Below are 119,128 nucleotides of genomic sequence, written 5' to 3'. Positions count from 1 at the left end.
GAAGAGAAAGAAATGTGAGGGAGGGAAGGCTGGCAAATTCCTGCATAACCTACAACAGTGCCAGTCTGCTGGCTAGAAAGAATTGAGGGGGGACCACAATTGTAGCCCTTTGGGATCATCACATTGCTTCACAACAACGCTTCCCCTCTGAATGACAACAGTGTGTGGTCCCACACCGAGGGGAGATCGCGGTGGTCAGGGCTGGGAAGGGAAGGGGTTTGAGAATTGTGTCGGGACTCAATCCCACCCTTACACAGCCCAGACATCTCTTGACAGTCAGGCTCAAATACTCCTTCAACATTGCTCAACTGCTGTGCTTGCAAAGAGCTTCACATTCTGAAGGGACCAAAAGGGGTCTGGAACAAACACACACACACACAGGACAACAACTCTGAATGGAGGCGAGATTCTCAATGGTGTGGGCAATGATCTGGGAGACGGAGGGATGGAGCTGTGAGGCAGTGAGGAGGGAGATTCACTCGGATCAGAGTGTGATGCTGCAGCCTCCATACTCAATGAGAATTCTCCAGAAACCCTTTTCAGGGCACATTCTTGGCTATGTGTTTACACACACACACACACACACACACACACTTGCTCTCATACACAATCGCGCAGAGATGCAGTAACCCTGCCAGCTCTGCACACGAGAGAAATCTGACAGTGACATTGCATGCAAAACAAAATAAGAGATCGGTTTCTCTTTCTGTGCATTTAAACAGAAAATGTAAATACTGTCGGAAAGCTGGTCACAGATCAACTAACATTAGCTCATGAGATGCGAGGCTTTGACAAATTTTGAGCCTGTTGCAGAGGGGTAATGGGAGACCTCTCCGTGGTGACTCAGCTCTGTACTGTCCCCTTTACTGTGACAGCAGCAACCAGCAGGATGTGGTCACACAGGCCCGGGCCAAGTCTGTGATATCACCAAGGGATGATGGATGCATGTGCGGCACCATGTGGAGAACACACGGTGTAGGAATCGGGCGGCGAGAGGGAATTGAGATGGGCCTGACCCAACAAGAGGCGCCAAAGCCCAGAGTGGACAGAGAGAGAGAGACAGACGGGGGGGTGGGGTAGAGAGGCGGACAGAGAGAGAGAGACACACACACACACACACACACACAAAGAGAGGAAGACAAATGCAGAAAGACAGTGAGACTGAGTGAAAGGAATGGATAAGATGAGAGAGAGAAAGAATGAGAGACAGAGAGACAGAGTGAAAGAGAGAGAGAGAGAGAGACAGTGAGAGACAGCGATGAGGGAGGCAGGTTGAGAGAGACACGGTGTGTGTGTGTGTGTGTGTGTGTGTGTGTGTGTGTGAGAGAGAGAGAGAGAGAGAGAGAGCGAGACAGGGTGAGAGAGAGCAAGCAAGTGAGGCAGTGTGAGAGACAGAGAGATAGAGTGAGGGAGGAAGGGCGTGTGAGAGAGAGAGACGGACGGGGTGTGTAAGAGAGAGAGAGAGAGACAGGGTGAGAGAGAGAGAGAGAGACGGCGAGGGTCATCGAGAGAGGCAGGGTGTGTGAGAGAGAGAGAGAGGGTGTGTGTGTGTGATCGAGAGAGAGAGAGAGAGACGAACAGACAGACAGACAAAAGACAGTGAGGTATAGAACAAGGATGAACCTAAGCTGTTGTCACAGCCTTTTTCTGTGACCAGTCTTCCCAGGCTGAACTCCTCCGAATCACTCTCCCCTCTGGGAAAGTTCAATTTCATCCTTTAAAAAAATAAACTCACCCTCAACGTTAGGATTGGGTTGGAATAACTAATCATTATTTTAGCGCAACAACATTCAACCTCGGCAGCTCAGTCTGGGAATCTCCTTTCCAGATGGCAGCTTTGAGTGTGGAGCAGTGGGGTGGGAGGGGGCTTGTTATTAATTGGCAGCATGGTGGGGGGAACATCACAACCAATAGCTGGAGAGTGGAGAGAAAAGGTGTGTGGCTTGCTGATGGCGACTCGGGAGCGAGACATTAATCTCTCGGCTGCTCGAGGTGTATTACCCACGATGTGCCGTAGATTCTGATGTTCAGGCCAGAGGTTCAGTCAAAGCCCCAGCCAGCTCTCTCATTGCAGAGTGGGTGGATTCTGCTCATGCCCAGGTCATGGATATTCACACCCACTCCCACCCTCCGGCTAACATCGCACTCCTGCCAACTCCATCCCCCCCCCCCCCTCCGTCATGACCGTCTCTTGGCTTAAAAGTATTTTTCTTTATGAAGACTAAATACTAAGGTTGATGGGTCCTTTTTGAGAGAGAGAGAGAGAGAGAGAGAAAGAATGAGAGAGAGAGAGAATGAGAGTGAGCATGAGAAAGATTGATGGGGGGCAGGAATGACAGAGAGAAAGAAAGAGAGAAAGAATTAGACAGCGAGATAGAGACAAGAATGAGAGACCGAAAGAATGAGAGAGAGAAAGAATGAGATAGAATTAGAGTGAGATAGAGACAAGGACGAGAGAGAAAGAATGAGTGAGTGAAAAAAATGAGAGTGAGAGACAAACAATGAGAGATTGAGTGAAAGAAAGAATGAGAGAAAGTCAAAAGATGAGAGAAAGAGAGAGGGAAAGAGAGAGAAAGAATGAGAGAGAGGGAAAGAATGAGAGTGCAAGATAGAGGCAAAGAATGAAGGAGAAAGAATGAAAGAAAGAAAAAGAATGATAGAATTAGAGTGAGATAGAGACAAGAATGAGAGAGAAAGAATGAGAGTGAGTGAAAAAATGAGAGTGAGAGACAATGAGAGATTGAGTGAGAGAAAGAATGAGTGAAAGAGAGAGGTAAAGAGAGAGAAAGAATGAGAGAGAGGGAAAGAACGAGAGCGCGAGATAGAGGCAAAGAATGAGAGAGAGAAAAAGAATGACAGAAAGAAATGAAAAGTAAGAGAGAAAGAGAGAAAGAGAGACAAAGAACAAGAGAAAGACAGAGAGAGATAGAGAGAAAGAACAAGTCCTTTCTCTCAGAGGTGCCTCAGAGGGGTCCAGGTGAGTGAGCGGTCTTGATAAGGCAGGTTTCATGAAACTGACTGACCCTGCAGGGTCGAAGGAGAACAGACCGATAAAAGCCACTATTTGGATGGTACCAGATAGCAGGCACAAAAGCCTCATGGGAGTGGGGTGTAAGGAAGGAGGGTCAGCTTCCTAGCTCGCCGAGAGACCCCGATGCTCCGAGAACCCATCCTGAAGCGGGTTGGCCAACACCTCACTCAGTACAAGCAGCACCACGGGGGGGGGGGGGAAACCAGTCAGCACGCAAACTCGCAAACAGTTTGAGCCCAATCTGTGGCGGTATTTTCCCAGATCCTGTCGTGTGCAGCTCCGAAGAGAAATCTACTGAGGACTGGGAGAGTGAAGGAGGGGGTCGGGGGTGGGGAGCTGTTGTAAACTAAGTGCAGTATGGCTTTCTGCCTTTCTTTCTCGAAACAGATGGTACACAGGACAGTGGTACAGCAGCTTAATACCTCTGGACATTTCAATTTTTTTTTATAGAAAACTGTGACAAGTCAAAGCTTCAGAAAAAGAACACTGAGATTCACAAAAAAAAATCTTTTTTTTTCCTCTAACAGGACAAGAAGCTTTTCTCAAAAGTTACCGACTGCTCAAGGCCCTAGAATTTCTTCGGGCCCCAGGCGGACGCCTGTCTTGGGGTGACCACAGTTCCAAACATGGGGAAATCCTCTGCGCTGCTCACATCTGGGGCCTGCAGGGAGACAGTGCCAAGTCAGACAGTCAGATTTCAGCCTCTTCATCCCGATGCCTCTCCAGAGTCAGCGTATCCGTTTCAGATGCCTTACAGGCTCCTTAATGGGGGATGCGGGCCTCACTCGCGCCCTCCCCAATCGCCCCTTGAATGAAGGGGTTTACCACGTCTCAGGGCAGTGACAGACGGCCATGTCTGGGCCTGGGTCTGGAGTCTCGTGTTGGGCCAGATCGGGTGAGGATTTCCTTCCCAAGAGGACGTGAGGAAAACAGCTGAGACCTTCCCCTCGAATGGTCACCTTTCCTGAGACTAGCCTGCGAATACGCAGCACGATGACTCAGCAGTTAGTGCTGCAGCCTCACAGTGCCAGGGCCCGGGTGGAATCGACTCCACCCTCGGGCGACTGTGAAGTTTGTACATCCTCCCCGTGTCTGCGTGGGTTTCCTCCGGGTGCTCCAGTTTCCTCCCGCAGTCTAAAGATGTGCAGGGTAGGGTGAACTGACTGTGGGAAAGGTCCCATAGTGTCACATAAGATGCGCAGGTTAGGTGGGTTAGCTGTGGGAAATTGTCTCACAGTGTCCAAGGATGTGCAGGTTAGGGTGGGTTAGGTGTGGGAAATTGTCCCACAGTGTCCAGGGATGCGCAGGTTAGGGTGGGTTAGCTGTGGGAAATTGTCCCACAGTGTCCAGGGACACACAGGTTAGGGTGGATTAGCTGTGGGAAAGGTCCCATAGTGTCCCATAAGATGCGCAGGTTAGGGTGGGTTAGCTGTGGGAAATTGTCCCACAGTGTCCAGGGATGTGCAGGTTAGGGTGGGTTAGCTGTGGGAAATTGTCCCACAGTGTCCAGGGATGTGCAGGTTAGGGTGGGTTAGCTGTGGGAAATTGTCCCACAGTGTCCAGGGATGTGCAGGTTAGGGTGGGTTAGCTGTGGGAAATTGTCCCACAGTGTCCAAGAATGTGCAGGTTAGGGTGGGTTAGATGTGGGAAATTGTCCCACAGTGTCCAGGGATGCGCAGGTTAGGGTGGATTAGCTGTGGGAAAATGTCCCATAGTGTCCAGGGATGTGCAGGTTAGGTGGGCTGGCTGTGGGAAATTGTCCCACAGTGTCCAGGGATGTGCAGGTTAGGTAGTTTGGCCATGGGAAATGCAGGGTTACAGGGATAGGGTGGGTTCGGGTGGGATGTTCTTTGGAGGGTCGGTGATGACTCGATGGGTCGAATGGCCCTCTTCCACACTGTAAGGTTTCTGCGATTCCAGATAGATTCGCTGAGTTTAATTTCTTACACCTATGGATTCCTAGGTCCGCTGCACCCACAGATGAGGGAGAGGTTGGGAAGTTAGTGTGGTGCCTGTCTGCCCCACCAGCCCCACCCCAGCCACTCCGAGCTCGGTCAGTTCCCAGTGACTCTCGCTCCGAGTCTGAGCGCTCACCTTGTTGCCGGGGACGTTCCACGGAGCGTCTCTCACCACAAAGCCTCTCGTCGAGCCTCGGGGTTCTTCCTCCACCCGGGACGGGGGCTTCATGTACGCCGCCATCGTCTCCGACTCCACGATCGCCATCATCTACACGGCAGAGAGAGGCCGATAAGGGAACTGGGTTCAGAGGCACTGAGGAGAGACCTTTAGCAATTCTATCATGGCTTCAGGGCGCATCACTGGCAAGGCCCGCCTCCAGTCAGCCTTGAACTCAGCCTCCCGCTCGGCCGTTTCAGGAGGTGGTCAAGAGTGAACCACAACACCGTGGGTCACGAGTAGACCACACCGGGTAAGGTGGGCAGACCACCTTCCCGACTGGTGGGCCAGTCGTCACCACTGAGACCAACTTTTGTGCAATTCCAGATTTGTTTCCTGAACTTGAATGCCGTGGTGGAGTTTGAGAGCGTGTGCCCAGACTAAGAGGAAGGGATTGCACAAGGGGGACGAGAGAGGGCGAAGGTCCTTTTGATGGTACCCTCTTCCACCTCAGGATGCCTCCGAGGTGCATCTCAGCCAATGAAAATGCAGGATACGGGGAGCTCTCCGCTAACAGCAATATGGTTGACACCTCAGTGCCCTCTGGGAAATTAGGGATGGGCAGTAAATGCTGGACTGGCCAGACATCCACATCCCGTGAATGAATAAAATTACAAATGGAAGTACCAAGGGGAAGTAATTCCTTTTTCTCTCAGAAGGCAACGAGAATTACTCTCCCCAGAGAGCACTGGACGCTGAGTCATTCATGGCTGAGTTAGTGGATGGGGGAAGACGAGGGTGATGGGGGAAGACGAGGGTGATGGGGGAGGACGAGGGTGGTGGGGGAAGACGAGGGTGGTGGGGGAAGACGAGGGTGGTGGCGGAAGACGAGGGTGGTGGCGGAAGACGAGGGTGGTGGCGGAAGACGAGGGTGGTGGCGGAAGACGAGGGTGGTGGGGCAGAGCGGAATAGCAGAGAGTTGAGGCCAAATTCAGATCAGCCACGATCTGGGGGAGCGACGGGGCAGATTCAAAAGAACTACTCCTGCTGCTGGTTCATGTAGCAGTCCGGGGCAAGGTGGGTAAAAATGGACTGAAAGTTCAGATCGGTCAGAGCATAACCTGAGACTTGGCAACGGTTTTTAGCTGAATTTAGCTGAAAACTGCCGAAAATAGAAACCGTCAACAGCGGAAGACAACATAATCGGCATTTACAAACCAAATACAGAAAATGTTTTGATTATCCAGCATCCATGGGAGTGCGTAGTTGATCAGATAGTTTGGATAATCAAGAGGTCAACATAATCAGCGTAAAAACAATGTAATACAGGGGATATACACGTCACTGTTATACTAAAATTATAACATATCATTGCCTAAAATTAACCTCACTGGCCGACAGCCTTCTCACCCTCAACTGACTACTCGGAGATTGCAATATTTGAGGAGAAACTGAGTCATCTATATATTTTGTGTGGCCGTTCGATTGATCAAATAAATTTACATTGAGCTAAGTAAATTATAAAAGGATAATGACTGGACAGAATAATACGGTCAACTCCACGGTATTTGAGGTGTATAATGTTTTCCCATTTATTGAGCGTGACAGTTCATAAGGTGCCGGTTAAAAGGAAGTTTGCTGTACTTGCCAAATTATCACCAATAAATAACAAACAAGATACTTGGGTCTGAATTCATAAAAAAAAATTAAATTAGACCTAATCCCAAGTGATCACATTTCCACTATAACGCCATCAGTGAGTCATAGAATCCCCCTCCAGAGTGGAAGCAGGCCATTTGACCCATCAACTTCACACTGACCCTCCAAAGAGCAGCCCACCTCCCTACCCTATCCCTGTAACCCTGCATTTTCCCCATGGCTAACTCACCTAGCCTGAACATCCCTGCGCACCATGAGCAAGTTAGCACGGCCAGTCCACCTATCCTGCACATCTATGGAATGGTGGAGGGAAGTGGAGGAAACCCACGCAGACACGGGGAGAATGTGCAAACTCCACACCGACAGTTCCCCGAGGCTGGAATTGGTCCTGGGTCGCTGGTGCTGTGAGGTGAGAGTGCTAACCACTGAGTCACCCTTAATAAAATCATCATTAAAACAAATGTCAATGCAAAATGTGCGGAGTTTTGTGAGTTTCTGCTCAGAGTGTAAGTGGTGTCTCTGTGTCTGAGCGAAGGTGTGTACAACTGCCCTTGAGAAACTGACAAGACTGGTTGCTCGGTTATTTCAAACAGCCACTGAGACTTTAGGTCAGGGCTCACCCGTAGACCAGACTGGATAGAGGTGGCAGATTTCCAAAAACTGGGATTATTTTTAATCAACCTGTTGGAACACATTATGACACATTGCCAGAACGTGGGCATGCCTGTGCCTGCTACCTCTAGTTCAATTCCCACCTGTCTTGGAGTTACACCCAGATCAACCTGCCTTCTAGCCCAAAGACAGGGACATTACTACTGCACTGGTACGATCCTTTTTGTAACAACAACGACTGCAGTCACAATTACTGAGACATTATTAATTCCTGGTTTATTTAATGTGAATTCCTCAGCTTCTGTAGTAGGATTAGAACTCTCACCTTTGGGTCACCAATCCAGATCTTGGGATGATGAGTCTCATGAAATAATTACCATGCACACACACAGACACATACAGATACTCAGGCACACACCCCCTCACACAGACACACACACACACCCTCACACAGACACACACACATACAGATACTCAGGCACACACCCCCTCACACAGACACACACATACAGATACTCAGGCACACACACAGACACACACAGATAGTCAGGCACACACCCCCTCACACAGACACACACACGCACCCTCACACAGACACACACACATACAGATACTCAGGCACACAGCCCCTCACACAGACACAGACACACACACACACACACAGATACTCAGACACACACCCCTTCACACAGACACACACACACACACATATACAGATAGTCAGGCACACACCCCCTCAGACACATACACACATACAGATGTTCAGGGGCACACACCCCTTCACACAGACACACACACACACAGATACTCAGGCACACACACCCTCACACATACAGATACTCAGGCAAACACCCTCTCTCACACACATACAGATACTCAGGTACACACACCCTCACATAGACACACAGATAGATACGCAGGCACACACCCCCTCACACACACACATATATAGATACGCAGGCACACACACCCTCTCTCTCACACACACATACAGATACGCAGGCACACACCCCCTCACACAAACACACATACAGATACTCAGACACATCCCTTCACACAGATAGACAGACACACACACACACACATACAGATACTCAGGCACACATCCCCTCACCCAGACACACATCCCCTCACACAGATACAGACATACACACACATACAGATACTCATACACACACACACACACCCCCCCTTCCTCCCTCTCTCTCCCAGCCTCGCCTGATTTGATCTGAGAGCCGGGATTTCTCTATTCCCGGGAGATTCGATGTACAAGTTGGTGCAGTAAAGGTGTGAGGACTTACGTATTCTTCCTCTAGGTTGAGCAGATGATCGATGGCATTGTCAACGTGCTCGGGGAGCCCGGTTACTGTCACCCGGTTTGGGTCGTCGGAGCCAGGCGGTGGGAACCGGATGTCGACCTGGTACGGGGGCAGAAACGTGTACGCACGTTATACAGGAAGTACCTAACCATGGGGAGTGCTCTCACTCCCACCGAGTCAGAAAGCACTATCCCACCATTGCATTTAGCCTAAACATGCCCCCTGGTGGTTTAGGAATAAAAAATAGTTGCATCTAGACTAGTCTTACGACTACTGCGCATCAGTCAAGACCGCTGCTGACCAGTGACCTGGTCACTGACTAGGCTGGTGAACATCACAGGATCCCTACAGTGTAGAAACAAGCCATTCAGCCCATTGAATCCGTACCACTCCTCCAAAGAGCATCCCATCCAGATCCAGCATCTTCCATAACCCACATCTACCATGGCTTATCTACCTAGCCTATACATTCTTGGACGCTATTAATAATTTAGCACGGCCAATCCACCCTAATCTGCACACCTTTGGACTGTGGGAGGGAACCGGAGCACCCGGAGAAAGCCCACACAGACACGGGGAGAATGTGCAAACTCTGCACAGTCAGTTGGCCAAGGGTGGGATCGAACCCTGGTGCTGTGAGGCAGCAGCGCTAACCACTGAACAACCAATGCTAGAGGTTCACTCACTAAAGATAAAGTACTTACAAAATGCCAGCTCCTATAGATGTATGTTTCTTGCTGCAAAGGGAGCACAACAAAGGTTTATGACACTGATTCTGAGACAAAGGGATTGTCCTTTGAGGAGACTATTGAACATTGGAAGAAGAGTAGACCCTACTTAGAGCCTGCTCCTCTAATGAATAAGATCATTGGCTGACCTGATTTTAACCTCAACTCCTGCGTACCCCCTGATAATTTTTCATCCCCTTGATAATCTACCTCTGCCTTAAAAATACTGCATCGCTGCCTTTTGAAGAAGGGAATTTCAAAGACTCAGGCCCCTGAGAGAAAAAGAAAATTTCTTCGTCTGCAGATTAAATGGGAACCCTCTGAGTTTAAAACTGTGACCTCTCACTCTAGATTCTCCCACAACACGAAACATCCCTTTCCACATCTGCCTGGTCAAGGCCCCTCAGGATCTTACGTGTTTTGATGAAGTAACTGGGTGCAAACTGAACTTAAAAGAAAGTGGGACCATCTGATTGAAATGTGTAAAGGTCTTAAGAGGTGCCATCAGGCAGACACTTGGAGAGTGTGTGCAGGATTTAGAAATAGGATTTATTTAGGACAGAGGCGAGGATGAATTTCTTCCCTCAGTGTGTCAGAATTCTTTACCCAAGACAGGCTACGGATGCTCCATTGTCGAGTAGATTCAAGACTCAGACCAACAGATGTTTGGCATCTAAAGGAATTAAGGATATGGCAGACGGGCTGCTCAAAATAATGACTTTATGATAGATTTACAAAGTTTGGACAATGACTAAGGCATGCTGGGATATTGGGACAAGCCTTGAGCCAAGTGACTGAGCTAATAAACATGCACGGCGAAAGTGGGGACGGCAGATGCTGGAGATTAGAGTCAGGATTAGAGTGCTCCCCGACCTGCAGTGCTTTACTAGCACCACTCTAATAAACATGCTGCAGAATTCAGACAGGGGGAAGCCAACCTCCTAGCAGCAGACCCTACAATACACGCCTGAACTTGGATTCAAATGGAGTCAATGGAATGTCATCCTCAGGGCGACCAGAAACAGCGAGGTGTGTACCAGACACAGGGGAGCCTCACACCTTTACTTGGAGGAGACTATGTGCACCCAGCACCTCCAGGAATGAAGGACCCTGGTCGGGTCTGATCAATCAGAATGACCGAACCTGATCGATCTATCAGAGGACACTAAAGACCATCCCAAAAAAGGTGCAAAGACGTTAGGTTATAAGAATCACTGGAGTGCCACACTCAGCACGATGGTAACTCGAGTCCAACCACCAAGAAGGGAAGGCACCCATGACATCATTGCATCTAAGGGAATTAAGGAATACAGAATTAAGGAGTTCAGACAGATGCAGAATATCATAGAATCCCTACAGTGCGATAACAGGCCATTGGGCATAACCCATCCAGACCCATACAACCCTACAGTTACCCCTGACTAATGCACCGAACCTACCCATCTCTGAACACTACGGGCAATTTAGCACGGCCAATTCACCTTAACCTGCACAGGGTTGGACGGTGGGAGGAAACCCACTGAGAGAATGTGCAAACTCCACACAGAGAGTCAGCTGAGGTGGGAATGGAACCCAGGTCCCTGGCGCTGTGAGGCAGCAGTGCTAACCACTGAGCCACTGGGCAGCCTGACACAGAAACAGACCCTTTGGTCCAACCAGTCCTTGCCAAGCATAATCCCAAACTAAACTAGTCCCACCTGCCTGCACTTGGCCCACATCCCTCCAAACCTTCCCTATTCATGTACTTATCAAAATGCCTTTTGAATGTTGCATCTGTACCCAGATCCAGCACTTCCTACAACAGTTCATTCCACACACAAACCACTCTGTGTGTAAAAAGAAGTTGCCTCTCGTGCCCTTTTTAAATCTTTCTGCTCTCACCTTAGAAATATGGTCTCTTAAGTTTTGAAATCTCCAAATGACACCTGCCATTCACCTTACCTACACCCTCTTGATTTTATAAACCTCAATAAGTCGCCCCTCAATAATCCTTCCTGCTCCTTTTCCTATTTTCTCTATTACCACCTTCTCACCAGATCAGAGTGGCACGGTGGTTAGCACTGCTGCCTCACAGCGCCAGGGATCCAGGTTTGATTCCTGCCTCAGGTGACTGCCTGTGTGGAGTTTGCACGTTCTCCCTGTGTCTGTGTGGGTTACCTCCGGGTGCTCCAGTTTCCTCCCATAGTCCAAAGATGTGCAGGTTAGGGTGGATTGGCCACGCTAAATTTGCCCAGAGGTTAGGTGCATTAGTCAGGGGTACGCTTGGGAATGGATCTGGGTGGATTACTCTTTGGAGGGTCGGTGTGGACTTGTTGGGCTGAAGGGCCTGTTTCCACCCTGTAGGGATTCCTCCTCTCTATGAGAGTTGGAGATGGATGGATAAATCTTGCCCCAGGGAGAGAACTCCCCAGCTCTCCTTCACCATAGTGACCGTGGGATATTTCAGTCACCAGAGAGGGCGTACTGGCCCTCAGTTTATCGTCTGGTCCAAAAGGATGTCACATCCACCAGACTTGCAACAGCTTTGTGAGACTGGTGAATGCCAGAGTGGAATAGGAGCTGAAATCAAGGGGCCTGTCAGACTCGAGGTTTCAGCCACCGGCAATCTAGAGTGAGCCAACACCCCCAGCATGTGCCAAGTGTGTCAGGTTCACCTTGAATTCCTCCATGATCTTGCGGATGGCCTTTCCCCTGCCCCCAATGATGCGGGCATGAACCCTGTGGTCCAGATTGATGTCCTCGCTGACCATCTCTTCCAGATCAGCCACAATCTTCATGATGGCATCCTTGGCAGATTCGGTGTTCCTCTCGTAGCCCGTGATGGAGATCATATCCTGCAAGGAAGCAACAAGCAAACAGACAGACCGGGTCAACACCAGATGGTCAACCCTCCCCTTCGTCCACAAACGCAATGGGCAGACGGGGTCATGGTTGTGTAAGTTCTTAAGTCACTCAGTACCTGCTCTGCTCACTGACCCTACTCTGGCTCCCCGTCCAGTGATTTTAGAGTTCCCACCCCTCTCTAGAGAGAGTCTGAACTATTATTCTGAGATCTCCAGTGAAAATGAGGACTTTACTGGCTGGCATGCAGTACCCACTGCTGATTCACGAGTGGTCTGCTACTTATTGCTGGCTTTGACCAATTGTAACCACCGTCCAATGCCAATGTAACACATCCAATGTCATCCTGACCTTTACAGCACGTGTTCCTGGCCGCCATCTTGGAGGAAGGTGCAGAATGGCCAAGAAATGGCTGCCTTGTCGTGTCAGAATAAGTCTAACAAGAAAAATATGCATTTATACAGAGCCTTTTGTGACCTACAGGCAAGGAAGTTGAAAGGTCGTACTTTTGAAATGTTGTAATGCAAAAGACGGAGCCCTGGTTGCCAATTTACACACAGTTGCTCCCATTGGTAGTGAGGTGATGATAACTAGCTAATGCGTGACCTACTTGTAACATTGACTGAGGGATAAATATTGAACAGGGCACAGAGGAGGTGGGGGGGAAGACCCCCTTGCTCTTTTTCGAAATAAAAATAATACATTTTTAATCACATCCCCCTGAGTCTGGAAATGGGGCCTCAGTCTCATTGGAAAGTCAGCATCGCCAACTGTGCAGCACTCCCCCAGAACTAGAGGGGCATATGTTTAGGGTGAGAGGGGAAAGATATAAAAGAGACCTAAGGGGCAACTTTTTCACACAGAGGATGGTACGTGTATGGAATGAGCTGCCAGAGGAAGTGGTGGAGGCTGGTACAATTGCAACATTTAAGAGGCATTTGGATGGGTATATGAATAGGAAGGGTTTGGAGGGATATGGGCCGGGTGCTGGCAGGTGGGACTAGATTGGGTTGGGATATCTGGTCGGCATGGACGGGTTGGACCGAAGGGTCTGTTTCCGTGCTGTACATCTCTCTGACCCTATGACTATGACTAGTGACAGAGTTCTTAGTGCCACCAACTGACCCACGCACACGAGCGGACAGCAGTTGCAGCACTGGTCAAGAATTCTTTTTTTTAAAAATTCTTTCTCAGAATTTGCTGGCTGGGTCAGCGTTTGCTGTCCATCCTTAATCGCCCCCTGAAAAGGTAGCGCTGAGCCACCTCCTTGAACACAAGAAATAAGAGCGGGGTAGACCATTCAGCCTATCCATCCTGCCCTGTCATTTCATAGTGTCATGGCTGACCTTGGGTTTCAACTCCACTTTGCTGTCTACTCCCCATATCCCCTCAATTCCCCGAGACTCCAAAACCCTGGTGACCCCAGCCTTAAATATGTTCAACAACGGAGTGTTCACAACCCTCTGGGGTCCAGGATTCCCAAGATTCACCACCCTTTAATTGTAGAAACCTCTCATAGAGTCATAGAGATGTACAGCACGGAAACAGACCCTTCAGTCCAACCCGTCCATGCCGACCAGATATCACAACCCAATCTAGTCCCACCTGCCAGCACCCGGCCCATATCCCTCCAAACCCTTCCTATTCCTATACCCATCCAAATGCCTCTTAAATGCTGCAATTGTACCAGCCTCCACCACTTCCTCTGGCAGCTCATTCCATACACATACCACTCTCTGCGTGAAAAAGTTGCCCCTTAGATCTCTTTTATATCTTTCCCCTCTCACCCTAAAGCTATGCCCTCTAGTTCTGGACTCCCTGACCCCAGGGAAAAGACTTTGCCTATATACCCTATCCATGCCCCTCTCCTTCCCTCTAACCAAATCCCTTATCCTGAGACTGTCTGGCCGTAGGTCAGGAAATCTAAAACAAGAGGTGCGGGACAATTTCTCAGCATCAAACCCCTTCAGAATCTTCTCAGTTTCAATCAGCTCTCTTTAAAACGCCAGAGAATGCCAGTTCAATTCACTCAGCCCCTCACCAAACAACAACCCCCTCATCTTCAGGGAGTCATTTAGTGAACCTTTACATTACTGCCTCTTTTCTTAAGTGTGGAGACCAAATTCCACTATTTCTGCAGTCATAGAGTCATACAGCACAGAAACAGTCCCTTCGGTCCAACGCATCCATGCCGACCAGATATCCCAACCTGATCTAGTCCCACCTGCCAGCACCTGGCCCATATCCCTCCAAACCCTTCCTATTCATATACCCATCCAGATGCCTTTTAAATGCTGTAATTGTACCAGCCTCCACCACTTCCTCTGGCAGCTCATTCCATACATGCACCACCCTCTGTGTGAAAAAGTTGCCTCTTAGATCCCTTTTAAATCTTCCCCTCTTGCGTTGAACCTATGCCCTCTAGGTTTGAACTCCATTACCCTGGGGAAAAAGACCTTGACTATTTACCCTATCCATGCCTCTCATGATTTTATAAACCTCTATAAGGTCACCCCTCAGCCTCTGACGCTCCAGGGAAAACAGCCCCAGCCTGTTCAGCCTCTCACAGTAGCATCTAGTTAAATGTTACAAAAGGAGGGAGTTCCCATTTTTTGGACAAGGTGAAGGAACGACGGGTGTAGTTCCAAGTCAGGCAGGTGTGTGCTTGGAGGGGAACTTTCAACCTCTTCAATTTTTAACACTAGCAACCTCTTTAAGTGTAAGCTATAAATTTCAACAGAACGGGAGTATTTGCAATGCCAAGGATTTGCCTGGATTGTTCAATTAAAGCATTATATCTGGAGAGAGATGGAATTGAAACCTCTATCAATACATACTTGTGTAATAAGATTAAAAATCACACAACACCAGGTTATAGTCACACTGTGCTTCCAATTAAACCTGTTGGACTATAACCTGGTGTTGTGTGATTTTTAACTTTGTACACCCCAGCCCAACACCGGCATCTCCAAATCATATAATAAGAGGAATCCTTACCACTGAAGAGGAGGGTTACCTGATTTTCGTCCCCCTTATCAGGAAACTGAATATTAACATCATGGTCCTTCCGAATCTGCGAAATGACAGCTCCTTTCCTTCCGATAATCTTTGGGTGGTACTTGGGATCGACCGACATGACCAACTTGAAGCCCCGCAAAGCCTGGAAGAAATGCTGCACTATGAGCGACCTGCGTTTGGAGAAGGGCGTGGGTTCAAGCCGCACGACAGACTGCATTTATCCCTACACCGGATTGCAAACGCTACCTTCTGATGTTGGACAGAATTAGGTTCCCGTCCTTTTGTTCGGAAAGCTGACCGTGTCCGGTCGATCAGCTGCCCTGTGAAATACTGAGCCACATCTTAGATTACTTACAGTGTGGAAACAGGCCCAACAAGTCCACACCGACCCGCCGAAGCGCAACCCACCCATACCCCTACACTTACCCCTTACCTAACAATACGGACAATTTAGCATGGCCAATTCACCTGACCCACACATCTTTGGACTGTGGGAGGAAACCGGAGCACCCGGAGGAAACCCAGGCAGACACGGGGAGAACGTGCAAACTCCACACAGTTGCCTGAGGCGGGAATTGAACCCGGGTCTCTGGCGCTGCGAGGCAGCAGTGCTAGCCACTGTGCCACCGTGCCGCCCAGATCTTCCAGCTCTCCCGTGTTGTCAAACTTAGAAATGAAGGCAGGGAATGCACGGTGGCGTCCTGTGGAATTCCTGATGCTCTACGAGTACCTGGGAGTTCTGCTACTCTGCGGGACTGCTTTCTGCTGCTCCAGTCTGCTGTGGAACTGAGCTCAGGATTGGAGATTTGGGCCTGACATGTGGGACTTACCTTGGAAATGTTCCGCTGGTTAATACCATATAACCACAGATATAGGAGCAGAATGAGGCCATTTGGCCCAGCACATCAACTCTGCTATTTGATTATGACTGATGTGTTTCTCAACTCCATTCTCTTACCGAATAAGAACCTGTCTATCTCTGTCTCAAATATGCCTAATGACTTGGCCTCCACAGCCCACTGTGGCAACGAATTCCACTTTTAAAAATCCACTCACAGGATATGGGCATTACTGTTTGGGCCAGCATTTATCAGAAATCTCTAATTGCCCAGAGTGCAGTTAAGACTCAACCACCTTGCTGTGGGTCTGGAGTCACATATAGGCCAGACCGGGTCAGGATGGCAGTTTCCCTCCCTAAGGTGCACCGGTGAGCATGCATTTTCTGACAAGCGGCAACAATTTTCACAATCATCATTCGACTCTTAATTCCAGACATTTGATTGAATTCAAATCCCACCGTCTGCCAGGGTGGGATTTGAACCCAGGTCCTGAGATCAGCCTCTGGCTTAACACCACTAGGTCATCACCCCATATAAATTTACCACCCTCTGGCTGAAGAAATTCCTCCTCATCTCAATTCTAAAAGCTCTTCCCTTCACTTTGAGGCTGTGACTAGACAGGTCCTAGTCTCTGAAAACATCATCTCTATGTCTACTCTGTCCAGGCCTCTCAGTGTTCTCTAAGTTTCAACGTGACCCTTCTCATCGTTCTAATGAGTACAGAGCCAGAGTGCTCAATCGCACCTCATGTGATATTGTACCAGCTCTAGCTCAGAGGATTGGCCAGCCTAACGGAACTGTGCACCACTGGGACTGTGACATTCCCAATCCCCCTTCGGACCTGAGCTGACAGCCCTCACCAACCCCCCTCTCTCTGACCCAATCAACTGGCTCCCCACTGTAAGGCACGAGACCTTCCAAAACATACCAGAAATTGGCAACCAGTGTCCAGGAAAGATGGTGTGCCCTCTCTGTCTGTCTCCTCTTGTGCCCAATTGGCCTGGATGTGTGCGTGGACCCATTGATGCTGAGGCAGGGATCGGAAATCCCGGCTGAACATTCACAAAAAAGGGACCGACCACAGAAATCATCACTGGCAGACTGCGAGAGCCGGTGTTTCTGCAGCTCAATTCTGATCTCCCTCTCCGAGCAGCATGCTGGGTTGAGTGACGCCCCATTCACAATCATAAATTCAACCATTTTCACACCCTCTAGTCCCCACCTTTCCCAATGCAAACTTTCGCGGTTTACAGGAGTACTCCTCCAACCTCTTGACCAATCTGGCTGCCTCCTTCTAACAGCGGAATGGCCTTTCCTGTACCATGGTGACAAGAACAGTATACAGTGTTCCAGCGGACTCACTCTGCAGCACAAAAGCCAGTGAAGGCGAGAAGGCCTTCAAGTCAGTTTTTAAAAACTGTTTCACAGAAAAAGGCCTTGGGTGCAGTGCCAGCATTTGTTGCACATCCATGAATGCCCTGGAGGAGGCAGCGATGAGACTCCTTCTTGAACCGCTGCAGTCTGTGTACTCCCATATTATTGTGAGGGAGGATTCTGACCCAGCTACAGAAAGGGTGAAGTTATTCTAAGTCTAGGTGGCTCCACGTGATTCCAGACCCCTGTCCTCCACTCAGTTCCAGGGCAACTAGGGACAGGCAATGAAAATCTGGCCCAGCCAGTGATGCACACGGGTGTGAAATGTGAAGAGAAACTACAAAACACTACTAAACTCTAGTGCACTCTGCTACGGACCCAGTGAATCCCTCCGGCCCGTTTTCATCTGCCCAGAGAAAACTCACCCTGTCCTCTTGCTCCGCCTGCAGCTCTCTGACCCGCTCCAGGATCCCGGCTCGCGCCCGCTCCAGGTTCACTGCCAAGCCGGTGATTTTGATAACGTCGGACTGGTGCTCTGGAGGGGGCACCGCGATGTTCACCTGAAACGAGAGACGCAGCGGGAGAGAGTAAGAGGGAGAGAATGAAAGAAGAGGAAGGGAGAGAGTATTACACCAGTGACGGACATTGTGTGATCATCTAAACAAGGGAACAACTCCCAAGATTTCTCATACCGTTACACGCAGAGAAATCAGGAGGGGTTTCATTAATTTGCTGGGATTAACACAGTAAGTATGCATCCCTGTCTGCTGCTCCCTGGAAGTCATATTGTCTCGGGCAAGTACAATCATGGGAATGGTTCCAGGGATGAGAGATTTGGGCAAATTGCAGATGAGGGTGGATTGGATTGGCCATGCCGACTTGCCCCACGGTGTCCTGGGATGTGCAAGTTAGATGGGTTACCCACGGGAAATGCAGGGTTACAGGGTGGGGGGTGGGGTCAGGATGGAATGCACTTCGGAGGGTCGGTGTGGACCTGATGGGCCGAACGGCCTGCTTCCACACTCCAGGGATTCTATGACTCGAAAGTGGGGAAGTTGGGATGCTATCCTTGGAAAAAGTAGAGAGGGGACCTGATTAAGGTGTTCAAACTCACCAGGAACAGGGTCAGTGGGGGGGGGGGGGGGGGGGGGAGGAAAGGCGGAGAGTGTTCTAGACAGAGCAGGCAGGGAGCAACAGCCCCCATTGGTGGAGTGTCTTGGATGAAGAGGCACCCAGATTAAAGGTGATTGACTGAACTGACAAGGAGACATGAGGAGAAACATTCTTGCCCTGTGAATGGTTAGGGTCTGGAATGTACTGCCTGGCAGTGTGCCAGGAGGCAGGATCAACCTGAGGCTTTCAGGAGGGAGCAGGATTGTTATTTGAAAAGAAAGAGCGTGCAGGGTTACAGAGTGAAGGCAGGAGAATGGCTGGGCTGCACTGCTCATTTGGCAAGTCAGCACAGACACGACCCTTGTGTGATGCAGAAACAAGAGCTCTGACGTGCTGGAGATGCACTTACTACCAGTTCTGGCTGTGTGCTGAACCTAAAATTCTTAATGCCGTGATCACGACCCTCCAAGGCCTCACTCACTCCCTCCTGGCTGAGGGGTCCCCAGGATCGAGGGAAAGAGCAGTCCGGATGGCTCTATAGACATAGAATCCCTATAGTGTGGAAACAGGCCCTTCAGCCCAACAAGTCCACACCGACCTACCGAAGAGTAACCCACCCAAACCCATTCCCTGATATTTCCCCCTGACTAATGCACCTAATCTACAGAACCCTGAACACTATGGGCAATTTAGTACGGCCAATTCACCCTAACCAATTCACATCTTTGGACTGTGGGAGGAAACTGGAGCACCCAGAAGAAACCCACGCAGAATGTGTAAACTCCACATAGACAGTTGCCTGAGGCTGGAATCGAACTGGGGTCACTGGCAATATGAGGTAGCAGTGCTAACGACTGAGCCACCGTGCTGCCCACTACTCTCTGCCTCTGGACGGAAGCTGATTGAAGCATTTCACCTGGGTAAGGTCTGCACTGGTTCCCTGTCCAGTTCCATAGTTAGGAAACTAACTGTTAATGTTTGTCCAGTGCAGTCACACAAGTGGTGGGGATATAGTGGTAACTGCAGAATGGAAGCAGGCTATTCAGCCTATCGGGTCCACGCTGACTCTCCAAACAGCCTCCCACGGAGATCCAGCCCCTACCCTATCCTTATATCCCTTCATTTCCCACGGCTAATCCAGCTAGCCTACACATCCCTGGACACTATGTGCCATTTAGCATGACAAATCCAACCCGAATCCCCACATCTTTGGACTGAGGGAGGAAACCCACACAAACACGGGGAGAATGTGCAGACCCCAAACAGACAGTCGCCTGAGGGTGGGATCGAACCTGGGTCCATCGCGCTGTCAGGCAGCAGGGCTAACCACTGAGCCACCAAACATTAGCCCCCCCCCTTCTTAACCTATTCCTATGCCTATTCAGATTCTTTATGCCCTTCCTGACAATGTGACGTCCACCCGACCTACGTGTTGTCAGAAAATCTGGCACACCGACCCTCCAGAGAATAACCCACTCCCTTACATGGTGAGAATGTGCGAACTCCACACACACACAGTCGCCCGAGGTTGGAATCGAACCCAGGTCCGTGGCGCTGTGAGGTAGCAGTGCTAACCACTGAGCCACTGTGCTGCCCATTGGGACATTAATTGGGCCATTCGTTGGCCTGCTGTACCCAGTTGAGTGCCACAGGGATCTGGGCTGTGTGCTCATCAGTTTCTGGCTAAGATATATGCTGTCGCTCCACAAACTGATGAGCACACAGCCCAGATCCCTGTGGCACTCAACTGGGTACAGCAGGCCAACGAATGGCCCAATTAATGCCCCAATAGGCAGCACAGTGGCTCAGTGGTTAGCACTGCTGCCTCACAGCGCCAAGGACCCGGGTTCGATTCCAACCTTGGGCGACTGTGTGTGTGGAGTTCGCACATTCTCCCCATGTAAGGGAACGGGTTATTCTCTGGAGGGTCGGTGTGAACTTGTTGGGCCGAATGGCCTGTTTCCATACTGTAGGGATTCTATGATACTCCCAGCGTACTTATCCGGACCGGCTACTCAAGGGAGAGACTGTGAATGATGAATATCCCCACTGCCTGAAAGCACTCGAGGATGGCTAAGTAGTCTGCTCCCGGGCATGAACAGCCAGAAAATCTGCAATAACAAGCTGCAATGCTGCAAAGTGACTGCTGGGGGCACTGTTGCACCTGTAAGCAACAGCAGTAGAGAGGAATACCTCTGACACGAATTCTAGCCCCAACAGTTACAGGCATTCATGTGTGATCACACAGGTCATTCACAAATAGATGCCTGGCGTGCCTCAGCTGGTTCAACTCTTGCCAGCTCTGAGTCCAGAGTTATTGAGCCAGTATTCAGGCTAACAGTGTAGGACTGAGTGAGTGCTGCACTGCCTCAGCAGCAGTCTATCCGCTCAGATATTAAACAAGGTCCTCCAAGGGTGCCCGGAGGCACCATTTCAAAGAACATTTGAGGAGGGGGGTGCTAGTGGGCAGCAGAGGAGGGGTCTCCCACCAACACAACAGGAAAACATTACGGATGCTGGAAATCTGCAATCTAAACAGAAAGTGTGGGAGCACCTGGGAAGACCAGTTTAATTTGGCAACATGGTCAGTGCAACATTCCTGATGAAGGCCTTATGCCTGCAAATGTGTTGCTGGTCAAAGCACAGCAGGTTAGGCAGCATCTCAGGAATAGAGAATTCGACGTTTCGAGCATAAAAGGGCTTATGCTCGAAACGTCGAATTCTCTATTCCTGAGATGCTGCCTAACCTGCTGTGCTTTGACCAGCAACACATTTGCAGCTGTGATCTCCAGCATCTGCAGACCTCATTTTTTACTCGAAGGCCTTATGCCCGAAACGTCGGATGCTGTCTGACAGTGTGGACTAGTTGGACTGTACGATCTGTTTCCATGCTGTATGACTCAAGTCCCTGACAGAATCAGAATGGGAATGACCTGAAGATAGGGAGGGAGCTGCAGAAATAGTAATCTGATTCCTTCTTGTGCAAAGTCAAAAACCTGATATCAGGCCAAATTTTTCCTTTTACTGATTTGAACTTGTGTCTATTTAAGAAATGCAATACAATACGGCACAGGCCCACCAAGCCTGCGCTGATTCTAATCCTTATTTAGACCTGTTCCTTATTGCCCAGGCATGGTTTCTATTCCTCTGTTTGCCTCCTGTTCATGTGTCTATTAAGATACACCTTAAACGTTGCTAACATACCTCCTTCCATCACCTCCACTGGCAGTGTGTTCCAGGCACCCACCACCCTCCGTGTGAAAACTGTCCCCCCATTTCCCCCCTAAACTTTCCCCCTCTCACCTTGAACCTGTGTTCTCTTGTAGTTGAGCTCTCCACCCTGGGGAAAAAGCCTCTGACTATCCATCCTATCCATACCTCTGGTTAAAAATCCCCCCCACACCAGGTTATAGTCCAACAGGTTTATTTGGAAGCACTAGCTTTCGGAGCGCTGCTCCTTCAGGTGGTTGTGGAGTATAAGATCATAAGACACAGGATTTATAGCAAAAGTTTACAGTGTAACGTAACTGAAATGATATATTGAAAAAGACCTGGACTGTTACATCGCATTGTAAATTTCTGCTATAAATTCTGTGTCTTACGATCTTATTCTCCACAAGCACCTGACGAAGGAGCGGCGCTCCGAAAGCTACTGCTTCCAAATAAACCTGTTGGACGGACTATAACCTGGTGTTGTGTGATTTCTAACATTGTACACCCCAGACCAACACCAGCATCTCCAAATCATGTCTACACGTCTGGTAATTTTGTAAACCTCTATCGTCCCTCAACCTCCACCTTTCCCATGAAAACAATCCGAGTTTATCTAACCTCTCCTCATAACTGAAGTCCCCCAGACCAGGCACAATCCTGGTAAACCTTCGCTGCACCCTCTGCAAAGACTTCACCTCCTTTTGGTAGCATGGTGACCAGAATTGCACGTAATATCCCAAATGTGGCCTAAATAAAGTTTTATACAGGCGTACCATAACTTGCTGACTTCTATATTCAATGCCCTGGCCAATAATTGAACAGCTCTGTGAAGGATACTGCAGGGCGTGACGTTCTGAGATAATTACAGGCACAATAGCTCATTGCTCGGAGGAAGCCCGATCACGCACGGTGACACTAGAATCTACTGCACAAGACAGGCCATTCGGCCTGACTGCCCCATCCTTACCTCATACTCCTCCATCATTTTGCGAATGCCACTACCTTTTTGCCCGATGATGTACCGATGTAGATCAAATGGAACCTCCACATCGACGGTAACCGGAACAAGGGCCTGGCAATGACAAAGGCTGGGTCAGGTTCCATCTGCACAACCCTCCCGCACTCAGATAACACATGACACTCTGCAGATCTGGGGCCTCAGTGCTGTGGGCCAGAGCACATCGTCCTACAGATATCAATCCTTCCCAGGACAAGGACAACACGATGTTAGTCTACTTAGTCCCCATCAAACATCCCCAGGGCAGGTACAGCATGCACGGGGTTAGGTAGAAAGTAAAGCTCTATGCAGGTAACGACGCCTCTACACTGGTGATGACTATGTCTCTCTCGAAAGTACTGTGCATATTCAATCAACCTCTGGCATAAACCAGAGTCGAGAGCGTGGTGCTGGAAAAGCACAGCAGGTCAGGCAGCATCCAAGGAGCAGGAGAATTGACATTTCAGGCATAAGCCCTTCCACAGGAATGGGGCTGTCAGCCGAGGGGGTGGAGAAGTAAACGGGAGGGTGGTGGGGCTGGGAAGAAGGTAGCTGACAGTGAGATAGGTAGATGGAGGTGGAGGTAATGCTGAAATGTCAGAGAGAGGAGGATGGAGTGGATAGGTGGGAAGGAAGACGAACAGGGAGGACAGGTCATGAGGGCGGTGCTGAGCTGGAAGGATGGATTATGGGATAAGGTGGGGGGAGGGGAAATGAGGAAACTGGTGAAGTCCACATTGATGCTGTGTAGTTGGAGGGTCCTGAGATGGAAGATGAGGCATTCTTCCTCCAGGCGTCAGGAGCTTAGGGTGTGATGGTGGAGGAGGCCGAGAACCTGCATGTCCTTGGCGGAAGGAGAGGGGGAGTTGAAGTGTTTAGTTACAGAGCTGTTGGGTCAGTTGGTGTGGGTGTCTCTGAAGCACTCTGCAAGTAGGCGTCCAGTCTCCCCAGTGTAGAGGAGACCGCGTCGGGAGCAACAGACACAGTAAATGACGTGTGGAAGTGCAGGCAAAACTCTGGTGGATGTAGAAGGCTCCTTTGGGGCATTGGATGGAGGTGAGGGGGGAGGTGTGGGCGCAGGTTTTGCAATTCCTGTGGTGGCAGGGGAAGGTGCCATGGGGGGGGGGGGGGGGGGGGGGTGGGTTGTTAGGGGGCATGGACCTGACAAGAGAGTCGCGGAGGGAACGGTGTTTACGGGTGCGGAGGGAAATATATCTCTAGTGGTGAGGTCTGTTTGTAGGCGGCGGAAATGTGGGCGGCACGGTGGCACAGTGGTTAGCACTGCTGCCTCACAGCGCCTGAAGACCCGGGTTCAATTCCCGACTCAGGCGACTGACTGTGTGGAGTTTGCACGTTCTCCCCGTGTCTGCGTGGGTTTCCTCCGGGTGCTCCGGTTTCCTCCCACAGTCCAAAGATGTGCGGGTCAGGTGAATTGGCCGTGCTAAATTGCCCGTAGTGTTAGGTAAGGGGTAATGTAGGGGTATGGGTGGGTTTCGCTTCGGCGGGTCGGTGTGGACTTGTTGGGCCGAAGGGCCTGTTTCCACACTAAGTCTAATGGGCGGCACGGTGGCACAGTGGTTAGCACTGCTGCCTCACAGCACCTGAGACCCGGGTTCAATTCCCGACTCAGGTGACTGACTGTGTGGAGTTTGCACGTTCTCCCCGTGTCTGCGTGGGTTTCCTCCGGGTGCTCCGGTTTCCTCCCACAGTCACAAAGATGTGCGGGTCAGGTGAATTGGCCATGCTAAATTGCCCGTAGTGTTAGGTAAGGGGTAAATGTAGGGGTATGGGTGGGTTTCGCTTCAGCGGGTCGGTGTGGACTTGTTGGGCCGAAGGGCCTGTTTCCACACTGTAAGTCTAATCTAAAAAAAATGGTGGAGGATGATGCGGTGTATACGGAGATTGGTGGGGTGGAAGGTGAGGACGGGGGGGGGGGCCGAGTTCTGTCCTTGTTGCAGTTGGAGGGGTGGGGTTCGAGGGCGGAGGTGTGGGAAGTGGATGAGACATGCTGGAGGGCATTGATGACCAGGTGGAAGGGAAAATTGCATTCTCTGCCATGAATCAGCCCGAGGGCATGATGGGAGGTCCCAGAAATCACATTACACTTTGAAAGCAGCAGATTAAGGTCTCCTCAGTCTGACTGCTGCTCCAGGACAACACTCACCCTCAAGGCTGGGATAGGGAGCCTGGTAACGCTAAACCGCGGAGACATTCACAGTGACCTACCAGCAGCGCCTCGTGAGCCCCCTCACACTTCTCCTTCCGGCCCGAGATGACGATGACATCGCACTTCCTGGGAACGTGCTCCGTCTCCCTGAGGTCAGAGTTCAAGTCGCCATTTTCCTGAGGGTGTAGATCCAGACCTGCTCAACGGCAAGAAGCCAGCATGTGTCAGGAGGTCATGGACAGAGCGCTACACGTCGCAGAACCAGACTGGATCGGCCCCTTCTGCACCTCCACTTGGTGTCCATGAGACCCTCGCCTCTGAGTAACAAGGTTGTGGGTTCAACTCCCACCCTAGGGTCTGAGCACGTAAATCACGGCTGGCACTCTGACCTGAAGCAGTGCCATGCTGTCGGATGTGCCACCTCTCAGTTGAGGTGTTAAACCCAGGCATCCACAACATTATTTACCCTCAATATTTACCCAAGGCAACTTCACAAAACAGATTATTTGATCATTATCACATTTCTTTTTGTGGGATCATGCCACTTGCAAATTGATTCCTTTGTTTCCAAAGTTACACCAATGACTTGACTTTGAATTGGACAATCATAGAGATGTACAGCTCAGAAACAGACTCTTTGGTCCAACTCGTCCATGCCGACCAGATATCCTAAATTAATTTACTCGCATTTATTTGTACTTGGTCCATATCCCTCTAAATCCTTCCTATTCATGTACCCAACCAGATGCATTTTAAAATGTACCAGCCTCCACTCCCTCCCCCCACCTCTTCCCAGCAGCTCATTCCATACACGGACCACCCTCTGTGTGGGAGAGTTGCCCCTCAGTTTCCTTTTATTTCTTTGCCCTCTCACCTTAAACCCATGCCCTCTAGTTTTGGACTCCGCTACACTGAGGAAGAGACCTTGTCTGTTGACTCTATCCACGCCCGTCATGATTTTATAAACTTCTATGAGGTCATCCCCTCAGCCTCCGACGCTCCAGGGAAAACAGCCCCAGCCTGTTCAGCCTCTCCCTATAGCTCAAATCCTCCAACCCTGGCAACATCCTTGGAAATCTTTTCTGAACCCTTCAAGTTTCACAACATCCTTCCTATAGCAGGGAGACCAGAATTGAATGCAGTATTCCAAAAATGGCCCCACCAATGTCCTGTACAGCCGCAACATGACATCCCAACTCCTACACTCAATGCACTGGCCAATAAAGACAAGCATACCAAACACCTTCTTCACTACTTTGTCTCCCTGGGACTCTGCTTTCAAGGAGCTATGAACCTGCACCCCAAGGTCTCTTTGCTGAGCAGCATTCCCCAGGACCTTACCATTAAGAGTATAAGTCCTGCCCAGACTTGCCTTTCCAAAATGCAGCACTTCACATTTATCTACATTAATGATTAGCTAAGCATTAGTTGTACAGCAAGTTGAGATGTTCGGTGTTCGCGAAGGGTGCTATGTAGATGCCAGTATTCGTTTCATTCAATCCTGATTATCACTGATCAGCTCCATTTCCCTGCCTTGGATTCATGTTCACATTAAAACATTTCTCAAAAAGAATCTTATCACTGTAGCCTTGAAAACTCCACCTGGATCACTGCCTCCAGCAGCCTGTTGGGGACCAGGAGTTCTAGATTTCCCACAGCCTTCAAGCGGAGGAGTGTTTCCAGACATGACCCTCGCTCTATATTTACGTGTATGCATGCATTGCCCCCACCCCCTTGCTCTGGGCCCCTCCGGCCACAGGAAACTGTCTCTTACTCTTCCTCTTTCTCAAACATTTTGAACCTCTCGGTTAGTCCACCTTGACTGAGCACAGGCCATGGTTATGTAACATGTCCTCGTTAAGCAAACCCTTACAGCGTTCCCCCAAGTATCATTCTTATAATGCCCGCCCCTCCACGGTCAGTACGTCCTTCCTGAAGTGTGTCGGTGAGAGCCAAACTGTTACTCCAGAGGGGCTCTGACCAGGGCTGCATTTAACAATGAGAATCACCTCCATTACTTTGTATTCCAACGTCTCTGAAAAAAATACTGAGGGGCGGCACGGAGTCTCAGTGATTAATACTGCTGCCTCACTGCACCAGAGACCTGGGTTTGATTCTGTCCTTGGGTGACTGCCGTGTGGTTTATGCACATTCTCCCCATGTCTGTGTGGGTTTCCTCTGGATGCTCTGGTTTCCTCCCACAATCCAACGATGGGCAGGTTAGGGTGGATTGTCTGCGCTAAATTACCCATAGTGCCCAGGGATGTGCAGGTTAGGGTGGATTGGCCATGCTAAATTACCCATAGTGCCCAGGGATGTGCAGGTCAGGGTGGATTGGCCGTGCTAAATTACCCATAGTGCCCAGGGATGTGCAGGTCAGGGTGGATTGGCCATGCTAAATTACCCATAGTGCCCAGGGATGTGCAGGTCAGGGTGGATTGGCCATGCTAAATTGCTCCACAGTGTACAGGGATGTGCAGGTTAGGAGGGATTGGATGCATTAAATTATCCCATAGTGTCCAGGGATATGCAGGTTAGGGGGGATTGGCCGTGCTAAATTATCCCATAGTGTCCAGGGATGTGAGGTTAGGGGGGATTGGACGCGCTAAATTGTCCCATAGTGCCCAGGGATGTGCGGGTTAGGGTGGATTGGCCGTGCTAAATTACCCATAGTGCCCAGGGATGTGCTGGTTAGGGTGGATTGTCCGTGCTAAATTGCCCCATAATATTCAGGGATGTGCAGGTTAGGGTGGATTGGCCGTGCTAAATTACCCACAGTGCCCAGGGTGGGCAAGCAAGGTGGGTTAGCCAGGGGAATTGCAGGGTTACAGGGCTAGGGTGGGGATGGGGCTACATGGGATGCTCTTCTAAGGGTCGGTGTGGACTCGATGGACCAAATGGCCTGCTTCCACACTGTCGGGATTCTCTGACTCTTCTATGAAAATGAAACAAAGAGATGAATATCTGAAGTAAAAACAGAAACTGCTGGAAAATTCAGGTCAGGTCAGGCAACATCAGTCCAAAGATGTGCGGGTCAGGTGAATTGGCCGTGCTAAATTGCCCATAGTGTTAGGTAAGGGGTATATGTAGGGGTAGGGGTATGGGTGGGTTGCGCTTCGGCGGGTCGGTGTGGACTGGTTGGGCCGAAGGGCCTGTTTCCACACTGTAAGTAATCTAATCTAATCTGCAGGAGAAATCATTTCAAGTTTGGTGACCCTACTTCAGAATCGAACTCAAAACATTAACTTCCGTTTTCTCTGCTGTCCAATATACTGAGCGTCTCCAGCAATTTCTGCTTCTGTTGCTATGTTTTTGTTCTTTGCAAGTGCTTCTTGTACCTATGGGTTAGTACATTTCAGGCAAGGAGTTCCCATTCTGATGGATCTTAGCCAGGGAGAATGGACTAGGGACAGGTTAAAAATCTGCTCCTGAATAATAATGGCAACTTGCACTGACATAGCATCTTTAACATAGGAAGGTACCTGGTCATTCAGACACATTTTGAGGCAGCATCTTTCAGGGGAGAGAGATAGATAGAGAGAGAGAGATGGAGAGAGAGAGAGAGAAAGAAAGAAAGAGAGAGAGATAGAGCGAGAGAGACAGAGAGAGAGAGAGAGGTAGAGAGACAGAGACAGAGAGAAAAAGAGAGAAACACAGAGAAGTAGAGAGAGAGAGAAAGAAAGAGAAACAGAGAGAGATAGAGAGAGGGTAGAGATAGAGAGAGAGAGAGAAAGAAAGAGAGAAACAGACAGAGAGAGAGATAAGAGAGGTAGAGACAGAGAGAGAGACAGAGACGGGGGAGAGAGAGATAGAGAGAGAGAGAGAGAGAGAGAGAGAGAGAGAGACAGAGAGAGAGAGGGCTTTAGGAAGGGAATTCAAGGTCTCAGGGCCTATGCAGTTGAAGGTACGGCCACCAATGTTGGAGGAAAAGTAATTGGGGTGTGCTAGGGGCCAGAACGGGAGCACTGCAGAGACCTTGGATGTTATGAGGCTGGATGAGGTTGTGGAGACAGGAAGACAAGGAAAGGGTGTGGTTGGGGAGTGGGGAGTGGGGAGGAGGTGAAGTAGACATCATGAAAACAAGATTTGAGAGTTTTGAAACTGAGGCTTCAATGGACATAGAATCTGTTTAGTTCAGGGACAGGATACAGTGACTTGGTCCGAGTGAGGATAGGGATGGTAGTTTAGCGGAATCTCCTGTGTAAGGTAGGGGGGGAGGGGGAGACAGGAAGATGGCCAGGAGACAACTGGAATAGGCAGAACTGGCAAAAAGCACAAGCGTGGATGATGCCCCTGAAACTGCTCCTGTGTGTCCAGCTACACACCCTTCCTTGTCTGCGTGGATTTCCTCCGGGTGCTCCGGTTTCCTCCCACAGTCCAAAGATGTGTAGGTTAGGTGAATTGGCCATGCTAAATTGCCCGTAGTGTTAGGTGTATCAGACGGGGTAAATGTAGGGGAACGTGTCTGTATGGGTTACTCTTCGGAGGGTCAGTGTGGACTTGTTGGGCCGAAGGGCCTGTTTCCATACTGTAGAGGATCTAATCAAAGTTCTAGCCTTGTAGGCAAAAGAGGAAAAATATCCTTGTCCACCCCCACCTCATCAGACATGGAAGAGATGTTTAAATGGCTCGTTCTGTCCTTCTTTCCCTGCATGTCCAAAACTACTCCTTCGGTCAGTCCACCAAACAGTTCTGCCACCATTCCTTTCCCCTTTCTTGGCTGTGAAGCCATTCTGTTTACCACATTTACTAACACCGTTGTGTCAGATTTTAGATTCCTGGTCCCCATGTGTCATAATTACAGGGTTTGGCCCCACCCTGAAACCGCTAAATGAACATCTATCATCTAAATGAGGCAGATTTCCTCATCAACGCGTGGAAAATCAACCTCCTGGGAGCAGCCCCATTGCCCTGGTGAGAGGATATTTATAGAGCGTAAACAGGCTCCATTAGGTCACAAACACAGCTAAGCTGCCAAGCCCTGTCTCAGTAGGCCACGCTCATGCTTTAACCTGACAAGGCCGGGAGTTCAAACTCCTTCTCTAGAGACATAACGTCGGCTGTCACTTCTGTGCAGGCGGGAGGCTAAGGCTTAGGACATTGCAAATTCCCTTCCAAAACCCACTTCATCCTGACTTGGAGCCATATCACCATTCCCTCACAGTTGCTGAATCAAAATCCCTCCCTCACAGCACTGTCTACACTACTGCAGTTCAAGAAAACAGCTCACCAAAGTCAGAGGGAAATGGGTCTGGGTGGGTTACTCTTCGGAGGGTCAGTGTGGACTGGTTGGGCCGAAGGGCCTGTTTCCACACTGTAGGGAATCTAATCTATATATTAGCGTCTCCGGGGCAATTAGAGATGGGCATTAAATACTGGCCCGAAGGTGAGGACTGCAGGTGCTGGAGATCAGTCGAGAGTGTGGCGCTGGTATAGCACAGCAGGTCAGGCAGCATCCGAGGAGCAGCATCAAACAGATTGCTGATGAAGGGCTTTTGCCCGAAATGTCGATTCTCCTGCTCCTCGGATGCTGCCTGACCTGCTGTACTTTTCCAGCAACACTCTCAACACTAAATGCTGAACCAGCTGGTAATACCCACATACCATAAAACAAAACGTATGAAAAAACATCACTTGTCCACACAGTTTGTCAAAGTTGGGCAAAGCATTTTGAGTGAGATCTACCCGGGATAAGATGGCATGTGTGAGATCTACTGGCTGCTATGGAACGGTACCTTGATTCTCATCCCGCTCAGGAAATTTGATCTGCACGTCATAGTCCCTGGTGATCTGCTGCACCTTGGAGCCCTTTAGTCCCATGACCGCTCGATGAAACCGCTGAGGGATCACGCACTCCAGGGTCACCTGGGCTTCCTAAAAAACACAGACAGAAAAGGGTTAAAGAAAATCAGAAAAAGAAGCCATTTTACAGGGGTACGTTAAGTACAAAGTATTCTATATTTTGAAGTATGAGGTTTACTTAGAAGTGGAAGATTTTAATTTTTATAGTAGGTAAAAACAAGGACTGCAGATGCAGGAAACCAGAGTCCAGATTAGAGTGGTGCTGGAAAAGCACAGCAGTTCAGGCAGCGTCCGAGGAACAGGAAAATCGACGTTTCGGGCAAAAGCCCTTCATCAGGAATAGAGCTGATTGGAATATCAGGAATATTCCTGATGAAGGGCTTTTGCCCAAACGTCGATTTTCCTGACCTGCTGTGCTTTTCGAGCACCACTCTAATCTGGACTTTAATTTTTACAGTATTTAGTTTAGATACTGTAGTGTAGAAGCAGCACTTTTGGAGTAGTGTGTGCAGCTCTGGTCACCCTGTCGTAGGAACGATATTACTAAATTGGAGAGGGTGCAGAACAGATTTATCAGGATGTTACAGGAATGGAGGGTTTGAGTTATCAACAGGATAGTCCTTTTTTTCCTGGAGCGTAGAAGAGGTTGAGCAGGTGACCTTAAAAAGGTCTGTAAAACCGTCCAAATGCCTTTTAAGTGTTGCAATCGTACTAGCCTCCACCACTTCCTCTGAGAGGCTAATTACAGATGGGCCATAAATGCAACCATTGCCTGGGCAGCATGGTGACTCAGTGGTTAGCACAGCTGCTTCACAGCGCCAGGGACCCGGATTCAATTCCACCCTCGGAGGGAGTGTCTGGGTGGAGTTTGCACATTCTCCCTCTGCCTGGGTTTCCTCCCACAGTCCAAAGATGTGCAGGTTAGGGGAATCTGGCCATGCTAAATTGCCCGTAGCGTCCAAGGATGTGCAGATTTGGTGCACTCGTCAGGGGAAATGACTAATGGGTCTGGCTGGGTCAGTGTGGACCTGTTGGGCCAAATGGCCTATTTGCACACTGTGGGACTTCTATGATAAATAACAGTTGCAACCATTACCAGTGATGCCACATCCCATACAAACATGAGTAAATAAGTGCCTTCAGAAGACAAGGATCTGAACGAAATAGTCATTGTGACATAGAATCCCTACAATGTGGAAGCAGGCCATCCGAGTCCACACTGACCCTCCAAAGGGCAGCTGCCCCTACCTTGTATTTCCCATGGCCAGTTCACCTAACCTATAGGTCTTTGGGCTGTGGGAGGAAACCGGAGCAGCCAGGGGAAACCCACCCAGGGCGAATGTGCAAACTCCACACAGATAGTCATCTGAAGGTGGAATCGAACCAGGATCCCTGGCACTGTGAGGTCGCTAACCACTGAACCATCGTGCCACTCCAGAAGCTGGCCATTCGGCCCATCAGGTCAATACTGGAAAGCAAAATTGAAATACTGTGATACATTCAATCCTGAATCCACTACCCAACGGAGTTCCCCATTCAGTGTCTCCCAGTGGTGCATTCCTGCCGAGTCAGTAGGTCGCCCTCTCACCTATGGGGACTGGAACAATGCTGGTCCCCCACTGGAGGCTCAGCTGGGCAATACTGAGGGGCTGCTGCACTGTCCGAGGTGCCTCCTTTCAGATGTTAACCTGATCCCCCTAAACAGCCTGTTCAGCTGGGCACAGCAGACCACGAGGTGCCAAGCGAAGAAGGGGAGTTATTCTCACCGATGTGTACCACCATCCCGCATCAGGTCCCAGTCTGTGGGATCTTGCTTTGTGTGCACTGGCTGTTGCATCTGAGTCCCAGCAAGCCGGATCACCCCTAGAAGCCATTAGTGGGAAATCTCTCTTCCTTTCCCTTATGCTTACCAGGTCTCCGATGATTTCCTGGATTCTCCGTTTAGCTGCCTCCACACAGTCCTTCGCCCCTTTCAGCACCACCCGGTCACTCTGGACCCCTGTGCGCGGGAAGCTGACTGTCACACCTCCGTACTCCTCTGCGATCTCGCGCAGCACTTGCCCCCTGCGTGCCACGAAGTGCCGGTGATATTTGGGGTCCACGATCATCAAGTCTTCAATCACGTTGTCCTAAGGGAAAAGAGTCGCAGAATTGAGGGACACCGCTTAAAGCCGGGGCTGGGTCGGAAGCGCTCCTTGACCACTTAGAGGACCTCCAGGTGGTCTGAGGGCGCGGAGACCTCTTGAACACTGACCTGCTCCACGCGGGACAGCGGGCAATGCAGGATACGTGGTCACTGGGAATTTTAGCGGGCTCTCTCCACCCACTCCTGCATACCCATCGCATTGAATTCTGACAGAGGAGGCTAATTTGTTAGCGAGTTTTGAGAAGATTTGTAGCTCAGGTGGAGGTTCAGGATGTAGGTTTGCTCGCTGAGCTGGAAGGTTCATTTTCAGACGGAGGCTCAGTGGTGACGTTACGGTTTGCTCAGCGAGCAAACCTACATCCAGAGGCAAATTTATGACCATGCCCGCCAGGAATAAGCTGTCCAGCCCTGACACCATCTTTCAGCTTGCACAGAAACATCAATAATCTCTTGTTGGGGCAGAACATAAACAATGCCAAAAAGAGACACCAAGTCGGCACTTTTTTGTGTTCCACGTTTAAGAACTGAAAACCGACCGAACTGATGAAAGTAAAACCAGGCAGGTAGACTCTAATCGGTCAGGACATTGCCATGGGGATGCAGCTGGGATCCGCTGTCTCAATAAGCCAGTCTTGATGGAAAAGAAAACGCGGTGAGCGTACATATTCCATTTGCCTACGAAGAATAATGGCCTCTGTGTGAATAAATACATGGGGCATGTGCAAATGAAATACTCTGCAAGCCTGAGTGATCATCTCAACTTGGTTTCCAGTATAGCTCTTAGTGCTGTCGGAATTATTTAGTAAACGTCAAGCAGAATCATATCTAATGTTGCAAGTAATGGTCTGAGTTCCATCACATGGGTTAGTTGAGCACAGTGGACTTGCAGATGGTCAGAAGGATGGTTTTGTTCAGTACAGTTTACCAGGTGCTGGGACATATGGCCGACATAACTGGCATCACACTGGCACTGTAACTCATATACCACTAAACATATTTCCGGCCTGACAGCAGCATCCTGTTAGTGGAGAACACCACTTGTGCGTTTGCTACAAAACAGCAGCATGACGGATGACTTATTTCACCACTTTTTGACATGCCTTCCCCTTTCAGGGTAACCTGAGGGAGCCTTTCAGAAATGGAGAGCACGAGGATATAATGAGCAGAATAGAGCAGGCCAAGAATGGTATACAATGGATGCACATAGGCTACACTGTAGCTCAGTGAATGTGGTGCATGCCTCTGAGTCAGAAAGTCATGGGCTCGAGTCCAAAGCTAGGGACAAGGGCACAAAATCCTGACTGCCATTCCCAATGCCAATAGTGAGGGAACTCTCCAGCATTGCCTGATGTACAAGATGTTAAATCCAGGCCCATTACCCCTCAAGGTCGGTCAATGCAAAAAGATCTCACAAAAAAAATATCCTCCCTGCTCTCCTGAGCCTCTGTTGACGCCTCAACCAATACATTGGGAAGACAGCTTCATTGCTATTGGTCAGAGCTTGCTTTGCGTGAAGCGGGCATGTTTCCTACAAAATAAAACTTCATAGTCTGGAGACTGTGCAGGACATTGGTGAGGCCACTTTTGAATACTGTGTTCAATTCTGGTCTCCCTGCAATGGGAAAGATGTTGTTAAGCTTGAGAGGGTGTGGAAAAGATTTGCAAGAATGTTTGTTGGGGGGTTGGAGAGTTTGAGCTATAGACCGAGAGGCCTGGGACTATTTTCCCTGGAGTGTTGGAGGCTGAGGGGTGACCTTATAGAGGTTTATAAAATAATTAAAGGCATGGATAAGGTGAACAGCCAAGGTCTTTGCCCCAGAGTAGGGGAGTCCAAAACTAGAGGGCATCGGTTTAAGGTGAGCAGGGAAAGATTTAAAAGGGACTTTTTCATGCAAAGGGTGGTGCGTGTATGGAATGAGCTGCCAGAGGAAGTGGTGGAGGCTGGTACAATTGCTACATTTTAAAGGCATCAAGATTAGTATATGAAGAGAAGGATTTGGAGGGATATGGGCCAGATTAATGTAGGATATCTGGTCAGCATGGACGAGTTGGACTGAAGGGTCTGTTTCTGTGCTGTACAGCTCTATGACTCTAAGTGCTTTTGGATGCCCTAACATTGTATAAAATGCAACTTCCTTCCTAACACTGAGGTGAGGATAATTAACAGAGGGAACTTACCAGGTTCTTAATAAGAATCTCCAATTCTTTATGTGCCTGCTTTATTGCTTCTTCTTTTCCGACGATGGTGATGAGCTCTTGGTCCCTATCGTCTGCTGCGGGGAAGATGATGCGGGCTCCCGTGCGGTCTCGCACCCTGCGGATGTTACCGCCGCCCCTCCCGATGAGAAATTTGTGGTATTCCGGTTTGGCGTGTAGCTCTACAGTGCAGTTGTTGATTTGCTGCAGGAGCGGAGAAGGAATCGAGAACGGAACACTTTCAATCAGGATAAAAACGAAGAACCGCAGACGCAGGTATCGCGAAAAGCAAAACAGGAGTGCTGGGGAAACTCAGCGGGCCCAGTAGCATAGAGTCATAGAGATGTACAGCATGGAAACAGACCCTTCGGTCCAACCCGTCCATGCTGACCGGATATCCCAACCCAATCTAGTCCCACTGTAGAGAGAGAAGCAGAATTCTGTTCCTCTCTTCTCAGGGCCTGCTGGGTTTCTCTAGCACTTCCTACATGTACTTAATCGCAAACCTCTCCTGCTGATGACACTGGGAGGATTAATTGTAAAGTTCTACCAGACAAAGCTTGCTTGGACAAGTCCTGTATCATCCAGCTTTACTTTGACTCCTCCCCATTAATCTACTGTACACCCCCATTAATTAAACTAAGGATCCCATACGCTTTTAATTAGCCTTTTTGATGAGTTCTGAGAGACAAGTATGAACACATAGTATTGATTTTTTTTTGTACTTGCTTGTGGGATGTGGGCCTGCATTTATTGGCTATCCCTAGTTGCCCCTCAGAAGGTGGTGGTGAGCTGCCTTCTTCAACAGCCACAGTCCTTGTCCTGCAGGTCAAACCACAATGCCCTTCGGGAGGGAATTCCGGGATTTTGACCCAGCGACAGTGTAGAAACAGCCAATATATTTCCAACTCAAAAACCACACAACACCGCCTTATCGTCCAACAGGTTTATTTGAAAACACGAGCTTTCGGACCCTCGCTCCTTCTTCAGGTGTCAGTGAGCGAGCGAGGCTCAGAAAGCTAGTGTTTTCAAATAAATCTGTTGGACTGTAACACGGTATTGTGTGATTGTTAACTTGGTCCACCCCAATCCAACACCGGCACCCCCACAATATATTTCCAAGTCATGATGGTGAATGGCTTGGAGGGGAGATTTTACAGGTGAGTGATGTCCCCATATATCTGCTGCCCTTCGCCTTCAAGATGGACGTGGTCATGGGTTTAGATGGTGCTGTCTGAGGATTTTTGGTAAGTTCCTGCGTGCATCTTGTAGACAGTACACACTGCTGCTACTGAGCGTCGGTGGTGGAAGGAGGGGATGTTTGTGGACGCGGCATGGGCTGCTTTGTCCTGGATGGTGTCGAGCCTCTTGTTGGAGCTGCCCCCACCCAGGTAAAAGATTGGAAAGGTAGTGCAGGGGAGGAGAGATAACTAGACCTGTGTGCACTACCCCTAAGCCGTCAGCAAACAGGTTCAGCATGATGCAGATGGAAAACTTAATGCTGCTGATAAATCATCTAATTCTGTCTTGGTGCAAATTGGACCTCTGCTGAGATTTTTCTCTGCTTCCTGCTGTATTAAGTTAAAAATCACACAACACCAGGTTATAGTCCAACAGGCTTAATTGGAAACGCACTAGCTTTGGGAGTGTCGCTCCTTCATCAGGAGTGACGCTCCGAAAGCTAGTGTGTTTCCAATTAAACCTGTTGGACTATAACCTGGTGTTGTGTGATTTTTAACTTTGTACATCCCAGTCCAACACTGGCATCTCCAAATCCTGCTGTATTGTATTTGCTATACACTCTGATATCCAAAACTGCAGTGGGCCTGGACAATGCTAATTTCTTAAACTAGAATGGAACCAGACTGAAAAGGTCACTATGAGATCAGTCAAAGTGCCACACGCAATCCTTCACATCCCACCATTTGTTGCTCCTGGTAACTGAAACTTTTCAGGAACAAAATAAAAATTATCTGATCAAATATTGTCTCTTCTGTTCTTTTAAGATTTTAGATTAGATTAGATTTCCTACAGTGTGGAAACAGGCCCTTCAGCTCAACCAGTCCACACCGACCCTCCGAAGAGTAACCCACCCAGACCAATTTCCCTCTGACTAATGCACCTAACACGGGTTAGCACTGCTGCCTCACAGTGCCTGAGACCCGGGTTCAATTCCCGACTCAGGCGACAGACTGTGTGGAGTTTGCACGTTCTCCCAGTGTCTGCGTGGGTTTCCTCCGGGTGCTCCAGTTTACTCCCACAGTCCAAAGATGTGCGGGTCAGGTGAATTGGCCATGCTAAATTGCCCGTAGTGTTAGGTAAGGGGTAAATGTAGGGGTATGGGTGGGTTGCGCTTCGGCGGGTCAGTGTGGACTTGTTGGGCCGAAGGGCCTGTTTCCACACTGTAAGTCTAATCTAATCTAACACTAAGGGCAATTTAGCATGGCCAACTCACCCTGACCTGCACATGCTTCTTCCTACAGCCTGCCCCTTCAAGATTTTGACCTACTACGTCCTTAAGTCACTCAGTGTCAAATTTTATTGCACAGCCCTTCTGTCCTGCACTTGGGGATGTGAAAGGTGCCATGTAAATTAACAATGTGACTGGAATACCTTCTCCTCAGCCAGCTGAAGCAGCTGTTTCCTCGCTTTCTCCACTTCCTCGACAGGACCCCTGATGGTGACTTTGTCGCTGCCTGAGCCTTCAGAAGGGAAATGGATGTGCACCCCTCCACATTCCTCCATGAGTGACCGGACCAGACGCCCCTTAGCACCAATCAGAGAGTTGTGCAGTTTGGCAGGGATCAAAACATCCACCTCTTTGATATTCGCCTAAAGCCAACACAATGGCAATTAAAGAGAGACAAACTATACACACATGTGTGCGTGCACATGGATATATTCAAAAATACCATACAGCTGCTCATAATGAACTATTGCATTAAGAACGCATCTCAAAAAGGTATTGAGGAACCCATGTTCAACTTGCAGAGTGTGCACAATTAGTGCAGAAGTTGTGTCAAACTGAGGGCGACTATAGCAGGCCATTGCCTGAGGTCTCACTGCCAGGACAATACAGCCAATGCATGTCTCAGTGACGCCAAAATGTCAGGGGAGGAGAGAATGTTAGATTGTAACTCCAAATCTCACCAAATCTCCAAAACACCATGTTATACACTGACAGACTAATCCCCAGCAGTACTATACCACAGTGTCACACACTGACAGACCTGTCTACACCAGTACTATACCACAGTGTCATTCACTGACAGATCTGTTCTCACCAGTACTATACCCCAGTGTTATAAGTGATAGACATGTCGCCACACGTACTGTATCCCAGTATTATAGTGACAGACTTATACCCACCGGTAATGAACCCCAGTGTTATACAGTGACAGACCTGTCCCCACCAGTACTGTACCCCAGTGTATTACAGTGACAAACCTGTCCCCACCAGTACTGTACCCCAGTGTTATACAGTGACAGACCTGTCCCCACCGGTACTGTACCCCAACATTATACAGTGACAGACCTGTCCCCACCAGTACTGTACCCCAATATTATACAGTGACAGACCTGTCCCCACCAGTACTGTACCCCAGTGTTATACAGTGACAGACCTGTCCCCACCAGTGCTGTACCCCAATATTATACAGTGACACATCTGTCCCCACCAGTACTATACCCCAGTGTTATACAGTGACAGACCTGTCCCCACCAGTACTGTACCCCAGTGTTATACAGTGACAGACCTGTCCCTGCCAGTACTGTACCCCAGTGTTATAAAGTGACAGACCTGTCCCCACCAGTACTGTACCCCAGTGTTAGACAGTGACAGACCTGTTCCCACCAGTACTGTACCCAGTGTTATACAGTGACAGATCTGTCCCCACCAGTACTGTACCCCAGTGTTATGCAGTGACAGACCTGTCCCCACCAGTACTGTACCCCTGTGTTATACAGTGACAGACATGTAACTCCCAGTCCTGTACGTCAGTATTATACAGTGACAGACCTGTCCCCACCAGGACTGGACCCGAGTGTTATACAGTGACAGATCTGTCCCCACCAGTACTGTACCCCAGTGTTATACAGCGACAGACCTGTCCCCACCAGTACTGTACCCCAGTGTTACAGAGCAACAGACCTGTCCCCACCAGTACTGTACGTCAGTGTTATACAGTGACAGACCTGTTCCCACCAGTACTGTACCCAGTGCTATAGTGACAGACCTGTCCCCACCAGTACTGTACCCAGTGTTATACAGAGACAGACCTGTCCCCACCAGTACTGTACCCCAGTGTTATACAGTGACAGACCTGTCCCCACCAGTACTGTACCCCAGTGTTACAGAGCAACAGACCTGTCCCCACCAGTACTGTACCCCAGTGTTATACAGTGACAGACCTGTTCCCACCAGTACTGTACCCAGTGCTATAGTGACAGACCTGTCCCCACCAGTACTGTACCCAGTGTTATACAGAGACAGACCTGTCCCCACCAGTACTGTACCCCAGTGTTAGACAGTGACAGAGCTGTCCTCACCAGTACTGTACCCCAGTGTTATACAGCGACAGATCTGTCCCCACCAGTACTGTACCCCAGTGTTATACAGTGACAGACCTGTCCCCACCAGTACTGTACCCCAGTGTTATACAGTGACAGAGCTGTCCCCACCAGTACTGTACCCCAGTGTTATACACTGACAGAGCTGTCCCCACCAGTACTGTACCCCAGTGTTATACACTGACAGAGCTGTCCCCACCAGTACTGTACCCCAGTGTTAGACAGTGACAGAGCTGTCCCCACCAGTACTGTACCCCAGTGTTAGACAGTGACAGAGCTGTCCCCACCAGTACTGTACCCCAGTGTTAGACAGTGACAGAGCTGTCCCCACCAGTACTGTACCCCAGTGCTCTTTCTCATGGTCCTTTGGTTCTCTATCTTTGACCTTCACCTTCATCAACTCTACCACCATCGGAGCTCTTTGCTTCTGACCTGTCACTGCCTGAAGGCTTACAACTCTGTTCCCTGCTCTTTCAAGCCTTCTCCAACTGCTTGAGCTACCACTCCCAATGCTTCCTGTATGTGTATGTGTGTGCGCTTGCCAATATCCTGCAATATACATTCCAAGCCTTCAGAATGAAAACAGGTTGTGAAGCTGCTGCAGTGGACAGGGATGCTCCCGGTCTGATGTACCAGCTCGCGCTGAATGGCCAGGATCCGATCCCGGGCGGCTTCACAATTCACTTTCTTCCCTGTGATGAGGATCACTTCGGAGTTGCTATTCTCTGTTGGGAGGTCGATCTTGGTGTTTGTTTCTTCACGGATCTGGGAAACAATGGCAGAGTCAGAGGAAATCCTAAGAGCTTCAGAAATAGGAGCAGGATGAGGCTATTCAGCCCATTGAACCTGCTGCACCGATTCAATAAGATCATGACCAATCCACTTTTCCTGCCTGCCACCCACGCCCATAACCTCTGACTTGCTTGTCCATCAGATTGGAGTTTGCACATTCTCCCTGTGTCTGTGTGGGTTTCCTCCGGGTGCTCCGGTTTCCTCCCACAGTCAAAATAATTGCAGGTTAGGGTGAACTGGCTGTGCTAAATTGCCCATAGTGTTAGGTGTATTAGTCAGAGAGAAATGGGTCTGGGTAGGCTACTCTTCAGACGGTCAGTGTGGACTGGTTGGGCCGAAGGGCCTGTTTCCACACTGGAGGGAATCTCATCTAATCTAATAATCGATCGAACCCAGCTAAGCCTGCTCAACTCTACGGGATCGGGAATCCCAAACAGTAACAACCTCACAAAGAAGCCACGGGTTCCTAACTCTATCTTAAATGGGAGACTCTTTATTTTGAAACTGTGTTCCCTGGTTCTCGACTCTAAACATCTTCTCAGCATTTACCCTGTCAAGCCCCCTCAGAACTTTCCATATTTCAATATGATCTCCTCCTGCTCTTCAAATAAGTACGGGTCAAATGTGCTCAGGTTTTTCTCTTAAGACAAATCTTTTTCCGAGGCATCAGCCCGGGGATAAGGAACTTCTCGAGTGAGGAGACCAAAAATGTCCACAATACTCCAGTGTATTCTCACCAATACACGACACTGTACGGTTGCAGCATCAGCACTTTTATACTCCATCCTCTTGCAATAAAGACCAAGTAACGCTCACACCGTTTATTATGGTGTGGGAGATTCAATCAGTAACAGGGTACAGCAAAGGCGAGCTGAGAGAAGACGAAGCATGAGAGGAAGTGGAGTCTTTCAGACTCACACGGAGGTATGTGAAAGGAAAAAGGAGGCTATCTGGCCCATCAATTCTCTGCAGAGCAATGTCGTCAGTCCCATTCCCCGGTTTAACCTGTGTGCCACACAATGTGAAATACTCTAGCTGGGGTTGGGGTTAAGCAAGTGCAGAGGCAAAGGAACCCCCTTTGTGGACTCCCTGGAGCACCAGTGGAGGAATGCTCCCCTCCATATACATCCCACTTTGACCTTGTTGAACTCAGCATCACCCCACCCTGGGACCTGCCAACTCGGCCCCAGTGACACTCCTCTGACTGGGCCAACTTGACTGCAGTTCCAGCAGTAGCCACCATTCCCACCCGGTGCCATTGGAGCTACAAGCCTTCCTGCTATCTCACTGGCTCACTCGCACTGTCTAATGACGGACTTGTTCCCGGGAAAGTAGTGAAGGTCTTGCAGGGTTAGGGGTAGGGACAAACTCCTCCCTGGAATTTGAGCCGGGTGTGGTGGTTGGGTGCAAGGATGGGGTTGCAACACCTGCACAACATCCAAGCCATGAACTCCCAGACAGCACAAAGGCAAATGTTTACAATGCTGGGCAGGCTGAACCTTGTTGGAGCAGATAGCACTGTATTGCTTGATGGATGAAACCACGGTGGGTTAGGAATTAGGAACAAGAGCAAGTCACTTGGTCTCTCAATTGCTCAGTAATTCAATAAGATCATGGCTGGTCTGATTGTTACCTCAACTGTACATTCCCAGCTACCTTTGATAACCTCTTGCCTCCTTGCTGATCAAGTATATATCCTGCCTTGCTTTAAAGACTCTCCTCCAATACCTTTTGAGGGTGAGAGCTGCAAAGACACACTTACCTCGGAGAAAAAAAATTACTCCTTATCTTAAATAGGCGATCCCTTATATTGAAACCGTGAGTAGCAATAGGCCATTCATCCCATTGACTCTGCTCCAACATGCATCAGGTTTCGGGGTGATGGTGGGAATCACTTATTCATAACACAGGGAAAATGAATCACAAATTCTCCCAACTACGGTGGCTCAGTGGTAAGCACTGCTGCCTCATGGCACCAGGGACCTGGGTTCGATTCCACCCTCGGGCGACTGTCTGTGCAGAGCTTGCATGTCCTTCCCTGTGTCTGTGTGAGTTTGCTCTGGTTTCCTCCCACAGTCCAAAGATGTGCAGGCTAGAGTGGATTGGACATACTATGGTGTCCAGAACTGTGCAGGCTAGGTGGATTAGCCATGAGAAATATTGGGTAGGGGTCTGGAGGGGTGATATTGACTCGATGGGCCAGATGGCCTGCTTCCACACTGTAGGGATTCTATATAAAACAAAAAATCATGGCTAGTCTTCTACTTGAACACCCTCTTCCTACACTCTCCCTTGACACTTTCAATATTTCGAAATCTATTGATCTCTGTCTTGAACATAACCTGATAATAATGCAGTGTAGAGAGTGAGTGTGGTGCTGGAAAAGCACATCAGGTCAGGCAGCATCCGAGGAGCAGGAAAATCAACGTTTCAGGCATAAACCCTTCATCAGGAATTTTTGAAAAGTCCTGATGAAGGGCTTACGCGTGAAACATCGACTCTCCTGCTCCTTGAATGCTGCCTGACCAGCTGTGCTTTTTCAGCACCACACTCTCGACACTGATCTCCAGTATCTGCGGTCCTCACTTTCTCCTCCCTGATAATAATGCCAGAACCATTCACCGAATGGGGAGTACCACGGTGCCTGGCGCACTGCCCACACCCCCCCCTCACCTGCACCCGCATGCCAACATCAGAATCTATTTCTGCAAAGGCCCAGGTAAGATTGTTGTAAAGAGACAAGGAGGACTTCTTCAAGGACCCGCACCAATCAACCCTGCCACCCCGTGGCCGAATATTTCAACTCTCCCCTGCTGAGAACATGGTCCTGGGCCTCCTCCACCGCCACTCCCTCACCACCCGACACCTGGAGGAAGAACGCCTCATCTTCTGCCCCAGAACACTTCAACCCCAGGGCATCAATGTGGACTTCACCAGTTTCCTCATTTCCCCTCCCCCCACCTTACCCCAGTTCCAACCTTCCAGCTCAGCAGTGTCCCCATGACCTGTCCCATCTGTCAATCTTCCTTCCCACCTATCCGCTCCACCCTCCTCTCTGACCTATCACCTTTACCCCCACCTCCTTCCACCTATTGTATTCTTAGCTACCTTCTCCCCAGCCCCACCCCCCTCCCATTTATCTTTCCACCCTGGAGGCTCCCAGCCTTATTCCTGATGGAGCACCTTTGCCCGAAAAACGTCGATTTTCCTGCTCCTCGGATGCTGCCTGACCTGCTGTGCTTTTCCAGGACCACTCTCCTCTAGACTCTGATCTCCAGCATCTGCAGTCCTCACTTTCGCCATCCTTGGAAGAGGATTCGCAGTGAGGTTAAAATCCCAGGCAGAAGTGGGTACTGCAGGTGATGGGCTTTTGGCCGAAACGTCGATTTTCCAGATCCTCAGATGCTGCCTGACCTGCTGTGCTTTTCCAGCGCCACTCTAATCTTGACTCTAATCTCCAGCACCTGCTTCTCCACTTCTGCCCAGTTAAGATTGGTTGAGTCTAGTCACTGGCACCAGAATAACTCAAATGCTCTATAGCTACAGTGGAAAATGCTCAGTTCAACTCGCGAGCCTCTGTCCATCCTTCATCAATCTCACCCTATCGTCACATTCTTAGCATAGGAGCATCAAAGGTAGACAAGTAGGAGGGTGGGAGAACACAACAAGCCAGGCAGCATCACTCGGTGGAGAAGCCGATGTTTCGGATGTAACCCTGTGCACCCGAAACCCAGCGCATCTCTCTCAGGTTCTCCACCTCCTAATGCTGCCTGCCTTGCTGTGTCCTCCCAGCTTCCTGCTTGGATTCCCACATCTGCGGTTTTTTTTTTGTCTCGAACATTCTTAGCATAATCTTACAGAGCTTCCCCTTAAACATATCAAAACAACTCTTTTCAATCCTCAAAGGGTTGGATTTTTTTTTAGTTCTACTCTCTAGAAAGCAAATATTTTCCATCACAACTTCTGTTTTTCTGTTCTTCTGCTAACGTGAGAGATTCAAAAGAGAGAAAACACAATCCGGTAGCTTTAGGGATGAATCAATGGGGGTTGAGTAATTGGAGCTGTTCAGAGCACGAAACAGGATTCGTCTCCGGCCTGTGTAAAGGCTAGGTGCAGCATTTCAAAAAACTTCACTGTCCCTCAGGTAGGGAAGACATGAGGCAAATAACCCACCCTACGTTAATTTCGTCTCTCAGAAGAAAAACATTACCAAACGAGCGCATTCCCAGACAAATTAAAACCCAAAGAACTGCGGATGCTGGATATCAGAAACTAAATCAGAAATTGCTGGGAAAACTGAACTGAAGGTGGCTTGCCGGATTTGAAAGGTTAACTCTGCATTCGCTCCACAGATGTTGGCAGCCCAGCTGAGTTTTGCCAGCAATTTCTGTTCTTGATTGAACGTGGGGTGGCACGGTGGCTCAGCGGTTAGCACTGCTGCCTTGCAGCACCAGGGACCTGGGTTCAATTCCACCTTCAGGTGACTGTCTGTGTGGAGTTTGCTTGTTCTCCCCCGTGTCTGTGTATGTTGCCTCAGGGTGCTCCACAGTCCAAAGATGTGCAGGTTAGGTGGATCGGCCATGCTAAATTGCCCTGTAGTATCCCATGTTGTGCAGGTTAGGTGGATCGACCATGCTAAATTGCCCCGTAGTATCCCATGTTGTGCAAGTTAGGTGGATCGGCCATGCTAAATTGCCCTGTAGTCTCCCATGTTGTGCAGGTTAGGTGGATCGACCATGCTAAATTGCCTCGTAGTATCCCATGTCGTGCAGGTTAGGTGGATCGGCCATGCTAAATTGCCCCGTAGTATCCCATGTCGTGCAGGTTAGGTGGATCGGCCATGCTAAATTGCCCCGTAGTATCCCATGTCGTGCAGGTTAGGTGGATCGGCCATGCTAAATTGCCCTGTAGTATCCCATGTTGTGCAGGTTAGGTGGATCGACCATGCTAAATTGCCCCGTAGTATCCCATGTTGTGCAAGTTAGGTGGATCGGCCATGCTAAATTGCCCTGTAGTATCCCATGTTGTGCAGGTTAGGTGGATCGGCCATGCTAAATTGCCCTGTAGTATCCCATGTTGTGCAGGTTAGGTGGATGGGAACAGCCCAAAGCTGACTGTTGGGCTGGGAGGTGTATACATTCGCTTTGTATACCTGTGAATAAAAGCCTACAGGTCATCGAGTCATGGACAGTACCGAAAGAGACCATTCAGCCTATTGAAGCCATGCTAGCTCTCTGCACAGCAATCCAGTCAGCCCCCAGGAGAAACCCGGCGCACCCCTCTCTCAGGTTTGTACCTTTTTGATGTTGGCTCCTCCTTTGCCGATTATGTTCTTATGGAACTGCTTGAAGATGGGGATGGAGACTGAGTAGCTGTTCTCAATCTGGGGATGGCAAAGACCAAGAGAAAAGAAAAATTGCTCAGAAGGTGAACTTCTATTCACAAGGTGGGGAACGACACTATTTGAGATGCACTTTCAGAAGCACTCACACTACACGAGTTATCCCAGGGAGAGACAGAGACAGAGAGATAGAAATAAAGTTGATCATTCAGGTTGGGGATCTCTCATCAGGACAGAAATATTCATTCTCTTTCTGTCCTCAGAATCATACGGCAACTGCCCAAGTCTGTAAGAAACTACAGAGAGCCATGAACACAGCCCACACAAGCCAACCTTCCATCTATTGACTCCATCTGTACATTCTGCTGCCTCAGGTAGGCAGCTGACATCATCAAAGACCCTTCCCACCCCGGTTGTGATCTCTTCCAACCTCTTCCATCGGGCAGAAAATACAAAAGCTTAAACAGGCTAAAGAACATTTTCTACCCCGCTGCTATCAGATTCTGGATGGACCTCTCAAATTTCAAATTTAATGTTGACCTCGCTCTTTGAGCGCCTTCTCTTTTGCTGTAACATAGTATTACTTGCTCTGTCCTATTACCGTAATGCATTATGTACGGTATGAGCTGCCTGTACTGCATGCAAAACTAAACTTTTCACTGTACCGAGGGACATGTGACAATAATAAATCAAATCAAAGGCTCCCAACCTCCTGAGTATTTCCAGTATTGTACAGCGTACAGTACAGAAACAGACCCTTTGGTCTAATTTGTCCATGCCGACTAGATATCCTAAATTAATCTAGTCCCATTTGGCCCATATCCCTCTAAACCCTTCACATTCTGATGTGTTTCAAATGTTGCAACTGTAGCTTTCAAATCTGTAATATTTTGCTATTAGTTATGTGGTGTGAAGAAGCTTGATGGGAAAAAAGCCACAGCCCATTCAGATTTCCCGGATAACTGCACCTTCTGCATTCTGCTATCCTTCTTGTGAGTCAGTGTTGCACCTCCCACTGCCTCCAGACGGTTTTTGCAAATGAAAAGCATTGCTGCACTCAGTTTTCCCAGTGAGAGCCGACCCAAGGTTTGACACAAAGGTAACATAACCTTCCTGGTTTTTCGCTTCCATAATTCCCAGAGAGTTCCCAGGAAACACACAGCGTAGTGGCTCCCAAACTGTGGGCTGTGACACAAAGCGAGTCGCAGAAATATAAGCTTTAAAAGGGACCTGCGGGACAAAGGTGGTTCATGTTATGGAATGAACTGCCACAGGAAGTGGTAGATGCAGGTACAGTTACAACACATGAAAAATATTTGGACAGTTACATGAACAGGAAATAGGGCGGCACAGTGGCTCAGTGGTTAGCACTGCTGCCTCACAGCACTAGGGACCCAGGTTCGATTCCAGCCTTCGGCAACTGTCTGCACATTCTCCCCATGTCTGCGTGGGTTTCCTCCAGGTGCTCCGGTTTCCTTCCACAGTCCAAAGATGTGCAGGTTAGGGTGAATTGGCCACGCTAAATTACCCACAGTGTTAGTGCAATAGTCAGGGGTAAATATAGGGTGGGGGAATGGGTCTGGATGGGTTACTCTTTGAAGGGTTGGTGTGGACTTGCTGGGCTGAAGGGACTGTTGCCATATTGTCGGGAATCTAATCTAATCTAATCACACAATACCAGGTTATAGTCCAAAGGTTTATTTGGAAGTACAAGCTTTTGCAGCACTGCTCCTTTGTCAGGTAACTAGTGGGGCAAGATCATTGAACACCACTAGCTACCAGATAACAGAGCAGCACTTCGAAAGCTTGTACTTACAAATAAATCTGTTGGACTATAACCTGGGCTTGTATGATTTTTAACTTTGTCCATGCCAGTCAAACAGCGGCACCTCCACATCATGAATAGGAAAAGTTTAGAGGGATATGGGCCAAATGGAGACAAGTGGGATAGTTTTAGTTCGGGAAATGTGGTCAGTATGGACTGGATGGACTCTATGTGAATGGGGTTGCAGGATCCTCCCCCAAGACTGTGATCTCACACCAGGAACAAGATTCAGGAGACATCTGGCCCTATCCCCACCCTGCTCATTTCTCCGTCTCTGTTGTGAGTTCCCATGCATGGTCTCTTCACTGAGTATCAAAGCTGAGCCCTAATTATGCTCCGAGTGGCGATGTCTCTGGTGCTGAGCTCTGGCCTTCTGAGGATAAACTGAGACTCTGTGCAATGATCTGGTCCGCAACCTGTGCTTCCACTGTTACCTGGTGAGATCCATGAGCCAGAGTTACTCAGACCAACTAAAAGATCGGTCAGTATTTAAATTGTTTTTTTTTTACCAAGTAACTTTACAGAATTTTTCATCTTGATATGAAGTTGTGGGTGTACTGTAACTTTTTGAGGGAGCTGAAATTTCTAGCACAGTGTTCTGAACAAGGTAACAATGTAACATTTAGTCATACAACTAGCTAAGAGCTGTGTTGCTTGGATACAAAAACAACTTCAAATTCAGCCAATCAGCTTTAATTATGCCCCAAGATACTAAACTCCATTCAAGTTTGAATTCAGTATTTTAACAATATAAAACCAATGAAACAATCCAATGCTTTGGGGTATAAATATCAGACATTTTGGAACAGTTAGTCAGAGCAGCAAAGAGGACCAACAAAAACAAAACAATACAGACTGCTTGCAGAACTGCTCTCTTAAAGATACCTTTATCTATCAAAGACCCGTGAAACAGAATCCATAAGAAGTAGAAAAGAAAACAGAGGAAAATCTACAGGGGTGGCACGGTGGCTCAGTGGTTAGCACTGCTGCCTCATAGCACCAGGGTCCCAGGTTTGATTCCAGCCGCGTGCGACTGTCTGTGTGGAGTTTGCACATTCTCCCTGTGTCTGCGTGGGTTTTCTCTGGGTGCTCCGGTTTCCTTCCACAGTCCAAAGATGTGCAGTTTAGAGTGAATTGGCCATGCTAAATTACCCATAGTGTTAGGTGCATTAGTCAGAGGGAAATGGGACTGGGTGGGTTACTCTTCGGAGGGTCGGTATGGACTGTTTGGGCCGAAGGGCCTGTTTCCACACTGTAGGTAATCGAAGATGACTGGTTTTGAAAAGTGATTTGTTTTTTTGTAAATTGCAATCAGGATTGTTTTATCGGATCAGTATTGTAGAGGAGAAGTTAAAAGCTAGGTTTAAGAGAAAGGAGTTATAAATAGTTGTTAGTTAATTATTCTCAATTAGACTTTTAAAAATAAAGTTGTTAATTGTTACTTTACGTAATGACTTTTGGGGATAGTTCTTTCCCTCTCGAATTTTAACAGATTACAGCACGGGGTGAATCAGCCAATCAGCTTTAATTATGCCCCAAGGGTTAGCAGAGGGGTTTACCCCATATCCTAACATTTTATATAGTCATCTGTAACACATGAATGTTAATAAACTGCCTACAAAACTTCATGTACCCCACTGCTTTGTTGTGGGAAACATCCATGAGCACATTATTTTTCAAGTGTTGAAATGAGGTCCTGTCAGAAGCGCTGGATGCAAGCAGGATTTCAGGGCCTTTCTCCACAACCAGCCGGGTCGGATGGGTGCTGCCTGAGAAGGGATGGGAGGAGAGAAGCGTAGGGATTGTGATAGTGGGCAGTGGTTTGCAAGAAAAACCCAAAGGGTTCTATACAAAGACACCAGTTTAAGTCTGCCCAGGAGCACCAATCAATTGTACCAGGTACCACAGTAATACGCACCAGGGAACTGAGCAGGCCGGAGTGCCACCATCACTTACCAAGTCAGCGATGACTTTCTGCAGGAACTTCCCACATTTCTCCACCTCGTTCTTGGGGCCGCGCAGCTGGACAATGTCACTTTTCTGCACAGGATCCGGGAAGTTGATGATTACCTAGAGCGAGAAAAAAGCTACAATTTTCTTTGAAGGCTGAGGAAACCAGAATGGTTAGTTACTCTGGAAACAGTCAACATGAGAACATTGGAATGAAATGGCCACTCATCCCTTCCGCCTGTTACACAGGAAAAGCAGAGCATTCAGCCCATCTAGCCTGTTACACAGGGATAGGAGGAGACCATTCAGCCCATCTAGCCTGTTACACAGGGACAGGAGACCATTCAGACCATCTAGCCTGTTACACAGGGACAGGGGGAGACCATTCAGCCCATCTAGCCTGTTTTACAGGGACAGGAGGAGACCATTCAGACCATCTAGCCTGTTACACAGGAACTGGAGAGACCATTCAGCCCAACTAGCCTGTTATAGAGGTATAGGAGATAATTAGACCATCTAGCCTGTTACACAGGAACTGGAGAGACCATTCAGCCCATCTAGCCTGTTCATTCGGAATAGAGGAGGCAATTCCCTGGTCCTCAATAATAGGTCATTCAACCATTCCAGTCTGCTACACAGGAAAAGGAGGATGCCTTCAGTATATTACATAGAAACAGGGAGGTTATTCAGTGCCTCAAACTTAACACCAGGATGAGACGGTTCAGCTCCTGAAGCTTGTTAACATTAGGACCAGGGAAAAAAAAATTCAGCCTCTTAAAGAGGTTCTGCAATTAAACTATATCATGGTTTTCATAGAATCCCTCCGGTGTGAAGCAGGCCATTCAGCCCATCGAATCTACAGCAACCCTCCAAAGAGCATCCCACCCAGACACACACCCTCGTATCCTATCCCTGTAACCACACAATTCCCCTGGCTGACCCGCCTAGCCTGCACAACCCTGGACACAATGGAGCAATTTCCCATGGCCAATCCACCCTAATCTGCGCATCTTTGGACTGTTGGGGGGAACCATAGCACCTAGAGGAAACCCACGCAGACACAGTGACAATGTGTGTGAACTCAACACAGACAGTTGCCTGAAGCTGGAACCCAGGCCCCTAGCAATGTGAGGCAGCAGAGCTAACCATTGAGCCATCGTGGCTGAGAGAGTTTGCAATTCAGATTTCCCTTCTGCTCTGCGTGAACAAGTGACTCCCAGCATCACCCTGAACCCGCCTGGCTCCAATTCTAAGCTCCTACTGTGATTCCCTCGTTTCCTCTCAACTGGCCATATTAAACTGTTTAAATATCTTCAACACCTCAGTTAAATCAGCCCTCAGCCAACTACAGTACAAGCTATCTAATACAAGCCTAGCCCACATGAATTGTGTCACTCCACATCAGTCAGTAAATGTGACTCTAACCTACTCAGAGAAACTGAGAAGCTTTGATTGATCGTTTTAAAACACAGAAGATCAAAGGAGATGTGACAGAGGTGTTCAAAACAAGAAAGGGATTTGAAAGCGTTTGACAGACAGAAATGCTTTCCACAGACTGGGAGACAAGAAGGCATTATAAAATAATTGCTGAAGGAACCAATGAGAGTTGTGGAAAGCATTTTTTAATACAGCGAGATGCTCAGGTCTTCGCCACGGTGTGTGGAAGCTGATTTAACAGCAACTATCAAAAGAGGAAATGGGTAAGAATTTGAAAAGAAAACATTTTTAAGGCTATGGGGAAAAATCAGGGAGTGGGGGACTAGTGGGCAGCACGGTGGCACAGTGGTTAGCACTGCTGCCTCACAGCACCTGAGACCTGGGTTCAATTCCCGCCTCGGGCGACTGACTGTGTGGAGTTTGCACGTTCTCCCCGTGTCTGCGTGGGTTTCCTCCGGGCGCTCCGGTTTCCTCCCACAGACCAAAGATGTGCGGGTCAGGTGAATTGGCCAGGATAAATTGCCCGTAGTGTTAGGTAACGGGTAAATGTAGGGGTATGGGTGGGTTGCGCTTCGGCGGGTCGGTGTGGACTTGTTAGGCCGAAGGGCCTGTTTCCACACTGTAAGTAATCTAATCTAATTGGGAAGCTTGCGCAAAGACCTAATGGGCCGAGTGGACTCCTTTTTTGCCGCCTATGTCTCCACGAGTGGTGGGCGGGTGGGTAGTGGAAGATTGCTTTTACCTCAGGGAATTTGTCGCGAACTTCCTTGATCTTCTCTCCCTTCTGGCCGATGATGGATCGGTGTAAACGCTGCTCAATGATCAAGTCCTTGGTCCGTTCGTTCTCCTGACAGCGACAGAGAAAGGAAAACATTCACTGGAAACGCACCACCACATAAAAGCTGCGTGAAGGCAGCAAACAGCCTTTGGCTCTCTCAGACGGCTCAGGTGAGAGGTATTGATTCAACTTTTGGGGACGACGGCCAGCGCAGCGCTAATGTCTCTCGAGGTGGTGGTGAGCTGCTTTTTGAACACAACTGAGTGGCCATTTCAGAGGTCTGGAGTCACATGTAGGCCAGACCAGGGAAGGACAGCAGATAAAGAACTTTGAACATGAATAGGAAGAGTTGGAGGGATTTATTAGGTTAGATTCCCTACAGTTCGACAAGTCCACACCAACCCTCCAAAGAGCAACCCACCCAGACACTATACTTACCTCTGACTAATGCACCTAATACTATGGGCAACTTAGAACAGCCAATTCACTTGACCTGCACGTCTTTGAATTGTGGGAGGAAACTGGAGGAAACCCACGCAGACACGGGGAGAATGTGCAAACTCCACACACAGGCAGGAATTGAACCCAGGACCTTGGTGCTGTGAGGTAGCAGTGTTAACCACTGAACCACCATGCCACCTCAAATGTGGGTCATGTGGGGTGTGGGCCAAGTGCAGGCAGGTGGGACTTTAGTTTGGGATTACGTTCGACATGAACAGGTTGGACCGAAGGGTCTGTTTCTGTGCTGTATGACTCTCTGACACTAATGTACCAGATGGATACCTCTGACAATCTGGTAGCCCCACTGCTCAGACCAAGTCTTAATTCCCAATTTATTTAATTTTTAAAAATTCTTTCATGAGATGTGAGCTTTATTGGCAAAGCCATAATTGTTGCATGTCTCTACTGAGAGGTATTCTGGATCACTGCACAGGGAAGTCACATCTACAGCCAGACCCGGGTAGGGATGGGAAGATTCTCCTTCTGAAAGGTCATTTGCAATAGTCAGCGACTGCGTCTTGGGCATCATTACTGCAAGCAGTTCTCTTTCCCAGATTTATGAACCAGACTGAAATGTCACAGGTTGTCGTGGTGGGGTTTGAACTGGTGACCCCACAGAATGAACCTGGGTTTCTGGGTGACTTGTCCAAAGATATTGCCCTGGCTCCTAGTCAAGTTGAATTTAAATCGTGAGATTTGAAAGCTTGTCTCCAAAGCCTTTGGATTACTGATCCAGTAACATCAGCACCAACGGTACTCTCCATTTTGAAAGGCAAGGTCAGATGTCCTGTACACTTCATGTATAGAGGGTGTGGTTCGCCAAAGTATTCACCCCACAGATCTCCCCTGGAGATTAATGAACAAGCAACTGACTCATTGTCATTGCTATCTAACCTATTTATTGTTGCAAATCATAGAAGCCTCAGGGACTGGAGAAACCTATTCAAGCCTGTGATCCTTTATAGATTCGTATAGCATGGAAACAGACCTGTCGGTCCAACCAGTCCAGGCCGACCATTTTCCCAGTAAGGGCTTTTGCCCGAAACGTCAAATTTCCTGTTCCTTGGATGCTGCCTGATCTGCTGTGCTTTAACCAGCAACACATTTTCAGCTCTGATCTCCAGCATCTGCAGACCTCACTTTTTACTCGACCATTTTCCCAAACTAAACTAGCCCCACTTCCCTGCATTTGACCCATATCCCTCAATCCTCTCTTATCCACATGTCTGTCAAATGTAGCAACTCTACCCACATCCACCACTTCCTCCAGCAGTTCATTCCACACACAAACCACCCTCTATGTAAAAAAAAGTTGCCCCTCGTGTCCTTTTTAATCCTTCCCCTCGCACCTTTAAATATGCCCCCTAGTTTTGAACTCCCCACTGGAGGGAAAAGATCTTTGTCATTCAGCTTATCTATACTCCTCATGATTTTATAAACTTCTATCAGGTCACCCTCAACCTCTACAACTGATACAAGTCCCAACCTATCTTTAGAACTTGCACCTTTCATTCCCACCATTTAACTCTATCTAGGCTGATCGGTAACTCAACTTCAACTCACTGCCTCCTGACACCATCGTCCAACCAAATAGGTGCTCCTCAGCTTTGTGGGTTCAAGACCTGCTCTAGATACTTACGCCCAAAGTCAGGACTTGATGGCCAAGGAAGATTTGTGGGCAACCCAACCAAATAGGGTGGGCATCAGACTGCGAAACCCTTCCAACGGCAGATGGTAAAAGCAGGAGTGATTCCTGGTGAGTTATGTGACAGGAAGAATATTGGAGCATCTACCATCCCCTATTCATAAATCCAGGCCCCAAATGCATGCAAAGTGTGTTTGCCACAGCAACAGGACTTCTGGGGAGGGGAACTTCAAGTCACTGCCATCCTCAATAGTAACGTAAAAGTAAAGGTACCATAGTCCTACCAGACTATAGGGTTGCTCTCTTATTAGACTGGCGGGTTGGAGGGTCACCACACCTCGGGTAAGGGGAGACATTGACAAGGAGGCTCCTTAATGGTAACCTCAGCCGAGGCGAGAATCGAAGCCGTGCTGTTGGCGTCACCCTGCGCCGCAGAGCAGCCATCCAGCCTACTAAGCAAACCAACCTGCCTCCCAACACAGTAACAAAGTGACAGCATCACGGAGGTGGGAAGGCTGAGATAGGGAGCTACAGTTACCATCCTGACCGCCATCTCCAGTAGCTCCTTCTTGGCCAGTTGCACCCCCTGCGGCTCTCCTTCGATCCGAATCAGATTGCTCTTCTCATTATCTGGCGGGATGCGCACTGACACTTTGTACTGTTCCTTGATCCGATTAACTAAAGGATGAGGTGACAGAAAGCGGAACAGCAGATTCAGTAGTTACAGCAGTTTCTTTCAGCGGGAGACAACACTGGAAGTAGCAACAAAAACCGCGTTTCCACCTTCGTGGGGGACGTTTGATAAATTGCAATGTGCAAAATTAAAACAAAAAGAAGCAGAAACAAGTTATGATATAACTGTATACATGAGGGCTTCACATACAGAAAAATCACTAAATCTATAAGAGCTACCTATATCTTTAATCGCCCATGTTCCCATTTGCAGTTCTGTGGAGTTAGAATATTGATTGAATGGTGCTCGGTTAAGTGAATATTAGACGACTTAGAGGTTAACAGTGATAAGATTGTACAGGGCAGAAGCTTTCATGGCTACACTGGGACTTAGAGGACCATTCAGGTCTGCCCGGAGCTAATTGAAGTTGCCTTACAGCAGATTCACATGGGGCTCCCATGACAGCAATGGTATCCAGTGATGACGGTTCACTCCCGTGCTCAACAGACGAAGGATCACCGCACTCGAAATGTCAACCCTGCTTTCTTCCTACAGTGTGGAAGCAGATCAATCGGCCCATCAAGTTCACTCTGTTCCCTCCCCGCCACTCCTCATAACTCTGCATATCCCATCGCCAACTCACCGAGCCTCTGCCTTTGGAGGTAGTATGGGCTGAAGTCAGAAACAGGAAAGGAGCAGTCACCTTGTTGGGTGTTTACTATAGGTCCCCCAATAGCAGCAGAGATGTGGAGAAACAGTTTGGGAAACAGATTTGGAAAGGTGCAGAAGCCACAGGGTAGTAGTCATGGGCGGTTTCAACTTCCCAAATATTGACTGGAAGCTCTTTAGATCAAGTAGATTGGACGGGGCGGTGTTTGTGCAGTGTGTCCAGGAAGCTTTTCTAACTCAGTATGTAGATTGTCCGACCAGAGGGGAGGCCATATTGGATTTGGTGCTCGGTAACGAACCGGGACAAGTGATGGGCTTGTTAGTGGGTGAGCATTTTGGTGATGGTGACCACAATTCTGTGACTTTCACCTTGGTTATGGAGAGAGATAGGTGTGTGCAACAGGGCAGGTTTTACAATTGGGGGAAGGGTAAATACGATGCTGCCAGACAGGATCTGAGGAGCATAAATTGGGAGCATAGGCTGTCAGGGAAGGATGTGGTGGAAATGTGGAACTTTTTCAAGGGACAGATACGACGTGTCCTTGATATGTATGTACCTATCAGGCAGGAAAGAAATGGTCGTGTGAGGGAGCCTTGGTTGACGAGGGAGGTTGAATGACTTGTAAGGAGGAAGAAGGAGGCTTACATAAGGTTGAGGAAACAAAGTTCAGACAGAGCGTTGGAGTGATACAGGATAGCCAGGAGGGAGCTGAAGAAAGGGATTAGGAGAGCTAAGAGAGGGCAGGAAAAATCTTTGGCAGGTAGGATCAAGGATAACCCCAAGGCCTTTTATACGTATGTGAGAAACAGGAGAATGACGAGAACGAGGGTAGGTCCGATCAAAGACAGTAGTGGGAGACTGTGTATTGAGTCGGAAGAGATAGGAGAGGTCTTGAATGAGTACTTTTCTTCAGTATTTACAAATGAGGGGGACCGTGTTATTGAAGAGGAGAGTATGAAACGGACTGGTAAGCTAGGGGAGATACTTGTTAGGGAGGAAGATGTGTTGGGCATTTTGAAAAACTTGAGGATAGACAAGTCCCCCGGGCCTGACGGGATAGATCCTAGGATTATGTGGGAAGCAAGAGAGGAAATTGCAGAACCGTTGGCAATGATCTTTTCATCTTCACTGTCAATGGGGTGGCGCCAGGGGACTGGAGAGTGGCGAATGTTGTGCCCTGTTCAAAAAAGGGAATAGGGATAACCCCGGGAATTACAGGCCAGTTAGTCGGTGGTAGGCAAAGTAATGGAAAGGGTACTGAGGGATAGGATTTATGAGTATCTGGAAAGACACTGCTTGATTAGGGACAGCCAGCACAGATTTGTGAGGGGAAGGTCTTGCCTTACAAGTCTTATTGAATTCTTTGAGGAGGTGACCAAGCATGTGGATGAGGGTAGAGCAGTGGATGTAGTGTACATGGATTTTAGTAAGGCTTTTGATAAGGTTCCCCATGGTAGGCTTATGCGGAAAGGCAGGAGACATGGGATAGTGGGAAGTTTGGCCAGTTGAATAGAGAACTGGCTAACCGGTCAAAGTCAGAGAGTGGTGGTAGGTGGTAAATATTCAGCCTGGAGCCCAGTTACAAGTGGAGTTCCACCGGGATCAGTTTTGGGTCCTCTGCTGTTTGTAATTTTTATTAATGACTTGCAAGAGGGAGTTGAAGGGTGGGTCAGTAAATTTGCAGACGATACGAAGATTGGTGGAGTTGTGGATAGTGAGGAGGGGTGTTGTTGGCTGCAAAGGGACTTAGATATGATGCAGTGCTGGGCTGAGGAGTGGCAGATGGATTTCAACCCTGTCAAGTGTGAGGTTGTCCATTTTGGAAGGACAAATAAGGCGGCGGAATACAGGGCTAACGGTAGGATTCTTAGTAAGGTGGAGGAGCAGAGAGATCTTGGGGTCTATGTTCATAGCTCTTTGAAAGTTGCCACTCAGGTGGATAGACGTTGCAAGAAGGCCTATGGTGTATTAGTGTTCATTAGCAGAGGGATTGAATTCAAGAGTCGTGAAGTGATGTTGCAGCTGTATAGGACCTTGGTAAGGCCACATTTGGAGTAGTGTGTGCAGTTCTGGTCGCCTCATTTTAGGAAAGATGTAGAAGCTTTGGAGAGGGTGCAGAGGAGATTTACCAGGATGTTGCCTGGAATTGAGAATAGGTCGTACGAGAATAGGCTGAGTGTGTTAGGCCTTTTCTCATTGGAACGGCGAAGGATGAGGGGTGACTTGATAGAGGTTTATAAGATGATCAGGGGAATAGATAGAGTGGACAGTCAGAGACTTTTTCCCCGGGTACAACAGAGTGTTACAAGGGGACATAAATTTAAGGTGAAGGTTAATCAATAGATTAACATAAGGAGCGATGTCAAGGCCACGGAGAGGGTAGGGATTAGACCCACAAGTGATGCCATAGCTTTGATCACAGAGTGCCTACTGTTACAAAGATGTGGGTATACTTTAAGAGAGTTAAAAGCAGCAGAACTAACGGACATAGCACCAAGTGTTCTCAATAAGGTAACAATGTAACACTTGGTTGAACAACTTGATTAGCTCGTTGCCTGGAGACAAAAAAACAAATGTGAATTCAGCCAATCAATTTAAATTATACCCCGAAAAATATCAAATTCCAATCTAGTTTGAATTGAGCATTTTGACAATCTTAGAGCCAATGACACAATCCAATGCTTTGGGGGTATTAGACCAGGGAAAACTGAACGGTTGAGAGGAGAACTGACAAGCCCAGCATGTAAACAAGACTGTCTGAAAATAGCTCTCTTAAAAAGGTATCTTTTCGATCAGTAACCTGTGATGCAGAAATTCCTTAAAAAAAAAGACACAGGAAGATCCGAATAGGAGAACGATAGCTGCCTGGTTTTGAGATAAGAAGGGTGGTTTTGTACTTCTCAATTGAGAGTTTTATCAGACTAGTATTATAGAAGGGAAGGTAACAGATAGGTTAGAGGAAGGAATTGTTGTTAGTTAATTATTCTCTGTTCTGCTTTAAGAAATAAAGTTGTTTGTTTTTACTTTTAAATAGTTCTTGGCCACTCGAATTTTTACAGATTACTGCGCGGGATAAATCTTTTCAGCGTTGCTGGTTTTACATTAAGCAGGAGGGTTTAACCCGTGTCGTAACATTACAGTGTGGAAGCAGGCCATTCATCTCATCCAGTCCACACCAACTCACCAAAGAGCATGTCACCCAGACCCACCCCATCCTGTAACCTTGCATTCCCCATGGCAACTCCATCTCGCCTGCACATCCCTGGGCATTATGACACAATTTAGCACGGCCAATCCACCCTACCCTCCACATCTTTGGACTGTGGGAGGAAACCAGAGGACTCAAGAGGACACCCACACAGACACAGAGGAGAATGTGTAAATGCTGCACAGACAGGTGCCCGAGGATGGAATCGAACCCATGTCCCTGGCGCTATGGGACAGCAGTGCTAACCACTGAGCCACCGTGCTGTCCCAAATTATGTGACAGCGTGGTGGAAGCCCTTTGCTGTACAACATGGTCATAAGTGGAGCTCTCTTATAGATGTTTATATTTAAGATGCTTTAACTAATGTTAATTAAGATAGCATGAACCGATTTCCATGGGTAAATGAGTAGGGAGTCAAAAAGACATTAAAAAAGACCCTGCCACACAGCAGCAGGGACCTGAATTTGACTCCACCCTCCAACGACTGTCTGTGTGGAGCTTGCACATCCTTACCATGTCTGTGTGGGTTTCCTGCGGGTGCACCAGTTTCCTCCCACAGCCAAAAGATGTAGAGGTTAGGGTGGATCGGCTATGCTAAATTGCCCCATAGTGTCCAGGGATATGCAGATGTGGTGGATTAGCCATGGGAAGTGCAGGGATACAGGGGTTGGACAGGATGGTGGGTCTGGGTGGGATGCTCTTCAGAGAGTCGGTGTGTGGACTCGATGGGCTGAATGGCCTGCTTCCACACTGTAGGGATTCTGTGATTGCCACTGGTTAAGGGAAATGTCCTACCGGAGAGCAGAATGTTTTTAAAGGAAAGTGGAAAAATATTTGAAAAGGTTGAACATAAGCAGGTGAAGGGAAACAGAATAAAGCAGGGTACAGCTCTTTCAGAAATCCCAATGGGTTGAGAAGCCTCTTTATGTGATGTTGGTCAGATTCCAGAGGAATACCAGGGAATACTGACAGAAACTCACTATTCGCTCCATTCTTTCCTATTAGATGACGGTGGTATTTCTGCTCGACCGTGATCTCTGTGTAGTCCATGCGCGTCAGCTGTAAGAGAGACATGAAAATAAGCGAGGTCACTCACCAGCTGCAAAGCTTCACGACCCAGTGACAGCTCCACGATGTACGTGGCTCAGCTTCAGGGAGGTGAAGAGAGACCGCGGTGCAACGGTGTCAGGGTTGAAAGGAGTGGGAGAGGAACGGGCTCGTCACTTCGACGGCCCCGCAGCTCGGGCTTCGAGAGGAAACAGCTGGACAGTGAACTGCCGAAGGGTGTAGAGAAATGGCAGTGCAATTTTACACGGAATAGGAAGACATTCACAAGAGGTTTACCAGGATGTTGCCGGGAATGGAAGGTGCGTGTTAGAAGGAGAGGCTGGATAGCCCAGGACCTTTTCCACTGGAGCGTAGGAGGTTGAGGGGTGACCTTATAGAGGTCTATAAAATCATGGCGGGGGGGGGTGTAGGTAAGGTGGAAGGCAGGTATCTCTTTCCTAGGGTGGAAGATTTCAAGACTAGGGGGCATATTTTTAAGGTGAGAGGAGAGAGATTTAAAAAAGACATGAGGGAGCAGGTTTTTTTTACACAGAGGGTGGTTCGTGTGTGGAATGAACTTCCTGAGGAAGTGGTGGATGTGGGTACAGTTACAACGTTTAAAAAAAGACTTTTGACAAGTACATGAATAGGAAAGTTTTGGAGGGATGTGCGCCAGGAGCAGGCAGGTGGCACTAGTTTCGTTTGGGAACATGGTCGGCATGGGCTGGTTGGGCCGAAGGGTCTGTTTCCATGCTGGATGACTATGACATACTGACCAGATCATTGATGATGTCTTGGATCTGAGTTTGAGCAATCTCCACTTCCTCTGTTGGACCCTCCAATGTGATCTTCTCATCACCATCAGTGAACTCAATGTGAACCTACACCAGACAGGTCATAGAACCCAGAGATACATGTTACTTTTGCCAACTATGCCATAAGATGACACCATACATTCTCACGCCCCCACTTTCGGTTCAAGGTTTTGTGCTTGGCTGTGTTGGATAACCAGAGCAATGTAAGTGTAGGAAAATTAGCTTCCTTTCAGGGACATTGTCCTGCCCAGTCATTCTCCTGGCTGTCTTCCCTTACTCCCTTGCTGGGACCCTCACAAGACTGTTGGCCTCCCCAGTCTCACAACTATCATCCCTTTGAAACTCAACCGAATCTCAGTAGCTCCTGTTGAAACTCTCAGAAACCCGTCGCCCTGACCCACTCCGTCTCCTGGTTATGTGAACACTGAAATGAAAGTTTCCACTGTCCATGGTGTCTCCCCTACTTCTAGAAGCCTCCCAGACCTCTCACTTCTCCAATTCTAGTCCCTTGAGCAGCTTCCTGATGTCCTTTACCTCGCATTTGGTGACCATATGTTATTAGCTGCAACGGATTGTAAAGCTCTGAGAATTTCCTTCCTGACTTTCTCGGTCTCTCTCTTTCTTCACAATTCTCCTAAACTTCTACCCCAAGATCGAATACTGCCGCCCTGCGGCTCCGGTCAAAATATTATTGACTAAGAAGAACGCAAGGACTATGTTGAAGACACGATATAAATCTAAGCTTCTTGAGGAGGTCGAGCCCTGTGATGACCCAGTGCTTACCTTGGGCAGTTGCTGGGTTATACGGCCAATGTTTTGTCCCTTCTTGCCAATAATAAAGCGATGTAACCAGGCCGGCGCGGTTACTTCAGCCACCATCACACTCTTGGCCTTGGGGTTAGAGAACACAAACAGGTCAATAAAAGGCTCCAGCTAATATGGAGAAAAGGGCCAAACTGATTTGATTTATTTGTTGTCCATTGTACCTAGGTACAGTGAAAAGTGCTGTTTGACGTGCAGATCATGCTGTACAAGGTGCTTTGTGGTAACAGAACAGAGCGAGGAATTCAATGTTACGGCTGCAGAGAACATGTACAAAGAGCGAGATCAACATTTTAAATTTAATGTGAGAGGTGCATTCAGACGTCTAATAACAGCGGGGAAGAAACTGTCCTTGAATCTGTTGCTACATGAGTCAGCCCGAGATGACAGTGCTACCACTGGAGATCACACAGGAGGAGTGGGACAAGAAAAGGATGACAAGATAAATGGGAAATACAGGGATGTGGGTGAGGGCCAGAATGGACTCAGCGGACCAAATGGCCTGCATCCACACTATAGGGATGTTTTGATTCTTGACAGAACAGCCCCCTCAACCAAAAGAACAATCTTTGCTTTAACACTTTCAAGCAAGTATATATCCTTTCTTAAGTATTAGAACTAAAGCCATAGTGCAGGTGTGGTGTCACCAAAGCCCTGTAGCAATACTCCATTCGTACTATACTTTAGGAAAGCATATAACAAACGATTGTCCAGAGGCTTGATGGCAAAGGGATATTTTTTACCACCTGATGTTAAAGTGGGTTTCTACACTGTTATGGCCCAGACCAAACCCCTCAAAATATATTATGAAGATAGCCTATACCCTAACTTTTCCTTATTTTAAAGGCAAGTGCCAGGCATTGTCTTCCAGATACAATTCGATTGGTCAAACTACCAGTCTTGAAGTGAAGCACACCTTATTCACACACTGTAGAAAGAAGACATTGGAATGACATAACTCTACTGGAAAACTTTATAGAATAAGTGATTATTTAGCTACTAAACAGCAACTGTCCCAGTGTCGTAACATTCCATAAACACACCCTTGGCAAAGACAAATTCGGTAAAATAGATGGTCTTACAGGCAATTCTCCAAAGCAAGAGGAAAAACTTCACAAGAAAACTCGAGAGAGAGAGAGAGAGAGAGAGAGAGTGTGTGAGAGAGAGAGAGAGATGTACTGCAGCTTCCAAACCCCAAACTTTTGAAACCCCAGTTTCAAGACCCCAGCAACTGCTACTAAAAAAACTGAAACTAAAACTTCTGGTTCTGCGAGAGCTCGATCCCATCCAGTCAGGATGCTTCTATTATTCCAACTTTTGTTTTAGATCCCAAGCTGTTTGCTTTGTGGGCTTTGAAGCAGGCTGCTTGCTACCTCTGTCTCAAACATCCTTCAAGAAGAAATCAGGACGAAATACATCTCTTCAAGCCACAGTATTATAATAGCACATCGTCAGGGATTAGGAAGTTTACCTTGGCGTAGACCTGAGTCAGAGCTGGGCCAAGTTTGTCAGGCTCTCCCCGGAGAATGATGGTCTCAGAACTACTCTCCAGTGACGGCATTTCCACGGATACCCCGGTCATGTCCAGTATTTCCTGCAGGGTGTTACCTTTCGGGCCTATGATGTACTTATGCTGAGATTTTTTCACCTCGACCGATATCGTTGTGGTTTTCCGTTTCTGTTGGTAGAAAGAGAAGAGCTGAAAACTGGCCGATCCCAACACAAAGCAAGCTGCAAATTCAACACGGGAGAGTATGTTAAGGCTTGTTAATGGCTCCCCTGGAGGGTTGGAGAAACAGTTCAATCTTTTGAAACTTACTGACTCCTTACTGATTAGGATTTTGCGACTACACCCTTCTGAATCACCCTTCACATTTTCATGGAGTGTAGAACCACTGTATAGATCTGACTTGGCCTGCTGGGCAGCATCACAATCCAGAACGTGCATTTATATAGCACCTTTATCTTTGCAATAGTAGTTTTGCAGGAGCGTTTTAGGAGATATTTGGATGGGTGACCAACTTCACACAGATGCGAGGTTAAATGAGTGCTTTAAAGGAGTAAAGAGAATGCCTGAGGGCTTAGAATCCCTACAGAGGGGAAGCAGGCCATTTGGCCCATCGAGTCTCTGAACAGCATCCAACCCAGACCCATCACTCCCCCTTCTTTCATTTTTCCCCAAGACTAATCTACTAACATACACATCCCTGGACACTATAATGTAGCCAATCCACCTAACCTGCACACGTCTTTGGACTGTGGGTGGAAACCCCACACAGACACGAGGAGAACGTGCAAACACAACACAGACAGTTCCTTGAGGCTGGAACTGAACCTGCGTCCCTGGCGCCGTGAGACAGCAGAGCTAACCACTGAGCCCCTGAGCCTCCAAGGTGAGAGCTCCAGAGCTTTGGCACCTAGGCAGCTGAAAGCATAACCAACAGTGAAATGATTAAAAATTGGCAACGAGAGACTAGAATTAGATGAGCACAGAGATCTGAGGGGGTTGTAGGTGCCTGAGTTGCTTCTCACTCTATACACGGACATATGTACATACAGCTGGGAGTATTAGTACTAAGGAGCAAGGGTCCAGACAAGGGCTTCTCCACCTCTTGGCCGAGAGTTTCCTGGGGACATGGGGTTTGGAGGGAAAATAAGAGGGTCAGCATGACAGGTGGGCAATGTGAGAAACTGGAGGCCGACATGGTGCACACTGGGAGTGGGAAGTTGCTATACAGAGTGGGTTAATTGTCTTACCTAGTGGGTAGTGAATATAAAGGTGTGAGGAAGTGCCTTTACGAGGACAAACAGAAGCATAGAACAGAGTCATAAAAGTGTGGCAACAAGTCCAGACCAACACTCCAAAGAGTAACTCAACGAGACCCATTCCCCTACACTATTTTAACCCTGACAAATGCACCTAACCTACACATCCCTGAACACTATGGAGCAATTTAGCATGGCCAATTCACCCTAACCTGCACATCACTGGACACTATGGGTAATTTACCATGGCCAATCCACCCTAACCTGCAAATCCCTAAACATTATGAGGCAATTTAGCACGGCAAATTCACCCTAACCTGCACATCCCTGGATAGAATGGGACAATTTAGCACGGCCAATCCACCCTAACCTGCACAATCCTGAACAGTATGGGACAACTTAGTATGGCCAATCCACCCTAACCTGCACATCCCTGAACACTGGGGGGTAGTTTATCACGGCCAATCCACCCTAATCTGCATATCCCTGGGCACTAGTGGTAATTTAGCACAGCCAATTTACCCAAACCTGCACAACCCTGAACACTATGGGTAATTTAGCATGGCCAATTCACCCTAACCTGCACATCCCTGAACACTATGGGTAATTTAGCACGGCCAATCCACCCTAACCTGCACATCCCTGAACACTATGGGTAATTTAGCACAGCCAATCCACACTAACTTGCACATCTCTGGGCACTATGGGTAATTTCTCCTGACCAATCCACCCTAACCAGCACATCCCTGGGCACTATGAGTAATTTCCCCAGCCAATCCACCCTAACCTACACATCTTTGGATTGTGGAGGAAACCGGAGCACCCAGAGGAAACCCACGGAGATACGGGAATAATATGGAAACTCCGCAGAGACAGTCAGCGAGGCAGGAATCGACCCCGCTGTGAGGCAGCAGTGCTAACCACTGAGCCAATGTATCACCCCAAATATATAGAATCAATAAGCAAATGCCATTTGGCTTGAAAACATTATCCTCCTTCCTTTAATGGGATGTGGGCAGCTGACCTTGAACTGTGTGACTTGCTCGGCCATTCAAGGGTCATTGCATCTGGAGTCGCCAAGGCCAGTAGCTATTCATTAATGGGGACAGTCTATGATAAAATATCGTTCAATTCCAGTGTTATTAATTCACTAACTTTAAGTCTCGTCAACTATCATGATGGGAATTGAACCCATGTACCCACAACAATAACGGAATCTGCACCTAGGTACCTTGTACCCAAGATGGTGCCAAAAATGGCGACTTGTAAAGTTTGCAATGCACTCGTCTGAGTACATGTGACAATAAAGCTAATTCTAATTGTTTGCAATGATGTTTCAAACGTTCATGTAAATACTTAAATTTTGCTATCGCTCCTGCCTCCACTACCCTCTGGGACAGCAGGGTGGCTCAGTGGTTAGCACTGATGCCTCACAGCACTAGGAACGTGGGTTTCCTTCGAGTGTTCTCGCTCCAAAAGATGTATAGGTTAGGTGAATTGGCCATGCTAAATTGCCCATAGCATTAGTCAGGGAGAAGTATAGGAAAATGAGTATGGGTGGGTTATTCTTCGGAGGGTCAGTGGTGGACTTGTTGGGCTGAAGGGCCTGTTTCCACGGCCAATCCACCCAAACCTGCACAACCCTGAACACTATGGGACAATTCAAATCTTTCAGAAAATGAGTTCCAGATATTCCCACCCTCTGGGTGAAAAATCACTTCCTCAAATAATCTTTCAACCTTCTGCCCTTCACCTTAAATTGATATTTCCTGAATACTCGCCTCTCCACTAAGGAAAAAGGTTTCTTCCTTTCTTACCTTGTCTTTGCCCCTTCTAACTTTGTACACCTCGGTCAGGTTCCCCCTTCAGCCTTCTCTGCTCTGAGGTAAACAACCCAAAGTGGGAGAATCCTGTAAGGCCCATGAGGAATAACTAATTAATCTCCCTGTGGAGCTTGTTGACAATGGGTTCCCCTGGTAACAGGCAATGGCTAGGCCAACTATCACTCACCATCTGAGCCCTTGATAAAGCGAACCATGGGTAGCATCCCTACCTCTGAGTCAGGAGCCATGGATTCAAGTCCCACCTGCTCCAGAGATGTGTACTGATATCGCTGAACAGGTTGGTTAGAAACAAAATAAGAAACAGGTACTTCATTCGTGCCTGGATGACCTTGGAGAGAGAGCACGCCATGTCCATCAATGCTCTCAATGTCTTGAGAGAGAGAGACAGACAGACAGAGAGAGAGACAGACACGTGGGCATTGCTGGGGATACAGTGCCTTATTTCTCCCTCCAACTCCATTTTAATTTAGTCCCTTCCCTCTCCTCCCCCCCCCAACCACAGACTTTTGGTGGTTGGCTTGTCGATATTTAATCGGCTACACGGGTGTTTTATTGCTAAGTTAAAAGCAAAAAGAATGCATAAAGGAGTGTCATGGTGGTGGGAAAGTCGCTCAGTGATGACACTTCTGGGTATAAAGAGGGAAAAAAAAAGATAAAGCAGAGAGGTGTTGTTGGAGAGGGAGCACACAGTTTCCATCAATGCACCTGATGCCTTGACAGAGAGGGGACAATGTGGGGGATACACAGCTTTATGTCCTTACTCCCATTTTGGTTTAGCCCTTGCCCCCTCTCCCTCCTTCCCCTCCCCTTTTCATGGTTCGTATTGCCCACAATCTGCTGTACTTGTAAATATTCAATTGGCTACACGGGTGAATAGAGGCGGTGCTTCGTAGTTAATAGATAAATCATGGTGACGGCAAGTCATTCGGTTGTAGGTGAGAACACTTCCATATGTCAAAGGATTAAAAAAAAAAGGTACAGCAGACCCCCTCCTTTAGAAAGAGGTGGGCATTGTAGTGGATACAGTGCTTTATTTCCCCATCTGACTCCATTTCGATTTCACCTCGTCCTGCTCTCCCTATCCCTCCCTCACTTCCGCTGCTTTACATAAAGGGCTCTACATAAATTTCCAATGGGTGATTTACTGGGGGTGGCTAATAGTAAAACAGAAGTCACAATGAATTGGTGATGAGGGAAGATAAAAACTTTCAGTTGCGTGTAAGAACACTTCTGGATATGTATATTTATATCCAAGAAAAAAAAATAGGAAAAAGAAAATAGAAAATACAGAAAAAAAAGTAGAAAAAAGAAAATACAATTTAGGAAAAAAAGAAAACAGAAAATAGGAAAATGAGAAAAAAGGGTTTATTTCTGCTGACAGTGCAGCCCTCTTCCTTGGCTAGGTTCTGTCCAAGAGTCCTTGAAGACAAAGAACACCGAGTCCATTAAGACTCTTGATGCCTTTAAAGAGAGGTGGGTACACAGGGGAATACAATGCTTTGTCTAGCCCTCTAATTCCATTTTGATTTAGCCTCCTCTCCTCCGCTTCCAGATGGTCTGCATTGCTACACAGATGATTTGCTGGTTAATAGCTAACAACAACAAAAAAAATCACAGTCATTTGAAACCAAATCGGACCCAACCAAAGTCTCTGGTGGTGCAGTGGTTGTCCCTCTCCCGTCGGACAAGGACAATCAGGTTCAAGTCCGGCGTGATTCAGAGATTTATAATGCCACCTCTCTACAGGTTGATTAGGAAGATATCTAATTGGTTCACAAAAGGACACATCCTAAACTCTCCCACTTCGTAAACTTATCCAAGGTTTTAAAAAAGTAGACACCCAACATGAAGTTGTTGTGATGCAGTGGCAGTGTCCCTCCATCTGAGCCAGAACGCCTGGGTTCAGGTCCCACCTGCTCCAGAGGTGTGAGATAACATTTCTGGGGTGGCACTGTGACTCAGTGGTTAGCACTGCTGCCTCACAGCACCAGGGACCTGGGTTCAAGCCCCGATGCGGGCGACTGTGTGTGGAGTTTGCACCTTCTCCCAATGTCTGTGTGGATTTCCTCCCACAGTCCAAAGATGCGCAGGTTAGGTAAATTGGCTATGCTAAAATTGCCCAGAGTGTTCAGGGATGTCTAGGCTAGGTGCATTAGTCAGAGGAATGGATCTCAGTGGTTTACTCTTTGGAGGGTTGGTTGGGCCAGACACTGGGAGGGATTCTATGAACAGGTTAACTAGTAACTATCTAAAATGCCCCACAAGGTCTGGGAAGCAGCTTTATGCTCAGTGGTATAGTGGTGAGCATAACTGTCTTCCAAGCAGTTCAGGGAGAAAGTGAGGACTGTAGCTGCTGGAGATCAGAGCCGAAAATGTGTTGCTGGAAAAGCGCAGCAGGTCAGGCAGCATCCAAGGAGCAGGAGAATCGACGTTTCGGGCATGAGCCCTTCTTCTCCTGACCTGCTGCGCTTTTCCAGCAACGCATTTTCAGTTCCAAGCAGTTCAACCAGCTTCATTTCCACTCCGTCTCAATTTAACATGTCTCTTTAAATTCAGATATAAAACTATTGGATGCTAACTTTGCTCTGTAAATACTTGCAGGTTTAATTCAATGAAAAATAGAGGTGGGGCTTTGATACCCATGCAAATTCATGCAAATAAAGTAGCCGCTGCTCAATTATGAGATTTCGATGTCACCAGTTACAACTGAAGGATAAAATTGATAAGGCAGGCCAACCAAGAGGGCTTTTGTGGTTCGAATAAGATTAAATATACAGCAGACCCATGCATGGTTCTGCAGAACTGTTTAACAGTTCTAACTCAATGTATCTAGTAACACTTGCAGACAGAAGAAAAATAAAGCAGTCAACGTTTTGAGTTCGATTATGACTCGCCTTCAGAACCAGGAGTACGAAAGCAGTTAAAAACCAAAAGGACAGGGGATGATGGAAATCAGAAACAAACACAGAAATTGTTGGAGAAGCTCAGCAGATCTGGCAGCATCTGTGGAGAGAAATCAGGGCTAACTTTTCGAGTTGAGTGAGCCTTCCTTAGAACTGATGGTAGCTAGGAAAATGTCACTTTATATGCAGAAGATAGGCTAGGGGGAGAGAGGTAAGGACCAAATAGGTGAGGATGGAGCCCAACGAAAGAGAAGAACTGTTGGACAGACCAAAGTTGGTCAGGTGAATTGGCAAAGCTAAATTGCCCCATAGTATTAGATGCATTAGTCAGGGGTAAATACAGAGTAGGGGAATGAGTCTGAGTTGGTTACTCTTTGGAGGGTCAGTGTGGACTTGTTGGGTCGAAGGGCCTGTTTCCAAACTGTAGTGGATCTAATCTAATCTTAAAAAGAAGTGAATAATGATCAGGCTGAGGAGGCTAAGTACCTATTAATGGGGACTGTTAGGGGCTAACAATGGATTGTGGGGTAATGGCAGGCTATGTGATTAAAGAAAAGACCTGGTGTGAGAGGGGTTGGGAAAAGGACACGGGGGAGCTCAAGTCCTGAAGTTATTAAGCTTGATATCAAGTCCAGAAGACTGCAAGGTCCTCAAGCAGAAAATGAGATGTTGCTCTTGCAGCTTCTGCTGAGCTTTGCTGGAGCACTGCAGCAAGCCAGCGACAGATGTTGGTCAGGCAACTGGAAGCTCAGGGTCTTTTTATCCACTCCTTTATCTGGCCAACTGTTCTCCTCTGTGTTTGGGCTCTATACCTATCTATCATTGCCCCTACTTTTCATACAGTGTGTTTTATTATATTATAATTTGATAGCGAGGAGTCCATGACATGGAAGCTATTTGAATGTCCTAACCCAGTCATGGTGAAGAAAATGATGTACGCCTCTCACACCAAAGGTCTAAAGGACTGGATTCAAACCTTTCAAATTATCGGGGGGCCGGAGTTGCTTCTCAAGCTTTCTGAGGTGAACCTTTATTTACTTGTGGACGTTACATGTTAAGAGTGTAGACTGGGGTAGCTGTCTCTGTGAAAGAGCCACATAAATTAATCCCACTCCCCTTCCTCTCGCCTTCAAAGTCAGGCAAATATTTCCTTCTCAACAACCACTTTTCTAGTTCCTGTTAAAAGCTGTGAACACATCAGCTTGTGTGCAATCCAGATTCCGATCGCTCCCTGCATAAATAAATATTCCTCCTCCTCTCAATAATTATTTTAAAACTCTATCCGCCAAGCTTCCTACCAGCAGCAATAGATCTTTCCCAGCGACATTCCCTCTTGTTTGGAATGCTTTTATTAAGTTTCTGCTGAACCTTCTTTATCCAAGGAGAACTAGCCCAGTTTCTCCAGTCACGCCAAAGGCCTCCTCTGGAGTACTGTGTCCAGTTCTGGTCACCCTGTTATAGGAATGATGTTATTAAATTGGAGAGCCTTCAGGAGAGATTTATCAGGATGCTGCCAGGAACGGACGGTCTGCATTACAAGGAGAGACTGAACAGACTGGGTCTTTTTCCACTGGAGCGTAGGGGGTTGAGGAGTGACCTTAGAGGTTTATAAAACCATGAGGGACGTAGATAAGGTGAATGGCAGGTATTTGTTTTCCCTACGGTTAGGAATTTCAAGATTAGGGAACATATTTTTAAGATGAAAAGGAGAAAAGATTTTTTGGAAAATTGGGACTTTTTTTTTACAGAAAGTGATTCCTGTGTGGAATGAACTGCCAGAAGAAATAATGGATGCAGAAGCATTTACAACATTTAAAAGGCATTTGGATAGGTTCATGAATAAGAAATGTTTGGAGGGATAAATGTCCAATGCAGGCAGGTGGGAGTAGTTTAGTTTGGGATTACGGTCAGCATGGATTACTTGAACCGAAATGTTTGTATCTGTGCTGTATGATTCTGGTTCTATCACTCCAGGTCCCATCGTCATAAATCTCTGTGGTGTCCTCTTCCAGGCTTTTAACATCCTAAGACAGTAAGTGATGTTGGATGGTACTTCAAACAAGTTAACCCAGAACAAAAAGGTATCACCTATCCATCACCACTCCCTCAAAAAACCTATCAATCCCTAAAACTTGCTTCCCATAGTTCACATGTCCACCATCCTGTGGGAAAAAGTAATTAAACTCTGCAGAAATATCCTCTGCTGTCCTGGTTGTGGCAATCTGAAACATGCTAAAGGGGGGGTTTTAATTTATTGCTTTCCTCTAATATTCTCCCCAACCAGCCCTCTCTGCAGCAACTAACGCTGGGCATTTCAACATCTTTTAAACTTATATTCATCATGGGGCAGGACTGGGGCTCAGTGATTAGCACTGCTGCCTCACAGCAGCAGGGTCTCAGGTTCGATTCCAGCCTCAGGTGACTGTCTGTGTGGAGTTTGTATGTTCACCCCATGTCTGCGAGGACTTGCTCTGGTTTCCTCCCACAGTCCCAAAGATGTGCAGGTTAGGTGGATCGGCCATGGGAAACGCAGGGTTACAGGGATGAGATAAGGGGCTCGGGTCCAAGTAGGATATCCTTTGGAAGGCCTCCATGGATTCGATGGACTGAATAGCCTGCTCCCACACTGTAGGGATTCAACAATCGCTTCAGGGTTCAGAAGCATTCAGCACCAGACTGGTACGATATTATAAAATCTATCCCATTGCCTTTGAACTTTGCTACTGAGCCACAGCAGTAAACAAACACAAAGAAACTCAGCAGGTCTGACAGCATTTCTGGTGAGAGAAACAGTGGTAACGTTTCTTCAGAACCGAAGAGGAGTCATGCGAACTTGAAACATTAACTCGGTTTCTCTCTCTTACCACTGCTGTTGAGTTTCTCCAGCATTCACTGGGCTTGTTTCAGATGTCCAGCAGCCACAGTACTTTGCTTTCAAACGTGACATTTTTCCAAGCTACGTGCCCACGTAGCAAGGCTTCACTCTCGACTCTTGATCTCCAGCATCTGCAGTCCTCCCTTACTGGTCTCAGCGGAGTTTCCTGTTAATGAGCGCTCCCTGTACAACTGTACATTTACCCACAGAATACGTACATATTCGTATATATAGCCAGCCGTCCTGTACAAAACTGCCAACTTTGTATACAGTCTGTGCGCAAAAATGCAAGCACCGCAAGGGACACTTTAGTCAATCTGGGAGAAGCATATCTGCTGATTTAGGTTTGCTAAAATTCTGGAGTTGGCTACTGCTTTCGATGAAATCTCGAAGGTGCGTGCCTGAGACAGAGATGTGAGATTGCACTGTACACATTTACAGTCATGTGACAATGTCACCCGAAACTGACGCGCGGTTAGGTAGTCAGCTCAAAAGCTTACATTTCGGTTGTAAATGCCTACTCCCTGGATGATCGGTTAGCTCAGCGGCCTCGCATGCAGTTCTGTTTTACACCAACAATCCCCAGTCTGGCTCGGATAGACCTGGGACCTGTCTCCTTGACCCGCCTCCCCATCCCCAGAGCGGGAGACAAACCACTGGCAAACACACTGCTGAAGAAAGGGTGAAGCATCAGCTGCCGATGAGCCAAGGATCTGCCTTCAGCTAGGGGGAACCTGAGGGAGCCGGCAGAATTCTCAGGACATGATACTTTTAGCAAGTTATCTGCACACTGTTCGAATGCACATTTTCGCCCGAGAGTTAGCTCCTTGAAACTACTGGCCCACTCCCTGCCTGTAAAACGCTGTGGAATGACCCATGGTCACAAAAAGTGCTGCCTAAGAGCAGGTTTGTTATTTCTGCCTTTGAAAGCTGTTATTTACCCAGAGGAAAACAATGCCCTCACCATAGCTGTTTACCAGGGTTTGCTACAGGAATCAGATGCTCACAAAGCAAAACTCCACAAAACAAATGGCAGAGACACTGATCTGGATTTACTCATGATCCTCTTGTTGTTGCAGGGTTCCAGTTTAAAAGTTGTCCGAAGTCAATAGGAAGTTTTTGCCTGAAGGTGGATAGGCTGGGTCCAATCCCCACAAGAGACGGTTAGCCCTTTGTGGCCACTTCCTCTGAATTTCCTTGTACCCTCTAAGATGAAAATACAACATTCTGCATTCTGAGAAAAGTTGCCTCTTTACAACAGCAGTTTCCAAAACGTGGGTCACAACTCCAACTTAGACAGCAGAAATATGCCAATGGAGTCGCAAGGTTCCGTCCCTTACCCCTCCCACCAACTATGAGACCCAGGTTTCTGCTCAACTCGGTCTCTGTCTCTGGACCATGGACTCCTGCTCACAGTCACACCCCTGAATCTTGAAACCCTTAGCCCTGAGCTGCACCCTTTCAAACCCAGCCCCTTGGCTACTTAGTGCTGCCGGATGACCTACGGCTCCAACATATTAAACCCAGAGACTCTCAACCTGCACGTTTCCTCCTTCCTTGGGTGAAAACCCTGGAATTCCCTCCCTAATGGCAATGTGGGACAGCACATGGACTGTAGTGGCACAAGCAGGCAGCTTATCATCACCTCCTCCTCAAGGGCAACTAGGGACAGGCAATAAATGCTGGCCCAGCCAGTGACACCCACATCCCACAAAAGAGATAGGTGGTGAAGCAGCTCAGATGAAAGAATGGTCTGGTGAGAATGTAAAATAATTGTATTTTCACAAAGTAATTTCAAAACACGGATTGTCATATTCATGTGATGTTCAAACATCAATCTCTGACACACAAACTTATGTAATAAATATCAGTCAGCTTCTTTATTGCCATTGCGTTCTTGTTGGCATCCAGGGTTACAGTAACTTTCACATGTTAAATGTCATTTGGAAGACTGTTTTACATCATCTCCTGCTCTCTCTCTCTCACACACACACACACACAGAGACGCTTGACATTCACGCAAACACACATATGTAGGACCTCAAGAGTGATGGAGCTCCCAGACTGAGTGCCTTTCCTACTGCAATCTGCAAAGTTTTCCATTATTTGATCATCATTTCTCGGTCATAGTTTCTTGGTGTCGCCATCAGCCATGGCTGGGGGGGGGGGGGGGGGTGACACCTCTTGCCTTGGTGTTAGAAGGTTGAACCCGCAACCCCCACCCTCGGACCCTAAAGCATAAAATTTCGGTTGACACCAGGGTGAGGGAGCTGAGGTCTGGAAAAATAAGAGGCACTTGTCTCTGGGAGATGCTTGTATACTCTTGAGACCACTGGGAGGGAGGTGCTGGGAGAGTCCTATATCTCTTGCCCACACCTTAAATCCATACTCCTTGTTCACATACCGTCAGCTCAAATGGGACAAGCTCTTCTTCGTCCACTTGTTCACTTCTACCAAGACTCCCGTCAACCCCTTTCACTGCACGGACAACTTCTTGCAATTTCTCCAAACTAATCCATGCAGTTAGATTCCACCCCGGAACCTTTCCTGCACTCCCTCTCAAAGCCCAATCACAACTTTCTTATGGTGCGCCTAGATCCAGCCACAACCCTCTACGGTGAAGTCTAACTAATGCCTTACTCCCCGACTTTTTTACTCTGTATGTCTGTTGATGAAACCCCATAATCCCAAGTACTTTGTCAACTACTTGGTCGTTTTCATCACCAGAACGAGAACGGGCTTCTGCAACGTGCACAACTAGGGCAACGCACCGTGGGTGCCAATTCCCACAATCAGCACCTTTCATTCGGATGCAATCTGCTCCACCTCTCTTTGACCCAGCCGATCAAAGGCTAGCTATCTGGGTGACAAGGGTCATATCCGCCTGGCGTGGGGAGCTGGGAATTCACACGTACATGGACGTTACACAGTGTACCATTATTGTCCTTGGGTAACAGCTTGCACTGCCCTCACTGTGCAGGAGGATCTACAGGTATCGAGATTCACGGTGTACAGCAGCACAGCTCCACTACCCGCTGACTGGGGCCCTTGCCCCCAACATTAGGCAAGAAAATGAGATGGAGGAACACGAGGAGGAGGAAGTGGAGAAGGAACAGGGTGATGGAAGTCTAAAACAAGACAAACTCCTTGGTGCCCACCAACTGAATTACTTATGAGTGCTACCAAGAACCTCAGCTACACCTCTCTCCAATCACACGCCTAAAGTCCCATCCTTCATCATTGACTGTCCCACTGACAAACACAGACATCAGGAAATACATTTCAAACCAATGTTATAAATATGTTGTTAAAAGTCAGAAAGAAATAATTTAAGACACCCGTGGGCGTTCCCTGAGTACCGTCTCTGACATGTTTCTCTGCCTATGCTACACAGTGGTTCTCCCAGTGGGGTGGAAAACTGCAGCAGGCCTTGGAGCGTTTGACTCAGAGTGCCCCATGGTGGATGTCTGGGCAAGCCCCCTGACGGGCAACAGTGTGGGCACTGGTAGAGAGGGCCAAGATGGCAGCAGAAGCGGTGTTACCCTCTGAGTCGCTGCTACTGACCCATGGAGGTGCCTCAGCAATCCTCCTGATCTGCTGGACGACAGACTGTTGGGTTGCCGTGACACCCTGGAAGCCCCTGCGAACAGTTGCGTCCAGAGCCACGATGGCGGCCGTCTGAGCTTGGAGGGCGGCGGTCTGAGCAGCCACCGCGTCGCTCAGGCCTCTGACGGAAGCCGCCTGGGCCGCGATGGAAGCCGTGACATCGGCCATCAGACGCTCCGACACAGTGGGGTCCGCGGGCGTGCTCACGGAGGTGACCACTCTCTCCAGGCTCTGGGTAAAACTCTCGGCCAAGTTGGAGCTGGTGTCCTCCATGCTCCTGGCCATTCGGCGCAGACTGTTGGGCAGGCTCTCCAGGGCAGCAGCCATTTGATTGTGCGCGTCCATCAGCCTTCTCCTGTAACCTGGGTCATCAAAGTCCTCGTCCGACTGCTCAGCGGCGGGGCTACTGTGCGACAATGCCCTCTCCTCCTGCCCTGCCTTTTGCCCACTTGTGGCCAGCACCTCACCACACTCAGATGCTACTTGGAGCAAAGCCTCCGAAAGGGGCGCTGTGTCAGTCTTTGAGCCGGTGACAGAGGGACTGGGTAACGATGTCTCTTTGCTTCTCTTGCCGTCTGCATCTTCCTCCTCTGGCTCCAGCTCCTGGGAAACTGAAATAAGAAAGGATTAGGGCAAAGTAAGATGGGGCCTCTTTAATCATCTGCAGAGGACAGAGGAGACTGCACAATAAGAAAGGTGCAGCTTAAGAGGAGGAGGATTAAGTCCACAGATACCTTCATCCTTGATCTCTCCAGCGTCGTCACAGGCCTCAGCAATACCCTTTTCTGTAACTGTCTCATCAACAGCGGCTAAAACGTGAAGGTGTGACTGTCCTCCTCCCGTGTGCTCTTGCTTGCCCCTGTTAAGCACCATCTTCTCCTGCAACGACAGGCAAGTGTGTCAGTGCGGTACTGTCCTGTTATCACCTTTGGGCGACGTGGCCGTCATGATTAATCACTGCTGTGAGCTGTGTCCGTTTAACTGCAGGGTTGGTTACTGATTGATAGCATGTTGCTGAGAGGGTGAAGGGAGTGTGGTTAACTGAGCAGCGTAGGAGGCCGATGGCACACGTGCTTAGATATGCCATTTGAAGACAGGATTTACTCACGTTCACAACCTGGGTCAGACTATTCAACAGCCTTATGGACTGCATCCATGTTCTTGGAGCTAGACCTGGTTTTGACATTCAACATTATTCCTTTGCACTTTCTGTATGTCTTGAGAGCCTCCTGCCAGTCTCCACCCCACCTGGCTGCTGACACAGGAGTCCCACCTCCACATCTTACAATGAAGCCTCCATTCAGCTCGATGTTCATCCATTCTCCAACCTTTTGCAACATGGGTTCACCCAGCAAAAGAATCCCAACATATGAACCTACCACGTTTAAGATTCAGACCGACAGGTACTTTTTAAATGCAACCCTCCTTTGAGAGCTTTTGGCTTCTTTTAAATGATGCATTAGCTTGGTGTGATACCCCTTTTTACACCTGATGAACAAAATACACGCATACAGCAATCCTGACAAATCGTACACAGTATCAATTCAAAGGAAAGGATAAAGATGGGCAGGGGAGAGGGTGGAGAGACAAGAAGGGGAGGGGGTGGAGAGACAAGAAGGGGAGGGGGTGGAGAGAGAGAGAGGGGGAGGGGGTGGAGAGAGAGAGAGGGGGGTGGAGAGAGAGAGAGGGGGGTGGAGAGAGAGAGAGGGGGGTGGAGAGAGAGAGAGGGGGGTGGAGAGAGAGAGAGGGGGGTGGAGAGAGAGAGAGACGGGGGTGGAGAGAGAGAGAGGGGGGTGGAGAGAGAGAGGGGGGATGGAGAGAGAGAGAGGGGGGTGGAGAGAGAGAGAGAGGGGGGTGGAGAGAGAGAGAGGGGGGGTGGAGAGAGAGAGAGGGGGGTGGAGAGAGAGAGAGGGGGGTGGAGAGAGAGAGAGGGGGGTGAGAGAGAGAGAGAGGGGGGTGGAGAGAGAGAGAGGGGGGTGGAGAGAGAGAGGGGGGGGTGGAGAGAGAGAGAGGGGGGTGGAGAGAGAGAGAGGGGGGTGGAGAGAGAGAGAGGGGGGTGGAGAGAGAGAGAGGGGGGTGGAGAGAGAGAGAGGGGGGTGGAGAGAGAGAGAGGGGGGTGGAGAGAGAGAGAGGGGGGTGGAGAGAGAGAGAGGGGGGTGGAGAGAGAGAGAGGGGGGTGGAGAGAGAGAGAGGGGGGTGGAGAGAGAGAGAGGGGGGTGGAGAGAGAGAGAGGGGGGTGGAGAGAGAGAGAGGGGGGTGGAGAGAGAGAGGGGGGTGGAGAGAGAGAGAGAGGGGGGTGGAGAGAGAGAGAGGGGGGTGGAGAGAGAGAGAGGGGGGTGGAGAGAGAGAGAGGGGGGTGGAGAGAGAGAGAGGGGGGTGGAGAGAGAGAGAGGGGGGTGGAGAGAGAGAGAGGGGGGTGGAGAGAGAGAGAGGGGGGGTGGAGAGAGAGAGAGGGGGGTGGAGAGAGAGAGAGGGGGGGAGAGAGAGAGAGAGAGGGGTGGAGAGAGAGAGAGGGGGGTGGAGAGAGAGAGAGGGGGGTGGAGAGAGAGAGGGGGGTGGAGAGAGAGAGAGGGGGTGGAGAGAGAGAGGGGGGTGGAGAGAGAGAGAGGGGGGTGGAGAGAGAGAGAGGGGGGTGGAGAGAGAGAGGGGGTGGAGAGAGAGAGAGGGGGGTGGAGAGAGAGAGAGGGGGGTGGAGAGAGAGAGAGAGAGGGGGGTGGAGAGAGAGAGAGAGGGGGGTGGAGAGAGAGAGGGGGGGTGGGAGAGAGAGAGAGAGGGGGGTGGAGAGAGAGAGGGGGGTGGAGAGAGAGAGAGAGGGGGGTGGAGAGAGAGAGAGGGGGAAGGTGGGGAGAGGGGAGAGTGAAAGGAGAGGAAAAGGAGAGAGGGAGAGGGAAAGAGATCATTAACAGAAGGAGCATTATTGGAGTGAGACAGAGGACAATGACAGCTTTAATGGTGGATATGAGTGAAGAGTGGAGTGAGGAAGTGAAGGAGGGTGAATGACAGCATTAACTGAGGAAACAGCAGAGTATAAAGTGAAGAATGCTGGGGGAGACAGCAATAGCAACATGAATTGTGGGAATTTAAACAGACAATCACCGTGCTTCACTGGCTAAAAGGTTTGGTGAGACCAAGATGACACATTAAAACAGGATATAAATGCACACGTCTGCCTAGTACATGGACACTGCTGGTCTAACCTTCTCTTCATAGATCTTCCTGATTCGGGTGCCTGCCTGTGCCACGGGCTCTTTCTCACCAGTGATGAAGATCTCATCCTTGTTGATGCTGGGAGGCGGGATGTTGATACGAGCTCCGGTCTCCTGCATGATTTCCTGGACCACTTTGTTGTAAGCCCCAGCAATGAACGGATGGAAGACCTTCTCCAGGTTTATCCTCTCCACTGCCCGCTTGTCCTAGCACCAGGGACAGAAGGTAAGGCAATCAAGTGAGATTCTTTTAATTACTTTACCAAGCAAACCACTTTCCCCAACAGTGCTGCTGTCAATCAGAATGCAAAGTGCAATTCTTAAATAAGCATAGATTATCTAGAGAGGTTCATGCTTTTAATTGACTTAGACCGTAATAAACATGTATAGGAGCACCCCTCCAACCTGCTCCGCCATTCAATAGGATTATGGCTGATCGAGTAAAGTTATCCTAGACTGTAAATTGTAGGATGCTTTCCAACGTGTGGGAATCTAGAACTGGGGGAGGGCAGTTTCAACATGATTCCCCTCAGGAGGGGTATCGATGCAGTTAATAGGAGTTGTCTTTTCTCTAGGATGGGGGATTTCAAGACTAAAGGGCACATTTTCTAAGGTGAAAGGACAGAGATTTTAAAAAGACGTAGGGGCAATTTTTTTTTAATACAGAGGGTGGTTCGTGTGTGGAATGAACATCCAGAGGAAGTGGTGGATGCAGGTACAAGTTACAACATTTAAAAGACATTTGGGTAAGGAGATGAATAGGAAAGGTTTGGAGGGATTTGGGCCAAATGCAGACAGTGAGACAAGTTTAATTTGGGAATATGGTCAGCATGGATTGGTTGGACTGAAAGGTTTGGATGACTATCACATCCATCTCTCCAGTCTTCAATGAAAAAGTTCCATAGATTCACAGCCCTTTATGTGAAAAATTCTATTCGCATCTCTGTTCCAAATATTTGTCCCCTTATCTTAAAACGGTGGCCCACGTTCTAGCTTTCCTAATCTGCGTCTCTCACGTCAAGTCCCTTGAGGGCTTCCTATGCTTCATGTGGTCACTCCTCATTCTTCGAAGCTCCGGGATTCATTCACTCAGTCTCTCATCAGTGGACCATCCTTTCATCCTCCCAATGACCAATTCAGCGGCCCTTCACGACTGTCTCCAATCCAAGCACACGAATCCTCAAGCACACAGACCAAAATCGCTCCTGGTACTTCAGGTATTGTCACACCAAATCCCAAGACAATTTTGAAGCACAGAAGCAAGCAGCATTGTAGCAAGACTTCTTTCTTTTAGATTAGATTAGATTAGATTACTTACAGTGTGGAAACAGGCCCTTCGGCCCAACAAGTCCACACCGACCCGCCGAAGCGTAACCCACCCATACCCCTACATTTACCCCCTACCTAACTCTACGGACAATTTAGCATGGCCAATTCACCCTGACCCGCACATCTTTGGACTGTGGGAGGAAACCGGAGCACCCGGAGGAAACCCACGCAGACACGGGGAGAACGTGCAAACTCCACACAGTCAGTCGCCTGAGGCGGGAATTGAACCCGGGTCTCAGGCGCTGTGAGGCAGCAGTGCTAACCACTGTGCCACCGTGCCGCCCACAAAGCAGAGCTCAGCGCAAACTCCGCCATAGTTGACGGGATTCGAACCTGCGTGGGAATGCCCCAACGAATTTCAAGTCCATCGCCTTAACCACTCGGCCACAACTACAGATACTTTCTGCCTACACTTCAAACCCATGGCAATAAAAGGTTCAATTTACCACTTGCCTTCCTCGGCGTGCGGTGTACCTGCAAGCTAACTTGCTGTGTGCTGCGTTCACAAGCCCCTCTGAACGTGGATGTTTGCAAGCTTCACACTATTTAAAACATACTGTGCTTTTCCATTCTTATAGCAGAATCCAATAACATCACCACGTTACTCGCGGTCACCTCACTGGCCATTCTCTTCACCTGCCTCTATCATTTCACAGAAGGCTAATTGGAGGATCACATGCCCTGAAAATGGCAACTGCATTATTTTAATTGACATGGGGCACAAAACCAAATTACACGAGACCCAAGGGATATCAAAACAAATATACTGCGGAAATGATTTTGGAAAGTTGGATGGGCGGCCGTACCTGCTCTGCAGAGATGAGCAGAATCTCGTGCCGAGATTTCTCAATGCCTTCCTTCGTCCCTGTAATTTTAATCTGGTTGCTGGGGTCATCGGGGCGGGGGATGTTGATTTTGGTCGCCGTCTTCAATTCTAGTTCCTGCAGTTTCTCTCCATTCTTGCCGATGACAAACCGATGGTGTTCTTTTGGGATGGTGACAGTAGCTGAAGCCTAAGGGAGTTAAAGAGCCTGGTAAAGTACGTTGGTCTGCACTCTCTGTGCAAAGAGGAGTTAGTTTTTGCTCGAGACCACAACACCTCTCAGTCGGTTGACGGGTGTAAGTTTTCTCCAGTACACATTGGAAATTACACTCTGTAGAATTACCTAGTGACCACAGTTTGCAATGCAACATCATTACAGGCAACTGTTTACATTTTTCTTTATTCGTTCACAGGATGTGAACATCACAGGATAGTTAACTCTTAACTGCCCATCCCCAATTGCCCAGTCAACATGTAGGCCAGACCAGGTAAGGATGGCAGTTTCAGTGGACATCAGTGAGCCAGATGGGCTTTTCCGACAAACGGCAACAGATGCATCCTCGGACTCTGAATCAGTTAGAACTGAATTCAAATTTCACCATCTGCTGTAGATGGGATTCAAACCCAGGTCTCCAGTATATTAGCTGGCCCTCTGGATCGACTACTAGGCCACTGCTTCCCCATACAATACTTCCATTCTAAATGATTACATAGGTGGCTTCAACATTAGCCTGACATAAAAGTGCCAAAAAATTACGATAACAAATCTATCTAGGAATTATAAATGCATAATTGTAAATAGGTGATTGGCATGGGCTTCAGCTCATAACATTCACTAACCTGACAAATCAGCAATGGCAGCCATGTATACAAGACGTTGGCCAAAATATTACATTTCAATCACATCTTCAGAAGGTTATCAAGGAGTCCCCATCTCTCTTGCAGGTCAATGCTCTGACTTCAAATACCAATGTCACAGACATAGAGTCATAGAGGACTACAGCACGGAAACAGGCCCTTCGGCCCAAATTGTCCATGCCGCCCAGTTTTCACAGTTAATCTAATCCCATATCGCTCCATACCTACCCCATCCATGTACCTGGCCATGATGTCTCTTAAGTGACAAAATTGTGCTCGCCTCCACCACTACCTCTGGCAGCCTGCTCCCGACACTCACCACCTTGTGTATCAAACAAATGCCCCTCTGGACCTTTTTGTATCTTTCCCCTCTCAGCTTAAACCCATGCCCTCTAGTTTTAGACTCCCCTATCCTGGAGGAAAGCTGCTGGATAGTCACCTCATCTGTGCCCCTCATAATTTTACAAACCTCAAGATGGTCATCCCGCAGTCTCCTACGCTCCAGTGGAAAAAAAAAGCCCCAGCCTATCAAACCTCTCCGCTCTAGAGACGATCAAGATCACTTCCGCTCTTCTTTAGAGACTGCTCATCTATGGAGTCTTACACTTGAAAAAGACTCCACAGATGAGTAATGATATCAGCAATGCCTGCTGGAGGGGCAGGACCTTGAGGCTCCTTGGAACACACAAACGGGACTGAGCCATTCAATCACTTGCTCCTTTTCTCTATCATTTAACTAGAATCCCACCCTATCCACCAAAGGAAACAACCTTTTTCTATTAGTTGAGTCGGCTTGGTGCAAAGCAGAGTGTGGGTTCAATTCCTGCACTGGTTGAGGTCACTTGAAGGCCCCAGCTTCTCAACCTTGCCCCCTGCCTGACGCAGGGTGACCCTCGGGTTAAAAACACTATCAGCTGTTTCTCTGTAACAAGGGAGCAAGCTGTGGTCCTCTGGGACTTTGACAAATGTGGATTCCAAATACCTCGATTAATTCATGCCTGAAGCTTCAACACAGAAAAGGACTGAGGAGTTTAAGGAAGCAATCACAAACAGGACTGAGCCATTCAATCACTTGCTCCTTTTCTCTATCATTTAACTAGAATCCCACCCTATCCACCAAAGGAAACAACCTTTTTCTATTAGTCGGCTTGGTGCAAAGCAGAGTGTGGGTTCTACAACTGATCACAAAAGTGGAGGGGGAGGAAAACAGGGTGAAAGACACGACCTCTCACCAACCACAGCAGTGACAACGGTGCGCCAATCCCGAAGACCGACCTGGGTCTGAAGTCGAGCCACGATTTCCTTCCTTGCTTTCATGACAGAGTCGAGTTTGCCGGTCACCATGATGGAGAGGCCTTGATCTTTGGCCAGAGAGAGCTCAATATGGGCTCCCGTCTTCTGCATGATGTCCAAGCACACCTTCGCCTCCTCACCTTCGCCAAACTGACTGTTGTCCTTGTACCTGCGCTCCTCCAGAGGGACATGAAACACCTGAGCAGAGGAGACAGAGAGAAAGGCAGTCAAGTCCTGTTCAGCAACTGTGTGTGGGACTAGGCTGGAACTGAACCCGTATCTCTGGTGCTGTGAGGCAGTCATGCTGACCACTGAGCCACCGTGCCGCCCGGGTCTGTGGATAAGCACACCAAGGCTCTTCCAGAGACCGGGACTGTGAAACTGGGAAGGATAAGATATACTGGCCTCGCCAGCTATGCCCAGACATGGGAATTCCATCCTACAACAAATTTGAGGTCAAAAACAACTCCCACCCACAACCTACTTTGCCAAACCCAGTTCACACATCTTTTGCCATTAAAGTAGATGTGAACACTACCAGCTGCAAGTTCCTCTGAGCCAGTCACCGTCCTGACTAGGAGATAAATGGACATCTTTTATCTGTCAGTGGGTCCACCTACAACACATGGTCTGCAGCGGTTCAAGGTGATGGCTCAAAGCTGATCAAGGTTGAGTGATCAATGCCGGTGACTCCCACATGTCTTGAACAAGTGAAACAATATTCTCTGGCTGACTCCTTAAAGGAAATAAACTCTCATGACCTGGTGTCTTCCCCCTGACTGTCACCAAAAATAAATGTCCAAAGTACAAATGGTATGGGGAAGTGAGTCACTGTCGGCATTGACGTCAACAATAAGCAGGTTTTCCTGTTTATCACCGGAAGGTTTATATTCTTTTTGGGAGACACACGGGGGAAGCCAGTGATCACACAGGATGTGTCAGCCTTAGATCTCAGACTGAAGGTGTTATTTCTACCTTGCCAACATCATAGAATCGCCAGTGTAGAAGCAGGCTATTCGGCCCATTGGGTCCACACTGACTCTCCAAAGAGCATCCCACCCACACCCACCTTCTCTCTAACCCTGCAGTTCCCATGGCCAATTTACCTAACCTACACATCCGTCAACAAGAGCAATATAGCATGGTCAATCCAATTGTGAAAGTTCATTTGAGAACCTGTACCCCTGGATCTCTTTGTTCTATAACACTCCCCAGGGCCCTATCATTAACTGTGTAAGTCCTACCCTGGTTTGCCTTATCAAAATACGACATCTTGCATTTATCTAAATTAAACTCCATCTGCCATTCCTCAGCCCACTGGCCCAATCTCGCTGTGTTCCCAGATAACCTTTTTCACCCTCCACAAGAACATCAATCTTGGTGTCATCTGCTCTGCAGGTGGACGTTGAGAAGGGAAAAGTCCACGGGAAGCCACTTTAGGATTGGCATACAGACTGCATTCTTAAAATATTACTGAATGTTGTAGACAATCACCATCTACCAGAATTTGAGAGAAAAAGAGAATTTGGACTTAGAGATGGCTAGCCTCTTTAGTTCTCGTGGGAGCTCATGTTTAGACTGAAGAGACCGCGTTTGTAAGCATCGAAATTAAACCAAGATTTGCCTTACTCTAGCTACAGAGAGGATAAGCCTAACCACAGAAGCCAATTCAGAGATTGCAGATTTACACATGCCATCAGACGCAAGAAATCACTCTGGACTGGTTCCAGAAGAAGTGTGCCAATTTGAGGCACAGAGTACAACGTTAGCATGGAGCAGGATTTTCAGATGCATTAAAACTTGAATGAGGAAACTTCCCTGCAGTTTAAAATGTTTATTTAAGTTGACCACTGGGAACTAGGACCTCCTGTATAAACAGGAATCAGTCTCTGCAGGGATCATTACATTTGGTCACCTCCCAGTGAGAAACATTTTTAGTAAAACTTCACAGCTGCAACTTTGCTTTTAATTAACCTCTGAACATAAACTTAACAACATTTAAGGTATTTCCTGAAAATGTCAATGTCTAGAAATCAAATTAATAATCATCTCCTTAAACACAGCTGTTTCTTATAAAGTTTTGGTAATTCTAACATAAAACTCACAGACTAAAAACCAAAGGAAGTACATTTTGCATTTTTCTCTGCATTCTGTTCCTTTATTTTTAAGACTGGCTCAATTCCTGGAGTAAAAAAAAAGTTGATAGCTGAAACTGAAACAAAACCAATTTAAAATTCATCCTCCTGTTTTCAAACCAATTTAAAACTGGGAAGCACTGGGCCCTAATTATGTATCGCTCTGCATCCCGCTGTGAGCACAGCACTGAACAGAGGCTTTCAATGCTGCAGTCCTTAATTTGCACAGTGTACACTTTCCAAAACCAATGTGCATGCAAATACCGACCTTGACAGCACAGGTCAAAGCCATTTGGTCCACTTGTACTTCTGTTATCCCTCTGAAATGTCCTCCTCTTAGGAAAAGGTAAATGAGCCATACCTAGTGCGGTTTCTCCACTTCCTTCTCAGAAGTTATTCTGGATTAAATTTATGATATTTAATCAATGAGAGCACAGCACATTTGACTATGGCCTTCGTTCCTCTTTCCTGCCTGTCTCGCAAAACCCTTGAACCCCTCGTCTATTATAACTTTGTGCCTCTCGTTCTAAATAAGAACTCTTCATCCCAGGAATTAGCTGAGTGAACCTTTCTCTAGATCAGTTGCTGAGGTGAGAGATTATTGCTATGAAGGAAGGTGTCAGAAATGGGTTGGCGGCGGGGGGCTTGATGATTTGACAGAGACGTATTAGATTATAATAAGTTTCCTTAAGGTTGACAAAGAGAAACCTTTTCCTGTTAGCTGATGGTACCAGGACGTGAGCACATAGATTTAAGGTTTCGGACAAGTGAGGCCAGGGAAGAGGTTTTTTTTTTAAAAGCGATGAACTGTAATGACCTAGAACTTACTGCCCACTAGGGTGGTGCAAACATAGTTGGTGAACAATTTCAAAAGGAAATTGGAAAGGACGCTTGAGGAACATAAACACAAAGCACCATGGCAGGAGAGTGAGATTTGAACTCCTGTCCTGAGACTATTAGCTCGGGCCACTGGATTACTAGTCCAGTGAGGTTTCTACTACACCACCATCTCCCTCAAATGGCCTCCTCTTATGCCATAATGACTCTATAACACTCCCTTTCACCTTTCAATAATTATATTCAATTTACATCATCTAGTTATTAACTCTTCTAGCAACAGAAGTAACTTTTTCCCTGCTTGTGTTATCAAAATACGTCTGAATGCACCTGTTAAACTTCATTGCTGCTAGATCAATATTGTGGAACTCCCTCTCCCTGACAGCACTGCGGTGTATCTACGCCAAATGAACCTCACTGGTTCGAGAAGGCGGATGAGAAGGGTAATTAGGGATGGGGAACAAACATGGCTTAGCCAGCAATGTCCAGATCCTTTGAATGAATTTTTAAAAATCTGCTCTACTTTAATGATTATGCTAAGATCTCCAGTTCTTGGAGCTGCAATTCAGAACTATATAACTACCTGTGGTATTATCTGCATATTCTTCCTTTATACCCTGTCTACGGTTTGATATCCTCCTTATAGTAGGGTGAACTAACTGGGCATAATAATCTAATTCTATTTACCCAAAAAATTCAATAGGTTTAGGGTCACTTTCTGTCAGGGCTTATTCCGAGCAATTCTTTTTAAACTACAGATAAGCTAGCTATCAGAAGGTGACAGGATAACAGTCCGGAGGAGAGACCCTGGCTGATTTTTTTGTCCAACCCCTTTCACAGTCCCGAGGTACTGAGGACTTGACAATACCAGTACAAATTGACAACGAAAGTTGGGATCTTGCAAAAACTTGCATTCCTGTCCCAAACTGCTTGTATTAAAAAAAACCACCTTAAAAAACTGATGTTTACATTTCAAATGAGACACATTGGAAAGACAGCAGGGTTAGTTAGGAAGAAAATTCTACAACACTGTGCCAAAATAGCTGAAAGCCACTGTCGACCTTGAGGTGAAAGGCGTAGAACAAACAAAAGACCACATTCAAAGCAATGGATATTTTGGTAATGGGGGAAGTTGCTTTTCACTTTCATTGGGTGTCGTTGACTAGACCAGCCTTTACTGTCCATCCCTAATCGCCCTTTTTTTAAAATCACTGCAATCCATGGGATTAAGTACAGGTGTGATGCTGTTTGAGAGGAAGCTGGATTTTGACCCAGCAATGATGATACCGTCCAGACAGTACGCAGTTTCACTGGGTGACCTCATAGACTATGCTGTTCCCATGCATCTGCTGCCCTTGTCTTCCAAGTTGGTAGGGGTCAAGAGTTCGGAAGATGTTGTCAAAGGATGCTGGGAAAATTGCAAAGCCAGAGAGGGCTACAGATGTAGGAAGGGACAGAGTCAGGAGGGGGCTAAACCAGAGGATGAGAATTTTACGTTGGAGGCATTGGGTTACTGAGAACTAATGATGGGTGAGCAGCAGGATAAATGTAGAGCAGCCCTTTTGAGCTTGAAGAATGCCTCAGAAAATGGCTGCTGCATTCAGCTGTGTCCATGGAGACGTCATGGAGGTAGATCACCATGACTGTAGCTAAAATGTGGCTTCGGATAGAACTGTTTTGGTGCTCTGCCTGTCGTACAAAGTTTTGGCCATGGGTGACACACAATGAAGTCAGGAGGTTTTGCCTGCTCCAGAGGCAAAAGCTCAATAATTCAGAGTGACTCTCCAAGTGCAGGTGTTAAACTGACACCCCATCTGTCCTCTAAGGTGGACGTAAAAGATCCCTCAGCCACACCGTTTTAAAGAACAACAGGGGAGTTCCCCTCAGAGTCTTAACTATAGTAATCGCTCAACCAATAGTGAGAGAGAAAACCTGGATCATCCAGTCATAAACACATCGCTGTTTGAGGGAATATTGAACGAAAGGGCTGCTCTCTCACACGGGACAGATGACTGATGGTGGTGTCACCATGTCTCAGGTGAGGAGAGAGATTGAGAAGGAGAGTCATTCGTGCTAAGTACCCTCAGGCAGTGCGGCAATTGAACCCACGCTGTTGGCATTACCCTGCATCGCAATGTGGCCAAGTGAAGGTGATTTGCTAACTAAGAGGGGCTTGGGGTGGCTCTGAGGGCACAGTAGGTGCTGGTCCTTCCTAAATTGCACACAACAGACAGCATTCACCTACCTGGGTGATTACTGAGGATTTGATTGGTCGGATTTTGCTCCACGCTCCAATGGGTTCACCAGACTTGTCCCCCGGTGTTCCCTTCTCAGGGAGAGGGGGGAAAGCCTCCAGGTAAGTGGGGATGTAAGCTTCATCCTCAGGTACTCCACCTGCAAACAGACAGGCAACAACAACAACAACACAACCCACGTGAATCGCACACATAAGCATCATGGTTAAAGGGGACGGTATATACAGGGGTAGTGGGGGGGGGAAACTATTACCTCTGCCCCTCCCTCCACAATGTTAGCGTAGCAAATAAAACCTCCTACCTCACAATAGCCACTTGACGTCTCAATGTTTTGGTCCCTCCTCACTTTAAGGTCACCACTGAAATCAAGAACAGAACTCGCTGGACCGTAGCTGCTGCTTGGAAGCCCACATCCTTCCCTGCCTTGGGTGCCCCTGGTTGTGACCAGGGGAGCGCACAAGGAGCAGTGTGGGCTGGCCTCGGTCTCTCATCTTCACTGGTGCGATCTCTCCCTCCCTTCTGGAGACAAGGTGGGCCACTCGTGAGGGTCTCTGACCTGGGTCCCGACATTCTCCCCTCCTCGTCTGAAGCTGTTAAAGGGTACAACTGGAAAACTGCCAGAAGCCCTCCGTTAACTGGCTACCGGACCACTCCAAGTGCATGAGCCTAGACAGTGTGCATTGGAAAACCACTCGACTGTGAAGGCATCACCATCAAGACTCAAATCTGTCCTGACCTGATAGTCACACTCGTGTGCGCACCAACATGCATCACGGGAAAGCGATGTGGAACAAGAACAGGAAGGTACCCTTCTGCATTCAATCCCCTCCCCGCAACACCTGACCCCAGACTCTCCCCAGAATCAAAAGGGTGGCTACAGCAGATCCAGGAACTCAACACTGTCTGGGAATGAAACTGGGAGCCTCCTGCGGTGCATCGGAGTCAGGAGATTAGATTAGATTCCCGACAGTGTGGAAACAGGCCCTTCAGCCCAACAAGTCTACATTGACCTTCCAAAGAGCAACCCACCGAGACCCATTCCCCTACACTCACCCCTGACTAATGCACCACTAGGGGCAATTTAGCATGGCCAATTTACCTAACCTGCACATCTTTGGACGGTGGGATGAAACCGGAGCACCAGGAGGAAACCCACGCAGACACAGGGAGAATGTGCAAACTCCATACAGACAGTTGCCCGGGTCCTGGCGCTGTGAGGCAGCACTGAGCCACCGTGCCACCCCAAATTGAGGAGAGGAGTCTCAATCCAGGCTCATTCTCCAAGTACAGTACAAGGGGAATGCCACACTGTCTTCCAGATATAACACCCGATTGGGGTCCCACTCTGTGCCCTCTCAAGTGGGGGGTAACAAGGCCCAGGGCGTTCAAACAGAGCAAAGGGCCATCCTGGATTCAATATTTATCCCTGAAACAGCACCACTGGGAAAGAAAAAGAATTGGTCATCATCACTTTGCTGTTGGTGGGAGATTCCTGTGTGCAAATTGACTGCAGCATTTCCTACAACAGTGGTAATATTTCTGAAGTACCTCAATAGCTGTAAAGTAGCTTGGGATCTCCTGAAGCAAAGCAGACTTGGTGTGTTTATTACCAGGGCCAAAGAAGCTTTAGTCTTTCACAGCGTGTGACTTTTCTGAGCAAGGGTAGCACTGACCTCCCAGCCCTCACTGACCCTGAACGGAGAAGCTCGCTAAGCCATTTCAGATACTAGTTCCAAGTCAACCATATTGCTACAAGCCTAGAGTCCCACATGGGGCAAGCCAGGTAAGGACAGCAGATTTCCCTCCCAGAAAGGAAGGCAAGCATTTACCCTGGGCATTGCTTTTCTCATGGTATTGCTGAAGATGGTCGTCTGCTGTATGACAACACCCACCTCTGGTCTCCTGGTCTCCTAAGCCACTGCGATGCTCAGCAAAGCTCTCCGGTGTAAGCACAGCAACCGAGCTCATGGTTCCAAACCCAGATTAGACAGATTCCGATATTCCACTGAAACAGCAATAAAAGATGGAGGAGAAGGGGTTGGGCATCAGTTATGGCTCACCAAGATTCCAGCTTCGGGCAAGGGCACTGGCATCACCACGCAACAACCCCGTGCACGCGGTGCCATCAACAGAACAGGACTTTCACAGACTGGATTGGAGTTACAGGATTGAAGACGGCCATTCAGCCCAACACATCGACGCCTGCATTTCCTCTCCACATCAGCTCTCACCCACCTCCTTTCACACCCAATTGATACAAACATCTGTTTCTTTCTGCCTCACATAAACACATCAATTAGGAGCAGTAATAGGCCATTCAGCCCCTCAAGTCTGCTTCACCATTCACTAAAATTATGGCTGATCTGTTAGTGTTTCCACACTCCTACCGGCTTTGAACCACCCAACAAGAATCTATCTACCTCTACATTCAATGCTTCCACGCCTTCAGAGAGAAAAAAAACTCTATCCTAAATCAATGACCCTTAATTCTACAACAGTATCCCCTACTCACAATGTCCACTTTGCCAAGGCCATTCAGGTTGCTATATAACAGAATTAAATCACTCCTCACTCTTCTACAATGACAACAAACCAATTCTATCTGACTGTTCCTCAGAGGACCACCTGTTCATTCCAAGTCCCAAACTTTAAACTTCCTCTAAACCACCTCCAACAAATTTACATTCACATATGCTATGGACCAGACCAGAATCCCTCGAAACATATTAAGAAGATAGCCTACACCTAACGTTTTCTTATTTTAAAGGTAAATGTGAGGTGCTGTGCTCCAGTTGCAATTCAAACAGTCAAACTACTTGACATTAAACACAAAACAATTTGTTCAAACACCACAGTTAAAATACAACAAAGGAAAGAGGAACTTAACTTTACTGGAAAACTTAACAGAATAATAGATTACTTTACTACTAAACAGTAACTGATCCAATATAGTAGCACCCCATAAACACATCCTTCAGAAGACAGGCGATCTCACATCCAACTCCTGTAGCAAACAGAGAACCCCCAGCTTTTGGCTGTAACGGAGAGAGGGGGTGGGAAATAGCTTTCACTTCTTCCAGATCCCAACGGCAACTGCTGAAAGCTAAACTAGAAATCCTGATTCTGTGGGAGTTTGACCACACCCAGTCAGGCTGCTTCTATTGTTCCAACTTAAAAGAAAAGCGCCAAGGCCTCACAAGCTGTTTATTCTATAGGCTCTGGTAGATTGCGCACCACTTCTGCCTTAACACTTCTCTTCAAATTAAAACAAAAGGACAAAATAAGTTCTTAAAGCCACAATATTGCATTAATGAGATCTACACTATTCGCCTCAACCTCTGGATGTGGGAGTGAGTTCCACATTCTCAGCGGTCTCTGGGTGAAGAAATTTATCCAAAAGTCTAGAATTAATTACTACCTTATGAGTCTTGTTCCGTAACCCCCAAACAAGTAGGGACACCTGTTCAACCGCCACCGTATTAAAGATCCATCACTTTAAAGAATTATGTCCAGAGAAACAAACTCTGGTCTAAAGTACAATCTCTCAGTTTTGATGTCACACCAATGTGGCTTTAATTTGCCCTCACATCCACAGCATCAGCTCAACTCACCTGCAAAATGGTCTAAAGCCAGATAAGTCCGTCCTGAAGAAGGCTACCGGTGTCGCTTCAGTGTGACTTTATGTCTTTGGTCCTGAAAAGAAACAGAAAGGAGTTGCATTTAGTCTCAAACTCTTACTTGCCTCGCTCAAGACACAGCTGTGTTTTACTTCACTTCCTCAGGACATAAAAACTGCTGGAAAGCTCAGCGACTGCTTCTCATGTTTAATAGCTCATGCAAAGAGAGTGGTGATCTGGAGTTCCTGCACACCGTGTGGTGGAAAGACACCCACAGAAGGGAATTCCAGGATTTTGACCCAGCGACAACGAAGGAACAGTCAATATATTTCCAAGTCAGGATGAGGAGTGTCTTGGACGGGAACTTGGAGGGGATGGTGTTCTCATTTACCTGCTGCGCTCATCCTGCTCGGTGACAGGAGTCACAATTTTGGAACTTGCTGTCGGAGAAGCCTTGATGATTTGCTGCAGTGCATCTTACGGATGGTATGTACTACTCCACTGTGGGTTGGTGGTGGAGGGAGTGAATGAATGCTGAAGGTGGTGGATGAGGTAATGCATGGTGTGGTTAAAATAGACATTAACACAGCAAGTGGGTGAAAAATCACAGAACTTTCAGAACTGCACTAATCTTCAACAACTCATATTTGTATTGTGGCTTTCCTGTACTAACAATGTAGTGTACAGACAGTCCTGAAGAGGACTGAAATACACCCCACACCTTCCACATGATACAAGAGGAGGTTCTGAGGCTGCGTGTAGCTGGTGGAGCTTCGAGAAAGGATGGTAAGATTTTCCTCTCAAGCGATCATCTGTTTGCCTCCGTCTTTGGCACCATTCTGTTGTAGCTCTCGCAGAAGTCCAATAGCCTGGCAAAGTTGCCCAGGTCAACTATGATCTGGCTGAGATCCAGATGTAGCAGGTACACTGGAACAAAAGTAGATCACCCAATCCCTTCCTACCCTATAACCTATTACTCCCAACAATTACATCAAATGTTACAACAAATCTGACTTATGGAGGCACGGTGGCCAGTGGTTAGCACTGCTGCCTCACAGTGTCAGGGACCCGAGTTCGATTCCTCCCTTGGGTGACTGCCTGTGTGGAGTTTGCATATTCTCCCCCCTGTCTGTGTGGGTTTCCTCCCACAGTCCAAAGATGTGCAGGTCAGGTGAACTGGCCATACTAAATTGTCCATAGAGTTAGGTGCATTAGTCAGGGGTAAATATAGGGTGGGGGAATGGGTCAGGGTGGGTTACTTTTTGGAGGGTCGGTGTGGACTCGTTGGGCTGAAGGGCCTGCTTCCACACTTTGGAGAATCTAATCTAATGATTGACTCATGATTGGCTAGAGCTGCCTACTTCAACTTAGCATAACCCCCTATTCCTTTCACACTCACGTGTTTATCTGGCTTCCTGCAGCCACTCCTGGTGATAGCAAGCTGAATCAACTCATGGGAACAGAAAGAGGTCAGTCACTCAGGTCATGGTTGGCCTGGATCTTAACACTATCTGCGTGTCTGTGCTGCCCAACAAAAATCTAAAACCTCTTCCTGACTCTTCAGAGTTCTGGCTATCCCTTTGGCATCCACTGTCTATGCTGAGGACAAATTTCCAGCCTTTCCGTTATGCCCGTTTAGAACAATGCTGACAAAAGTAACTTACTCCAGGCAACTGGATCCACAACAGCATCAGGTCTCATGAGGTGCACTGAGAAAGATTGAATGCTGCCTCCCACTACTTCCTTGCCCCCTCCTCCTCCTCCCAGAGCACCCCAGCCCCAATACCCATCCCTCCATGCTGCGCTTTGCTGCAAAGTACAGATAGCTGCAATGCCAGGTGAGGGGGCAGGAATGGGCACTTCCTCACGGCGTGCTCACACCAGCTGCCCCCCCCCACTCCCAGCCAACTCGAGGAGGAGTCACTCAACCGAGGTGGGGGGGACATAGGGCCTGAGGGTGGAAATGCATTCTTCTCAAGCGGAAGGTACTAACCATGAATCCTGTCGGTCACCCAAGAGTTTTCATCAAGCAAATCTTCTCCCAAAGCTAGCTCTGTCATATACTTATGATGTCACGTGTGACAAGCGAGGTTATTATGACATCGTTCCATTTATAGCCGCCTCTCTGTGACCTCACCAAGCTGCTCATCAGGGACACCGGAGACAGAGGGAGGCAGATGGAGGGATGCAAAGAGGGGCCAAAAGAAATGCAATGCTGGGGAGCATCAGCAAGTCAAATCATGACACACTGGAAGCAGGAAATCTGTTTAAAGTCTCTTCGACAATAGCTTTTTGTTAAAACTGACTCGTCTAATTACACACATGCACAGACCGACCTGCAAGACACACAATGGACACACGTACGTGGATATATGCATATGGACACACACACAGATGTGTACACACGCGGTCACATGCAGTTGCAGATACATTGACACATGCATGCAGAATCTATACACACACACACACACACATACATTACACATTCACATGGAACACGTGCATATAATCAAGATGTGTGGAAGTCAATTTGAGTCCTGTTGTTCTGTCATGAGATGGAAATTTCTGGCTCTCGGTCAGAAAACAACTGCCTAATATGCCAGTTTCTCTTCCCACTGCTTCTGCTAATATAGTACGTACTTTTGACATTTGGAAGAGGCATATCTGAACTGTGATGAGTATTTTCAAATTATAAATCAGTTAGATGACAGCTTTGCCCAAGCAAAGGCCATCAATTATTCTAATAGAACAGCTATTTTGATGTAAAGCTTTTCATTTTAGAAAAATCAATTTGGAATCTTTAAAATCAATATGTAATTTAGATAGATCCTGTCTTCAATTCAAAAGATTAAAGCTACAGAAAGATCGAAGATTATTAAAATATCCAATATATTAGATTCGGTTTGCAGGCCTGAAATCTGTTGCTAGTCTGAACAGCTGTGTATTTACTCTCTTAATCTAATTGCGCACTTTTTCAGGACACAGCAGATTAGGGATCTCTTTAACTACAATCACACACAAGAGACAGGAGACGGTGATATAGCGGTAATGTCACTCGACGAGTAATCCAGGGTTCCACACAAAGTGTCTGTGGTCGCAAGTTCAAATCCCTCAACGTATCTAGTAGAATTTAAATTTGGCTCATAATAAAACAAATCTGGAACAGAATATGGTCAGTAATGATTATCATGAACCATCTGTTCACTAATGCCCTTCAGTGGAGGAAATCTGCTGTCGCTACCTGGTCTTGCCTACGTGTGACTCTAGACCAACAGCAACGTGAAATGGCTGAACAGGTCACTTGGATCTAAAGCGATTAGCTATAGGCAACAAATGCTGGCCCTACCAGTGACCACTCACATCTCGTGACAGAAAAGATTCCACAAAATATTACTTGCTCTTGCATTAATAGCGCCTACTACACCAGGATCTCAGGGGGCACAGCTTCCGTCTCTGGGTCAGAGGATCTGTGGTTTCAACCTACTTGCAAGATGTCAGCACAAAATTCAAGCTGAGCTCCCTCGAGATGCACCGTCAGAGGAGAAGGATCTGTTAAGCAGGAGGCTCATCTGTTCTCGGAGGTGGACAAAAAGGACTCTTCATTTCACTGTGGGATTCTTCTGCCAATGCCCTGGGCCAATATTTATCCCTCAGACAATATCATTGAAATTTGACCACTTCTGTTTGTGGGAGTTTGCCATTTGCGAACTTCCTGCTGTGACTACACTTTAAAATTACAGCTTTGACTACACTTCAAAAGTGTATTGCCTGTAAAAATATTTTGGGACAATCTGAGCTTTTTTTCCAAAGATTAGATTCTCTAGTGTGCAAACAGGCCCTTTGGCCCAACAAGTCCACACTGACCCTCTGAAGAGTAACCCATCCCAACCCATTTCCCTCTGACTAAGGCACCCTGGGCAATTTAGCATGGCCAATTCACCTGACCTGCACATCTTTGGAATGTGGGAGGAAACCGGAGAGAATGTGCAAACTCCACACAGACAGTCGCCCGAGGCTGGGATCAAACCTGGGACCCTGGTGCTGTGAGGCAGAAGTGCTAACCACTGAGCCACCGAGCCACCTGTAAGGGAACTGTATAAATGCAAGTCTTCCCCTCGCTCTTTTTTTTAAAATTCCCTGCAGGTGCTCCTTCAGAGGAGGCTATGGCCTCTCTGGAGATCATATCTACGCCTTGCAAGGTCTCCTAAGGTGGTAGCTACCCTCTGTAATAGTTCTCAAAAACAAAGGAGCACAGTGGGAGTTTGTAAGGGCTGGGGCTGGGGCATTACAGAAAGTAATTTAAGGGGCACAGATGGGAACAAGGTGGGATCTGAGCAATATGTTTGTATTTTGGAGATATCTTGAGTATGGAGAGTCTTTAATATAAGCATATTTAATCCTTAATAGCAGTTCACTACATAAAGGCAGTCAGGTTTTTAAAATAAAACTAGTTCTGTTGGCATTTAGGTTAATTAAAAGCTTTTTTTGAAGTGTAAACCCCTCTCAGTGTCTTGCTGATTTGAGCTGAAAAAGTGACACAGGTTCTGCGTCTGTGCTGAGGGGGTATCGGTCTCTCCCAGAACAGTGTTACAAAGAAGTTTACAAATTTAGGGGGCGGCATGGTGGCACAGTGGTTAGCACTGCTGCCTCACAGCGCCAGGGACCTGGGTTCAATTCCCGACTCAGGCGACTGACCGTGTGGAGTTTGCACGTTCTGCCCGTGTCTGCGTGGGTTTCCTCCGGGTGCTCCGGTTTCCTCCCACAGTCCAAAGATGTGCGGGTCAGGTGAATTGGCCATGCTAAATTGCCCGTAGTGTTAGGTAAGGGGGTATATGTAGGGGTATGGGTGGGTTGCGCTTCGGCGGGTCAGTGTGGACTTGTTGGGCCGAAGGGCCTGTTTCCACACTGTAAGTAATCTAATCTAAAATAAAAAGTCACCAATTCTCCTGCAGTATCTGAGCCAATATTTCCCTCCTCGACCAGTATTACTAATTAACAGATCATCTTATCACACTGCTGCTTATGGGAGCTTGCTGTATACAAATCGGCTGCCAGACTGTTCACATTGTAACAGTGACTGAACAACAATGGCATTACCATTCAAGAATCCCCCACTATCAACGTTGGCCAAAAACTGAACTTGACCATCCGTGGCTACAGGAACAGGCCAGGCGCTGGAAATACAAGTGAGTGACACATTCCCAAAGCATGTCCACCATCTACAAGGCACTAGTCAGGAATGTGATGGAATACTCCCCACTTGCCTGGATGAGTGCAGTTCCAACAACACTCACAAAGCTCAATACTCTCCAAGACAAAACAGCCCACCTGATTGCCACCCCATCCACCACTCATTCCTTCACCACTGAAACTCAGTAGCAGCAATGTACATCATCTATAGCAACGCACCAAGACTCCTTCAACAGCCCCTTCAAAACCTACAGCCACTATCAGCTAGAGGAATAATGGCAGCAGCAACATGGTACACCAATACCCGCGCGCTCCCTTCCAAGCCCCACACCATGCTAACTGGGAACTACACTGGCCATTTCTTCACTGCCTCTGGACAGAAATCCTTGATCTTTCCCCCATGAGTGTCCCTACATCATACAAACTGCACAGACCAAGAATGCAGCTTACCCCCACCTTCATAACGAGAATTAGGGATGGCCATTGAATACTGGCCCAGCCAGCAACACGCTAACAAAGAAAAACCTTAAGAAAATCTCAATGGCTGCAAAGTACAAAATGTTCTAACCAGGCACGAAATAAACGCAAGCTCTTTCTAAATGACTAGATTAGGACGGGGTTGGCAAAACATAACAACATTCCTCAAATTATATCACCTATCAATTTACCTTGCTGAAAGTGTGTGTGTAAAGACTGGCTTACCTGGAATGCCTAAGTTAAAAGAGACGATCAGAGCTCACCCGAGTGCCAGATACTACCCAGAAACCTGCAGGTGCCTGTGGATGGTACAACTGCAAGCTGATTGCGTCCTCATAAGGAAACAGGGATAACATTGTTTGGAGATGAACAGCGTTGCAATTATCACAGCGTTTTTAACACAGTGAGAACATCACCAGAAACTTCACAGACAATAATCTGAAACCGAGCCACAGAAGGGTAGCCTGAATGTTTTAATAGCATCTGGAGGGGCAGCACGGTGGCTCAGCGGTTAGCACTGCTGCCTCACAGCATCAGGGACCTGCTTTGATCCCACCCTCGGGCAACTGCCTGCGTGGAGTTTGCACATTCTCCCAATGGTCTGCATAGGTTTCCTCCCACAGTCCAAAGATGTGGAGATCAGGATGGATTGGCCGTGCTAAGTTGCCCAATAGTGTCCAGGGATGTGACGGTTAGGTAGATTAGCCACAGGAAATTACTGGGAGACGGTAGAGGAATGGGTCTGGATGGAGTGCTCTTCAAAGATCGGTGTGGACTTGATGGACCCAAATGGCCTCCTTCTGAACAGTAGGGATTTTATGAATCCCAAGCAGCCTCACAGGAACATTAAGAAACATAATTTGAAAGCGAGACAAATAAGGAAAGCCTGAATGGAAGGTGTATGTTTTAACAGTAGCTGGAGGGATGAGACCATGAGTCAGAGGAGAAGTCCGGGGGGAAGAAATTCCAGAGCTTAGGAAATAATACACAGGATATTTAGGCCTCTGACCTCTACAGCTCCTGTTTCACGACAGAAATATTTTGTGTCAGGTTTCCTGGTGTCACTTTAATCCAACGAGATGGATTATTGTTTAAAAACGATGGGTTTAATCACAGCACAGAATATCTGGCTGAAATTAATTGGCAGTTTTCAAGGGTAAACCCTGTTTGATGTGAAAAGGGAACGCATCAAGTAACATAAATATATCGCCTTCAGTGATCTGTTTTGTAACTTTAGAATTGTAGGACACGGCACTGACACAGGCCAGTCCACCCATCTAGACAGTGCTGGCTCTTTTTCGCCGAGCTATCGCAATTTCTTCTCTCCCCTAATCCTTTTTCCCTTTCAGTCTTATTAAAGTGGCATTCATCAACCTTTCACCCTTGCAGGGGCTATATTCAGCATCACAATTTGCGGTGTAAAACATGAAAAAACTCTAAAATTACTTTAAATCTGCGCCTTTCTGTTGCCACCGGGTCAGTGACTGTCTGTTTAAACATTCAGAAACTGCGCTGAACCGTACGATCATATTTTTTTTTAAAACCATCACTACCTGAGGAAACCTTTCCTGCTCCCCCACATATTGGATGCACCCCTCATTCAACCTTATTAAACATCAGTTACATTCTCCACCACACCAGCGCTAACAGTCAGCGTGCTACAAGAGAAAAAGCATCCAACTATTAGCCAAAATGCCACCAGCATCTGTAACCATCAGCACCCACACCCTCTCAGCTCTCACCCGACTGCAACAAGAACAAAATCCGCAGATGTGCTGAGTGCTTGGCCCGGAATCAAACAGACACGCTGCAAAAACGTGAGCTGCCCATCAGCGTGCCCACTGGCAACACACCAACAGCCTCAGGTGTCACGTTCCAATAAACGCCTGCACATATTACTTGTCCGCCAATGACAGCAGCCGCAGAACGATTCCTCCTTCGCTTTGGTAATGTGGGAACCTGTTTGGCCACTCCCCGGCAAACCACTCTCTTCACGCGCTCTCCCAACGCGCCCCCCCCCCCCAACAACCCTGAGACACAAACAAAGCACACTACTTGTCAGTTTAAAGCCAGATTCTGCAGGAAAGCTCCGACACATCACAGAAGCAAGCCTCTCTTTAGCAGCCAAAAATACAATGAGTTTCTCCGGCTGCCTGCGCAGCTCAGATGGCCTGTCGAGTGATCACTGGGCCGAACAGAACATTCCAGCTTGTTTGTGCAGAGTCACCCAATGTCAACAGTAGGAATGCTGCAAACTACCTCAATGTCAATAGAGAGATTAAACCAGATTGCTTATTCCTCACTGCTACCCAATCAACCATATCCAGCAAAAATCTTGCGTGCGAGAAATGGGGAGGCTGTTTGGTTTAAGAAAGTAAGCAGCAGAGCAGGCAATATATTAATTTCCTCTCAGTGACGCTCACCTTGGGATAGCTGCTGCCAGCTGTGCCTTTGAAGCCTTTGTCTCAACTAAGAGAATTAGACATAAATGCCAGTGATGCTTCGGTTTGACAGGAGCTCAGTCAGTCCCCAGCTGCAGGAACAGTGCCCAGTTGTGGATGGCGCATCTCAGAAAAGCTTTTTACTGGGGGTGTGTGTGAGAGAGTGAGAGGGAGAGAGTGTCTGTGTGTGCACGCGTGTGTTAGAGAGAGAGAGAGACAGAGAGAGACAGAGACAGAGACAGAGAGAGAGAGAGAGAGAGAAAGACAGACAGAAAGAAAGAGAGACAGACAGACAGACAAAGAGAGAGAGAGAGAGACAGAGAGACAGAGAAAGTGAGTGAGTGAGTGCACGCATGAGAGAGACAGACAGACAGAGAGGGTGTCAGGGGTCAGTGACATTCACAGGACACATTGCTGCTCCTAATTCAAACATCTGTACGATCAGTAAATATCGTTCTCTTTATTATGATGGTAATCTCAAGTGCCTCCGTAGTCAGAGGAGAAATCTAGCAGAACATCCATCCATTCCTCATCGTTGCACACAGTCTCAGCTGCGGATCAGTGGGCGGCACTGTCACTTCCAAGACAGAAAGCTGCAGGTTGAAACCCACTCCACAAACCACAAAAAAAAAACCCCACTCTGAAGCAGTGGGTGAGATGCTGCTGCATTGCTGGGGCCTCTTTTCAGAATAGACACTGAATCTGGGTTCAGTCTGGTAGGCAGACAAGACCCAATGGGCAGTCTTTCAGAGAACACAAATCTGGCTAATTCTTATCCCTCAACAATAATCACTGAAATAAATCAACTTGCGAATGGCATGCTGATTTTTGTGGGAGTCTGCAGTGTGCGAATTGACTGCTGTGTTTCCTCTGCTACAACAGTTCATTTCAGTCAGAATTTTATTGGTTGCAACATGCAAGATCTGAGGGACTGGACAGGGGTGGGGATACGCTGGAGGTGATCTAGGGGACGTAGTTTAAGAATTTAAAAAATACCTTTTGAAGAAAGAGGCGAGAGTTTATTTTCTCTCAGAGGGTCAATCGAGCGTGGAGTTCCCTTCCCCGCGCTTGATGTTATTCAAAGTTGAGACTGATAGATTTTTTAGGCATTATGTGGTTTGGGGGACAGCTACCAATGTGGAGCTGAGACTACAATCAGCTCTTCCATGATCTTAATGTATGGTGTTGTTGGCATGAAGTGCCAACTGATCTAATTCTGCTCTTAATACTGTGCTCCAAGGGTTAGAAAAGCATTTTGAAATGTCTTGCAACCCCTCAGGTGTACCCCAGAGATCTCTTTCTTCCTGTGATTTTTGTTGGAAATTCAGAGAATTACAGAACTGTTACAAAGCAGATGGAGGCTGTTCAGCCCCAGCCTTGTCTGCACCTGGCTCTCTGAATCAACATTACAACTCTGAGTCACTCTCCTGCCTTTCCCCCATAACCAGAGATTTGTACTTAAATCATCAGGTAATTCCCTCTTGAATTTCCCTGAAGTACGGAGCTTCAACGAGAGCAGTTTCACACTCCATTGTGAGGCCTTCTTTCGTCAAACAGCGGGTCAACATGTCATTCAAGTGCCCAATCACAACTGATAAGCATGGAAGTGTGGACCAGGAGGGGAGAACATAGCACTCCATCTTAACCAGCTGTCACAGGAAAATCACGCCAACTCCAAAGATAACAAATGCCATTTGTACTAATTTCACTCAAAGAACACCAGGCTTAGTTTTAGCTGGACTCAATCTCAAATCTGTTTTTAATTAAAAGCAATGACTAAACATTAAACCCGCAAATTGTTCCCAGAAATAAGTTTTAAATAACTATGAATTCCCCAAGCTTCATTAGCTCAGTTCAAGGTTCAGCTCAATAGTACAGATCCAGGGCAGAGGAAGTGCATTAAAACGAGTATCGCAACTTGACACAAACTGCTTTAGCAGATCTCCTCAGCTTTGTTTAGATTCAAATTTTACCGTGGTGGGATTTGAACTCTGATTCCCAGAACATTAGCCTGCCTGAAGAAGGGCTAATGCCAGAAACGTCGATTCTCCTGCTCCTTGGATGCTGCCTGACCTGCTGCGCTTTTCCAGCAACACATTTTTCAGCTCGGATATCCAGCATCTGCAGTCCTCACTTTCTCCCTGTAGAGCTAGCTAGCCTAGTGACATTACCACTACGTCACCAAATCCTCAGCATCCTGCTCCATAAACATCAGGTTATCCAAAACTTTCTGCTCCCCCATCCTAAATCGCGCTGAATCACATTGGCCCACCTTCACACTCTCCATTGTGCTCACTGACCTACATTAGCTTCCAGTTCCGCTAAAAACTTTAAAATTCTCATTGCTAATCTTACCCTCTCTCACACTGCAACCTCTTCAGACCCAGTGGGGGGAGGCTGGGATACTCATGCTGCAGACTCTCATAAGAGACATCACAGTGACGAGCACAGCCCTTTCAATAACCTGTTTATGGAGAGCGTCTGCAAGATTTGGCAGTTTCTTTCAGCATGTTGAACTCCGCATCTTCAGCAGCCACAACTCAGAAATCAACATGGTGCCCAGGCTCAGGGGCAAAGGAATAGGGGTTAGGATCCCCTCAGGAGAGACTCGAAACATTAGCTTGCATTATCTCCAGGGATGCTGCCTGACCTGCTGTGATCTCTAGCATGTTTTGTTTTCAGTACAGATACCAGCATCTGCAGTAATTTGCTCTTGCATCTGCATAGCATCTTTCACAACCTTGGCACTTCCCAAAGTGCCTCCAAGCTTTAACAATTCTGAAATACAACCAGCCGTTTGCACGTAGCAGGCTTTTGGATAATCCTTCTTTGTGAAGGGTTGTGGATACTGGAGAGAACTCCTTTGCCTTTCTTTGAAAAAATGTGGCTGGATCATTCATACCCACCCAAGATGGCAAATGGGGAGATGGGGCATTGTGGTAATGACGTTGAATGAGCAATTGAGAATCCCAGGCTAATATTCTTGGGATTGGGCTCCTATACCACCATCGAGAGTGGGGTGCTGGAAAAGCACAGTACATCAGGCAGCATCCGAGGAGCAGGAGAAATGACGTTTCAGGCAAGAGCCCTTCAGCAGGAATGCGGGCCTCATTCACGTTGAAGGGCTCCTGCCCGTAATGTTGATTTTCCTGCTCCTCGGATGCTGCCTGACCTGCCGTGCTTTCCCAGCACCACACTCTCGACTCTGATCTCAAACATCTGCAGTCCTCACTTTCTCCTTCAGTCCAAGCTGACCACAATCTCAAATCTGCCATCTTTGCCAAGTTGAGCGTATAATGTGATTCTCTCTTAAGTGGCTCCTGGGCTATTAGGAATGAGCAATCAATGCCGATCTAGGCAGCACCGCTCACATGTCATGAACATATAAAACGATAGGGGCGTCTGTTTAAAGCTTCATGAAACATTACCATCTCTGATTGTGTGGTGCTCCCTCAGTACTAGCACAAAGATGTAGGTGATAGGAGACATGGACTGTGGGTGTACCTAACAGGTACGAACACCCACAGAGCTGTTAGGGATCTTGATCGAAGCGACAGTGAAGGAACAGCTGATTTGGTTTGAAGTGTGGATGGCTTTGAGAGGAACATGGAGGGTGGTGATCCTAGGTACAGAATCCCTGCAGTACTGAAGGCTATTCGGCCCATCGAGTCCACAACGACCCTGCAAAGAGCATCGCACCCAGACTCACCCCCTATCTTACACTGCCCAGGGTTAATCCATGGAGCCTGCATACGCCTGGACACTATGGGGCAATTTATGGTTCCACTGAACCTGCACATCTTTGGTCTGAGGGGAAACCGGAGCATCCGAAGGAAACCCATGCAGACGCAGGAAGAACTCCGCATGTACAGTTGACCAAGGGTGGAATCGAACCCCAGTTCCTGGCGCTGTGAGGCAGCAGTGCTAACCACTGAGACCTTGTATCTGCTGCCTCCATCCTTCCAGTTGGGTCAGAGGTCACACACTTGGGATGGAGCATTAACCAAGGACGGGACTCAAACACATAACCATCTGACTCAGCAGTGACAGTACCAGCCTCTGAAGTACAGGTACAGAGCGGCATATGACAATGGGCAGGTTACCCAGAATTCAGGAGTCAAAGCCACTCTGTTGAAGCTTAATTTGAGATTTGCTTTTTGTAAATGGAGCAGACAAATTATCTACAAAAATCATACAAAACCCTACAGGGGGCTCACGGAAGTTCTCACTTGACCTGCCCTATATTTACAATAGCCCAAACTATTAGTATCACAGGAGAGGAACTAGCAAAACAGGACACATACTGGAGCAAGAGTGTGGTGCTGGAAAAGCACAGCAGGTCAGGCAGCATCAGAGGAGCAGGAGAATCGATGTTTCAGGCAAGAACCCTTCATCAGGATTCCTGATGTTTCTGATATTTCTGAGGAAGGGCTCTGGCCAGAAATGTTGATTCTCCTGCTCCTCGGATGCTGCCTGACCTGCTGTGCTTTTCCAGCACCACACACTCCACTCTGATCTCAGCATCTGCGGGTCCTCACTTTTTCCTAGGACACGTATACTGGCAGCAATGAACATTAAATACAATAATGCTAGCGGAAACACGCTGGAAGTAAATTCAAAAAGGCATTCTGCTGCTGTACAGCTCCGTAAAGGCTTTAGTAACCAGAAGAGATTTGGACTAAGAAGATTACCTTACAGAGTGCAGACGCCATTCTAAAAGAAAAATACCGTGGATGCCTGGAGTCTGAAATAGGATTTTTAAAAAATTGCTGGAAAATCTTAATCCAGACAGAGAAAGAGAGTCTACTTTTTAAGTTGATGACCTGTCATCACAGCAAAACTGAAAGGACATCAATCAGAAATGCAAACTCTGCTTCTCTCCACAGATGCCACCAAACTGAAAATGGATTGCTGGAAAAGCGCAGCAGGTCTGGCAGCATCCAAGGAACAGGAAATTCGACGTTTCGGGCATAAGCCCTCCTGATGAAGGGCTTATGCCCGAAACGTCGAATTTCCTGTTCCTTGGATGCTGCCTGACCTGCTGCGCTTTTCCAGCAATACATTTTCAGCTCTGATACTCCAGCATCTGCCGACCTCACTTTCTCCTCGAAGATTTTAATCTACTGCGAATACAGATGCCACCGAACCTGTTCAGATTTCCTCTGCCAACTCTTGCTCTCGGCTTTAAGTGTGGAACGTGGTATCAGGAGCAGTTGCTGAGGTGTGACACAGATTCCTCTAGGGAGGAGCCAGATTAACGTATGCAGCGGAAAAGGAGGATATGCTGACAGGGAGAAATGAAAGGGATGGAGAAGAGGGAGGCAGCTCAGGTACAGTATAACCACCAGCACAGAGCAGATGGGCCCAATGGCCCACGTCTGCGCTGGAAACTGCAGACCTCAAAATGGAACAAAAGGGACCATATTGAACAGATTTTCTATTTTTGCTGTCAGTGCATCTGATCAGGGAATAGTCAGTGGTTTTGTGCAGGGCTGGAGGTACAGGAAGGAGTGCGGATGTACACAAACTGGGTTGAGGTGGTGTGGAGCTGAATTAACACTGGCATAGGCCAGACCAAGCCAGGGTGGTGATGCTCCCATGGTTCCCAAGGACTTTTGAGATTGATCGCCTGACCTGTGCAGAAGAGGTGTCAAACAGAAGCCAGGGCTTTTTCCCCCAGATGGAGAGCAAATGGGAAACATGCAAACACTTTTCCCCCAAATCAGTCGGCAGCCTTACGCACACAGCAAGCCGCAGCCATCAATGACTGCCTACTGCACTCTGAGATAGGGAGTCACATCAGTGCAGGCAAATTACAGAGCTAGAAGGATTACTCAAGGATAGAATAATCTTTCCACTGGCTCAGTGAATTGAAGCTCTCAAGAACCGCGCAAGTTCCGGGCCTGATTGAATACCTGATGCTTTCAGTCTCAACAGCTTCTCAATCAGCAGCCTTCAGTGTGCAGGTTAACACTAACCTATACCCGAGACCATATCCATTTAGAAGTGGTGCTCTGAAACAGAGTTGGTGCAATGCTACAGCACACTGACACTCCAGAGTACGACAGAACTGAGAGACAGGCCGTGGGTCTACTGTTAAGAGGGACTCACTTCCTGACACCCAAAAGCTGTGAACTATCTCCAAGATACAAGTCAGGTGTACGATTAGATTAGAATAGATTCCCTAGAGTGGAAACAGGCCCTTCGGCCCAACCAGTCCACACCAACCCTCCGAGGAGTAACTCACCCAGACCCATTTCCTTCTGACTAATGCATCTAACACTGTGGCCAATTTAGCACAGTCAATTCACCTGACCTGCACATCTTTGGACTGTGGGGAGGAAACCAGAGCACAGGGAGGAAACCCACGCAGACATGGCGAGAATGTGCAAACTCCACGCAGACAGTTGTCCGAGGCTGGAATCGAACCTGGAACCCTGGCGCTGTGAGGCAGCAGTGCTAACCACTAAGCCACCGTGCTGCCCACTTGTACAGCTGAGTCATTCATTGATCGGTGATACCTCACCAAAAAAAAAAGAGGACGACTCTCTTCCACCTTCCAGTTGAGTTTGTCGGTGGCTGTATTGATCAACATGGCTACCGCAGGCTCTGTTATACTTGGGGCGGATGGTAGTCACAGTAGGGGTGGGTGTGGCAGCATGCTCCATTTGCTGTTTCCGCCTGCCGTTTTTCCCCATCAGCAAGTGCTCGACACCTTCCTGGATGTTGCTCTGCCACTTTGGACGGTCTTGGGCCAGTGATTCCCGGATGCCTGCAGGAATGCCGCACTTTGCCAGCGAGGCCTTGAGGGTATCACTGAAGCACTTCCTTCAGTGGGGCCCGCATGCCACTTCGAAGCCAGGAGTCTTGGGTTGGTCACATGGACGACGTGCCCAGGCCTTCGTAGCCAATTGAAGGCGGTCAGAGCCCTGCCTCAATGCCGAGGATGGGTTAGACTGGTGCTGGAAAAGCACAGGAGGTCAGGCAGCATCTGAGGAGCAGAAGAATCCGACGTTTCGGGCAAAAGCCCTTCATCAGGAATGAATGAATGGTGCTTTTCCAGCACCACTATAACCTTGACGATGATCTCCAGCACGTGCAGTTCTCACTTTCACCTCAATGCTGAGTATGTTGGTCTGATTGAGGACACTGGTGTTGCCGCATCCTTCTTCCTAGCAGATTTGCAGAATCTTGCACAGGCAGCATTGGTACAGATTCAACAACACTCAAGATGTTCATCGCCATCAAGGGCAAAGCAGCCCGCTCATTCAGCATCTCATCCCCTCCATTTCTGATGTTCAATGGCAGCAGTGAGTAATATTAACTCACTGAACTTCCTCCAATAGCACCTTCCAAACTGATGTCTCTTAACAGCTGAATTTCACTTGCCACTTTTCTAGCCACTCCTGTCCATGTCCTTTTGAAGCTCTGTGCCAGCTTCCTCACAGTTCTCAAAAGCTCTACAACTTAAGCAAATGCTCAAATTGTACCCTGTGCACCTATCAGTAATACTCAAAGGAGGGGCAAGGATCCCCACTAAAACCCCTGGAGCCCCACTCCAGGCTGGGCAAAAAAAACACCCATTAACCACTAGTCCTGGTTCCCTGTCACCAGATGATCATGACAGGAACGTCGATTCTCTTGCTCCTCAGACGTAACCTGCCCTGGCTGTGCTTTTCCAGCAACACACACTCTTCCCTGTCATCACTGGAGATCAACTGAGCGTGGGCATCTGTAAGAATGGGTGATGATGCCTTTTGTGGTGGAACAGTCCATTGGTACACACTTCAGTCCGTAAACAAAGTGTGACCCTTTGGTAGAGAGCCTTCAGCAGCACCGAGGGTCCCCAGGACCTGCTACTGCTACAGTGTGCGGTATCAACTGATTTGGGATCAACTGTACTTTCAATTGAGCTCCGAGCCGGAAGGTTGTGGGTCCCAGAGACTCAAGTGCAAACTCCAGGTCTACATTTTAAGAACAGGACTGCAGGAGTGTTGCAGTTTCAGAGATGCTGCCTGGACTGGAGGGCTTGCCTTATAAAGAAAGGTTGACTAGGCTCGGACTTTTCTCTCTGGGGAGAAGGAGGGAGAGAGGAGACCTAATCGAGGTGTGCAAACTAATGAGAGTAATAAATAGAGTCAATAACCAGAGACTTTTCCCCAGGGTAAGATTGAATGGTACAGGAGGTCATAGTTTTAAGATATTAGCAGAAAGGTATAGAGGAGACGTCAGAAGTAGGTTCTTTATGCAGAGAGTTGTGAATGTATGGAATGCGTTGCCAGCGGTGGTGGTGGAAGCAGAGTCATTAGGGACATTTAAGGGACTGCTGGACACGCACATGGATAGCAGTGAGTTGAGGGGTGTGTGTAGGTTAAGTTACCATATTTTACATTAGATTAAATCTCAGCACAACATCATGGGCCAAAAGGCCTGTTCTGTGCCATACTTTTCTATGTTCTATGCTATCATTCAGATGAGAAGTTATCATTCCCAGGTGACAGCAGAGACTGCACCTCATCAGCACCAAAGCAACATGGAGCGTCCCGTGTTCACAGGAAGAGGCGCTGTACAAACACACATTTCATCTTTCCCTTTTTATATTTAAAAAAAAAACACAACTCAAAAGGAAATGAAGGCCACGAGACACACGCGCACACTGTGAATGCAGTTTACACACAACGTTGCTTTGGAAACACTCGCAACCTGCAGTCATCACAGCGCGTGTGTGTGTGTGTGCACGTGTTGTGTGTCAGTCATCAGTGTGCGTGTAAGCGCGCATGCAATGGGGGGGTGGGAAAGAAGAGGAAAGGGGATGGGGGAAGAGAAGAGGAAAGAGGATGGGGGGGGAAGAGAAAAGGGGTTGGGGGGAGAGAGAGAGGATGGGGGCTGGGGGGGCGAGAGGGGATGGGGGCTGGGGGGGGCGAGAGGGGATGGGGACTGGGGGGGGGCGAGAGGGGATGGGGACTGGGGGGGGCGAGAGAGGATGGGGGCTGGGGGGGGAGAGAGGATGGGGGCTGGGGGGGGAGAGAGGATGGGGGCTGGGGGGGGAGAGAGGATGGGGGCTGGGGGGGGAGAGAGGATGGGGGCTGGGGGGGGAGAGAGGATGGGGGCTGGGGGGGGAGAGAGGATGGGGGCTGGGGGGGGAGAGAGGATGGGGGCTGGGGGGGGAAGAGAGGATGGGGGCTGGGGGGGGAAGAGAGGATGGGGGCTGGGGGTAGAGAGGATGGGGGCTGGGGGTAGAGAGAATGGGGGCTGGGGGGGGAAGAGAGGATGGGGGCTGGGGGGGGAAGAGAGGATGGGGGCTGGGGGGGGAAGAGAGGATGGGGGCTGGGGGGGGAAGAGAGGATGGGGGCTGGGGGGGGAAGAGAGGAGGGGGACGGGGGGGAAGAGAGGAGGGGGACGGGGGGGAGAGAGGAGGGGGACGGGGGGGAGAGAGGAGGGGGACGGGGGGGAGAGAGGAGGGGGACGGGGGGGGGGACGGGGGGGGGAGAGAGGAGGGGGACGGGGGGGGAGAGAGGAGGGGGAGAGAGGAGGGGGAGAGAGGAGGGGGAGGGGGACGGGGGGGGGGACGGGGAGGGGGACGGGGAGGGGGACGGGGAGGGGGACGGGGAGGGGGACGGGGAGGGGGACGGGGAGGGGGACGGGGAGGGGGACGGGGAGGGGGACGGGGAGGGGGACGGGGAGAGGAGGGGGACGGGGGAGGAGGGGGGGGGTGGGGGAGGAGGGGGATGGGGGGAGGAGGGGGATGGGGGGATGGGGGATGGGGGGATGGGGGATGGGGGGAGGAGGGGGATGGGGGGAGGAGGGGGATGGGGGGAGGAGGGGGATGGGGGAGGAGGGGGATGGGGGAGGAGGGGGGTGAGGGGGAGGAGGGGGATGGGGGTGGGGGGATGGGGGGGTGGGGGGGGAGGGGGATGGGGGGATGGGGGGGTGGGGGGAGGAGGAGGATGGGGATGGGGGGGTGGGAGGAGGATGGGGATGGGGGGAGGAGGAGGAGGATGGGGATGGGGGGAGGAGGAGGAGGATGGGGATGGGGGGAGGAGGAGGATGGGGATGGGGGGAGGAGGAGGAGGATGGGGATGGGGGGAGGAGGAGGAGGATGGGGATGGGGGGGAGGAGGAGGAGGATGGGGATGGGGGGGGAGGAGGATGGGGATGGGGGGGGAGGAGGATGGGGATGGGGGGGGGGGGAGGATGGGGATGGGGGGGAGGAGGAGGATGGGGATGGGGGGGAGGAGGATGGGGATGGGGGGAGGAGGAGGATGGGGATGGGGGGAGGAGGAGGAGGATGGGGATGGGGGGGAGGAGGATGGGGGGGAGGAGGATGGGGGGATGGGGATGGGGGGGAGGAGGAGGAGGATGGGGATGGGGGGGAGGAGGATGGGGGGGAGGAGGATGGGGGGATGGGGATGGGGGGGAGGAGGATGGGGATAAGTCAAGGGAATTTGAGTGAATGATGATGTTGTTGTTGCTGGGGGGGGGGGGGGGCACCCATCCCTCTATGCTCCCTGGCACAGCTGCTGCTTCTCTTGGTGAGGGAGGCGGGGGGAGGACAGCATCTTCCTCCTGCCCCCCCCCCCCCCCCCCGGGGTCCCAGGGCCGGGGCTGAGCTGCCTCCTCGACGCCGGGGCCTAACGTTCAGGCTCCGGGGGAGAAAATCAATCGAGGTCCGCTGACCCCCCCTGTATTCAGGATGGGTTTTGTTTCGGATGTGTGTATTGCGGGGCGGAGAGAAATAACCCCAGGCCCTGGTTAGCGCTTAACTAGCGCTTAACCAGCTGGTGATCTGCTGGTGGTCAATGATAACCAGCTTCGCCGCTTACCCCCCTCCCGAGGGTCACGGGGATTGTATTATTATTGGAAACAGAGGGTGGGGGTGCTGGTTTCGCTAGTTATGTCGCTAGTTAAGGGGGTTAACTAGCGCCCCCCGCCGTTCCCACTCACCGAGCGCCGCCGCCGTCTCGAGCTGGAGCCGACATCGAGCGCGAGCCTTCCCGCTCCGCCCCCCCCCCTCCCGGGGATCACTCCGCCACCGTCAGACGTCCCCCTGACGTCATGACGTTGCACGTCCCACACACACCCCACCCCCAAACTCCACCTCTGGGACTGTATCCATACGCCCCGTAGCCAGGAGGGGGAACTCCAAACACACTCAGTGAGGATTTCACCCACGTGACCAACAATGACCCCCCCCCCACCTCCCAACAACAAAATTGGCCATCACAACTGTGACCCCCCCCCCCAAACCAAACTTGGCCATCACCAACAATTATCTCCCAACCCACTCCAAAGTTGGACATCACCAATAATTTTCCCTCAACACACTCTAAAGTTGGACATCACCAACAATTCCGCCCCCCCAACCCACTCCAAACTTGGTCATCACCAACAATTATCTCCCAACCCACTCCAAACTTGGGCCATCACCAACAATTATCTCCCAACCCACTCCAAAGTTGGGCCATCACCAACAATTATCTCCCAACCCACTCCAAAGTTGGGCCATCACCAACAATTATCTCCCAACCCACTCCAAAGTTGGGCCATCACCAACAATTATCTCCCAACCCACTCCAAAGTTGGACATCACCAACAATGACCCCTGACCCCATTCCAAAGTTGGCCATCACCAACAATTCCACCCCCCCCAACCCACTCCAAACTTGGTCATCACCAACAATTATCTCCCAACCCACTCCAAAGTTGGACATCACCAACAATTATCTCCCAACCCACTCCAAACTTGGGCCATCACCAACAATTATCTCCCAACCCATTCCAAAGTTGGACATCACCAATAATTTTCCCTCAACACACTCTAAAGTTGAACATCACCAACAATGACCTCTGACCCCATTCCAAAGTTGGCCATCACCAACAATTCCGCCCCCCCAACCCACTGCAAAGTTGGCCATCACCAACAGTAACTCCCCCAATCCACTCCAAACTTGGGCCATCACCAACAATGATTTCCCCCCCTCCCCCAACCCACTCCAAGGTTGGCCATCACCATCAACTCCCCCCACTCCCTGTAACCTCCCGTCCAAATACAGATAGACAGGAAGTGCATCTCGCCCATTGGGCACACATCCTTCCTTCAGTACCCACGACCACTAAAGTTTACCATTTCCAACAACTCACTGCAGCAGCCCCTTCCTCCAAACCACACTGCTTCCCTACCCTCCCCACACCCGCCCCCCCCAAACTTTTTCTGAGCTTCCCAAACTTAACTTTATGCTCCTGCCTCTACTGTAACATTCTATCCCCATCTCCATAGTGTTAGCAATGCCCATCAGCCACCATCTCCTGCACCACTCACCACGCTGTGTATTCTTGGGTCGGTTCTTTCTAAACCTTTTTTCTCATGTGCACTCCCCTTCCCCCCCCCCCCCCCCCGCCCTCCCCCGGTGCCCATTACACCTTACTCCCATTTGTCCCCCCCTCCCATCATCTCCCCATTTCTCCTCATTTTCCCACACCCGTTCCAGCAATCGGAATTAGTTTTGCCAATAACCCACGATCCAGATTGTAACCTTTGTTCCAAAGCTCCATCCACCCTGACCCCCATTCAGAGGTTCAGAATTAATTTATTGCCAACTCATGCCACTCACAACATGACCCCTCCCCTGTGCCAATTCCAAGAGTTGACATTAAAGTCCCCAGCAACATTGATCGATGAAGACCCTTCCCAGAAGGAAAGTAACATAAAATTTGAGATTCATCTTCAAGCTAGTAGGAGTAGTAAATTATTATCTCAAGTATGATGTTCCCCCATTATACTTTCCCCATGCAGGCAAATGGATTGTTCGGGTTCAGCCATTACTGCCATCAGCGCTGGTAACCAGATCTCAAACAATGACAAGACAGGAAAGAGACAGCCAGCTTAGTTGGCATGGTGTTAAGACAGTAATCTCTCCCTCTATATCGGCAAAATGAAGGAGCTGGTCATCAACTTCAGGAAACGGAGTGGAGGATACACTCCTGCCTGGATCAATGGTGCTGAGATGGAGGTGGTTGAGAGCTTCAAGATTTTTCATGTACCCATTCAGATTCCTTTTCAATGTTGTATTGTACCAGCCTCCACCATTTCCTCTGTCAGCTCATTCCATACACACACCACCCTCTGCATGAAAATGTTGCCCCTTAGTTCTTTTTTCAATCATTCCCCTCTCATAGAGATGTACAGCATGGAAACAGATCCTTCAGTCCAACCCTATCCATGCCCGTCATGATTTTATAAACCTCTATAAGGTCATTCCTCAGCCTCTGATGCCCCAGGGAAAACAGCCCCAACCTATTCAGCCTCTCCCTACAGCTCAAACCATCCAACCCTGGCAAAATCCTTGTCAATCTTTTCTGAACCCTTTCAAGTTTCACAACATCCTTTGGATAGCAGGGAGACCAGAACTGAACAGTATTCCAAAACTGGCCTTACCCATGTCCTGTTGCTCTTCTCTCCTCCGCTGTTCCTTCAATCACTACTTCACGTCGGTCACGTGCTTCGGGGCCTTGGTCATGGACCTCTGTCACTCCTGCGGCCTCCACATTGGAGCTAGAGCCACGGGCCTGGGGATGTGTGAGCTCTGTACTTCCTGTTCCCTGTCCAACACTCCTCCAGACGCTATCACCAGTCCACCCGTCCACGCTTCTCTCGGACACTGTTGCTCCCTCAGGTACCCAGGCCTAGCTGCAGACCTGGAGCCTCGACCTAGCCTGCGAGTCCAGGCCTGGTGGGAGGTCAGGAAATTCGACGTTTCGGGCCAGAGCCCTTCATCAGGAATGAGTTTCCTCATTCCTGATGAAGGGCTCTGGCCCGAAACGTCGAATTTCCTGTTCCTTGGATGCTGCCTAACCTGCTGTGCTTCAACCAGCAACACATTTTCAGCTCTGATCTCCAGCATCTGCAGACCTCACTTTTTACTGGTGGGAGGTCAGCCCGGGACCTGCTCTTCGTTCGCCTGTGGGACCCCGAGCTGGGGTGAGTTACTGCGCCTGTTTCATAGAAGAACCTCAACCTATTTCACTTTCCTTGACTATCTCCTTAGCCATGCATTTTCCTGAACAGCTTTGCTTTAGCTCCTCTCCTGTGGTGTCCCTTCACAGGATGTCAGCGACCGGAGGAACAGGGCAAACAGGAACAGCACTTTCAAAATGGGGGCGTTCAAAACTCACATTCCTTTTCATCACTCCTCCGTGGGATGTGAGTAACGCCAACATTTATTGCTCCATCCGTGCTAACCCTGGAGGAGGTGAGCCATGTCCCTGTAACACTGCAGTCCCTGGAAGGTAGGGACACCCGCTGTGCTGTTGCAAAGAGGACGCTGGCATTTTCTGACCGGCAATGGCAATACGGTACCCAGAACACAGGCTGAAACTTGAAAAGGTGATGATCAGAAGCTGGGAGAAGTATGGACGAGGGTCTCATCAGCAGATGAGCTGGGCATTTGAGAAAGGACGTACTGGCACTGAGGAGAGTGGGGAGGTGCAGAGGAGATTGATCCCGGAGTTGAGAGGGTTGCTTATGAGACCAGGACTATACTCATTGTAATTTGGAACAATGAAGTGGGGAGATCCTTCAAAACATGTAAAATGCTGAAGGGAATAGGTAAGCCAGAAGCAGGGAGGTTGTTTCCACTGGCGGTGAAACGAGAACGAAGGGGCATAGCCTCAAATTAAAGGAGGGGGGGGGGGGGGGGAGGGAGTAGATTTAGGACTGAGCTGAGGAGAAACTTCTTCACCCAAAGGGCTGTGAATCTGTGGAAGCAGTTGAGGCTAAATTGTTGAGTGTCTTTGGAATTCGAATGTTTTAGAATTAGGTTTATTGTCACATGCACTTGAGTTACAAAAGGGCAGGAGTACAGTGAAAAGATTTTGGAACAGTAAAGGAATTAAGGGTTAGGGTGAGGGGGGGGGGGCGGGGTAAGCGGAGCTGAGTCCAAGAAAAAGATCCGCCATGATCTTATTGAATGGCAGGGCAGACTCAATGAGCCAAATGGCCTCCTCCTGCTTCTAGTTCTTATGTGACAAAGGTAGAGGCAGGAGGCCGATGTTTAGCACAAATCTGTTCTCCTCAAAAAATTCCTTTGCTCTCTATTGGGAAAGACATCATATTTGGAGTTGCTCCTTCATTACATAATCGAAACATTGTTGTGGTATTACCTCCATTTTAACTCAGCACCATAACCTCCGCCAGCGATAAGCAACTCCCTTAGACAATCCGCCAGTGATATTTTAATCTCTTTTAATGAGCGACACCAACTGTTTGGTGATGAAGCAAAGTTTCAGTTGAAAGATCCCTCATTCCTTACAGGAGCACAAGGCATTAAAGGCCATTCGGCCCGCTTCAGCTTCACTTCCATGTGCAGAGCAGTGAAACATTTGTAATGTTACCACCAACAGCACTACCTTAGGTACAAGGTACCTCGGTACAGATGCTTAAGTATTTGGTATAAAATAGATAATAAAAAGAAATCCAGAGTAAGAATAAAAAGAAAATTTTTTTTAAAAAAGTATTCTATTTACAGTGCTTCCACCCCAGTCCCTGCCAGCACTGACCGCATCAGGCAGGACATCCAGACCACACCGGGCCGAGTGTCCAGACTGCACCGGACCACGCCTCTGAGCCACACGAGGACGATCTTCCAGACCGCACCGGGCCGAGCCTCCAGGCTGAGCCTCTGGCCACAACAGGCCAAGCCTCCGGACCACAACAGCCCAAGCCTCCGGACCGCACCAGGCTTCAAAACTCGAGGTCTTGCTTCCAACCTGCAAAGGGCCTTGCCTCCCACGCGACAGCCTCCTGTCCGGGCCTCGCCTTCCCCAAAACGGCCTCCTGTCCGGGCCTCGCCTTCCCCAAAACGGCCTCCAGCCCGGGCCTCGCCTTCCCCACAACGGCCTCCAGCCCGGGCCTCGCCTTCCCCACAACGGCCTCCAGCCCGGGCCTCGCCTTCCCCACAACGGCCTCCAGCCCGGGCCTCGCCTTCTCCACAACGGCCTCCAGCCCGGGCCTCGCCTTCTCCACAACGGCCTCCAGCCCGGGCCTCGCCTTCCCCAAAACGGCCTCCTGTCCGGGCCTCGCCTTCCCCAAAACGGCCTCCAGCCCGGGCCTCGCCTTCCCCACAACGGCCTCCAGCCCGGGCCTCGCCTTCCCCACAACGGCCTCCAGCCCGGGCCTCGCCTTCCCCACAACGGCCTCCAGCCCGGGCCTCGCCTTCCCCACAACGGCCTCCAGCCCGGGCCTCGCCTTCCCCACAACGGCCTCCAGCCCGGGCCTCGCCTTCCCCACAACGGCCTCCAGCCCGGGCCTCGCCTTCCCCACAACGGCCTCCAGCCCGGGCCTCGCCTTCCCCACAACGGCCTCCAGCCCGGGCCTCGCCTTCCCCACAACGGCCTCCAGCCCGGGCCTCGCCTTCCCCACAACGGCCTCCAGCCCGGGCCTCGCCTTCCCCAAAACGGCCTCCTGTCCGGGCCTCGCCTTCCCCAAAACGGCCTCCAGCCCGGGCCTCGCCTTCCCCACAACGGCCTCCAGCCCGGGCCTCGCCTTCCCCACAACGGCCTCCAGCCCGGGCCTCGCCTTCCCCACAACGGCCTCCAGCCCGGGCCTCGCCTTCCCCACAACGGCCTCCAGCCCGGGCCTCGCCTTCCCCACAACGGCCTCCAGCCCGGGCCTCGCCTTCCCCACAACGGCCTCCAGCCCGGGCCTCGCCTTCCCCACAACGGCCTCCAGCCCGGGCCTCGCCTTCCCCACAACGGCCTCCAGCCCGGGCCTCGCCTTCCCCACAACGGCCTCCAGCCCGGGCCTCGCCTTCCCCACAACGGCCTCCAGCCCGGGCCTCGCCTTCCCCACAACGGCCTCCAGCCCAGGCCTCGCCTCCCACGCGACAGCCTCCTGTCTGGGCCTCGCCTCCCACGCGACGGCCTCCAGTCTGGACTCCGCCTCCTCCATTTCCATCCGAGTAAGTTTAAAAACTTTAAAAAATACACAGAAAAGAAAAGGAAAACAAAATCGGATAGAGTGGACAAGCTTAGACACGGGAGGCCCGCACAACTGCCACAACATTCACACTGATCTCAGTGGATCTTCCACCTCAGCTCTGAATTCCCATCATTCCTTGCTATGGATATACCACCCTCTACATGAAAACATTACTCCCTTTTAAATCTTTCCCCTCTCACATTAAACCCACGTCCTATAATTTTGGACTCGCCTCCTCTGGGGAAAAGAATCTTGGCTATTTACCCTATCCATGCCCCTCATGATTTTATAAACTGCTATAAAGGTCACTCCTCAGCCTCCGACGCTCCAGGGAAAATAGCCCCAGCCTTTTCAACATTTCCCTATCGCTCCAACCCTCCAACCGTGGCAACATCCTTTCATATCTTTTCAGAATCCTTCTTGAACAATTGCAGTCCACGTGTTGTGGGTTGCCATCCTGAGGAAGGGAATTCCAGGATTTTGATCCGAGGACACTGAAGGAATGGTACATTTCCATGTCAGGGAGGGGAGTGGCGCAGAGGGCAACCTGCAGGGGGCGGTGTTTCCACTGACTGTCTCATATTGCTGGGCTACTAGACCTCCTTCCCCACCCCACATCCTCGACATGGGAGGGATATCTGTATCTTTCTGTGTGTGCACCCGTCCAATCTAACACCGATGTGATTCAGAAGACAGTGAGAGGCAGTAGCAGACGTAGGCCATTTGGCCCATCGAGTCTGATCTGCTATACAATGAATTCTCTATTCCTGAGATGCTGCCTGGCCTGCTGTGCTTTGACCAGCAACACATTTGCAGCTGTGATCTCCAGCATCTGCAGACCTCATTTTTTTACTGCTATACAATGAGACCATTCAACGGCTACTCTGAAAACCCTCAACTCCACCCTCCTGCCTTTTCCCCATTCTGATTAAAAATCTCTCGCTCAGCCTCGAATATACTTAACGACCCAGCCCTCTGTGGGAAAGAGTTCCACAGATTCACTCCCCTCCGATAGAGAAAAAAATTCTTCCTCATCTCTGTCTTCACTGGGAGATCTGAGTCTGAGGTGATGCCCCTCTGATCTTAGACCCTCCCTCAAGGGGAAACAACCTCTCCATGTCTTCCCTCTCAAGCCCCTGAAGATTATTATTATTGAGCAGGGTCCTCAGTTTATGAACACCCATAAGCTATGAACACGATCACGGGAGTGTAATTTTAAAGATCCTACATACAAGTATTGGCTGTTTATCCAAACCTGAAAAGGCCAACCTGACCAAATCAGAGGAAGAATACCTCATCTTCCACCTGGGCAGCCTACAGCCAAGAGGATTCAACATCGAGTTCTCTAATTTCAAGTAACTATCCCACCCATCCCCTGACTCCCTTCCATCCCTCTGACCCACCCTTCTTTCTAGCTACCAACCGGATTCATCCCCTCCCATCGAATAACCAGGTCATACCCACTACCTGTGTCCACCTATCACGGCCTCACAATTGCGCTGCTCTCCCCGCCCCCTTTATCAGTAGCGCCCCCCCCCCCACATCTAGTTCTGAAAAGGGGTTAATGTCCAAAACATTGACCTCGCCACCTCCTGAAGCTGCCTGGCTTACTGTGTTCTTCCAGCCTACCTTACAAATATTTCTTGGACTTACCAATGGCTCCTTTTGTAATATCCTGCATTGTGTGTCAAATCGACTTCCAGACCCGGACGCAGGGGACTGCCTGTAGTTCCTGCTCCTCGGATGCTGCCTGACCTGACCAGCACCAGTCTAATCTAAAAACTGTAGGTTTCAATAAGGTCGCCTCTTGTTCTTCTCAACCCCAGTGAGTCCAATTGCTAACCTACTCAACCTGCATACCTGGGATCATCCTGGTGTGCCAACCTTTGTAGGATGCCGACAGTGTGGAAGCGGGCCATTCAGCCCATGCTGAAGGGCATCCCGCCCAGACCCACTCTATCCATATTATCCTGCATTTTGCATGGCCAATCCACCTAACCTGCGCATCCCTGTACACTCAGGGGCCATAAGACATAGGAGTGGCTCACTTAACCATATATGCATTGTCTGAGAGTAAGGCCATTCGAGTCCACTCCGCCATTCAATTAGTGGGTGGCACAGTGGTTAGCACTGCTGCCTTACAGCGCCAGAGACCCGGGTTCAAGTCCCGCCTCAGGCGACTGACTGTGTGGAGTTTGCACATTCTCCCCGTGTCTGCGTGGGTTTCCTCCCACAGTCCAAAGATGTGCGGGTCAGGAGAATTGGCCATGCAGGGGCAAATGTATGGGTGGGTTGCACTTTGGCGGGTGGGTGTGGACTTGTTGGGCTGAAGGGCCTTGCTTCCACACTATAAGTAATCTAATCAATCATGGCTGATGGGAGAACTTAGCATGGCCAATCTGCATAACCTGCAGGAGGAAACGCACACAGACACGGGGTGGGGAGGTGTGCAAATC

The 119,128-nt window shown here is 48.8% G+C and overlaps 1 protein-coding gene and 1 non-coding gene across 4 annotated transcripts; both read right to left on the bottom strand.

The window, feature by feature from the left end:
* Positions 1-3,458: 3,458 nt before the first annotated feature.
* Positions 3,459-110,725, bottom strand: LOC132835358 (vigilin-like). Of its 3 annotated transcripts, none has more exons than XM_060854819.1 (30): positions 110,642-110,725; positions 91,585-91,666; positions 89,866-89,978; positions 87,964-88,112; positions 82,729-82,944; positions 80,579-80,785; positions 78,435-78,650; positions 75,972-76,116; positions 75,196-75,848; positions 62,715-62,921; positions 61,205-61,312; positions 60,383-60,487; positions 59,540-59,618; positions 54,547-54,686; positions 51,827-51,931; positions 49,654-49,767; positions 45,828-45,914; positions 40,373-40,504; positions 37,784-38,002; positions 35,153-35,374; positions 32,739-32,957; positions 30,762-30,900; positions 25,086-25,222; positions 22,830-22,934; positions 17,962-18,096; positions 15,322-15,465; positions 12,119-12,298; positions 8,719-8,835; positions 5,126-5,257; positions 3,459-3,692 (listed from the first exon to the last, which is right to left on the bottom strand). In XM_060854819.1, the coding sequence occupies exons 3-30, from the start codon at positions 89,939-89,941 to the stop codon at positions 3,600-3,602; spliced, it is 4,581 nt and encodes a 1,526-aa protein (XP_060710802.1). In that variant the 5' UTR covers positions 89,942-89,978; positions 91,585-91,666; positions 110,642-110,725; the 3' UTR covers positions 3,459-3,599. The 3 variants fall into 3 exon arrangements, with proteins under 3 accessions (XP_060710802.1, XP_060710803.1, XP_060710804.1); XM_060854820.1 differs by lacking the exon at positions 110,642-110,725 and adding an exon at positions 99,681-99,742; XM_060854821.1 differs by lacking the exons at positions 75,196-75,848; positions 75,972-76,116.
* On the bottom strand, positions 80,085-80,166 carry trnas-uga (transfer RNA serine (anticodon UGA)). Its single transcript has one exon. It is a non-coding gene; the product is annotated as a tRNA-Ser (tRNA).
* Positions 110,726-119,128: the final 8,403 nt, after the last annotated feature.

This window comes from Hemiscyllium ocellatum, chromosome 44 (genome assembly GCF_020745735.1).
Source record: "Hemiscyllium ocellatum isolate sHemOce1 chromosome 44, sHemOce1.pat.X.cur, whole genome shotgun sequence".
Classification (NCBI taxonomy): Eukaryota; Metazoa; Chordata; class Chondrichthyes; order Orectolobiformes; family Hemiscylliidae; genus Hemiscyllium; species Hemiscyllium ocellatum.
This window is presented reverse-complemented; position numbering and strand designations above follow the sequence as displayed.

What these genes read in the sequence shown, in the direction of transcription:
- LOC132835358 (XM_060854819.1), bottom strand. Translation starts at nt 89,941, where the DNA reads ATGAGCTCGGTTGCTGTGCTTACACCGGAGAGCTTTGCTGAGCATCGC. An exon ending in AATCCTCAGTAATCACCCAG is followed by an intron (nt 82,945 to 87,963) that starts GTAGGTGAATGC and finishes TCCTCTGCTCAG; the next exon opens with GTGTTTCATGTCCCTCTGGA. An exon ending in TGGCCATTCAGCGCGAGCTG is followed by an intron (nt 38,003 to 40,372) that starts GTACATCAGACC and finishes TGTTGGCTTTAG; the next exon opens with GCGAATATCAAAGAGGTGGA.